Consider the following 109,846-nt stretch of genomic DNA (forward strand, 5'->3'; position numbering starts at 1 on the left):
TTGAGCCATGTGGGATTTCTAAGATTTGTCATTGTTCTCTTCAATACATTTTCTTTTTCTGACCTTGTCAGACGAGTGGCCATGCATGTTACTTGTACCCAACAAAGACTTTTAGGCTTAGCCAAAGCTTGCGTTGCCGCCCACGGGTCATTAGGCGAATTTAGAATTTAGAATTTTAAAATTTAAGAATTTTTATAATATATGATAATAATTAAGTTTATAATTAAATAATTACAGATATTTCTAGTAATTGCTCAAACTATGTATAAACTACTGGTCTTAAGAATGAAACATAACAAAAAACAAATTATGCAGATAAGTAAACACATATTAATTAATTAGTTAATATTACGGCGATTTTATTAAATTATCATTTGCTACTAACTCACACGTCTAGAATTTATATATTTCGGCTCCCGATAGTATAAATTTAAAATTTGTATAATTCATTTCTTAATTAATTGTGTAAATCTAGAACTTGTATATATTTACCTTAGCTTGTATATAATTATTATGCTGATACATTTGATTTGTATAAGTTCTGAAAAATTCTAAATGTATAAATACAGAATTTGTATATATACTTACTCTGTTTGTATATTGACAACGAATTATACAAACAAAAATACCCATAACAAATGAAACTATATATAATTATAGAGCGTGATTAAATAAATTATAATTTTCGAACATAATTAAAATATTTATAATAGCTATTTGTGAATTTTTCTTTTAAAAAAATAGTATAAAACTAGTATAATGAACGAATAAATTTAATGAAGGGAAAAAGTATTATTACTCAGAGTGACTAGTGAGACCAAAAAAAAAACTAATCTAATCGAGGTCTACATTATCCTACCGACAAAGATAAATCCTCCTTTCTTAATTCTTAAAAATAAAATAAAATAAAATAGTACTGTAGTTTTTGTTTCATTCCCCCATTTTTCTCATCGTTACAAGCAAAAGCAAAATAAGACGTGGAGTACTTATCATGCCCCAATCTTTTAAGTTTTCTTTCGATATTCAATATTAGCTTTGAAGTTTAATGATTCAAATTCTAAGGACAGGTTTAATGGGTAAGAGCTTGTAGATATATCAAAAAATTTACTGAATCGATACGAATATGTATTTAATAAACTTTGATAGAATTCTAAACTCAAACTTATAAAATTCAAATTCAGAATTTTTTTTCATCAAACTCGCACCACATAACAAACATTAAAAGGGGAAACTCTCTCTATCAAAATTTATTTTATTATCAGACCTTGAACCTGAAATCTTTGTGATGGCCCAATATGTTTTGCTTCAAACGTGATAATGCTGATATATAAAAAAGATGAAGTACCTTGTATTTGTCTCAAATTACCACAAGACATGCAGTAATTTGAGGGTCCTAGGATTTGGATGAATATTAGTACTAAATATTTGTCTCCATCATCAAGGATTTGATTAGAACTTGGAAAGCGACGATTAAGTTAAGAAAAACTAAATTCATGTAGGCAACATTTTACATTCTGTAACTTTATTTAAGTGGACATGCACCTGAGATCGAGAACGAAATTTACCCGCTTATGTGGCAATTTAAAATGATTATTTATTTGTATGAATGGCTGAGTTGATTGAGCAGATAATCTCCAATTGAGAATTACTAATTCAAAACCGGACGCATAATTTTCGGTCGAGCACATCGCACAAGACTTGTTTAATGCGATTTACCTTTTTATTGTGATGCGAGTTATTACACAAAAGTGGAATAAACTGTGTGCACCTAAAAAAAATAGCGATTGTGAGTTACCTTATCAACGGCAACAATAAAAAATAAAATTTATTTTAAGTCCAAAGTTTTAATTAAAATTTTACAAACATATGGAAAATACAAAAATACCAAAAAGTCCCACTATCATGATCAAAAAGTGAATCGCTTTTGAGACAATCTTTGTCGTTTTTTCCAACTTTAATCTAATTATGCATTTCCATGCATGCCCAATAAATTGTGTTTAGTGAAGGTGATTTTCTTGAGGATGAAGCTTAATTAATGAAAGACTTTAATTTATAGGTTAATACAAATATATGGCTGCTGATTATATATAATAGAAATAATTCTAGTACTAGGAAAATGATGCTAAAGAGTAAAGACAATGAAACTTCACTGTGAACCCATTAGCAAAAAATTACATTTAAGTGTCTGCCGAAAGAATGAAATAATTACACTAATAAATTAGCAGCCTATATATGACACATTGAGTTTGCTTATAGAGGTTTCCAAAATCTCAAATCAACTGATGATTCAACTGTTGTCATACCAAAATCTTTTTTTCTTTTTTACTATTATGTGGTAGGACAATCTTACATTAAAGTAACAACTTTTGATTCTTTATTCATTAAAGCAATTAGCAAAAGTTAAGATTTTACTCATGTGCTGATGACAGTACTCTCTTGTTATAGAAGCAAAGCACATCAATCAATTTATAATATCAGGAATCTGCTGAATAAAGAAGGGGCATAATGCCTTGTGTTAAGTGCATATATATTAGCTAGCTATGTTCTTGTGAAAGATAAATAAGAGTCAAGATAGACAACTATAAGGAATTTTCTTTTCACATTAAAACAAAAAATATAAATAAAAGGGAATTGTAAAAAATACTCTTAATTATAATTTCTATGGTAAAATATACTAAGAAATAAAAAATTTAAGGGGGAAAGTTATAAATTTACCTCAGAACTTTGCGAAATGGTCTAAATTTGCCCATGTTAATAGTTGGGGTCAAATTTTCCCTTGCCGCTACTAAATCAATGAGCTAGCTGTGCCCTTATTAGCCAACGGCAAAGGCTTTTTTCCAACATGTGGACCTTTATAACAAGAGAAAGGGTTCAATTTGCTCTTGAACTATACGAAATTGCCTAGATTTGCCTCAAAACAACCACGACTAGAATGTGTTTTTTGGTGAAACAGAACTGTGTTTAGTTCTTGATAGAACTGAAGATGTTCTATTTCTACCAGAAAAAAACTTTCAGGTAGAGACAACAATAAATTTATGAAGCTGACATAATTTATAAAATACTAGCTCCCTTTATATGTGTATATGTGGATTCTTCATGATACAATGATCGTCAAAAGAAAAGAATTGAAACTAGAATGACAAAAACTTGATTACAAGTTTGGTCCTTTTCGCGATATCCTGAGCTTTTGTCCCTTCTTGTAAGCCAAAGACAAAGGGAACAAGAAGAACAGAAACAAAAATGACTTGCAAGCTAAAGAATTACAATGTCACACAACTAAAGAGCTTCAACAGAAGAAAAATACAATCTATCTATTCGCTAATTCATCTGTTTTATCTGCTGCTTCTGTGTTCTGAGCTAACACAGACATCTCTTTGCTTTTCATCAGCATTGTGTCTCTAAGAAAATACTCTGCAGTTCTGAGTTTGGCATCCTCCGCAAATGGTTGCACAAAAGCACTCAAAGCATATATTTTTCTGTATACGAGTCAATGCCAGACGTTTTTTTGTTTTTTTTTGAAGTTTCTGCTATTACGAGGGGACTATGGTGCCAATGTAGCCAAATCCAGCAATTGTAAAAGTAATGACTTGGAGGAAGATATAAAGGAAGTACTGTCTTTTCCCATATAGGACATCATAGCATCCACAAAAGAAAAGGAAAATTGCAAATCCCAATTCTTGTGGAAGAATCCTGTACAATTAGACCAACCGATAATGTATGGTTAACAAACTGATCCAATATTCTAATGGTTCAATGATATCAAGAACATGATAATAAAGCTTCATTCAAGAGAGTTTTCTCACCTGTCTCCAAATAGAGATCCCCGGGGTTTCTTGGTTTGTTTTGTTTTTTCTTTGTTCTTGAGAACATCACCTAATTTCTCCGTGACAACCCATTCGTTAGCTCTTTTTGCTTCTAGCAAGCCAATAAATGTAGCCTTGGTTCGTTGGAAAGCCATCACATTCTCAAAGAGAATCCAGTAGAAGAGTAGATGAATTGACCTGTCAAATTCCATAATCAAATTAGAAAACCTAGGAAGAAAAAATCTCTGCTGAGAAGTAAAAAAGAGAATTTGTTAGGCATATTATATAGACCTTGGAGTTCCAACAGAATTCAAAATGGTGATAATGCAGGGGATGTAGATGGCACCCCATGTAGGGATTTCAACTTCAGGAACTAAAAGGCTCAATGGAAGAACAACGCAGAAGAAGAAAAATGTGACCATGTGAGCTATGATCTTTCGGACGAAGAAGAAGCTGTAGATCACGTAAAACTTCTTCCAAATATTCACTCTCTGCAAACACGAAACAAAACAATTCAGAATCTTTATTCAAACAACTTCATTGATTTTCTGGACATCTAGAGTGTGGACAATTGAATATGGAGGCCAACATAAGTAAATCTTAAAGGAAAGATTGCCCAAATTCATATAACGAGACTAATTAACCTCATCCCACCTGATGTGGGACTCAACAACATTTCTACACTGCATACCTTGTTCCTAACAATCTCCATCACCATTTTCCTGAACAAATTGGCGGGGCCACACGACCATCGATGCTGCTGAAAACGAAAGGCTTTGAATGTACTGGGAAGTTCACTTTTCACCTAGAGTTACAAAATTCAGTTTAGTAACTAGATAAATCATCAAGTAAAATAAGGCCAAAAAAAAAGCAGAGTGGTTCTATGAGGAATTTTATCAAACACCTGGAGATCACCAAGATAAAGAAACTTCCAGCCTTTAAGACTAGCTCTAACTGCAAGGTCCATATCCTCTACAGTTGTTCTGTCTTTCCATCCACCAGCTTCATTAATTGCTGCTATTCTCCATACCCCTCCAGTTCCTTTAAAATTAAGATTTCTTGTTAGGACGTTAGGAGTACATTTTTAATCCATAAGCAAATGCAGGACAAATTCATCAAATTGAACGAGCTTCACAATAACACTTCTCCATAACAATAATATTTTATACCTACATTTTACAATAGTATCCAAAAAAAAAAAAATCGAAACCAATTTTAATGCTATACTGTATTATATGTTTTTTTATTAATAATATTTTGACAAATCGTGACAGGCAATAGTGCTAATTTTTCACTTACCATTGAACCCAAAGAATGCATGAGTAGATGAACCCACTTCTTGCTCCACCGTGAAATGGTAATCTAATGACATCTCTTGCATTCTCGTTAATAAGCACTCATTTGCATTCACTGTAATAAATAAACAAAGGATTAGCTCAGTTAATTAGCATAATTTCTTTTTGATCACCTGTAAAATATTGTAGTCACTTAGATGAAATGAAAGTTTATATTCCACGTCATCAGACAGCCTGGAAATATCATTCTCAGTTTCGATTTTAATTTATGCTGTCTCATTAAATTTTACATGTACACATCACACAACTATCGGCGAGAAAAGCAGCACATGAATGCACTCTTAGTTTAAAATGACAAACCTACCCCGGGATATATAGCAGTTCCTCGCCGGTATCTGCGGGGTCTATGACTCGGTCTCCTCAACAAAGGGACAGGATAATAACGTCATTAGCAAATATTGCTGACGCTACTGATATTTTTATTTCCAAATAAACAAACCTCTGACAAAGTCTTCAGAAAATCTTTTTTAATGCCCAATATTTATTGTGTTTAGGAAATCTCAATTCGGATTAATCATTAAAGAATGAAACTAATCATATTGAATAAATAAACAAATCATTCCACTTCGGTTAAACTATAGATTCTTTGTTGCATGCTATCGTAGAATATTAACTCCGCCTGCTAAAATAACATTATAACACCAATTACACGATACACAAAATCAATACTAATCATACTGTTGCACTTATTAATTAGTCATTCAGAGTTGAGCTTTAACCAAATTAATTAGAGTTGAATCGAAAAAAAAAAAATTAATCAATGTTTGATTATTGGTCCCACCACCCATGACTGATAGATTCTTCGTGGACCGACACAAAAATAATTAACCAATCTTTAAATAATCCTAATGTTCACTTCAAAAAACAAATTTAAGATAAAAAAATCACACTATTGGACACGAATATGCATAGGCATAAACGTGCAGTAAAAGTAATTAGTAACATCAACAGTGTGGTGTAAAGAGCACCGACACTTTGGTTTAGAAACATAATGTAATTAATTAATGCAGCTAATTGAGTAAATGATTAGCTTAATCATAGTTACAATTTGAGCTTACCAAAACGCCAACGACCTTGAACGAGTGCAATTTCCGAGTTATGTATAAGAAAAGGGATAGCTCGTCGGAGAAAATCCGGTTCAGGCCGGAAATCAGCGTCGAAAATGACGACATATTCGCAATCTTTTACATAATCACGTTTTAATCCTTCTTTAAGAGCTCCAGCTTTGTAGCCTCCTCTGTTCTCTCTGATTTGGTACCTAATGTTAATCCCTTTGCTTGCCCACCTTAAGCATTCTTTCTCTACCAAATCCTTCAAAATTAATAAATGCATTCATTAATTATTTATTCATAAATAACACAGGGAAGGGAGCCCATGCTCATTTATTGAGTGTATATCTACTAATCGATAGATACCTTAATGAGAGGATCAGTAGAATCATCAAGAACTTGAATCACAAGTCTATCAGATGGCCATGAAAGGTTACATGCAGCTCCAATGGAGATTTTGTAAACCTGTCTCAAAACACCATAACTCAAATTTTAAAACGCTCTGTTTCTACAAACTCAAAAACATAAAAGAGAACAAGAGAAATTTTAGACCTCTTTTTCATTGAACATGGGGATTTGAACAAGAACCATAGGAAAACCCTCATTCCCGATCTCCAAATCATCTCGCATTGGTTCCCAATTATATCTTTTATCTGGTTTTTTCATGAAGAGTTTAACAAGAACAATGACTATACCCATATAAAGCCTTTCAATGAAAAGCATAAGTTCCATAGCTAAACAAATGTACATAGCAGCTCTCAATAATGGAACAATTAATGGAGCTTTAATTAATTCCCACATTAACCCAATTTGCCCTGCTATATCTGCTGCTGTCCCCTGAAATTTCTCTGGAAACAGAGCATTTGTAGAAACCTCTGCCATTTTATCTTTCTTTAGCTGAAAACAGAACAAAATAGATCTCTGTTTCAGCCAAAAAGCAATACTCCTCTTTATATTTTTTTTCTATGTTAAGAGAGAAAAGGATTGCGGCATTGTGCAGAATAGAGAGAGAATATGTATGTGTAATGTGTTGAGTGAGTAACTGAGAGTAGGAGAAGGGGCAATTTTTATAGTCAATTTTCAGCTTATTTTAGACTCTTCTACAGTACACTTACTTTTTTCCAGTTTTTACCCTCTCCCCCTTCTTTCTCTTTTTTTAACAATTGGATTGTGATCTTGTGTGTTACAATTATTTTCTCTTATCAATTTATGTGACATTTTTTTATCAGACACGAAACTTAAAAGATAAGACAATACTTTGTCATGTTTATTAAATTTTCCTTATTAAAGTTATTTTAGTTTTTACTTTTAATTGATTTTTCTTCACCATAAAATATTAAGTATGATCCAATAAAGATGAAACGTGGATGGTGTCATTAAATATTTATCAAATAAAATAAGATAATTATTTTAAGGACGAATTGAAAAGAAAAAGAATCTCATATAAATTGAAACAGAAAGAGTATAATTTTAAAGTGTTACGTAAAACTATTGATGAGAATGATCTGGACCAGGATGAGAATCTTGGCCTCCGTATTCTAGACTTGAACAATCCTCTTTCCTTTAACAAAAACTCATTTGTTCATCTTTTTTTCTCATCCGATGTGCTTTGAGCTCCCTATTAATTCAAATTTGCATTCATTAAAAGGGGAAAACGCTTCCTAACCAAAAAAAAGACATATTTATTTTCAATGATCAAACTCAAAACTTTAATTAAAGAAAATTTTATCCAACCTACCAATTTTATTGGTAATTACTGTTCATGATCCAAATGGAATGGAAAAAAAAAATGAGACAGGAACTCTGTCAACCATTCCAACTTCTGGTGCTAACCTACCTTTCCACCAAAACAAACTGTACCAATAACGAATAGGTCACCTTTTTGCTTTTGGCCATCTGAAACACTTTATGGGGTGAAATTGAATATTATGAGTAGTACTTAATCAATTAATGATTTTTTACACTATTGTCATACTTTAACCATATTAATTATATCAATGTACTTGCTAGGATATCAAGGTAATATGACATCCTTACCTTTTTCTTGAACTTAAAATTAATTAAAGTGCATATCTTTAAGTCTCTGACACCTCGCCCCAATGACAATCTTAATATTTCTTGATGAATTTTGAAATGAAATAATATTCTCTTTCTGGTATTATAACTAATCCAGTCACCAATTAGCAAATGTACTAATTAAGTCTATATAATATACTAACATGTTGCTTGCTATTTATTCTAAGTTACTAATTGATGAAATCATAGAATTATCTTCAATTAAAATAAGTTAAAGAAGTTAAATTCATGTGAAGAGTAGTTTGATTGGATCAAGATTCATGTGAAAAACAGCTTAGCAAAAACAGATAGACAGAGAGGGTTCTCAAATTGACACGAAGACAAGTGCATATGAAGTTTTCCCCACACAACGCCTACTGTGTTGTCTCACCTTGTTTTTAATGTTAAGCCGCCAAATTTTCCTTTATGTGAACTACCTGCGTATTTATTAATTTCCCTTTTCCTTGGGTTCTCCTTTTTAATCGCTTGAGGGTAATGTGATTAGATATATTTTATTATTTTATGGAATTTCTTTTTTAAAAAATTAAAAAATTGGAATTTGTAAGTCTGACGCTCCTAAAGGTTTTTGGAAAATTAGGTCCTTATTTTTTCAAAAAAATAATAATAATATGGTTTGGAGAATTCTTAGCTAAGCTTTTAATAAAAGATAAGCAATTCTAAACATAGTAGCATAGTCATCCAAATATAATAAATCTTAAAATCATCAATCATAAATAATAATATGGTTTGGAGAATTCTTAGCTAAGCTTTTAATAAAAGATAAGCAATTCTAAACATAGTAGCGAAGTCCTCCAAATATAATAAATCTTAAAATCATTAATCATATGAATGAATGTGTTTGTAATAAATTTTAATGTGATAGAAAATAAATTACAATAAAAAATAAAATATAAGGAAAATAATTTAATTGATAAAATATATGAATACAAATCTGTTTGATTCTTTAATTTTTCTCTCTGCGTATTTCTCAAGCTCAGATGATTTGGATTTGATCTTCATCTTGATTCGAGGGCCGTTAATGGCGTATTTCTCGAACTAGCTAGGATGATTTGAACTTGATATCCATGAAAAGATTTGTGGATCTTCTTAAAGTATTTGATTATCAAGAAGAGTTTTGACATATTTTGATCAAGAAGAGTTTGACATATCCCATAAAATTGTGTAATTTTCGAGATACTTTTTCAAGAAAATATAATACCCTTTATATAGACATAAATTAGAGTTTAGGGTAGAGTAGCTTCTAAGACACCCCAAACTGAAATATGACTCGTCTTGTAGAGTTCTACGAATTTTTAATGTCTACAAACAACAAAAGTAACAATCATCAGAAGTGAATCTTGAATCGTCAAGATTATCTCTCAATAGCATTATTGAACAGCTGAAGATTGATTGAAAAGGTAGGCCTATTGACCCTCATAAGCGCCAAATATTGGTACCAATATATATGGTTATGATAAGTGTGAGAAATCAATATTCTCAAATAATTGATAGTATTTTTTTTTTGTTTTATTGAATCATGTAACTGAGTAATGCTTCTCCAACAAAGTAAAAGGACGATGCTAGGTAAAATGATTAAGAAAAAGTAAAAAGGGAAGAAAGACAATAATACTTTTTCCTTGGATTAAAATTCTGTCTCACATACTACTCGAATGGGTTATTGTTCTCATTAAAAAAGTGAAGAGAGTAATACTATCCACTTATTCAAAACTAATGGGTAAGCTTAAATTTACCCAAAATAGCCTCTCCTAAACAATAGAAGCAGAATTAATAATAGTGTTGCCTTTTTTTATATTTTGTAATAATAATAAAGAACTTGAATAATAACAGTAGCAATAGTGTTGCCTTTTTTTATATTTTATAATTAGTATATAAATATTGCTTTTTATCTTTGGCAAGAAATCATCACAAGGGAGGCCGCACTAGTTTGTGCGTAATTTAAGCATGGAGCTTTGTGTATGTGTCTCCCTCATGCATGCGCCTTATAAACTTGAAACTTATCCCATTAAATCCTGGACAAATCATTGAATCTTAGACATACACAAAAAAGGAATGAAAGAGAAAGGAGAAAATAAGAAAGAGGATTGACCAATGCTTTTGGCCTAACTCAAAATATAAGTCAAGAGAAATTTTCCATTTGAGCTTTTGAGAAAAAAAATGATAAAGATTAATTTTCGTTTATAATATCTTACACGATACAAGTGTGAATTATTCAGATAACAAATATAATTAAACACGAATAAGGAAAAACAAATAAATTTGACCGGTTGTCAAAGTGGTAGACCAACAACCATAAAACCGTCCACTAAATTCCAATCAAGTTTATTCATTCCCACGTAGTTATAATAACTAATTCCAACGGCGGCACAGAAAAGCAAGACCTTAGGAACTGAAATTATGCAACAATTGATGTGTAGAATAACTTTAAAGTCTTCTATATATAGAAAGATACGCATGTTTTTCTTTTGGCTGACTCAAAAGAAGTAAATGACACAAATGTGTATGAGTAACCGCAGAAATTGGCGCGATTTGCTCAACGATTTTGGATACAATTTACTGTGCCAAAAATAAATAAATTAAGTTGACCTATAACAGTTGAAAATACTTTATAAAGTGAACATGATATAATAGCTTTTTTTAAAAAGACTAAGACATACCTCTTTTTTTTCTTTTATCTATTACGTACGATTGAATTACACGCATAAAAATAATTATAATATCAGTATATATAATTTTAAATTATTGAAAACACTATATGCTAGTAGTACTTATTTTGTTTTTATTACCTTGATTGTTGCTGTAATATGCGCCCTCTTCTAGTATTTTAGAAGAGGGGTTGAAATATTCTACTTTTGACTTGGCGCTTTGAGAAGATATGGCATGTCTCTTATGCCTATCACAAAAATGGGGGGCTGCAGTATCTTTGAAAAATTGGTAAATAGGATAGGGGTAGCAAAATTTAACAAGATTTTTCTTTAATTTTGGTTTATCATTGCCTTGAAATTCGATTAATTTTAATTAGCATGAGAAAACCTAGTTTAGGAGGTAAATTTGATAGTATGTGTTCAAGTGCATCGATTATAAAATTGTCTAGCTAGCTTGATTATTCACGATAATTTATTGCTTGTCACTGATTTTTCAAAGAAGAGTGTTGTGTAATCGAAATATTATGGGTCATTAGATTGTAATGGAAAAGAAAGAGAGGATCATAATATTTACCTAAGCTAAGATAATTAGGAAACCAAGAAATGCTGACAAAGGAAAACCAATATCTAAGAAAGATTTGATAATATTTTGGATTGATATTAACAATAGACTGTTAGTCTTGTATCAAAATTAGCAAATCAGAAACAATAAAGATGAAAATAAAAAATAGTATCCGAGTTCATAGAATTCATTGTGTGTCCTTAAGGAATTTAATCCTCTCACCTTCATTGTATCCGATGTTATGGATTATTTCCTCCCAAGATAAAACAGATAAACTATTAAAGAAGTAGCGGTACTTCAAATTTCAATAATTTCAGCGAACTCAAAAGTCAGCAACAAAATCACACAAAGACTCAACTTTATTTTTAATAAAATATATGCAGAAAAGGGAGAAATTCGATGTTAAAAAATGAGAGAAAAAAATCCTTTATTTATAGACAACAAAAGGTAGTATGAACAAGTTCTTATTGTGGCTTATCAAAAAAGTCAACCCTTTGGAAAAGTCACAAACCTTTCGAAACGGTCAAAACCTTTTAGAAAAGGAATAACCTTTTGTAAATGTCACAATCTTTTATTTCCATTCACACCTTTAAAATCCAACATAGACAAGCTAGTGATGTATTAATTAAGCAATAATCACATATCAATTATTGTTACTTGTTATTATAGTACTATATGCTTGTATAATTGACTCAAGTGTCTATAATTGCCAGCATATTAATTAGTGTAATGCTTATTAAGAGAGAAACAAATGTTAATAGTCTCAAATATACTACTACCAGATACTACTACTATATGCATTCACAAGACACCTAGCTCATATATATTATTGCCAACAACTTTTGTTAACAAACAGATTGAGCAAACTACATATGTACGTAATCTTATTTCACTCCACGTCCAAAGAAATAAAATATATGTTTCAATTTTGATAAAGCAATTCGAGAGTACACTCTCATGAGGTCGTTTTTTTTAAAAAGAAAAAAGAAAGAAAAAAAATGCCCTGCTGATGTTGCTTTTTTTTTTTTAGACATATTTTGAGATCACTTTTTTTAGGTCGATTTTGACTCTATTTTCAGTACTTAATTCTGTTGGACAATATTTTTTTGCTTACTGACTAAACATCTATAAATAAATGTGAAAATCATTTTTTAAAAAAAAATATTTCAAACACCAAACTTACATTTCTATTCATTATTTTGTTAAAAAGAAATTCTTAATTTAATAAGGTTACTAAGTCAAATTAATTCTCCTTTCTTACAAGAAAATCAAATCTGAAACAAGTTACCAGCCTTCACCAGTCACCATCTAATAATACTAAATAAACCCATAAGCTATTTTATGATTTCCATCATTACTTGCTGAATTTTCAATGACATCAAAGGCTGTTTTATTGATCTTAAGTTTCTCATGAAGCTTTTCTTCTTTATGTCAATAATTCAATTATTAGTATTTACTAGTTGAGTTTAAGTTTTGTATAAACTTCCTAAACTAATCCAGACAAAATAACCTAACACATTTTTTGGTTGGGTCAAATTCATTTCCTCTCCTTTTCACTTATGGGTCCAAATGTCTAATCAAGTGAAGAACAAATGCTGTTCTGGTGACATTTGAAAATTAGAAGTCAGAGGAAATGTGAACATTTATAGATTGGAACATAAAAATAGAATTACAATTAAAGCTACGATTAATTATTTTATTTTTTTTGAAATTCTACATAGATTTGATGATAATGTCACTATTTTTTATTTTTTTTTGCAAAAAAGGCACTAATTTGCTATTTATAAAAAAAGTCCCTATTTATATTGGTTTGGTGTGCTTAGTCACTGAGCATGTGGCCCAAAAGAAAAAGCAAAAAAAAGAAAAAAGAGAAGGTTCAATTTTTCAGAGGCAATTTGCACAAAATTAGTGGAGTCAGAATTCAAAAGGTTGGCAAAAGAGGCCATTAGATGCAAATGACCAACTTTTCTCTTTAGCCCAATTGCTGGGGTTGGCTTACTTCTTTCATAGGCCCAATGGATATGAACTCTTGGGTTTAGACATGGGGCATGCTTTTGCTAATCTTTTTGATCTAGGTGTCCATAAATGTTTTTACACTACACAAAATGTCATATATTGGGATTCTTACACTGTATTAAGGGGTCGTTGGTAGAATGCATCTGGAAAAAACAATGCATATACAGTACTAAATTAATACTCAATAAATTAATAATATTTTTAAAATAATATTTTTTTCTGGTTCCAATTTGGACTAATAGAAAAAATCACTCATTAATATTATAAATTAATAATTCTTTAAAAGTATAAATATATTTAAGACAATTCAGTGAAGCATGATTCTATTGTCGTTTCTCATTGTATCCAAATGTTTTAGAATTGCCATGACTGTAAATCTTTTTGAATGCAGTGGAATGATTTTGTTTGTACTCACATAATGCTTTATGTATTTGATATGTCATTGTTGATTTTGCGACACTTTTTAAATGAGAAGCCATTTTGGATATGGTTTCAAAAAAATCTTATGTAATTTATATAGTTTATTCTCTCACCATCGTGCATTGAATGTTTTTAGTAAAGATACAATGAATAATATTTGATTATTAAAAAACAATGAACATTATGTATAATGAATTTATTTTTACAATGAAATTGAATTCTTGAATTTATTTTACAATAAATCATTTAACAAAAAATATATATTATAATAAATTTATATTTTATATGAATTTAATAAAAATAATACATAATTTAGTAGGATACAGTGATTTTGATGTATTCATTGTACTTTATATATGATAATTTTTTATGTGAATTCAATAAATATGATACATAAATTAGTAAGATATAATGATTTTGATGTAATCAAAACTAACCTTCGTTGAATTTCAAAACACTCTTTAAATTAATAGATATTAATTTATCGATTAAATAACATCTCTATAAAATAATAATATTTTATGATCCACATATATTAATCTAGTGAGGTTTTACTGTATTAGTTTTGTGTATTACTAATACATTATTTGGTACAATTTTTAACTTCTGTATAACTAAGGTATGTATAGATTATAACCATTAACCAATGCATGAAAATCCATGATATTAGTAATGCAAAGGGCTTTAATGCATGTATTTACATGATTTAAGACACAACTATCACTCAAAATCTTTTCCACAACAATTTCATTGTATTTGTGAAGGGTAATTTAGTAAATACTTTTTTAAAAAAAAAAAATATGTAATACATGTTATTTTAATACATCAAATCGAACATATAAAATAATCTCAATATAATTAATGTAAACATGGCTAGTACAAACATTACTAATACACTATATTCAATACTTTTTTGTTACATCCTATCAAATGACCCTTAAATATTTACGTCAAATCATATTAATTTATTATACTTAAGTGATTTTAAAAAGGTGAACATACAATTTAACTAACAATGGTTCAAGTATTAAGAGATTATATACAAATACATATCATATATTTGTTGATTTTGTATAAATAACGGATGTGGATAATTGTTTATGTTTTTTTTTTTCTTCTCTTCCTCTTGAACCCTAATGCACAAGCACTACAGGATCTTTCCCGTCAATATACACTTTTCTTTTTCTTTTGTGGACCCACCAATTCTACTTCATATTCCGTTATTTGTTCCCGCCAATATTTTTTCTTTAGATATATTTTGGGGTATTTCTATTTTTTTTAGTTTTTTATATGGATACTTTCTTTTAGTATCATCCATAAGATATAAAATAAAATAATTTTATATGAGATTACAAAATCTCCTCTTTCGTGATTTTCATAGTACTATAGTACTTTTATGATTGCGTATTTTATTTAATTAAAAAGGTTGAGGAATTGATGTTCAAATTTATACAAGAAAAATATTAATAATTTGAACTCCGTCACTTTAATTAGGACAAAAAGATCTAGTATAATTTTCAAGAGTTAAAAGAAATATTACTTTCGTAACATCAAATATAGTTGCATGTCAATGTTAACATTATTTGGTAACAACATATATTTCAAATGATAAATTTTCTTATTAACAATAAATAAAGATGAAGCACTCATTTATGATACTGTAGGGTCATATATTCATCTCATATATAACCATGCTTAAAGTTTTAGATTACTTATTGTTAATTCTACACTATAAATTCGTTTAAATATAATTAACATAAATAAAAATAATAGTGATTTATATTAGTACTTTAGTTGTAGGAGTTGATTTTACACTTTTCATATATAGTCACTCTAATTTTCCATCGAAAACAGTCTCTCTACTTCTGAGATATAAGATCTACATATACTCTATTCTCTCTAGATCCCATTTTGTGAAATTATACTAAGTATGTTGTTGTTGTATGATCACTCAACTAATAGGAGTAGTTATTATATCAGAAGTCGCTTTTTTTATTAGGGAAAATTAGAATCAAGAAGAAAAATATTTTTTGAAGATAATGACTATTACTAGTTGAGTAATCATCTAAAATCAACTTTTAATTGTATTCTACACTATAAACAACTTTTTTTGGTCAAATTGGTAACTTTTTCATTCGACCAAAATTTCCATACAAGACCAAGTAGTTCGTTGGACTTAGAACTAGTTCTCAAACTCTACTTGCTGTACATTTTGCTAATTCAAAGAAGTGAACTATCATCTATATAAAGAAATTACAATTTAACCAGGATAGCCTATGATCTGCTCCAGGTAAGGCCTCCAGTTTTGGTGTCTTTGTCCCTCAATATGCATCTGTATGGCAATTTCCTTCAGTCTCTGTGCAATGCTGATTTTTGTAGTGTTAAATCTCCTGTTATTTTGTTGATTCCATATGTTATAGATTGTTGCTGCGAAACAGAATCCTATTATGCCTGCTCTTGGTCTGCTATTTTTGATCCTGTTTATCATTCATTGAACTTGAATATCCCAGCTGCCTATTTGTTTGTGATAGCCTAACCATCTTGGTATTGCTGTCCACATTTGTGAGGAGTAAGAACATGTATAAAACAAGTGATCAAATGTCTCCACTTGATTAGTACTGCATAGGACACAATCTGTTTCTACAACTACACCCCATTTCAGAACTTTGTCTACAGTTGAGAGCTTTCTCTATAAAGCCAACCACAATATTAACTGATGTGTTGATCGTACACCTTTCACCTGAGCTAAGTTCTTCCACTCAAACCTGAGGGTACTGAGGTCTGAGCATCACATAGTTATTTCTGATATCATTCTCGACGAATGTAAGCCTAAGAAATTTATTTTTTGTTTTACTATATGCATGTGAGACCAAATAAATAACGATATCATTGGAATTATTTAGTTAATTATTATTGTTTGCTATATCTCTTCACTAAATTGCTTTCTAAATTATTGAATTTAAAATGAATATAGGTGTGTTTATATATATAGCGGCGAAGCCATCTTGTCTGAGAGGTGTTAATTGACATCCCTCTTTAGGAAATTATACTATGTAAATAAGTATATATTCTTGAACCTCTGGTCGTTAATTTCTAAATAAAATTTGCTTCAGTGAATACCCGTAAATCACATAAAAAAAATATCAATCGTACTAGATAAGCTTTGATCGACGAGTTCGATCGCGAACTTTTTGCCTATTTATATTGATATATAGCGAAGGTACAATTTTGTTCCCTTCTTCTCACAAGGTGAAATAGGGTCGTGTATTGGTTGGTTCGGTTCAATTTTGAAGTTTATCAATTAATTTGATTTATTAATTATCAATTTATAGATGTGTTAAACCGTTATAAAACTATCAATATTGATTTATCGTTATCAGTCTATTAGTTATTGATCGTTATTCGTTCGATTATCTATTTAACCATTAGGATTTAACAAAACTATATTGAAAATCACTTGGAAATAAGAGTTCAAACCATATGAACCATGCACATGCGTTAACATATTGCGTCTTGTTCAAAAGCAAATAAATACATCATGTAGAATAGCCGAGAGTTTGAGAAAATCATAAATGAAATTATGAAACTAAAACACTAACTTTATATCCCAAATGATATAAATATAATTTATTACACGTTAAATAAAACCCTCAGAAGGGGAGCCTTGGAGTAACTGGTAAAGTTGTTGTCATGTGACCAGGAGGTCACGGGTTCAAGCCTGGAAACAGCCTCTGACAGAAATGCAAGGTAAGGCTGCGTACAATAGACCCTTGTGGTCGGGCCCTTCCCCGGACCCTGCGCATAGCGGGAGCTTTAGTGCACTGGGCTGCCCTTTTTTTAAAAAAAATAAAACCCTCAAGCCGTTAAGATCGATAATCCGATATAATTTTTTTTTAGGTAAATTACAGAAATTCCATTAGTTTAGGAGCTAATTACTTACACACTAGTTTGCAATATTATGAATCTTACCAGATTTTGGACTTAAAATACTTATATCTGGCGCATCTAGATATATGTATCTTGGATACATGAGATCAAAATTATGTGTAATTTGTTTTATATACACTGTATCCAAGTGGATTCACATGTATCAAACTCTCTCAGTTGCCTCTCTTGTATCTCGTTAGCCTCTCTTCTTGTATCTGGTATCTCAGGTACATGTATATGGTGTGATTTGTATGTATATAGGGATATCGCTCGCCTCTGTTACATCGTTCACCTCTGTTCTATCTCGCTCGCTTTCCTCCCTATTTTAGTGTATCTGACAACAAAAATAAATGTATTTAGGTGTATCTGACTTGAAACCTGATATGAAATTATCAATTAGTATGACAATATGTAATTATTTCAAACTATAAGGAGAATTAGTAAATATGGTAGGAATGCTTGTTTAATTAGATAGTTTTTTTCCAAAAAATTAAAGTCATTATCAAAATCACTAAATCAATAATTTTTTCGATTCAAATTATTGATTTTGATTCAATTGTGAAGGGCCTAAGATGGAAGACAAAAGAATCATTTTAAACTGTTGGGGGGAGGAAGCACCACAACTAAAGTTTGATATGATGAAAATAATGAAAATAGATTGGACATGAGAATTTTATGTGGAAACCCCTCTAAATGATAGAAGGGAAAAACCACGGGGTAGAAGGATCTCACTAATTAATATGGAGTACACAGCTCTCAAATACAAGGAGAAAACAACAATTAATACTTTTCTCTTGTAAAAGGAACAACTACTAAAGAGGACACTCAAGACTAAAATATTTATCTTGGTGTATAACTCTCTTTGTATTCTTACTCTCTCTTTCTGGGATGGGATAAATGAGGGCAAGAGGTCTTCTATTTATAGGAAACTAGAAACGCGTAAAATCCGCGTATTGAACCTCTCTTTTTGACTACGCGTTCAAAACGCGTTTTGTTCTTTTTTGACTACGCGTTCAAAACGCGTTTTGTTCCTTTTTGACTACGCGTACAAAACGTGTTTTGTTGACTACGCGTTCAAAACGCGTTTTGACTATCTTGCATTCTCCCACTTGAAGATTTAATTGAGCACACCATCCTTTCTACCCAATTACTGCAATGTTACGTTTCTGCTAGGCCAATAGAAGATCGACACCATATGAACTTGTTACTGTTGATCGGCTTCGTAAACATATCTGTCAGGTTGTCATTAGTGTGAATTTTCTGAATATCCACACTGCCTTCTTCCACCTTCTCACGAACAAAGTGATACTGAACTCGTATGTGCTTTGTCCTTGAATGAAATGCTGGATTCTTTGCAAGATGCAAAGCGCTCTGACTGTCACAAAACAAAGCAATCTTCTTTTGTTTGTGCCCGAGCTCCTCCAATAACATCTGCATCCATATTGCCTCTTTGCTAGCTTGTGTAGCTGCTACATATTCTGCTTCCGTCGTAGATGTAGCCACGATAGACTGCAGTTTTGAAACCCAGCTTACAGCTCTTCCAGCAAGAGTAAACACATAACCTGTGGTGGACTTGCTTTTATCAAGATCACCTGCATAATCTGAATCAACATAACCTTTAACAGTAAAGTCTGATCCTCCATAACACATTGTAACATCTGAGGTACCCTTGATGTATCTCAGGATCCTCTTAACAATATTCCAATGCTCTCTACCAAGATTAGCCATGTATCGACTAACCACTCCCACTGCTTGTGCAATGTCAGATCTTGTACATACCATAGCGAACATTAAACTTCCCACTGCTGATGTATACGGTACTCGAGACATCTCCATCCTTTCTGCTTCATTGCTAGGACACATACTTGAGGATAACTTGAAATTAATAGGAAGTGGGGTAGAAATTGACTTACAGTCTTGCATCTTGAAGCGTCTCAAGATTTTCTTTAAGTAGTTCTTTTGAGAAAGCCAAATCTTCCTATTATTTTTGTCTCGGTGAATTTGCATCCCTAGAATCTTGTTTGCTGGTCCCAAGTCCTTCATTTCAAACTCCCTAGCCAACTGTGCCTTTAAATTTGTGAGACGATCTTTGTTGGGGCCTGCTACCAACATGTCGTCAACATACAACAGCAAAATAACAAAATCTTCATCACCAAATCTCTTGTAATAAACACAAGGATCTGAACTATGTCTGTTGTATCCAAGGCTTATAATGAAGGAATCAAATCTCTTATACCAACATCTCGGCGCCTGTTTGAGACCGTATAGAGATTTGTTCAACCTGCAAACCAAGTTCTCTTTTCCATGTTCTTCAAAACCTTCTGGTTGGAGCATATAAATTTCTTCTTCAAGTTCTCCATGAAGAAATGCAGTTTTGACATCTAACTGCTCCAAGTACAAGTCAAATGTAGCACACATCGCCAGGACCACTCGAATTGTTGTGAGTCAAACCACTGGAGAAAATATCTCATTGAAGTCTATACCTTCTTTCTGAGCGAATCCTTTCACCACCAATCTTGCACGATACTTCTCCACTTGATCATTACCATTGCGTTTGATTTTGTAGACCCATTTGTTTCCAATGGCCTTCCTTCCTTGTGGTAATTGAACAAGATCCCATGTTTTATTTTTATGAAGAGCTTCAATTTCTTCTTGCATTGCTGCCATCCACAAAGATGATTCTTGGCCTTTCAAAGCTTCTTGAAAGGTTGAAGGCTCTCCATCTTTTGTTAATAGACAGTATGCAATATTACTCTCCATAGAATAATCTGAGTGCCAAGCTGGTTCTCTTCTCTCCCTAGTTGACCGTCGAACTTCTGGAGTTTCGATCTCAGCTTGCTCTTGTTCTTCGTGCTTTGGTGCTGCTTCAGAAGAAACTGAAACTTCTTCTATTTCTTTAACTTCAATTGTAGTAGTCTCTGATTTTTCTTTTGAAGTGCTACCTTCTTTTGCTTGTATCATGTTTTCAACAAATACAACATACCTGCTGATTACCACCTTGCGGGCTGTGGGATCCCACAAGCGATACCCCTTGACTCCATCAGCATACCCTAAGAAAATGCATTCCCTGGATTTTGGATCCAACTTCGATTTTTCTTGGGTGTTGTACATAACATAAGCAGGACTTCCGAATATATGTAAGCGAGAATAATCAGCTGGTTTTCCTGTCCACATCTCCATTGGCGTTTTCAGATCAATTGCGGTTGATGGTGACCGATTGATCACATAACAAGCGGTTTTGACTGCTTCTGCCCAGAATGGTTTTTCCAACCTTGCAGTTGCCAACATAGCTCTTGTCCGTTCCAACAAGGTTCTGTTCATCCGCTCTGCTACTCCATTTTGGTGTGGAGTATATGCCACCGTGAACTGCCGTTTAATACCTTCTTGTTTACAGAAGTTATTAAATTCATCACCAGTGTATTCTCTTTCATTATCTGTCCTCAAACACTTGATCTTTTTCTCAGATTCAAGTTCCACTCGCGCTTTGAATTCTTTGAAAACTGAAAAAACATCTGCCTTCCTCTTGATTGGATACACCCAACTTCTCCTGGAGTAATTGTCGATAAATGACACGAAATATTTCGCTCCTCCTAGAGACTCCACCGGTGCTTGCCAGACATCAGAGTGAACCAGATCTAGTATTTCCTTGTTTTTAGCAGAGGAACTGCTAAACTTCAGTCTATTTTGCTTACTGGTAACACAATGCTCACAAATGGGTAGTGAAACCTTTTTGAGCTCTGGAAGAAGTTTTTGCTCAGCAAGAATCTTCAAACTTTGTTCCGACATATGGCCAAGTTTACGATGCCACATCATCGTTGATTCTTCGAATGAACTTGCTGACGCGGTTGATGCTTCTCCTTCTTGGTGTGTTTCACTTTTAAGCACATATAGGTTTGCCGCAAGTTTTTCCGCTTTCATCACTACAAGCGCTCCTTTGGATATTCTCATGACCCCACCATGAGTCTTATATGAACATCCATTATCATCTAGTTGTCCTAAAGACAAGAGATTCTTCTTCAAGTCTTTTACATGTCGTACCTCCTGAATGGTGCGAACCGTGCCATCATACATCTTTATTTTGATGGACCCAATACCAATAACATCTAAAGCATGATCGTTTCCCATGAACACAGACCCTCCTGAGATAGGATTATATTGATGGAACCATTCTCTCCTGGAAGTCATGTGCCATGTTGCTCCTGTGTCCATGATCCAGACATCAGCGAAATGTTTTCTGCCTTCATTATTTGATATTGCCTCACTACATAAAATAACGCCATCATCCGAGGTACATGCAACATTCCCTTGAGCATTTGATGGCTCAGGGTTTTCACTCTTCTTCTTGAACCGATAATCCTTTTTGAAGTGCCCTTTCTTGCCACAGTTGTAGCACTTGATATTCTTCTTACTTCTTGATTGAGATCTGCCATGGTTGTGACTCCCACTGGGGCCACGTTCCGTTGGTCTTCCTCTCACCATCATCAAAGCTTCAGCTTGCTGCGAACTTGCTTGTCTGTCTTCCTTATTTTTGTGCCTATTTTCTTCTTCCAAGACAGCGGCTGCAATTTCATCGAAAACTAGACTGTCTGTATTGTTCGTCAGGTTGATGATGAGTTGATCATACGAGTCAGGCAGACTTTGAAGTAGAAGCTCCACACGTTCAGTCCCCTCTATTTTGCAACCCATTGTTGTAAGTTGCGAAAATAGAGTATTCAAAGTATTGATGTGTTCAGTAACTGACATGGACTCTGTCATTCGAAGAGTATACAATCTTCTTTTTAAGAAGATTTTATTATGTAAAGACTTGGCCTCATACAACCCCGTAAGAGTATCCCATATTTCCTTCGCCGTCCGCTTTTCCGTCACACTAGACAACACTTGATCAGCTAGTGCCAAGTGTAGATCAGCAACTGCGTTGCTGTCTATGTCATTCCACTTGCTGTCATCAACAAAGTCTGTTGGCCTGCCTTCAATTACAGCTAAGCAATTGTCTTTTCTCAGTATTGCTTTTATTTTCATTTTCCACAATGAGAAATTAGTCCCATTGAATTTTTCAACGTCAAACTTTGTTGTACTCGACATTATTATTTGCTTCACACCCTTCTAGATCGTTTCTGAATATTTTTGCGAACAATCGTGACAAACTGTACCGTCACCGAAATTTACTATTCACGTAAATAGTACTATTCATCAAATTTACTATTCACAAATAGTATCTTCGCATAAAACAGACAGAATAACCGAGGGCTCTGATACCACCGTTTGGGGGAGGAAGCACCACAACTAAAGTTTGATATGATGAAAATAATGAAAATAAATTGGACACGAGAATTTTACGTGGAAACCCCTCTAAATGATAGAAAGGAAAAACCACGGGGTAGAAGGATCTCACTAATTAATATGGAGTACACAGCTCTCAAATACAAGGAGAAAACAACAATTAATACTTCTCTCTTGTAAAAGGAACAACTACTAAAGAGGACACTCAAGACTAAAATATTTATCTTGGTGTATAACTCTCTTTGTATTCTTACTCTCTCTTTCTGGGATGGGATAAATGAGGGCAATAGGTCTTCTATTTATAGGAAACTAGAAACGCGTAAAATCCGCGTATTGAACCTCTCTTTTTGACTACGCGTTCAAAACGCGTTTTGTTCTTTTTTGACTACGCGTTCAAAACGCGTTTTGTTCCTTTTTGACTACGCGTACAAAACGCGTTTTGTTGACTACGCGTTCAAAACGCGTTTTGACTATCTTGCATAAACTAGTCCGGACCAGTTTTAAAGATTTGTCGATAAATAAAGAAGAAGGAAGAGGAGTTAAAAGAACTGAGGAATTTCAAATTAAATTTCTTTTATTTCTCAGAATTCAAATAGTCTCACACACCGCCAAAATCGCTCTAGTCACGAGTTTGAAACTCGGAAAAACTGACTTGCCATATATTTCTTAGCCCACTAAACATATAAATGGAGAACCCTATTCACTATAAACTCCTTGTAGCAGAGTGTGGTTTTTCCGTTTAGGGCAGAAGCATCTTTACCGCTCACACCACAACTCCTCTCATCGCCAGAACCGTTTCAATTCTTCGTCACTCCTTCAATGGCGCTGCATCTTCTCTAACAAGGTAAACATTCAAATTCACTCTTATCACACACGCTGGATACCAATTCTATATATGTGTATGTGAATGTTCAATTTATATATCAGTGTAGTGCATACTCGTGTATGAACACATTACTTATTCCTCCCTGTATAATGGTAGACGGAGACTTGTATGTTTTAGTTGAGTTCAAACCTTAATATCGACTAAAATTTACAGATTGAATGCTTCATAATCTGCTGTTTTTTTTTCCTGAGTAATTGCGATCTATGAATAAAGCCCTAACATATTCGTTGTATATGTGAGATAAGTGCAATCCGAACCAATAAACGTATCAAGGTGGTCATTACTGTGGTGAATAACTGTTTTTTGCTGTGTTTTTATATCAAAATAAATTGTTCTATGGTGTGATTTGGATAGGATTCTGAATTTGATTGGTGGAATGGGGACTGCCGTGGACAAATCAGAGAGGCGAGGCAGAAAAAGGCGTAGAAACTATGTTCAGAATGATCAGATGGATCCGAATGGGAAGAAACGGGCTATAGCGTTGAGGCCTACGGCATTTTTGGGAAGATATGTTAGGAAGGAGTTTAAGGGCAGTGGGATATACATAGGGAAGATCATATCTTATGATACTGGTTTGTATAAGATTATTTATGAGGATGGAGATTTTGAAGATATGGATAGCAATGAAGTGAGGGCGGTTGTCTTTGAAGATGATGAGTTGAAAGGTCAATGGTTGAAAAGAAAGAAGAAGCTAGACAAATTAGTAGCCAGTATGGAGGCAACGAGTATTAAGTCTCATGTTAAGTATCCAGCTGAGGCAGTTAACGGCCTAATTGATAGGTCTGAAGCGTCAGTTTCAAAAGATCTGGACATAGGTTGTTCAGATAAACTTGAGGTCAACCAACTGGGACATGATTCTGATTTGGTGAGTGATTTGTCTGAAGGTTATATGGAGCAGTATTTGAGTTCAGAGGTAGAAGTGCCTCTATTTCCTGCACCTCAGTTGCCTCCTTCATCCGACAGTATTGGTATTCCGGAGGAGTACATATCATACCTCTTGTCTGTCTATACATTTTTACGGTCGTTTAGTATCAGATTGTTTTTATGTCCGTTTGGACTTGAGGATTTTGTTGGAGCACTCAACTGCTCTGCTCCAAACACATTGTTCGACTCTGTTCATGTTACCCTTATGTGTGCTTTGAGGCGCCACCTCAACAAGCTGTCATCTGATGATTCTGTGCTTGCATCAAAGTGCCTAAGGTAATCATATCTAATTATTTCATGAAGGAATTTTTCATCATGTGGTCATCAAAAAAAAAATCATCATGTGGTTGATTGTTTTAATGAATTTTTTGATTTTTGATTGTTGATAGTTCTAATGAAATTCTGTTATACTTATTTCCTTGAGAGGTAAGTGCTGCTCCCAGTCTTTCACAAAAATATATGAAACCAGAAGAATGTCAAGTGATCTGTTTGCAGAAAAAAACTAAAAGCTAGATAGACAGAATTATCAAATTGATAAGCCCAACTTACCTATTGCATTTATGACACAATACAGTTTCATTACTACTTATTGTGCTTGCACTTGCACTGGGTTGACCCGATTCTGCTGCTGATACCTACCTAAAGACATTGGAATGCCATGATTTTCTGATAGTCCTTTGGCTAAAAGACAAGCTACTTTAGAATGTGAATGAATAATTTCCACAATTCCACCATAATCATGCAACTTTATTAGCAGAAGCCAATATTACCTTTTGGTAATGACATGATATTTCAACTGTCCTATGTTATCCTTATTGAATTACATTGCCGATATATCTTTCTGTGGATGAGCAATAGTCGGGGAACTTCCCTTTTCATTGCATATTTATGCTTATAATTCTTGCATCATTTCATATTAGGTGCATTATTGAACACTGACTGATAAAAAGTCTGGATTAACTTATGCTGCTTGTGGTTAGGGGCATTGATTGGGACTTGCTTGATACAATGACTTGGCCAGTGTATCTAGTTCATTATTTAACAGTAATGGGATACACAGCAGAGCCTGGTTGGAAAGGTTTTTATCCCCATACTTTGCAGAGGGAATATTATTTGTTATCTGCTGGCAGGAAAATCATGGTTTTGCAGATTTTGTGTGATGATGTTCTAGATTCTGAAGAACTAAGAGCAGAAATTGACATGCGTGAAAAATCAAAGGTAGGTATTGAGTCAGATATAAATACAGGTGTTGCTTCTGTCAGTGCACCAAGAATAGTTCATCCCAGATATGCTAAAACTTCTGCCTGTAAGGAACAAGAAGCAATCGATCTCTATAAAGAAAATCATGAAAGAAAGCAGTGTTGTAATACTGATAGTTTAGGACCCAAGGTTAGTAGCCAAGATTATCTCTCTGGTGTAGATCAAAACAGTAACAGTGATGAATGCTGTCTCTGCGGCATGGAAGGAACTTTGCTTTGCTGTGATGGGTGTCCATCGTCTTACCATGCAAGGTGCATTGGAGTTAGCAAGATGCATATACCAGAAGGAGCATGGTATTGTCCTGAGTGTAGAATCAACGAAATTGAACCAAAAATTATGAGGGGAACAACTCTGAAAGGAGCAGAGCTTTTTGGTGTTGATTCCTATGGACAAATCTTCATGGGTACTTGCAGTCATTTGCTTGTGTATGTCTCTGTAACTTCTTTTTTTGGATCTACTCTGTTCAGTTGCCTTATTTGGCTGTAGGCTGATCTTCTATTGGAGATATAGAATACACTTAATCCTTTGTAGTTTAGGCTGCAATCAGTTTTAGTCCTGTCTCTGTCTGAAACACACTCTGATCTTTGGTTGTAGGTTGAAGGCCTTGGCTGGCGCAGACTCTATTTCCAGATACTACAACGAGAATGACATTCCCAGAGTCCTGCAAGCACTTAATGCAAAAGTGCAGCACAGTATGTTATATCTGGAAATATGCAAAGGAATAATGCAATACTGGAAAATTCCTGGCACTGTCTCTTTCCCTGATGGTGAACTGTGTGAAATTGGTTCCGACAGACCAAATGCAACAAAATGTACTAGTTTCTCTACATTGTCACCTACTTCATTGGTCAAGGGAAGTCCTGAGAGAGAGATTACTGGAACTTGTGTTACTGAATTCGGTTCGGAAGATGCTTCTATAATTGATTTATCAAAGGAACCTATGCTCAATGCGACTTTGGGTGCAGTTATCCAACCTGATGGTATTTGTTACCAAGTGAATAGTGATTCTATGGCAAGACAGAGTAAAGCACCTATAGACTTGCTACCATCTGAACAAGTTGGAGTGAAATATATTGTACCTGCTGGTCCAATTGGTCAGCAGGTCATTCCATCTGAGACTCAACAAGACGACACAAAGTTGGTAGAAATTGCTACTTGTTCCTCAAGAAGCAGTAGCAACTATGTGGAACAAGTTAATAGTAACTTTTCTGGAATTGCAGTGTCTCTTGAATGTGAAAGGGATTGTGGCAGATCCAGCAGAATAGGTTACAGAGAACCCACTGGTGGCTGTTTGTACATGGGATCATCCTTTAGACCTCAACGATACATAAATAGTTATCTGCATGGAGATTTTGCTGCATCTGCTGCTGCAAATCTAGCTGAACTTTCTCTAGGAGAAAACCAAGGTACTGAGAGTCATGCTTCAGACAATAGGCAGAAATTTTCTGCTAATGTTTTACTTCAAGCAAAAGCTTTCTCATCAGCAGCGACACGCTTTTTCTGGCCGAATACTGAAAAGAAGGTTGTGGAAGTACCAAGGGAAAGATGTAGTTGGTGTCTTAATTGTAAGGCTGCTGTGACTAGTAAGAAAGGATGCTTGTTAAATGCTGCAGCATCAAATGCCACTAAGGGGGTAGTGAAGATACTTCCTGGTCTTGGTTCTGCAAGTGTTGGGGAGGGAAATCTACGTGGTATTGCCTCATATATTATATTGATGGAGGAGAGCTTATGTGGTCTGACAATTGGTCCTTTTCTAAGTATAGCTTTTAGAAAACAATGGCGTAAACAGGCAGAAGAAGCTACTAGTTACACTGTGATAAAGTCTCTTCTGCTTAAAGTAAGTTATTGAGGAAGTTTTATTTTTATTGATTTTTTTAGAACCTTGTGAAAGTGTCTGTCACAGCATGCTTTCTTCATCAATTTCTGTTTCTTGTTTGACTAGATTTGTGGTGACAGTTGTTTTTGCTTATTACATTTAAGCATTAAAGTTTGAACTAGTAGTATTTTGTGAATATAGTCCCGGATGGATGTGAACACAAAGAATGATAAGTTGGTAAGTTCTCTTAGGGGTCTGAAGTTATATTTCACTTATTTTTGTTATAAATGGGAGAGCTGTATACCTGTCTACTTCTACTTCTTCTACTTCCAAACAACAAGGGGAATATCAGTTATCCCCTCTTCTCTTACCTCCTCTCATCTTGCCTCCCTTTTTTCACCTCATCCAAACATTATTCCTCTACTGGACTATAAACTAACCAGTATTAGACATTGTAGTGGTTTTTAAGATAATACAACATTAGCATACATAATAAACAATTTCCATTTAGTAATACAAGAGAATCTAGTAAATTAATGTTATTGCTCAAGGAAGCGACTTGTTTAGTCTATATTTTATTTTATTAAGACAAATGTAATTGCTACTAAATAATGAGAGAATCACATGGAAATAAATAGAGGAAAAGTTACCATCAGCCAACAGCACTGAACAACTTCAAAAAAATTCTGTGGCTGGACGAAATTCAGAGGTGCATCCACACTATTTCCACATGAAGCTTTTGCCCTCAACTTTACGCTTGTTTATTGAGGAATATTTTTTCTGCCGCAAGTGCAGTAATGACATGAGCGTTGTGCATTGATTGCACTAGCGGCTCATCAAACTGAATTTCAATAATGAATCTGGCATAATACTACACTGTAAAATCCAAATTTTCTTAAGTTGCAATCTTGATTTGATATTTTTGAATTTATGTGATAAGAACTGAATACTTGTTATTTATAAACTGGTAGCTTTGCATTTTAATAAGAAGCCTTATCACACTTTTGAACTTTTTCTATGAGTCCTCCAACTGTTGATTTTCCGAAGTGCTATTGGATCCAATTGTAGATTATAGCTATTATTTACATATGACGTTACCTATACATAGTATGTTCTTTGCTCATGAACATAGTGTATGCACTGCAGTTTGAGGAGAATATCCGCTTTGTTGCTCTTTCTGAGGACTGGTTTAAGCTTGTTGATGGTGGGGCATCTGAATCTCCCATCACTCATTTAACTGCTGGTGTTGTGGAATCATCTCATAAGCATAAGTTAGGAAGGCGGGGTAGGAAACCATCGTCAATGGTTAAAATAACTGCTGATGATGATTGCAAAAATAAACTGAAGGACTTCACTTGGTGGAGAGGAGGCATACTCTCCAAGCTTCTCTTCCAGAAAGCGACTCTACCCCGATCAATGTTGAAGAAAGCAGCGCGTCATGGTACCTTGTGTACCCAATGAACTTATTTTTGTCCTTCATAGAAGATTTAATATTTTTTGTTTTCATAAATTCAGTGGAATACAAATTTTGGAGTGGGGGAGAATCCACTAACAACTTTTACTCTAGCAGGTGGTCTGAGAAACATACCTGCTATTTATTATGCTGAAGGGTCCAAGACTGCCAAAATAAGCAGGCAGCTTGCTTGGCGAGCTGCAGTTGATGTGTGTAAAACAATATCACAACTTGCACTTCAGGTGATTTATGACATTGCAATAGATTATTTAATTCCTTTCTTTCTGCAGAAAAGTCTGAGTCAGGCGAAGTATTCTTATAACGTTTGGTCATGTAACAGATCAGGTACCTAGATATGCATGTGAGATGGAGTGATCTTGTTAGTCCTGAACAGAGCCTCCTGGATGGAAAAGGTCCCGAGTCAGAAGCATCTTCCTTTAGAAATGCTTCCATATGCCATAAAAGAATTGTTGGAAATGAGGTTAGATATAGTGTTGCTTTTGGATATCAGAAGCATCTCCCAGCTCGTGTCAAGAAGAGTATAATAGAAGTAGAGCAAAGTCAGGAGGAGGGAAAGGAAAAGTATTGGTTTTCTGAGTCACGGATTCCTTTGTATTTAATAAGAAATTATGAAGAAAATTTGGAAAAAGATCTCCCCTCAGCCAACAAGTTCGCTAATGCACTTCCAAAGTTGCATAAAAGGTGCTTGGTGGCTTCTTGTAAAGATATATTCTCTTATCTTGCACAGAAGAGAGATGGCAATGCTAAACATTGTTGTGCTTCATGTGAAGAGGATGTGTTACTTAGGTACCCATTTAATGTATATTTCAAAATTCCTTTTCAGCTCTTTTACACAATCCTTTATTGATGTGATCCCTCTTCTCCAGGAATGCAGTCAAGTGCAATACATGCCAAGGTACCAATTGATCAGCTACTTAAGATATTGTTATTTGGCTCGCACGTCAGTCTGTGCATCAGCAATTGATCTATTTAATTTCTGAGAATTTTTCTTGTAGGTCTATGTCACAAGCAATGTACAATTAGTTCAACAGTTATTGCTAATGAGGAGACTGAGTTTATGACCTCCTGCAAACAGTGTTACCAAAATAGGTCTTTAACACAAGCTGAAAGAAGTCATGAATCTCCAACTAGTCCTTTGCTCATGCAAGGAAAAGACATTCCAATTCCCATGTCAGCCAGAAAAGGAGGAAAAGTTGGTAATTCTAGTAAACCATCTGCATCCACTGCGACTCTAAAGCATTCTTCTAAGGTGAAGCATGCTGGTTCAAATTTGGTGCGATGGAAGCACCACTGGGGTGTTATTTGGAGAAAGAATAACGAGGATACTGGTGATTTTAGATTTAAACACATTCTTCTGAGGGGAAATCCAGATTGTGATTCGGTAAGACCTAGTTGCCGCCTTTGCTGTAAGCCATATGATCCTTATCTAATGTACATCCGTTGTGAAACATGCACATGTAAGTTTTGTTTCTATGCAGGAATCTTGTATTTTTGTCTTGAGTTTGTTGGTTACCTTTCATGGGATGACAATTAATCTTTTGAGTCACAGATTGGTACCACGCTGAAGCTGTTGAACTTGAGGAGTCAAAGATTTCTGAAGTGATGGGATTCAAATGTTGCAAGTGTCGTAGGATTAGAATGCCCATCTGCCCTTACTTAGATCCAAAAAGTAAAAGACAATTAGAGGAAAAGAGGATGAGCGCAAGGGCTTCAAAGATGGATAGACGGGGAATTGAGCCTGATTCTGGGTTCATTTCGGAGCTACAGAAAGATGAGGATCCGGCCACTCCAGCTTTAGAGGATAATAAGCCTCTTGTTTCTTCTTTTGAAGAATTCACTGAGCACTTCCCAGTGGGTGATTGTGAACGGAATGTGGAAACTATGTCTCTGCCAGGTCAAAGAGAACAGTCAGTCAGAACTCATATAGAGAATGAGACTGATTTGAAATCTTCTTCTAAGTTATCCATTCCTCTTGGAGGAAACACAGTGTTTCCAAAAGAAGAAATGCCAACTCATGTTGAACCGGGTGCTAAACAGCCAGTAAGAAGACATGTAAGACTTGAGAAGGATTCAGATACCCCTTTTGCAAACAATCCCTTGAATGTTGATTTATCCACCCCTTCTATAGCTGAAGTGGATACTTCAAGGGAAAGTTCCGATGAATATGGTCATGGATGCAAGCATATGGAGTTTGAGCCTCAGACCTGTTTCTCTTTTAATGAATTACTTACATCTGATGATCTTGGCCCATTGGATGGAGTTGACTCGTCTGCCACTTTAAACAAGGATGTTGAAACATCATCAAGGTTTCTACCTGATAAGAATGCTGATACGTCTTATGTCAAGGACGAGCCTGCAATTAGCACAATATCTACTGCTGCTTTTGCAGTTCCATGTAAGATGTGTTCACGTAAAGAACCATGCCCTGATCTTTGTTGTGAAACATGTGAAATATGGATCCACCGTCATTGTTCACCTTGGAATGACGAGGAGTCTGGAGAAGATGATTGGAAATGCGGCAACTGTAGGGAATGGAGATAATTGATGCTTAAGCACTATTTAGGGTGGTGCATCTTGGGCATACATAATGGCTGATTGAAGGGGCTCATCAATGCTCTACTTTTCATCATAATAGGAGAATGAATCAAAATGAGCAAGCCACTCGTGATGTCTGCCAAGTAAATTAGTCACCTACAAATTGATTGGTTTTGCATTGTGGTTGGTATCACTAAGGTTTAATTTCCCCATGACACAGGAGTAATTGAGTTGATTCAGAAAAACTTATCATGCACAGGTTCTTATAGAAAGGATTATTAGGAGGTTGTGCTACTTTGCTCCAGCCTCGACGGATGAGCAACCTTTCTCATTGGTGCTTATCTGATATTTTTAACTGTAAACAGAGGGGCTTCAGTTACCAATTCTTTTCTTTATTTTTTAGACATCACCGAAAGAACTAATGGTTTAAATAGAAAGAAGAAGCTTATGATGGATAGGATTTATGTTCTTGATTGCATATGATTTACCAGTCGAGTGATCTCATCTTCCATCTATCACAAGCCTTCCTTGCAATTATATACCAACTTTGCTAGAACTGAAAATACAAATCTTGAACCTGCTTCTGGATTTAACGAGAAAACCAGATGGTAATGTGATCAATTACATCGTTCTGTATACATGTTTCTAGTTTTGTAAAGACACAAGTTCGAGCAAAATTCAGGTATCACTTTCATATAATGGGTTATTTTGTCCTGCATTTTCATCATTAGCCTTAATAGCTTTCACAGCTCAAGACAAGCAATAACGAAATGCAAAATAATCCTATGCTGCGGAATTAACAGTGTTTCAGGATAAGCTTCATTTAGATTATTGAGTGTTAATGTAAAACACCTTCAACACATCTTCAAGACAACAACGGGCAAGAAATTCAATCAACGCTCTATTTCTTTTTCCTAATTATAATCGTACGAAACTAAAAAACATAGAGACAAACCAATGTGGAACTTATAAACACCGAGTGAATCGATTGTGTAAAACCTGACTAAAGGCAAATATAAAATTTAAAGGAGAAGAAAAGAATTAATAGACCCTCACATCTAAAGACTACAGACCTCACAAAAGCACAAGATATATGTGCAAAAGAATCTCAAAACTCCGACTTAACGTCCCAGAAATCCAATGATATGCTATGCCGATCAGAAGTCTCACCCTCTCTTCCGCCAGCCCTGGCATCCCGTTTCTCAGTGTCGTTCTAGCCTTTGGGACGTGTGGGTGTGCAATATAAACAAATTTTACAGCCGTCGTTTGTGGACAAAGCCCACCACAAATTGAAAACCACTTAAAGCAAACCAGCAAGCAGTGCCCCGGGGTCTGATACTGGCGGAGGCGGAGAGGTTGGCTGAGGTTGGGGAGGAACTGGTGGTGCAGCAGCCGTGGGAGCTGTAGGGATAATAATCAATTGTTCCTTGATGAACTCCTTCAACCTACATAGTGAGAAGAAAGTTTGAAAGTTAATAATAAGAAGTTGGTAATGAACACCAAAAAGTCACATTACAAATGCAAATTTTGGTCTTACTCCAATGTCAGAGTAGGATCTCCAGAAGCAACCGTCATACGCAGTTGAGTTCTATCAGCTGGATCAGTTTCTATTCTTACCTGTATACAACCATAGAAGTTAGATAATAGTTGCACAGTTTTGTAGTTTCAGCCATATGAGATACATTATACCGCCGACATCCTATGAAGGTACAATGATTGCCATCTCCATCAGAAGGAAATGACAACTCCTTTTTTGAGGAGGAAATGATAACTTTTGACTACAGGCTAATGTAAAAGTTTGTGAACAGCTCTAATCAGTCACAGTTACAATATCCTACAAATAAAATTCCTACAATATCTAACTGAATCACGTTTACATTAAGGACATTTTACAGAATCATTAAGACACAGAAACCACAAGACCCTAAGCTTACCAAACACAACATGGCTCGTGTACTGTCAGAGTAGAAAGTTGTGCTAGCAACCAAATTATTTGCATTTGGATCCTGAATAAGAAATTAGAAGGTGCAATTTAACAAATAAATTCACATGGACAGAGACAAACTAGAAGAAAGAGAAAAGATCAAAAAACTTACAAGCCCTGGACAAACCATCAAGCGCAAACTGTTGAACAAGTCTGTCATTTCCGGAAGCGACATTGGTCTTACACCCCTAACCTGGTCATATTAGCCAAATAAGTTAGGGATGGTAATTGGGATTACAATGTAAACTGCATATACAAGAACTAAAAGAAGACGTACCACTTCTTGGAGCTTCAGTGGTGGACCAGATAGTGATCTCCACTGTGGGAAAAACTCTTCGGCAGATACTGTTATAGGCTGAAGAAACTTATTCAAGATGGCAGGAAGTCGAAGTTTAACATTGACCTGTAAATGCACAACAACGTCAATACACATATAACTATAAGAACTGTGGATTGATGATCAGAAAATAAATGTCTCATACCAACTGCGCCCCAAAATTATATGAGAAGTCAAGAACCGCCACATCCCTACTTGGACGGAGGTTGACTACTTCAAGAGGACATTGAACCTGCAGGAGTTCATTTCACTAGGTAATCAAAAGGTGAAAAAAGACTTACAAGAACAAAGAGCAGGAAGTCCACTCCTAAAAGAAGCACAATAATAACCTAACCTGTGCACGAGGAGGAATTGTCTCAGGTACTAATGACAGTTCTATTCTCAGATGAGATGGGGGCAATATCAGAGCCTGAACCGAAACAAGTGGAGCCGTATTCTTATTTCCCAAGAAGAGGACAAGTCGTCCATGATGTGCTCGCCACTCTGCTTTTGTGCCAATCTGGAATTGCATAAACAAACTAAACTAAGTGCTGAAAAGGCCATCAGTTACAGTACCAAAACAATAGACAGAGTACGTACCTGAATATAAGGATCCTCATACAGTATACCACTGTCTTTGAGGACCAAGGCATGAAACCTTTCTGCAATATTTCCAATTGGCTACAACCATGAATCATAAAACAAGATGGTCAGAAGCATGAACTTAGAGGTGACGAGGAAAACTAAGTAAAATTATAAATGTGGCAAACAAGCTCTCTGAATTTGAAATGTTGATCATATCAGACTTAAGCTGAACTCGGTTAAAAGAACTTACACTGGCCAGAGACATATATTTACAGTCATGGCAGGAATGCCCCTACTACTTGCCAGACACTATTTGGAGCTTATTTTGAATTTAATTAAATAGCCATGTGAACTACAGACAGAAGGAGAGGGCAGCATCTTTCTTTCACAAAATTAGAAGTCATCACACGAAAGCCAGAAGGTAAAAGCAAAATAACCCAAGTTGGACGGAAGCAATACCTGAACAGTTGCAGTCTGTTCTTCAACAGGTGCAAGTGCTAGCGCATCCTCTGCATATGGAGCAATGCCGACACCGGAACCCAAATTATGGGCAGTTTGGGTGGCAGCAGGTTGAGGGCCTTCAATAGCCAATGGACCTAAAAGATCTCCCAGGACATCAGGTGAAGGTGCTGAAGGAGGTTGAGGATCCACAACAGTCAAAGTTCCATTTGGCTCAGTCTCCCCTTGATCTGCTAAGTTACGATCCTGACCATGTAGTAAATGTTAATTACGGTCTTATACTCACTGTTAAACAATTAAATCCTCAATTCAGTATGATGGCACGAGAAACATCTTACCACGTTGGTCATGCTTGGAACCTTCACTAAACCAAGGTGACTGACTGGTGGAGTACCATTAGCAGAGGGTTGATCTGTTACTGCTAGAGCACTAGAGGTCTGCTGTTGTGTACGCAACTTGATTGCGCTTTGCTCAGCAGTATCGGCCTCGGTATCTTCAGCTTTTTTAATTAATGAGGACTACATCCAAAGAGAATTTATGGCTAAAATCAATGATAATTAAAAAAAAGGAAAAGAATAAAACGATATATTGTACTCTTGTGAGGAAATAATGTAGCTGAAGGCCATCCCTCAAACCAAAAGGTCAGTTAAGCAAACAGAGTGTAGATAATAATTAATCAAAAGTAAAGTTGTTTTCATACCTGTCGCTCAGGGAACTTAGGCATTTCAGCTAAGACATCCATTAAAGCTGCACCTTTCTTACTCAACTCTAAATATTCCACAGCTCGTTGCTGTATTTCAGCATCGATGCAACTCTCATATCTAGGATATTTGTGCAGTTCTATCCATTAGCTGAATACATTTGGATATATTGGCACAATGAATAACATACAGGATGCATAAATTACATCACTCTAAAAACTTACTTGCTGAATATTGCCAATATCTGATTCTGCAGCTCCGGATCTGGTGGTTGTGTGTGCATCAAAATTTTTGCATATGTCGAAAGAAGAATAGGAATTGTTGAAGTCCTGAACAATATAACTGGTGTAAGATAACAGAAAAAATCAGAAATGATGGCAAACTGAGATCAAATGTTAAAATGCCCTTACGAAACAGTGGGAAGCTTCTCATGAATGAGACTGAAGATTTCCTTCGGACTACATCCTGGCCTTCTGGCAAGAAGATGGCTGTATTCTCCAAGGATATATGCACTTACCTGTTCCATCATACAACACCCAAATTAAATATTCCATTAGCTTCGAAATAATGTTTTGTTTCCATCATTGACATGAGGTAGGACCCGCACACATCAAGATTAAGAGCAGGAACTTGTGGAAAAGAAATTTTGCTCTTTGGGAGCTTATGTTTGCACTATTGCAATTAGTCTGTAAAATTAATTGGATTAATACCAGCATTATTGTACATTGAATATAAATTAATTATTTTAATTGCAACTTGATAATTATAGCAGTCATCAAAAGCAACTGCGCAAATAAAGTGCAAGTTTCAATGAAAAAGGTCCAGATGGAGAAAAAATTATAAATATATACGTTTAGTCCAAGACTACAAATTATAAGTATGAATGACAAATAAATTGCAAAAAATCTACGACAAAGTGAAATATCAATTGTTTAATATCGCCTCTTCAAAAGAGACTCATTGGCAAGGAAAAGTATGCCTTAGAACCTTGATGACGACACTGAAGCACACATTAAGCAAGACGAAGTGCTCAACGTTTTGAACCTCGCTTCAGAACTTAACCTCTCTTTAAGCATGTCTTTTGATAACATTGATTTATAGTACTAAATTTATATATGTTTGGTTCTTTTAGATGTTGTAACAAAAAAGAAATGTGTTTCACATATTGCTTTTCACTTCAAGCCCCTTGACCTGGTCACTTTTTTGCACTTTTCACTTTTAAAAGCATTGGGCCCATGTAATACAGAGGCATGCAAAACCGTACCTAAAATTGATAAGGACATACATGGCTTAACTTTTGAATCTTCAAGAGAAGTCTATTCCTGGTATGGGGCATGCACTAAAACAAGGTGCAACAGGTCTCTCTTGAAGGTTTAGGAGATGGTGAAGATCATAGAGAATAAAGTTGTTTCCAGTGGTTTATTGACATCTCAAGCCAACTCTCTCTAAATTTTGTGGGAAGGGACACGTTCACCCACTCTTCAACCTGGGAATCAAATATCCAAGACTTGGTTTTCACTTTTCACTACTCATTTCGTGTGCCTTCAGGTGATCGGAGCAACCTCTAATCACAATGTCTTAACAGTATTTTATATGCCAATTGCCAATGTTAAATAAAATAAGATGCTGAGATGTTCTGAGCCACTCATGAAGTCCAATAGGTAAATAAAATACAATCAAGCATATGCAAACACAAACCCAAAAATTAGATTAACCCCTTCAAACAGTTTAACCCAGTAGTTAGATTTCCACAATTTGCATTCCTGTCATAGTTGACGCTGCACTACAGTATTAGTATCCTGTGCTCTTACAGCTCATGCAGGTGTTCAGTGTATCAAATTACTGGGTTAGCCATTCCTATTTCCAGCTAGCAATGTATTGCATGAAAATTATGCAACCAAAACATCACAATCATGCAACAACAAGATCCACAGGGTTTATAATTTATCATTTTGAGAAAGTAACATTTGTTGTATAATATAACTGCAGCATATAATGTTTAGCTGTCCATAATTACAAAAGAAGAATATAAGAAAATGTTCTAATCTGTTAACAACTTTACAGAGATCCTACAACATCAACAAAAGATTCTGTCTTCCATACATTCATGTTTACAATAGAAATAGTAAAGGACTAGGCAATATCTTCAGCGTCTGGATGGTTTATAATTTTTCATTAACAAGCAGGGTAAAGTGTTATAGCAAAAGAACGCACCTTGACCATTGTTTCATGAATGGCAGGCTTATCAAGATATTCTCTGGCTTTCAAAGCTGCATAAGGCTGAGGAAACAACAACAACAACCCAGTGAAATCCCACAACGTGGGGTCTGGGGAGGGTAAAGTGTACGCAAAAGAAGTTTGAAAATAAGACAGAGAGCAGACTGAACTCCACCTATAAAGAAGCTGAGACCACACTGCACCAATGGAAGGACAACTATAATTACCTGAAGATCTTCATTGTTTGTAACAAACTGCACAACACGGAACCAAATGTCATCACTGACAAAATCGCCGGCCTTGTCAATCAATTGAAGGATGACATCGACATACCTACATGTGAAACAGGAATACACTCTTAGATGTCATCACACAGTATACCAACAAGGAAACAGTTCGCAGAAACATCTACATCTGAGCACTCAAAAAAAAGAAAAAGTTAAGGCTAGAGCTAAATATGCACAGATAAAAACACGAGATCTCTGTATGAAACAATCTCTCAAGCGTGACTTCACATAGTACATGACAACAACGTGCATTTTCTGTTCCATATCAATTTCATACCATGACAGATCAGGAGCAAACTTCTCTGCAAGAATTGCTATTTTAAGTGACAGTTCTTCACGCATCACGAACTCTGCTGTACTGAGATACTGAAAACACATAAAGTTAGTTGCATATTTTCTCTATAACTTCTTCAACATTTTCATTCCATAGAGGAGATATCTAAATACATTGAAAAGAAAAATTGAATATAACTCACAGTCAGGTGGTTAAATACCTGTAATAATTCTTCTACTATGTCCTTTGCATTCGAAACATCACACATGCCATAAAGTAAATCAAGGGCACGTCTCCTAATGCTGTATATAGTAGTTAACATCAGTAAAGGAAGTAATTTAAAACTCTGAGTTGGAGAACATGTGCTAAACTGAGTCTTAAGCTACAGGGGGCAGGCTTTACAAGGAATCTCTTTCCTGTGCTAAACTGAGTCTTAAGTTACAGGGGGCAGGCTTTACAAGGAATCTCTTTCCCTGATTTTATCAAAAAAGGGAAAAGCAATTTGAACAAAGAGCACTGCAGATAATCAAATAAGACTCCAGATGTATTATCAGACAATTGATAAGCAGCGATAGCCAACCTGATTTCTCTAAGAAGTTATCAATTTCCAAAAGAGTTTTAAGTTATCAATTTCCAAAAGAGTTTTACTTCGCTTACACGCAGATGTCATAATACGGAAATCTTAAAAATAGAATACTTCCAACTTAATACTCATACTCCACCTGATATCAGGGTCTTTCAGTGAGGTAATAATTTGAGCTTGATGTCGTTTTATAATGTCCTGTACATCTGTAACCATCAACATCCGAGTCATATTCTCCTGCATTTTGGCAATAATAACATAGGGGAATCAGATAGTCGTCTAGGCTGGCATGCTGTTAACTGGATTTATTGCAAGCTAGTTTGTGAGAAATTTGGCATATATCGGACCAACATGTTACATAGTGCCACTAATGAACTATAAAACCTCTGACATAGGCAAATAAAAATGATAGAAGAAATCAACATGAATTTACATGCTGCTACCACTTACCAAGCCAAGATAACGAATATTTGGCTCGCGGACAGCAATGAATTTCCCAAGCAAAGCAACACACTGAGACATCATTTCCTTTTCGGCATCAAGATGCATGACCTGCAGTAAAGCACTTAGAATTCAACCCTCAAGTCCTCCAAGAAAGCAGGGGAAACAAAATAATTTAACCAGCACTCAAGTTTTGAAAATCTGAATAGTGCCAAATAGCATGTCTTAGCATGTAATGTGCGCAAAGGGTTAAGAGTGCAAATTTTTCTTGATGAACAAGCAGCAATTTGATAAAAGGAGCAGCTCTCAGAATGGCAAGAAGAGAAGCACACGATCAGTTTTGACTTACAGATAACCATGCCTTATATATGAAGAGAACTGTTCTACGCAAAGAACGAATTTACTAAAATGTCATATGCCATAGCCATTAGCACTGAAATTCACATAAAGCATGGAACTGTACCTCAAGAGTGTGCAAGGATAAGGACTTGATAATTAGAAACTTACAAGAGCAAGGGCTTCAAATAGGACTGCATGTGACGCATTATTTTTGTTCACATTTTTCACCACATCAGTTCCCATCAATATCCGTTGTAAAACCTAGTTGATCAAAATGAAAATGAAATGACTTCTAAGAAATCACTCCAGATTATTTTTTCCTGGCACGGACAAAAATATGATATCTTGCAGTAAAAGAACTTCTTTTAGAGATGACATACCTCAAACAATGATCTTCTAGTGCTTGGATCTTCAATAATCGGGAAATATTGAAGAGCCCTCATAGTCTTCACCTGAGATCAAAATTTAGATGATATGTGAGCAGATATCATGATCCCATTCTTAAATTACTGGCATTGGTGCATCAAATTTGTGATTTACAGGATCAGCCCATCCACTTGCCCAATTTTCCAATTTAACTATCATCCAATTGGAAAGCGTAAGTGAATTTCAAGGTTCAGGGGCTCAATATGCAGTTTTATTCATAGCAAATACTGGCTTCGGTATATTCAACAGTAACGAGTAAACAAACCTGAAGCCAGGGAGACGGTATCCCATAGTAAGTGTATTCTTGTGGAATATCTTGGTTTCTGGCAAGCCTTTCCAACACTTTAACACATTTTGGAAGACAACTCCAATATGCTTCATGGTTACTAGCCACTAATGCAACTAGAAGGCTCATGGAAGATGTCAAGACACCAAAATCCCGTTCATCTAGTAGCTGTGCCATCCTATCTGACCTGTTATATGACGAAAACGCCAACTGTTGAAAGACAAGTTAAGTCATCCCATAAACCATTCAAATACAAAATTATACATACCAGCCATCAACATTCACAACATCAGGATTTTTCCTAAAGAGACGCAGGAGACATAGGGCAGCCTTCTTCCTCACAAGTGGCCTACAACTACTTGATATCTTGCAGCACAAAAGGAAGGAAAAAGAAGATAGTCAACATCACTTTCAAACTCTGAAGTACCAGCTCAATGCTGCAAGTATCACTTACGAGTAACTTCTGAACATCAGGTGCCAGAGATTCAGCAAATTCCCTTCCCCCAATATTTCCAACCTGCACATAAGCATGATAATTTATAATTTGTAATATATGAAAAAAGAACCCCAAAGCTTCTAAAGAACCACAAAATATTTGCAACTCGTACCAAAGTCAATGCAAGACACTGGAAAGTTTCGTTGCGACCTATTATGTCATTGCGTACTGTATTAATTGCTAATCTCAAAAAATCGTGGTTCTCATTGAGCAAACATGATGTCACTATGTACCCAACCTGCAAACCACAAAAAAAAAAAATCAGTCGAACCTTTAGATCCTTGCTTCAAATATTTACACAAAACACAAGCTGCAGCATAGGGAAGACTAGAACATGCACCTCCTCAGTCTTACACTAGTTGTATATAGGGGGTGCAAAAAGACTATATCATAATAGCATTCTCCAACTGTTTCAATCAAACATTTTTTTTTTGATAATTAACTTCAATCAAAACAAAACCATGGTTTCAATAGTTTTAGGAGAAAGTACAGCTGAAAAACATACCTCAACTTGTACAAAGAAATAGGATTACCTCATATTACCATAATAGTTATCCATGTGATTGAATGAAAGAAGAATGAGGAGATACCTGCTTCTCGGGATATTTTGGAGCGGATATCAGAGATACAGCTTCCATGTGACCAAAATCCACATCATAACCAAGCATATAAATGTAAAGCATTTTCCAGACATATTTCTTCTTCTCATAAGGTGTCAACCCCTGTTGGAAAAAAAAGTACAGAACTCCATCAATAGGATTGAAGCCAATTAAATTTTGCAGACAAAACAGCTCTGACCACACTAAATAACAAATTAAGGAACACAGAAATTAAATGAGAAAACAGAGTAAAAAATAACTACAATGGAACAGACAAACAGCTATAATCACATTAACTAAACAAATTAAGAAACACAGAAATTAAATAAGCAAACAGAGCAAAGAATAACGGATGGAACATCTGCCTCCAGGTATTTAAGTAAGAAAGAAAGAAAGAAACTACATAGAATACATCATGATCTGTTGTCTGAATATTCTGAAAGAAAAGATGCTAGTTTTAAGGTCTGAACATGATTTGTTTTGGTAATTCATGGAAAACAGTTCAAGTTATAATACATGATTATGCTTTTATACATCTCGATATCCTTAGCAACAACAACATTCTCAGTGTGGTCCCACAAAGAGAGGTCTAGGGAGGATAGAGTGTACGAAGACCTTACCCCTACCTCAGAGGTAGAGAGGTTGTTTCCGATAGACCCTCGTCTCTAATGTAACCAAATAAAGTTGTCGTTTAAATCCATATATTTGTGTTGGTACTATACTTTAGGTTGTTTCCCATCTTAAAAGAGCGTTGTGGTCTACAATGGTTATGAATGATGTACAATAGTACTAGTGTTGGTGGAAGGTGGGAGGTATCCTGTGGAATTAGTCAAGGTGCATGCAAGTTGGCCCGGACACCACGATTATAAAAAAAATGGTTGTGAATGATCTACTGCACTAATTTCAGGGACAATGGAGAAAATGGAAGTATAACTGCCTTTTCCATTTTCATGTAATTCAGATACAAAATAATGCCAAAATATGAAGATCACTACCTGCACACCAACCGTGTGTAGGATCATATTGTTTCCTTTGTCTCCAGTCTATTAGAAACAATATCACCATTTTTGTTCTAGCGCAAAGCCGTTTTCTATCTCTTTTTTTTTTAATGAATACATCTCGCCATATTCATCATATATATATATATATATATATAAGTCGGACTATTTGTTGTCAGGACAACACATCCCAAATAGCGTGCATTTTCTTAGATTTTGTCAGTATGGAGTTGTTTTTGGACATTATTAGTTCCCTATAGTGGTAGAATAACGTGATTATCATTGTAAAACGGATGTTGTTTTTGCTGTACCAACTGAATAAAAGTGTCTCACCTTATCAAGAGAAAAAAATGGCAGACACTTTCATCCTATCGGAATTCTTTTGGACTGATTGAAAGGATATACAAGAATTTTTCAATAAGGATATACTACCGTTCTTATTCAATACTTAACCTCTTAGCATCCTACAAGATTGGAAAGGGGTTCTTTTCTTTTGGTTTTTGCTGACTATAACTTTTTTTAGAACCAAGAAATTCCCAAGGACAAGTGCGTAAGGTTCAAAACTCGGTTAACATGGGCCCACCTTCTCTACTCTTTCCACTTAAAATACAGGCTTTTTTTCTTTGGCAGAATTTAAACCGCGCTCTTACCAGTAGACACAATCCCTAGGGTTAAAGGATATGTCGGCATTCTTATTCAATGCTTAGCCTCTTAGAATCCCTATAAGATTAGAAATGCGTTCTTCTTTTAGTTTTTGCTCACTGTAATATTCAGCACCACCGTAGTACTGCTTTTATAATACAATTACCTTTCGCTCTCTTAAAAAAAAAAAGATATACCAGCATCCTTATTTTTTTAAAAGTAAAGTTTGTAAAGGGTTGTAATACTTGTCTTATTTTCATGTCGAGGACAAAAAATTCCACAAGTACTGATTATAATATCCGATGACGTACAAACTTCCGGCATTAATATGACAAGCATAATGAATTTTAAGTGGTCAAGAAGAGCAAACTCCCGATGTCTTGTCCTAAAATCTGTTTTCTTTTTCAGAATAGTGGCATAAATAGCAGGCATTTCTAGAATTTTAAGTGGTCAATATAAGGATATATTAAATAAACCATTCTAAGCATTTCTAGAATGTTGAACCCCTGTGGGCATGAATTATGACACTAAGCACCCGTTATGACACTGACCAACTCAGGGAAATGAAACCCATAAATTATTACACTACAAGGATCCAAAAAGTGTGGCCTAGTGATTAATGAAGTGGGAGGAGAACTATGAGGTTTCAGCTTAAATCCAATTTCTTACCATCTGCCCAAGCCTTAGTAGGCAAAATTACTTGGTACATGCGCTGGTGGAGGCAGTAGGAACCAGGAAACCCGGATACTACCGTCATAAAGATAATTAATTAATTTAACAAAATACTACACTACAAAAAATTTGATTAAGTTGATAAATTCAATCATTATAATTTCACTAATGCATTTGCCTTGTTTATAGTTGACTATGTCTCCACGTTGTGGAATTTCACTGGGTTGTTGTTGTTGTATAGCTGACTATGTCCTCAGGGGGCAGTCCGGTGCACTAAGGCTCCCGCTATGCGCAGGGTCCGGAGAAGGGCCCGACCACAAGGGACTATTGTACGCAGCCTTGCATTGCATTTCTACCAGAGGCTGTTTCCAAGGCTTGAACCCGTGACCTCCTGGTCACATGGCAGCAACTTTATCAGTTACTCCAAGGCTCCCCTTCTGACTATGTCCTCTAATTCAAATATTTAAATAGGAGTATCAAACAACTATGAGCAAATCAGGCATCTAAACTCCTTCCGCTCAAATTTTTGCCCCATCTGCCCAATCCTTGGTGGGCAGAGTTACCTAGTATTTATGTTGAGAAAGAGGTAGCAAGTACACGATAGAAAAATTGAGATGCACGTAAGTGAACACAGATATCACCGTTATAAAAAGAAATACTACTGTACAAAAAATTGACTAAGTTGATAATTCAATCATTATAGTTTCACTAATGCACTTGCATTGTTTTCACGTGATTGTGTCCTCTAATTCCACTATTTATTTAGAAGAGTATCAAACAACTATGAACAAATTAGGCATCTAAACTACTTCCAATCTTAGTTTTACCCCATTCCGTTTGTAATAAATAGCCATATGTAGTGTCACTAACATTAGCTCAAAAAGAGTTTCGTAACTCTTCTTTTCTCCTCCCTTCGTCCTCTAATATCCTCTTTGATTGAATAAGAAAAGGAGGCTTCAAAGATGTTTTATCGTCTAGAGAAAATGCCTTTGAATATAATCAATGCTTACGAAATTGCTATCTGGTTAACTCCTTCCCCTCCTTTGAATAGCACCTCAATGAAAAAAGGCTTTGAGAAATCTTCATTAAAGTCTTATTCTACATTGACCTTTTTCCATCGCATAAATTAGGACAGAGGATGTAACTATTTTAGATCTACTTCAAAGTCTTTAACTACTCCCTCCATTCACTTTTACTCGTCCACTATGCCAAAAATAGATTTTCACTTCTGTCTTTTTTGACAAATGTTGGCGAGATTTTAATTTTACTTGTCACTTTTAACCTATCAAAAAAAGACAACTGTTTTTTTTTCATGTTTTACCCTTAACATTAATTACGTATTACCCAAATCATTTTTCAAAACCTAATACTAAACATCAATTAATATGGGTATTCTAGTAAAATACTCATATTAATTATTGTTTCTTATAGGGGTGCAAAGTCCAAAATGGACAAGTAAAAGTGAATGGAGGGAGTATGTCGCATCTTAATAGAACACCATCTACCAGCTCGTACCTAAATAGCTCATTTTTTTCCTTTCATATAATAAAGAGCTCATTTTTTTCCTTTTGTCGCCTTACTCCATCTAATATTGCGAGGGGGACACTTTTTAAGAGGTTGAACAGGTATATCTACGAGAACCATTTCAAAAGTTAAAACGAGTTGCATGGATATATGGATCCACATTTAGATAGGACCAGTCAGCTTTTGCATAGACCAAAGAATTGTTCCATTCGCACAGTCACCAAAAGGTGATTCCTCGCAACTCTAATTGCTATTCAGGCTAATGAAATCATCACAATTCACTATTATCCATTAGAAAATCTAAATATATTCTTCTGACAAGGGCCGTTACGATAGTGAATAAAGCTGGACAAGAAGGCTCACCTTCACATTGCTATCTTATCTAGCCTATATCGGGGCATTCTTTACATAACAAGCAAATAATTAAGCATCTCGAAGGTTCAAAACCGGATCAGTATAAATAGTTCCACGAGGAATTCAAAATCTTCCACAGAACACTTATACTGTAAAAGACAAGCATGAATTCAATAACTACATGCTTCTCTCTAGTTAACTACCAGATAAACCCATTCACTAGTGGACATTCAATTTAACCCTACAATACCCCGTTCCTAAGTAGTTTAAACCTAAACCCGGAATCAAACAACACCATGTACCACTTACAACAAATACACAGCACAGCTCATAGTTGCAAAAACCCAATAACCCTTCAACTGAAGCTAAAATCAAAGGAAAAACAATTATTGCAATAAATGGAAAGGCAAACCCATCACATACATCTATCTCTAATATATCAAACAAATCCGACCTAAACAAGTTTAGGATATATTAGCTAAAGGGTAAAGTTGTTACCTTTTCGTTTTTGAAGCGAGTACGAACATTGCCAAGCTCTTTATCTACACGAAGACGTTCCTGTTCTTTGTTCTGGCAATTACGAATGTCGCTGATGAAAACTGACAAACCTCTCATGCCGGATAACGCCATTTCCGTTCAGATCCAACCCGAGAGGCTTTTTGTAGATCCTTCAGATATTAGCACCGAGATCTTCTCCTATAAGATCGACCCTCACAATTCACCTAAATTCAAGTACAGAAAATTCCTGTTTCGCCTATACATACATAGATATTGTATCTATGTATGTATATGTTGTACAGAAGGGGGTGGGGGTGGGGGTGGGGGTGGGTTGAGGGCAGGAGGTGGACTGAGAAATTTAGAAAAGCCGTCAGGGCAGTGGAGGAAGACGACTTTTAGTTTAGTTTAATTTGACGAAACAGAAAGGCATAATTTTCATTTTCATTTCTGGCAATTTGAATTTCTAATTTTTAATTTTCCTTTTTTTGCATTGATTTTTCTTTCTTATTTTCTGTTTATTATTTATTAGAATTAATTGTTCACTGTTCGTCATGTCAATGTAACGGTTGGGGCCCAGCTTTTTGAATTTTGCATGGAAATCTTCGGTTCCTTTCTTGACCCGAAAACAAAATGTGGATCCATAGATAATGATTTATTTTCATAATTTGCTTTGTAGAGATGGTAGATAAACTATTAGATGATGAGAGTGATAAAATTATCGAATACGAATATGAATTTATAAAAGATGGTCCCTGTCAATTGCTTATTTTTACCTCTTAGATTTCATTAAAAAAATATTTATGTTATTTTCTCGATTTGATAGTTACTTTAGGATTATCTTTTCTGAGTACGATAAAACTTTCTCAAAAAGTAAGGAGAGCTTAATTTGCTTATCTAGTTATTCGGGAATTATTACTAACTTTGAAAGAGCATTTTTATCGTTAAGTAGTTATTCACTATCATTAAAACTTGTTAAAGGTATCACAACGGGAGAAAATATTGACAGTTAAATGATATATTAGTTATGCGACGACTATTTTATTTTTATGCATTCAACTGAATATTATATTATTTTATGATTAATTTTACGTTGAACTTAATTACTCCATTACCGTGTTCAAACGTCTCTTTGGAACTAATCTATGCATAGCGAGAAATTAGTGACTTCTTTCATGTCATTCATTAAAACTTACTAGAGGTATCAATTCTAGAAAATGATTGAAGTTTTTTTTGAAATTACATTCCTACATCACGTCAATAATATAATATTATTTACAGGTATAATTTTTTTATGATAATAATTAATTAGAATATAGTATTTTATTAAAATCTTTTAATTGAAGTTTGAGAATAACAAATTCACCAATTCTCTCAACATATATGAGACATTGCAAAGAACCTTCAAATGATTTAGATGGGCATGTGGTAGTTGGATCTCATAACACAATGTTTCTGGTGAAAGGTGCCAAATTAAATTTAAAAAGAAAAGGTAATTTAGAAAGGATGTGTGTCATGATTATTCTATTCTCAATTCTTTATTAGCTGGCTTGCTCAAGGATAAAGGACATCTAGCTAGCATTATTATTTTTGCCAGTTCTTCCCTCTTTTGGACATTTCATTTGGTTGTCATCCACATTTTTTTTCCTTGAATTTAAGTGTAAATAAATTTTATATGATTTAGTTGTAAATATTTTTTCCATGAATTTAACATATCAAAATTAAAAACACACCCGGTGGGACTCGAACCCACAATCGCCTGATTAGAAGTCAGACGCCTTATCCATTAGGCCACGGGTGCTTTTTTGGTCTAACCAATAGTTGTTTTTATTAATATACAAAAATCAAGCAAGCAACTAATAAAAGTTGCAAGTCTTTTTGATCCAGACAGTTTTTAAGAAAAATCCTTCTTAAGATACTCCGGTAACCAATTTAAATATAGTCACGTCCAAAAAAAACTTTGAGGATTAATCCAAAATAATCTTAAGCATCATAACATGAGATCAACAATCTAAGGAATAACAAAAAGCATTTGAAGACTCACACCTAAACATTCTAAAAAGTCACATCTTTAATACTCCACCTAATGCATAATACAAAAGCGAAAAAGAATGCAACATTTCCCCATTTTCAGCTCCTAAGGACTAAGACCATCAGTCATATTTTGGGCCAATTATCTCACAATGCCATTTCAGATAGTCATTATAAATCATTCTCTTATATCTCTGACTCTAACCTACCAATTTTGAAGATTCAGAAATGGCTCGAAGTTGCTTATTCTCCGTTCATTCTCACTAGTCTTTCCTTCCACCCAACACCTCCATTAAGACACCAGAGGCCAGTTTTCTCCTAAAGAATCAATAGAGGACATCCACCCTAGGGCCCGCCAGATCCAGGGAAATTTATTGGACCAAGATTGACGACTAATCCACTTAACGTACAAGGAACATAGTAAATGTGAGTATCCAAGGGTATAAGATCTTTCCGTCTTCGACCAGAGTGACACTTCAGCCGCTGTACCACAGGTTTACAGAATCATGAATCTACCCATAAGTAGAACCTTTTGCTACAAACAAATACTACAATAGAATAGCAAAAGGCAGATAAATCACAGTGCAACGTATCAGAAGGAAAGCCCAGTAGCCCATACACCGATAAACACTTTAAACCAACAAAATGACACCCCCCCGGGGAACTACAAGATCAGTCAATGTTCCAGGTACAACCTAAACTTTCCTATCTGTCTTATTTCCAGACAAACTACTAGTAATATTCCACACAAATCATTTGAAAAGGACAATCTGATATAGATGAACAAATGACTACTGGAGACAGCAGGTCTAAAAAATTATACAAGATGCTTTCTCATACAGAAGAATGAAAAGAATGAACAACAAAATATTAAGAGGACATTACAGGCTTTCCTTCATTTTAGTGCCTGCTAACTGTTGTTGATAAGTCTCTCTAGTAACATTACATCAACCTATGACACAATTCCCTAATGACTGCTGTCACGACTTACAACATACGATACATGATGCTTCTAACCATCAGCTATTATAGATTTTCAAAATGTGAGTGGCAAAAAAAAGTTAGCGTATATGAGAAACTGCTCCATCTTCCCTCAATTTGCAGTTGTCTTTGACATGGCCTGCTTGATAGCCTCAGCATATGTCCTGTGTTGGTAGGTGAGTGTTGATTCAAGCAAGTCCCACAGAGATGTCTTCGGGTTCCAATCTGGTCAAACAACAATCCAAATGTCAGATTATTCTTAAAACCTGTAGAATGTATGAATTATTCAATAGATGAGAAAATACATGCATACCAAGCTGTTTGTTGATTATAGTCATATCCGGAATTCTCTTGTCACTGTCATCATACCCCTCTCCATAAAATTCTTTGGAACTTACATCAATGGTGGGCGTTTCAATAGAAGATTCTCCACTAACCTTTGAATAGACCTGTTATGCAAGAAAAAGAACTGAGGAAATGGATGGATAGATGCCACACTGAAATGCAGAACTAAAACAAGCCACTACACCAAGAAGAATTAAGGGGAAACACAAAGGTAATCAGGTAATCACTCTATTAACCTGAGTCATCATTTCAGCTAGCTGTCGCACAGTAACTTCATTGTTAGGATTGCCCACATTAAAAATATGACCGTTGGCCCTCGCAGGATTTTCCTGATGGAAAGTAATTGAATCAGCATATAGTTTTATGCATCCAAAAAATTCACATGAAAGAAGATGGAGGTCAAACTCACAATCATCAAGAGAACAGCTTCAATAGCATCCTTGATATATATAAAAGTTCTCTGTGATTCCCCACCATCCACTAATTTCAGTGGTTCACGTCTTAGGAGGTTCTGAAAAGAGAGAAAATGAAATAATAGAAAGTGAGATACAAGTGAACATATGTAAGTTTCAATCAAATAAATCAGAAAACAAATCATTCATACATTACTAAAGCAAGCTAACACTCGTGGAACACCTTCACTAGGACCATCAATGCCCGGTATGAAATCCATCCTGGGACCAATCCAATTGAAGGGCCTTACAATTGTGAATTCTAAGCCATTCTCAGCACCCTCAGCTGCAAAATAGTATGCATAAGAATTATAGGAGAGAGAATATTCAACTTTAAAAACAGACAATCCGGTAAAACTCCACATACCATATATCAACCTCTCAATCAATTGCTTTGCACAGGCATATGACCACCTCTGCTTCTCAATAGGTCCAAAAATGCAAGGGGAGGCGTCTTCCTTAAGCACATAGTATGAAGGATCCTAAGAGATAATTCGGAGAAAGAGTTAAAACATCTCCATTAAAACTCAATCTACAACAAAAGTAACCATATAGTGAAAAATGCACCAGACTGAATGATTCTCATCCATTAAAGCAACTTAAACATTGTCAGGGGCCAGTAAAGTTGTAGTGGTAGAAACGAAGCCCAAATTAACCTAAGAGAGCTCTAGGCAGGACCTATCAAGATCACCCCACACGTAAACACAACTTCCTCAAGTCAGTAACTGTCAAACCGATGTTTATAACCAGAACTCTATGACAACACAACTAGAACACCTTGAGGCTTTTCTCTAAATACTACAATATTTTTGTCCACAAAATTTTCCAGAAACTGAATCAATCATCAAGCTTCACACGAGCTGTCATCGAGACAAAGATAATTAGCTTCACAATCTTTACCGATAATTGAACATTTTCAAGGTAATTCCCTAGTTTCTCCTCAAACTTTACTCATTTAACAAATTCATGCAGTCTAAAATATATCTTAAAATTCACACAAATATCAATGTATTCTGAACATCTTGCAAACATGGCTTAGAGACTATTTGGATGGGCTTATTGCTTTTGACTTAATAAGTCAAAAGCCATAAGTTCGGATTTCTAACTTATGGCTTTTGTACGGCTTAAAGACAAGTGTTTATAAGGACTTTTTTAATTTACCCAAACACTCCAAAAGTGCTTAAAATTCATTTTGACTTAAAACACTTAAAATAAGTCAATCCAAACAGGCTCTTAATCATTGAGGGGGGGGGGGGGACCAAAAATAAAACAAGAACCAGAGGCAGACAAAGTTTTTTATCCAATAAGTAAGATTTCATTAGCAATTCCATCCAGGAGATGCTAAAATTACAAGTTGTAGCAAAAATTTAGCTACTGAAAACAAAAGTTCTATTTGCCCTTTAACATTGAATAGGACTAAAAAGAAAAGAATAAGATAAGGAACTTCATTCCAAGTCATAACTAAATGCAACAAACTTCCAAAACAACTTTATTTAATTAACATCACTAATACATCCCGATTTGTTATTTCTTTTTTAAGAGTTCAAAACAAAAATACATCACGATTTGTTATACCTACCGAATTCAGAACATCCAAGTATGCTACACAAATATCAAACAACCTAGTGAACATCAATTAACATTTATAAGAATAGGACACGAACTCCCTGAATGACATGATACATGAAGTAAACAACAAAGCAAGATTCACCTTAAGTTCATAAAATATGGCAAAAATAAGATGTAGTGAAGTCTCACCTGCCGCAATGGGCTGTCTTTGGGTAAAAAGGCTCCTATTGTTTTCCCATAAATTTCACAGGTGGAAAAGTGAATAAGACGCTTTCCATTTTCTGAGCAGTACTTCACCTGTATTAATCAATTCACATAAATTTCACACAGTAAATTAAAGAGAAAAGTAATATTCATCCGTCAAAGTATTAACTACCAGAATCAAAATGATCTATCTCAACTGTATTCATTTCTAGTAACAACCACCTGTTTAGCAAAATATGAGCAACGAAAGGCTACATGAAGTTAAAGGTGAGAGATGCATACCACTGGAAGAGCATCAATGAAGTTGCTGTAAATAGTGTCAAGTGGACGAGTGTTGTAATCCGCTGGAGTACAGATCGCAGCCAGATTGATGGTCTACATCACAAGAAAAGACAGAAGTCAGCAACAGTCAACGATTTGACCGGATCAGCATTTAAAAATTCAAGGAAAATGAGTCTAAAGATGTGTCGGTGCATAAAGTAGTCCATGATTACAGCAAGATCACATAAAATGATAAAATAATCCAAAGATATAACAATAAACAATACATTCAAGGACACAAAAGCTTTAGAGGCCAAAAACAGCCAAATGAAAAAACCTCTGGAAATTCTCTTTGATTTTGAGAAATCTGTGATAAATGTCTTGAGCAACACGACAATGATGAAACTCAGATCCAATAAGATCTCAAGTTCACAACATGGATATCCAATACTTATTTCAGAATGTTATGCATTAAGCTTGCTATGAACGTTACAAAACAAAACTATGAACATAATTTCGAAATAACACGATTCCCTATTCACAACGCACAGATCCATTTTTCATACAATGAGAAGCAAACAAAATGCAGAAAACAAGAAGAGAATAAAAATGCGCGGGGAAAAGAGAACAATAAGAAGGAGCGAAATGAAATTACCAGATCTGCCATCTTGATAAGGCCTTCAAGACGAGAATCGTTCTTGATGTTGATACGGTGAAACTCAATGCGATCAGCCCAGGCGGGAGTAGCTGGTTCGAGGAGATGCTTAATCTTGTCATTGCTAACGTCGACGGCGAGCACCTTGTGCGGCGTCTCCGACATCAATTTCTCGCATAGATGCGAGCCAATAAAACCCCCGGCACCAATCATACATATTGTAATCGGCTTAATCGGATTTCCGTCCAGATCTACCCTTCCTGCCATTTCCAAAATTCTCTTGAACTGCTACTTCTTCGTCGTCGTCGTTAGCTTTCACTAAAGGGAAAAAAATCGTTGCTTCTCTGAAGGGAAAAAAGTGGGTATATGGGAAAAATGAAGGGGAAGAAAGGGAAATGAATTTGAGGGGATGTATTTAAAGGAATGTAAAAGGAGGGAGTGTGTGGCTGCATTCACTGCTTGCCTATGTACGCGTTTTTAATAAAATACTGCACACGGAAAATATTGCTGGCCACTGGATTGTCTCTGCTTTTCTTCATCTCTCACCAATTGGTTATAACTTTGCTAGTAAGATTTTTTTCCTCTTCAACTTCCAATTATGTATATACCCTTATAAAAGTAAAATATTTTCTCTAAGCAACTATTTTTACAATAACAATAACATATTGAAGGAAATTTCATAAATAAGGCATATTGATTAGAAGAGGATGAGATATATGTAAATTTTATCACTAATTATACTTCCTTCATTCCTAAATAATTGAATTGTTAGAATATGCATATATCTTAAGAAAAAAATCAAAGACATAAATTAGTCATGTTTTTTCATTTTTGCCCTTTTCAAACTTCATGCTAACTCTCGATATTCATTTAATTCATTCTTGAAACTCAAACTTAAAAATTTAATTAGTGAAGGGTAAAATTGGAAAAAAAATCCAACATCTATATTGAATAGTGAACAATTCAATTATTTTGAAATGAAGAAAGTATAAAGTAGAGATATTGTTTTCGATAAACTCTCGATTAACAAAAATATTTTTAAAATAGGTTTGAAAAAATATAAAATATGACAAAAATTTTAAAGAAAAAAAATGTAACAAATAGAATAGTAAAGATAACTAAATTAAAATTAAAAAAAAAAAGATGATAATGAATTAACAATAATGATATTGATAAAGTTTTCTCATGGACTACAACACAACAACATGTATTTCTGTAAGTGAAATTTGAAAAGATAAAGCTTAAGCAAATTTTACCGCTCGTCATATAAAATCACATGATGTAAATCAAGTAGATACTCTTGGCATAAAAAATCTTTAAATTTAATGGTAAAAGAGATCCAGACAAAATTAAGAAATGATGGGAAAGGTCTGACCACAAGGGTCTATCGTACGCAGCCTTGCCTTGCATTTCTGCCAGAGGCTGTTTCCAAGGCTTGAACCCGTGACCTCCTGGTCACATGACAGCAACTTTACCAGTTACTCCAAGGCTCCCCTTCAGAATAAAATATATCATATTTATGATAAATTCAAATGATATTTGAAGTATGTTATATATATTTTTAATTTAAACACTATAAGGTATAAAATATTAATACTATTTAATTTTACTAGCTAGATCAGAATGAAAAGGTAGATTAAGGGGCTGTTCGGCTATGTAATATGATATGTGTGTTTGCACATTTGAATAAAATTTCCGTTTTAGGTTAAAATTTTGATTTCAAATTCTTATTGAAAAATATTAAGTTTGTGATTCAATTTTTAAAAGCTTGATCCATAAATTTATAGCCTATAAGAAATACTCATAATTTTATTTTTTTATGAAAAAATAATAAAAATGCATCGACATGAAGAAATTATTTGTATATATAAGAGAGTTATATTAAAGATTAGCCAGTCACTAATGTTGTTGAATATTAGATAGGTGGATCTTTATAAGATTATGTATAGTTAAAAATTATAATATAAGTGTAAATATTTATTTATAAAAGGCATACACATAGTTGTGGTTCATTAATGTGATGGCTTTAAAATATTTATTTACTCCCTATGACTTACTCGTCTGATAAATGGCATAAGAATTTTTTTTTATTTTTTTATTTTATTTTTTGGGGGGTGGGGGGGGGGAATTTTAATAAATTGTGAGATTCTTATAAAAAAAATAACATTTGTAATTTATATGTTTAAATAAAATTTTAAATACCAAAAAGGGTTACAACTATTTTTAAACTATTCGAAATAGCTCACTATTATCTTTCATTTATTTTTTGGATTAAAACTACTCTTGTCGTCTGTGATTTGGACCACAAATGTTTTTTCACTATAAGAAAGTATAGAATTTGCAACAAATCTTTAGCAACAACAAAGATATTGTTGCTAAATATCAATAAATAGCAATAACTTTATTTAGCTGTTGGTATAGAGTAAATTTTTAGCCATGACTTTTTTTTTTGTTGGAAAATATTTTAATGTTGTTGTCATTTTTTCTGGGTATTACAATAAATTTAAAATATTAAAGAAATTTGCAATAACATATTTTCATTATTGCTAAAAATAATTCTATTGTAACCGCGGCAGTCAAATTTTCCGCTATACTTTTTGGCCCCAAAGCTTTCCCTCTATTGTTCCAACTCCTAAACCGTTTCCAAATTCATCGAACACTTCGGAACTTATTAAGTTTAAAATGGAACGTTTTTGTGGCTTTTCTCAAGCAGAAGTTAGGGCTTGAATTTGCTACAATTTGGATACAAAAATATGCAAATCTTCATTGATGAGAATTCTTTTTCATGACTATTACCTAAAATAAATCAAATTCAAAATCAAAATCCCTATAATTCGTTTATCAATATTAAAAGGTTTAATTTTTTCAAAAGATAATTGTAGGTTGTTGTTCCGCTGCCGCTGCTCGGAATTGATGTATTTTCATGTCCTTTCGACTTCTCTTCCTTCACATGAGTTTTCAGAAATACATTGTTCCTTTCTTCTCTCATCAATACTCTTAGTATATTATTTCCACGAATAGTTATCTTATTCAAATCAATTCTTGTATTATTATAACTAGAGTGTTATAATTGGCTCAAAATAGTAATTAGGGCTTGAAATTCTATGCTAGTTTAGTTTAGTTTCTGTTCTTCATAAATGGGGCTTTGACTACAATAAAAATATAGGCATTGTATTTTCACAAGTGAGGTTTAGAGAGGTTAGCATTTACACAATCTTACCCCTACCTTGTAAAAGTAGAGATATTTTTTTTGAAAATTTCGAACAGTGACAGCAAAAGACAATTTTTTGAATAACATAAAACTATTCAAGAGACTATTTTTGCATTGCATTATTGTTCTTGATGTGCATATTATTTTTTTTAAAAAAAAAAGAAGGGTGAAAGTAGTGGTCATTGTTTACTAATCTAGATTTTCAATTTTGGTACTTGGTTTAGAACAAAAAAGTAATATTTCAATTATAAACTATTCAATGTTGTAAAATGAGACTAAATTAACAATTTAATAATGAAAGAGAGAGTAAATAGGAGAACAGAAGAAGAAGCAAAGCAGAGTATCTATATTTTTGTTCTTCACGATCATCTATTGCCAATTCATGGCAATGTATATATAGAAGATTAGTGTTAGTAAATGATTAGTGGGCTGCCCACTTTTAGTGGGCCCCACTTTAATATAATATGTGGTGGACATTCCACTTATATGTGGACACTCCACTTAACACTCCCCCTTGGATGTCCACGTGTAATGTGTTTACATAAAAACACTTTACAAGAAATAATATACTAAGTTATTCTGATGTTGTGTCTACATATCTGATAATACGTCTTGATTGCTGCCTCATTAAAACCTTACCAGGAAAACCCAATGGGACAAAATCTTGGTGAAGGAAAAAAGAGTGCAGCGCGTATTTACTCCCCCTGATGAAAGCTTCATTTGATATTTTGGAGACGGCGCATTCCAACCTTATGCCTTAGCTTCTCAAAAGTTGATGTTGGTAATGCCTTTGTGAATAAATCTGCAAGATTATCACTTGAACGAACTTGTTGTACATCAATTTCACCATTCTTCTGAAGACCATGTGTGAAGAATAATTTTGGTGAAATGTGTTTCGTTCTGTCTCCTTTTATGAAGCCACCTTTCAATTGAGCTATACACGCGACATTGTCTTCGAATATAATTGTGGGTATTTTAACATTATTTTCTAGAGCACATCTTTCTTTGATAAACTGTATCATCGATCTCAACCACACACATTCTCTACTTGCTTCATGAATTGTTATTATTTCAGCATGATTTGAAGAAGTAGCAACAATGGACTGTTTTGTAGATCGCCATGATATAGCAGTCCCTCCGTGTGTAAACAGATAACCTGTCTGAGATCGAGCTTTATGTGGGTCTGATAAATAACCTGCATCTGCATAACCAATAAGGTCTGCGCAACCTTTGTTAGTATAAAACAAACCCATATCAATAGTACTCTTCAGGTATCGCAAAATATGTTTGATACCGTTCCAATGCCTTCGCGTTGGGGATGAACTATACCTTGCTAGCAAATTGACAGAAAATGTTATATCAGGCCTAGTTGCGTTAGCAAGGTACATAAGTGCGCCAATAGCACTAAGATATGGTACTTCAGGACCAAGAATTTCTTCATCCTCTTCTGGAGGTCGAAACTGATCTTTTTTCACTTTAAGTGATCGAACAACCATTGGAGTACTTAATGGATGTGCTTTGTCCATGTAAAATCTTTTTAAGATTTTCTCAGTGTAGGCAGATTGATGGATAAAAACTCCGTCTGCTACATGTTCAATTTGCAGACCTGGACAAAGTTTTGTCTTTCCAAGGTCTTTCATTTCAAATTCTTTCTTTAGATATTCAATTGCCTTTTGGACCTCTTCAGGGGTTCCAATGAGATTTATGTCATCAACATAAACAGCGAGTATAACAAACTCTGATTCCGTTTTCTTAATAAAAACACATGGACAAATAACATCATTAATATAACCTTCATTTATTAAGTACTCACTTAGGCGATTATACCACATGCGCCCTGATTGTTTCAGACCATATAATGATCTTTGGAGTTTTATTGAGTATACTTCCCGAGACTTTTTACATACTTCAGGCAATTTTAATCCTTCTGGGATTTTCATGTAAATTTCATTATCAAGTGAACCATAAAGGTAAGCTGTAACCACATCCATTAGGTATATTTCAAGATTTTTATGTACAGCTAAACTGATGAGATATCGAAATGTTATTCCATCCATAACCGGTGAATATGTTTCTTCATAGTTGACTCCGGGTCTTTGAGAGAATCCTTGTGCAACGAGGCGTGCCTTATATCTTACAATTTCATTTCTCTCATTTCGTTTTCTAACAAAAACCCATTTATAACCAACTGGTTTTACACCTTCAGGGATTTGGACTACAGGTCCAAAAACCTCACGTTTAGCAAGTGAGTCTAATTCTGATTGAATTGCCTTTTGCCATTCTGGCCAATCACATCTACGTCGACAATCTTCGATGGATTTAGGTTCAAGACTTTCACTATCTTGCATGAGGTTAATTGCAACATTATATGCAAAAATATTATCCACCGTAATTTTTGATCGATCTAAATTTATCTCATCACCGGTAGAACTTATTGAAAGTTCTTCATTCACTCGAGTCTCGGGTTCACTGATTTCTTCAGGAATATCAGGATTACTCAAACCTTGACCTTCTTCAGGAAGTTCGTGTGTAGTATCATCTTTATTATTTCTTACGCTTCTTTTTCTAGGATTTTTATCCTTTGAACCCAACGGTCTACCACGCTTCTGGCGTGTTTGGGATTCAGAAGCTATGATACTTGTAGATGGTCCTTTTGGGACATCAATTCGGATAGGTACATTCACTGCAGGGATATGTGACTTAGTTATCCGTTTCAAATCAGTAAATGCATCTGGCATTTGATTTGCTATTTTTTGTAAGTGGATGATCTTCTGGACCTCCTGCTCACATGTGCGGGTGCGTGGATCAAAATGTGATAGTGATGAAACTTTCCATGCAATTTCTTTTTCTTTTTCTTTTTCAGGTTCTTTTTTCTCTCCCTCTAATGGCGGGAAAATTGTTTCATCAAATCGACAATCTGCAAATCGCGCAGTGAATAAATCTCCAGTCAACGGTTCAAGGTATCGAATTATGGAGGGTGAGTCAAACCCAACATATATGCCCAACCTTCGTTGAGGGCCCATTTTTGTATGTTGTGGTGGTGCTACAGGCACGTATACCGCACAACCAAAAATTCTTAAATGGGCTATATTTGGTTCATGACCAAATACTAATTGTGACGGAGAGTATTTATTATAATGTGTCGGTCTGAGACGTACAAGTGCTGCTGTATGTAAGATAGCATGACCCCAAACAGTAATAGGCAATTTTGTTTTCATTAGTAGAGGTCTTGCTATTAATTGTAGGCGCTTTATAAATGACTCTGCAAGGCCATTTTGAGTATGAACATGAGCAACAGGATGCTCAATTTTTATCCCAATTGATAAGCAATAATCATTAAATGCTTGGGATGTAAATTCTCCAGCATTATCAAGGCGAATGGCCTTAATTGGATAATCTGAGAATTGCGCCCTTAATCTTATTATTTGTGCTAACAACTTTGCAAACGCTAGGTTGCGAGATGATAATAAGCACACATGAGACCATCTAGATGATGCATCTATTAGGACCATAAAATATCTAAACAATCCACTAGGTGGATGAATAGGTCCACATATATCTCCATGTATACGCTCTAAAAAGGCAGGAGATTCGATGCCAACCTTCAGGGTCGATGGTCTGGCAATTAATTTGCCTTGATAACAAGCAGCACATGAAAATTCATCATTTGTAAGAATCTTCTGGTTCTTTAACGGATGTCCAGTTGAATTTTCAAGAATTCATCTCATCATTATTGATCCAGGATGACCTATTCGATCATGCCATAGTACAAATATATTTGGATCAGTAAACTTCTGGTTTACGATCATATTTGCTTTAATTGCACTAATTTTTGCATAATATAGGCCAGATGACAGAGTTGATAATTTTTCCAAAATATATTTCTGTCCTGAGACACTCTTGGTTATACCAAGATATTCAATATTCATTTCATTTAATGTCTCAACATGATATCCATTTCTGCGGATATCTTTAAAATTTAATAAGTTTCTTGGAGATTTAGAAGAAAATAATGCATCTTCTATAACAATTTTTATCCCTTTAGGCAGAATTATAGTAGCTCTTCCGGAGCCTTCAATCATTTTGGAATTGCCAGATATCGTAGTAACATTAGCTTTTCTTCTAAGCAAGTTGGAAAAATATTTCTCGTCTTTAAAAATAGCATGAGTTGTTCCACTATCAATTACACAAATATCTTCTTGATTGATCATTGATCCAAACAAGATTTGAGGCATTTCCATATTTTCTTCACAAAGAAAGAAAGTAAATATTATAATTAATACATAATTTATTATACAAAATTTTATTTTATTACATGGATCTAGAAAAATACAAACATAATATTTAATACATACAACAACAAAGAGAATTGTTTAAATATTATCGGGCTTATCAACATTCATATTTACTTCTGGAAAATTAAAGAAATCAGCTACATCCAGATGCATGGCTCAATATTGTCCTCATAGATAAAATTTGTCTCTGGATTATTTTCCGCCCTCTTTAACGATGCCTGATATAGCTGAACCAAGCGTTTTGATGACCGGCAAATCCGCGACCAGTGCCCCACACCTCCACATCTATGACATATTGTTTCTGAATTATTCTTCGGTAAAGCTTCTGGCTTTTTACCATGCCTTTTATATTGCTGGTTATTTCTCGGTGCCAGTCGAGCATCATGATTCAAATTTCTTCTTTGACTACGACCACGACCACGACCACGACTGGGGCCATGGCCTCTTTCTCGTTGGTTAGAATTTGCCTGATTCACTTTAGGGAGTGGCAAAGAACCAACTGGCCGACTATCATGATTTTTCATTAATAGTTCATTATGTCTTTCAGCAATAAGAAGGTGAGAAAGTAATTCAGAATATTTTTTAAAGCCTTTTTCGCGATATTGCTGTTGCAGGAGCATATTCGCGGGTGGAAATGTGGAGTATGTTTTTTCAAGTTTATCTTGTTCCGTGATTTCATCTCCGCATAAAGTTAACTGAGCTATAATTCTAAATAAAGCAGAATTATATTCAGTTCTATTTTTAAAGTCCATCAGTCTCAAATTTAACCAGTCATAACGTGCTTGTGGAAACATGACCAACTTCAGGTGGTCATACCTTTCTTTTAAATTTTTCCACAATTTCAAGGGATCTTTTAATGTAAGATATTGTAATTTAAGACCCTCGTCAAGATGGTGGCGGAGGAAAATCATAGCTTTTGCACGGTCTTGACTAGATGCCGTGTTATCATCTTTGATGGTGTCTGCCAGACCCATCGATTCAAGATGAATTTCGGCATCTAGTGCCCATGAGGAGTAATATTTTCCAGAGATATCCAAAGCAACAAATTCAATTTTTGAAATATTTGTCATTATATGAAAAGAAAATTAAATAAAATTCTTACCACTTTTTGTTATCTTCAAAAACAAATAGCCGGAGCCTCGTGCTGATAACGTGTTGTAAAATGAGATTAAATTAACAATTTAATAATGAAAGAGAGAGTAAATAGGAGAACAGAAGAAGAAGCAAAGCAGAGTATCTATATTTTTGTTCTTCACGATCATCTATTGCCAATTCATGGCAATGTATATATAGAAGATTAGTGTTAGTAAATGATTAGTGGGCTGCCCACTTTTAGTGGGCCCCACTTTAATATAATATGTGGTGGACATTCCACTTATATGTGGACACTCCACTTAACATTCAAGAGGTTTTTATATAGTAGGTGAAATTCTTTCCTGTTGAATTTTAGTATTAGTTATTTCTTAAGAATTGGGTTCTATTTGGACTTGTAGAGTCATAACTAGCTTATCACTTACAAACAAAGTGATAACACCAACTTGCTTGTCACTAACTCTTCTATATGTCATGACAAATATGGGGTCTTCCCTATTGTCCAGTGCCCACAGAACTCTAATGAACTCATGGAGTATGCCATAAGAAAGAGAAGAAGCATAATGATTTTTTAAAATTTTGTGTATTTGTGGGGTTCATATTTACATGTCATATAAAATATTTTGCCATATTAATTTGTTTTATTCATGTAGTTGAGTGATTTTTCAAGATAAAAGCCTTAAGACGGCTGATTTTATTGAACAAAGTTTTATAATTTTACTAGAAAAATTCTCATTTTAAAATGACCTTTTAAGATATTAACTCTCCCAGAGAAATAAAGAGAGAAAACTGTAGCTATAACAAATGTTCAACTTCTTAACCTCTTTTTCCACTCTGAATTCAAATGAGTAGGAGGTGGGTGGGAAATTGGAACAGATAGATTTTATAAGTTCTAACAAAAGTTGCTTTCAATTACCATTTTTCACTTTATAATCAGGTTGTGATTTGTGTAACTTTATTCCAAACAGAACACTTACAACTCTTTATATATTTCACTCCCTCCGTAGTAATGTCATATACATTTCTGCGTATGTGGTGTGCAATCTTGAATATGGGCCAGAGTGCTTCACACTTTCTTTTACAATTATTAGTGTCATCACCAGCTTCTCTCATTTTGGCAAAGGAGCTTTACTATTTTTTTCCACTTTTCTCGTTGCTTCATGTATTCATAATTATATGACTAATGTTATTTTTGAGTTGGGGAATACTTTTCATGTAGCTATTAAGTCTGGAAGTTTTTCAACGTTAAATTAGTAAATATTCTAATTGAGTTTTGCCTAAAAGAATGTGTTCGACGAGCTAATTTACCATTGTTGCGTTATTAATCCTGTTAATTTTAAGTATTAATAGTGCCTAATGTAGACATGTGAATGTAGATGATCTGTTGCACAATTTGATATATAGTTGATTCAAGCATGTATCATGTTGACTTACTTTTTGTAAAATTTAAGGTCTTGTTCTTGATTAATTTGAATAAATCTAAGCCAACAGAAGTTTAAATGTTTTGTCTTTTGCTTTGATCAATACATCAATTATCCATTGCTTTAAACTATTTACTGCTTCACTTAAATAAATTCAAGCTAAAATTGGTAATATTGGTATTAATTAACACCCCCTGTTTTATATCACTTGACTCCTATACTAAAAATAGATGTTCAAATTTACTTGTCCAATATAAATAATACACTTTATATTATTTAGGTATTTTCTTTTCTATTATTGTTGAACTGCTCTACTTTTGGCTGGTGAAAGATAGAAGGCAGAAAGTAACCTTTCTTCCCTTTGCTTTGTTGTTATTGAAGGAAAAAGGTAGTAAATAATTTCTTTTTTCTCACTGTTTTGTTACTGTTGACAAATCTTTCTTCACCTTAGTTTTCTCTTGTTTGGTTTGATTTTGATTACCCGTCATTTTTAACCTCGGTAATACCTTCCATTTGGTGGTATTAGTAATACCTAGGATTTAATACCAAGGGATTAAATATGTTTACACAAAAATATCTCTCGAATTCTTTTAATTATTTTTTTATTTTCTTGATTTTATGTATTATATTTGTAGTTTTGTACTAACAAATTTAATTAAATAAATTATTTTACAAATTTTATTTATTTGTGGGTTCATATTACATAATATATAAAAAAGAAAATTTTACCATGTCAATTTTTTAAAATTTTATTTATTTGTGGGTTCATATTTACATAATATTTTTTTAAAAATATTTTGTCATGTCAATTTTTTTTTTATAATTTATTTTGAGTGATTTTATTGATACAAAGGCCTAATTGAGTGATTCTATTGATACAAAATTAAGTTCAATAACTTTACCAGATAAATTTTCAAAGTTGAGTGACCTTTTAAGATATTAACTCCATATTAAAACTTCAACTTGCAATATAGTTTTTTAGATAAATGTAGATTGTTTATTCGATTTTACTAACGTTTTTATTTTAAAAATAGATAATCTATCTTTATTAAATTAAAAATTAATGTTAATCAATTTATCAAGATAATAATGATTTACCCTCAAATGAATCTAACAGTCAATAATAATCCTTCTCCTTACTTCTTCATTTTTGGGCCATAGGCTCTTGGGGATGTTGAATCAAAACTTAGAATTAGGCAGAGTCTGATCAAAAGCAGAACTATTTATTATTCAAATAATTAAAATAGGTTATTGATAGCAATTTAAGATAAAATGAGATAGATAGATAGATAGATACAGAGCAAGGAGCCATTTTGGCCAAATTTAATTGCAGAATGGCCAATAGCCAAAAAGTAGCCATATTAAAAAAAAAGAGAAGCTATTTAATGAAGTGGGCCGATCTACTGAGCCCAGCTGCTCGTCCGAAGCCTAGTCTGCTTCCTCTTCTACATGGGCCTTTCCGATTTGGGTCCTTACCAAACGGGCAAACGGATCAGATCGGTGCCCGCTTGACTCGACCCAATAGACAGGTTTACCTACCTCTGCATTACAATCTTCATCTTGTAATTTCTGTGTAAACCAAACGACCCCTAATGGTATAAAGGGAAATTAGCTATTCTAGCATGTTTTACCTCTATTTCTTGTTTTTTTTTTTCCACGAGACTATTTTAGGTATCTGTGTTTTCTTGTAACGTGTGCTATTTTCCGATAATTCGGGGTTATACTCTTGGATTTATCTTGAATATAGGCAAGTGTTGACGATTGAGATTTAAGAGATGTCATCTTTTGCATGCAAAACAGGTGTCTTGTTAGAGAACCCTCGATCATCACACAAGAAAACGTTAAAACTTACTAAAAGACAAAACTCCATTCTCAGACTTCGTTTTTAATTAAAGAAACTTTGGTTTGGGTTTGTTAGTGCCCTTTAGTAGTAGTACTAGTTGTATTTTATTGTGTTTTTTTTTATCATCACATTATTTTGTTAGTGCTACTATCTATTTCTTTCTACTGCTTCTATTATTAGCGATTTTGTTTTCTTCAATATTTCTTGTCCTTTTACTTGCACTTAGGTTGAGATATTTTAAAAATAGTGCCCTTTAGTAGTAGTACTAGTTGTATTTTGTTGTGTTTTTTTTATCATCACATTATTTTGTTAGTGCTACTATCTCTTTCTTTCTAGTGCTTCTATTATTAGCGATTTTGTTTTCTTCAATATTTCTTGTCCTTTTACTTGCACTTAGGTTGAGATATTTTAAAAATATTTCTCTATTCTCATAAGAAAAAGCTGAAAGAATTCTTCGGCGACTAGCTATTCACCTCTGACTCCCTCTATCGCCACGTGTAGTTAGTGCTCACTACTACTACTAACTCATCACCATGATCACTTCTCTTGATCCTTCTATCCCCCTTAAGGGGTCTCACTATTTTCCAATTTTTTTCTTGTTACTCTGCTCCTCTCAATTCTGCATTCTGAATTGATGGGGTTTTTCCATTTCTTGAAAACACAGCTTCCTACAGTTTTGCAGGTCAATTTGAGTGCAATTTCCAACTATATAGATTGTAAAGTTAGAATCTTTAGTTCAATTCTTCAATTTTGGAAGCTCTGTTTTCTTGAATCTTCAGTGGGCACTCATGAATCATTTGAAAAGAAACAAGAAAATGCTGTTTCTGTTCATGAAAAGCTAAAACACAAGAAAACCAAAAGGAAGCCTAAGGAATGGAGGTGTATAGATAATTGCTTTTGGATAATTGGATACTTGTGCATAACTTGGTGGCTACTTTTATTTCTATGCAATTTTTTGCCTGTTATTTTGCCAGGTCTTAAAGTCCCTGAATCACCTGGGACTAGGCTAAAAAATGAAGGGTTAAATGCTCATCACTCTGTTGTTTTGGTGCCTGGGATTGTAACTGGTGGTCTTGAACTTTGGGAAGGCAAGCCTTGTTCTCAAGGCTTATTTCGTAAGAGACTTTGGGGTGGTAGCTTTGCTGAAATATTCAAGAGGTTTGTGTTTGTAGACCCACGTTGATTTTACGTACATCACTGAACTTTAATCGTAAAATTATACTCCGTGGAGTCCCAATTTAGGTGACACTTTTCATTTTTTATACTTAAATTATATAAAGTTTGATTGGCAATTTATGTTAGTACTTTTCGTATAATTTTGAATATATTAATTCTAGTTTTAAACTACTAAGTTGAATTTAGCTTAAAAAATTAATCAATTTGAATCTCGAGAAGCAAAACCTCCCATATAATTGAGAGGATGGATGGAGTAACAATACTGGTCTCATTGAGTCTGGTAATTGGAATGCCTACAATATAAACCCGAGGATTCATTGGAGGCCAGGCCACTATAATTCCAGCTTCCACAGCATTACATTTAAGTTGTTTCCATTAAAAAACTCGTAGTTGGACTTTAGAATGACTTGACTTGTATCTATAATAACAGTAAAGTTACAAAGTTATGTTTTGTTAAGTTAAGTAGCTGTGTTTTACCAGCTGTAACGGTAAAGTTCAGTGACAATTTGTGAAATTAATCCTTGCAGCACTAAAATTACCTTTGGTTCAATCAGAAAGTTTAGATTTTGTTGAGAGATAAATCTGAGTTGGAAATATTTTCTGAAATTGAATTAGGCCATTATGTTGGTTGGAGCACCTATCTTTGGATAATGAAACAGGGCTTGATCCACCGGGAATTCGAGTACGTGCAGTTACAGGATTAGTAGCAGCTGATTATTTTGCTCCTGGTTATTTTGTTTGGGCTAATCTTATTGAAAATTTGGCAAAGATTGGCTATGAACAGAAGAATATGTACATGGCTTCTTATGACTGGAGACTGTCCTTCCAAAATACAGAGGTATTAAATTATTTTCTTCATTTCTACGATTTTACTATTACTTGCTGTTTTCGTTACTTTTTCTAATCCTGTAACTGCATGTAAGTTGGGGTCGGCAGTATGAATCCTCACTGTCTAGGTCACTCCATTTACAGTAGTCGTTGCAAATATTTTTAAAACACTTATCGATGTTGAATGAAAGAAAAAATAGTTTCTTAGTTCAATTAGTTGAAAAGGTCTGAGGAAATCCGAGGATTTGAGGTTTTTTGAGGACAGTGTAGAGGCAATTCTGATAAAAAAATTCAATTTGGAAATAAGCAGATCAGAGACCAATCTCTGAGTAGGCTAAAGAGAAAAATTGAGCTTTTGTATGTAACAAATGGTTACAAGAAAGTGGTGGTAGTGCCTCACTCGATGGGCGTCAACTATTTTCTCCACTTCCTTAAATGGGTTGAAGCACCTCCCCCTGTTGGAGGGGCTGGTGGCTCAGGTTGGTGTGCCAAGTACATCAAAGCTATAATGAATATCAGTCCAGCATTTCTTGGAGTACCAAAGGCTGTTGCTAATATATTGTCTGCCGAGGGGAAAGATGTCGCGTTTATCAGGTTCGTAATTAATTCATCCAGCATTATCCTCTCTTATGTTTTAATTTAATTCTCAGCGGTAGCATCTACCTAGAGAAGTTCCATTTTCTAGTGAAGACGTTTAAGTCTGCTGCGAAGTGTCATTTGCATGGTCTATTTTTGTGTCAATAATCACATAAATGAAAATTTGAGAAAGACAAATTCCTTTGCTCTTTGTTTTCTCCGTGTATAGGTTGGTCTATTACTGGTAAGTTTTGATTTTGAGACAGCAATTGTCATCTATAGATCTCAGAGAAGTAATTCTGCGTGTAGCACCTCCAGTTTTTTCATTTGAAGGAAATTTAATACTATACATTTTACCCAACTGTTTGAGAGACGTACGTTCTTCAGTACTTCAAATGTCGCTACATTTCTTTGGGTATATAATTGAAGACACTGATGAAGCTGAAATTTGATTCCTTTCTACTACCAAATGAGGTACTCATCACGTTAACTTTTGCAGAGCGATGGCTCCTGGTCTGTTCGATTTGGAGACCTTTGGTTTTCAAACCTTTCAACATGTTATGAGGGTATTTCGAACATGGGACTCAGTCATTTCATTGCTACCAAAAGGAGGAGAGACAGTCTGGGGTGATCTGAATAGGTCCCCAGAAGAAGAAAATGTATGTCATTCAGCAAAGACACAATACCTGCATTCATCTTCAAAGGAGAACAACAGAAATGATACCGACCCTCGGAGGAGTATCCAGGTAAAAGAACTGGCAAAATACGGAAGATTAGTATCATTTGGGAAAGTAGCATCTGAGATACCTTCGTCACAACTCTCTTTAATAGATCCAAAGGTAAAAGCTATGAGTTCCACCTTTTTATCTTATATTTACATTTGGACAGAACACTCTTTGATCATACATACCTCTTATTCCCGTTAAATGTGATTAACAATGGAATGAGTGGTTTTATAACAGGAAATCTTGTATGAAAGCACGCCCATTTCCAGCACATCATGTGAAGAGTTGTTGACAGAATATGATGGGATGAGTCGGGAGAGCATCAAGAGAGTGACTGAAAATAAAGCCTACACGGCAAGAACTCTAATCGATCTTCTCAGGTTTGTAGCACCAAAGACGATGCAGCGCGCTGAGGCACACTTTTCCCATGGATTAGCAGATAACTTAGAAGATCCAAAGTATAGTCATTATAAGTACTGGTCAAATCCACTTGAAACCATGTAAGTGCGGACAAGTAGTGAATCTACTATCCCCACTATCTATTTTTCCGTCAAATGTGCCTCCGTGATTTTACTTAATCCTAGTACAATAAGTCAATCATGTGCTAATGAGGAAGCGTACTTCATTTAGGTCCCTTGTGTTTCTTAGTATGTTAATAGTCAGCTTCCTTTTTCAGCTTGCCAGATGCTCCGGATATGGAAATTTTCTGTTCGTATGGAGTGGGAATTCCCACTGAAAGATCATATATCTACAAGATATCACCTTCTGACAGATGCAAGAGCATTCCTCTTCAAATTGATATCTCTGCAGATGGAAGCGATAATGGTTGCTTGAGTGGTGGAGTATACTTTGTCGATGGCGATGAGAGCATACCAGTCTTGAGCGCTGGCTTCATGTGCGCAAAAGGATGGCGAGGCAAGACACGTTTCAACCCCTCAGGCACTGCTACTTACATAAGAGAATACCAGCACAAACCACCAGCTAGTCTGTTAGAAGGGAGAGGCACAGAGAGTGGTGCCCATGTTGACATTCTGGGAAACTTCGCCTTGATAGAAGATGTTCTACGAGTTGCTGCTGGTGCCTCAGGTACAGAGTTAGGTGGTGATAGAGCTTATTCGGGTATCATGGAAATGTCGGAACAGATAAATATTCGGCTATGACATCAATGATGTTTTGATTCATGGATGAAGAACAAAGTAGGGTCAGAGGTAAGAGTTCAAAAGATGTCGGGAGTAAAGATGAGTACACTAGTGTTGTTATTTGCACTGCGGAACACGAGTCAGGAGACAGACTCGAAAGATTTTTTATGACAAATAACTTGAGACGCAGCCCCAAGAAAGAATCAGCGCAAATCAAGTTGGTAACTGGGGCACCGTTGGCATTGATTGTAAGTTTCTAACTCAAAGAGTAGCATTTCTGACCTATGTAATCTAATTCTCAATTTCTCTTAGCCAAGTTGAGTAAAACTCGTGGTCAGGCATTTGAAATCAACAGCGATGTCTTGGCATGTATTGAAAAAAGAGAGGCAGACTTTCGTGGTCGTCTTAAATTGTTTAGGTCAGAGGTGTTGATCAGTGTCACAACTTTGGCAAATTTCTCTTTTGGAATTCATTGGCCTTAACTTGGTAACATTTGCTGGGGCGTCACTTGTGAAAAGTTAAAATTCTGGTTTGCTAATCAACTACAAAAGCAGAGTAAAAATTAGATGTTTAAATATTACTTTTAACGTAAACTACTGAAGACATACTTATATTATTGATGCGAAGTCTTGTTTTTATTTATTTATTGTACTAATCAAGTTCCATTTTAAGGGAAAAATTACTTGAGTACCATCTCAGATTCGAAATTCCAAAATGAGTGTGCGACGTCTCTCTTTTTACAGATGGCTAGATGCAACTGTTGTGTTTTATGAGAAAAAAACAGCTTAGAATCCCTACTACCAACAATAAAATCACCTCCTCGTGCATCATAACCTTATTGAAGTCTTGGGGTCAAAATCACGTCATTGGCAAGCAATAAATAAAATCTGAAAGTTTATTTCACAGAACAAAGTTCGCTCTTTCCATCGATGACCGAGTCCAAAATTCTATCAAGTTATAAACAAACAAGCCTGAAATCACTTCCTTATCTTAGAAGAATAGAAAAACAAGTTTAAGTTTGTCCACGATAAATCAACTTAAGTGGATGTACAGACAACAGAGGAAGAGAACTGAACGCAAACTCCTTGTTTTTCTTTCCACCAAAGAGCAACCGAAACGACAAAATTGGATTCTGAGTCCTGCCCAGATTCATCATAGATCCAACCGTGTCATCACCACTGATGCTCTGGAACTATTCTACAAGTAAACAGGGAATTAGGCAAACTGCACACTGATGCTCTGGAACTATTCTACAAGTAAACAGGGAATTAGGCAAACTGCACAACGCTCTGGAACTATTCTTCTATTCTAAACGAATTGTTGGATGGAATCGCGATAACCTCCACATGGGACAGTTTTTCCAGCTACTTAAGTTTCCTGTAGTTAATCAGTGATGACTATCAAGCAGCTAGAGGCCAGATACCTAAAAACCAAGCCGGAAGGCTCACCCAATCAATAAGCACCATGTATTACGAGTGAAGAGCTTCTCGAGAAGACTAAACCAAGTCAACACTTGTATATTGTGCCACTTCTATAACATCAGCCAAATCACATTCTCCGCGGATCCTTTCAGAGAGATATCCTGAAGTGAGGTAATTCCCCTTTTGCTGTATTAGCTTTAGATTGCCTAGATAAATGATAGATGAGCATGCATCTCACTTCATCGTGTTAAGATTTGTCAATAGTTGGATCGTTCACGAGTTCTCCTTCTGCAGTATACCTTTGTCATTTACTTTGAAATGAAGATTGTATTAGCAGCTTAGCAAACATTTTTCTCTTTTCATATACAGTAGTAACCTAACAACCATGAAAAACAAGATATAGGGCAAAGATAATTCTGAATTCATTTATGAAACAGTAAGTGGAACAGTAGATGGAGCTGAAACCAAATGTAGTCAAATAGCCAAACAGAAATAAAAATTCTTAAGCACGTCTGAATTCCATATAGGATGGTAACCGGAGAAAAAATAGAAAAAAAACTTACTTGGTGTATTTGCAACAGTAGTGCAACATTTTATCAACATCTCTTTCATTCACATAGCATCCCTCCATAGAAAGAGTTTCCTTCTTGTGGTCCTCGAGGGTTCTCCATTGACTTAAAATTTCAACAATTCTGTTTAGCTATTCAACAATGAAAGAAAACAGAGAATTCGGAAGATAACACATAAATCAATCAATCAATTATGTCCCAATCCCAAACTAGTTGGTGTCCGCTATGGGAATCCTCCATATCCGTTGTGCTCTACTTAGGCACATTCCATTCCAATACTACCAGAAGGTAATATCAGTCTAGAAAAAGAAATGTGGACACTAGTGAGGAAATTTTTTTTATCTCCAAAAAAAGAAGATACTTAATAATATTTATATGAAGAAGGATACAGCAAATGTTCTTGCTGTTAATTTGGTTGGACTTCTAAGGTCTTCGCTGGAATCATCAACATTGTAGTTAAGAAGTTCATCCTCAACCACCTCTGACTTGCTTGTGAGAACTGAGACAAGCTGATGCAGATTTGACGGATCAGTTTTTTCAATTCGCATCAGTAACCTTGCAAGAATGCTCCAAATTGCACTCCGTGCTTCGATATCATCAGAGGCAAAAGGAAACACATCAAGTAGACCCTGTAAGAAAAGCATGTCTGAAATGGTCCAAGTGTCATTACTGATTCGATAAATTGACATAAACTAAGGCCAACGAAATCAGACTAGCATACGTTGGTGTAATTATGAACTCTCACCCTGTGATATCTCTAAAGCCAGATCAGTTGCATCAGTCAGAATATTTGCTGTCAAAATTGAAGCAGTAACGCAAGAGTTGGCAAACTGCAGGCAATGCATATATTAGAAAATAGCATCTGCTTAAGAACTCAAATATTGCAGTAATATTTCTGCACTACCTATTCTTCTTGTTTTTGATAAAGTTCTAAGCCGCCTATTTATTGTTTATTTCCATATTTTATTCTCTCAAGTTGTTTGATAGATACATAAAAAGGGAAAGTATGCTTTCGCTGATCTTTAGCACAATTTGAGATACATAAGCATATAAATGAGAAGGTTTTGCAAGCTGTTAACAGCATACCTCAGCTTTATCTGGATGCTTGATCAATCGAACAAGTAGTTTGAAGAGTTCCTTGTTTGAGCAGATTTCTTGTGAATAATCATCAATGACAGAAAGCGCTTCAACAGTCCGAAGAATCAAATCTAGAATGGAATACCTGATGTAGCACATAACCACTGTATCAGTTGATCAGCGAACCGCAACCACAGAGGTTCACCATAATGATAATTGAAAGGAAAGCCTCATGCATGGGCATTAGAGCATGAGGGGGGAAGGAGGATGACTGCAAAAATGATGAACTGCAATCTGTTTCTATGTTATATATTTCCCAATTCTTGCACAGAGAAAACCTTGTAATGTGAACTCCAAAAAGTAGAAAATCTATTCACTGCACACGATAGAATAATGATTACATGGAAAAATATTAAACTGAAGTATAACATGCCAAGGAATAAAGTCCTGAAGAAATGTGCGCAATAATCAGCATTCATATTAGCAGTGAATGGAGAATAAATTAAACAGCTCATCCTTGAAAAGGCCAGCCCAAGATAAGAAAGGACCAGACCTTTCAGGTGATCTTTCTTCAGTTAACTTGCTTATCTCGACAGATAGGAGATCAACCAGAATCTGAGGGAGACCTAATTTTATCAGTGGTGGTAGCAGTATCGCAGTCACATCCTGCTTACTTTCTGCTATTGCTAAGAGAAGATTAATGCTCTGTAGACAAAAAAAATTACATCAAATGCAAATGCTGAGCAATAACAGAATAGAAAGCAGAACAAAGACCATCAAAAAGAATAATAGAAGAACATTTCAGAAGGACAAAAGATGGTATTCGATCTCTTTCAATAAAACTAACAGATTAGGAACTTAATGACTTTATCCATCAGAGAGATACTCTTTCCAGATACCATCCTCGAATAAGACAGTTGCTATGCTATTACAAAAAGAATTTCAACCCTTTCGCAACTCCTAGAGAAGTTATTGGTAGAAGTATTTGGAAGTGTGTCGGTAGAAAAAATGTTGATGGTGACCACAATAACAGTAAGCATGCTCCTTTAGCATCTACCACTCATAAGTTTGTCTTTGGAAGGAGACATTTATTTGATATAGGGTGAAAGTCAGAGATAAATACAAACAAACACCATATATAGTCATCCAATAAGGAACATATATACCACTTTTTAAATTGCAACACCCAGATTCAAGAAAGTCAGAAGCAAGCTAGAGAGAGAATATTGAAAAATGAAAAGCTACATGGAAAATTGAAGCCAGTCATTGCTACCTTCTCAAGAAGCTGGATGTTCAAAGTGTTCTCTACAATCCATAAAATACGACATAAAATATGTTCAGGTTGCAGTGCTTCCGCCAAAATATCACTTTCGTCGCTTGGAAGAAATAAGGTTATCAGCCTGCAGGCAATGCCAACTATAAGAAAATTTGATCGACATAAAGCTAAAGCTACAGGAAACTACGATGGATCTTATCACATGTTCTCAGAAAAGAAAACTAACTCCCCTACATTACTCCACCGAACTGGGATCATCAAGATAACGGTAGAGGACTTTAACAGGGACATACTGTGGGTTGCAATTAAAAGAAAAATATTCCATACTTTACAGTAACAAACATAACGATGATTCCAGATCAATGGTAACAAACATAACATTGATTCCAGATTAACAGTAACAAGCATAAGAATGCTATTCTCCATGATAGCACTATCCCCCAAAAGAAGGTTTGAAAGAAAAAATGATGTGGGCTAAGTTAGACCCCCTCAATAAAGTTGCTGATGTTAGCAACAAGATGAAAAATATCAGGACAGAATCAGTTACTAAATTCTGTCATAAAATAATATTGTACCGGCATGCTTCACAGAGACATGCTGTGTCATCTAGAAACAATTGTTGCAATACTGCTCCAATCAGACCATTCATAGAAGTGATTTTTTTCCGTGAGACATCATGGCAAGCTAGGTTCCCAATAATACCAAGGTTAATTTCCTGTTAACACGTAATGACTTCATCAAACCATCTCTCGAGTTGAGCTCTATGTTGTCATCAGAATACTTGAATATAATGAAGTAAACCTCCAAAAAGAAGGATCCAACAGAAGAATAAAGGAAGACTTACAGTAATCCGTGCAGACTTAGAGACCAGCAGAGTCGCCAAAAGCACTTCAAGAGCGAAGTTTTCAACCTGCACATAGAACTTAATCATCCCTCTAAAGACTTGAGTAGTGAACATGTGCATATGGAAGGCTATCCTCCCAGTAAGCAAATTCAACCCCCCCGACCTCTGATCCTTTTTTCTTTGGATTAGTTTATAGGGCTTTGATCTTCCAAATGGGAAGTTTCTTTCCTAAGCTGTTGGAAACTCTTTCCTAATTTATATATACAGCCGGGTACACCAACCACCAATCATCTGAAAAGCAAAATGGATGCCAATATCTTCACAAGAAACCTCCTCTTCTTTCTTGAAAATATTCTCAATGACATAAAAATTCCAGTGTCTACGCCTAGGCCTAAGTCTCTTCAGAATAAATGCTTCTTAAACAGAGCTTCAACTAAGAAATAGAAAGGCCTCTTTTGCAAAGCCTTCAAAATGCCCCTGATTGTATAAAAAATTCTAATCATAACTATAAACAATGAACAGAAAACTTCTGCTTTAATTCTAGCTAAACATCAAAAACAGAAAAGAATGGGTGAAACGACCCACTCTTCCTCCAGCCAACCGAAGAAGATCAAGATGCTAGACAAGCCGAAGTTCTAAATACCATGAATTCAGCGTGAGTTTTACTGGCTGCTAGATCCCACAAAATGCAGCCAAACTCTTCCCAAGCCTCTTCTCCAACTACCACATCCTCATGCACATTTTGACAATAGAACTTGTCATCTACAGATTGTTTGACAGAAGTTTCAACATTCTTCATATTTTCAGACTCATCAATAGACCAGCTCTGGCCTCCTTCATTCTCAGGTGGAGAAGATGTGTTTATCTTGCATATCTCTCCATGATTCACATTTTCTGGTAGGAGTTTCCGGATCAAAGATATTATATAACTAGGATCAACTGTGGTTGTTATATCAAATAGCTGCAGAATAAAACATAATGCCTTGAGAGAAGAAGCCAAACAAATTGAAACAAAAAAATCCAAAAATAAATGCAGGCTATCTATCAAAAGATTTTGAGCAAGAAGTAACAAGTTTCTGACATAAAATATAAAGAAAAAATAAGAAAATGCAGACAATAATTAGCAATCTTCTATTTATGTGATGAACAAGCCTTGCTAGATCAGCAGTCAGAAAGACTCAACATGAAATTCTGATCAACCCTCAACTTATCAATGTTAAACATGAGTAAAAGAAGTTTCAAATGGATTACAGTTAGTGCCTCTGTCTTGGGAGCTTCTTACAACCTACCAGATATTCCTGGATTTCAATAATGTATAGAAAAAGCCAATTTTGTATAAATAGTCGTCAAACTTTTAGCTGATTCTACCAACCACAAAATTTTCCACTTAACCACATAGTTCTTTTTTGTTGCCCTAGTAGTGCAAGTAACAAAGATGAAACATTCTCTTTGTGCAGTTTTCCTTTCTCACTACACCAATGCAAAGATTCTTGTCAGTCTAGAAGTATCTATCTTTGAAAAGTTTATTAGCATTAGGGGTCAAAAGTCTAAGAAAGGTCATCATCAAGATAATACAACAACATACCCATGTGAAATCCCACAAAGTGGAATCTGGGAAGGGTAGTGTACGCATACCTTACCTCTACCTCCATGAGGTAGAGAGACGTTATCATCAAGATAATATGAGTCAAAATTAGTAAAACATAGACTAACATTGACGAATTAATCCTTCATTTCAATGACATACTCCCTCTATCCCCATTATATATGACAGCCTTTCCATTTCGGAACGTCTCAAAATATTCGTCACAATTCCATATCAATGCAACTTTCACATTAAAAAAGTCCACCTTATGAAACTTGGATCTATTGAAATAAATTTTCAACGACTACTTTAATACTCTTGTTTCACTATAACTAATATAACATATAGATCAAATCAAAATTTTGAACTGTGTAGATCATATAAAATGGGATGGGATGAATGAATTACTCCCTCCGTTTCATTCTACTTGGCCCCTATACTAAAATTGAATGTTTCATTTTACTTGTCCATTTTATCAAATCAAAGAGAGTTTTAAAAAAAAAGGGCAGCCCGGTTGCGCGGGGTCCGGGGAAGGACCTGACCACAAGGGTCTATTGTACGCAGCCTTGCCTTGCATTTCTGCCAGAGGCTGTTTCCAAGGCTTGAACCCGTGACCTCCTGGTCACATGGCAGCAACTTTAACAGTTACTCCAATGCTCCCCTTCAAAATCAAAGAGAGTTTAATTACTTATTTTCTCATACTACCCTTAGTATTAAATAACTAAAAAAAGTAGTAAGTAGTCAAATTTAGAATTTCAAAGCATCTTTCTCAAGGGTGCGCCAGTTCAATATGGCCAAGTAATATGAAATGAAGTATTAAATTGTAGAAGAAGATAACAAGTCCTTTGTCAATCCAGTAAAAGTGGAATCATTTTTCCTCACAATCTAGATATGGAGTTAGCAGGAATGTAGATCGAGGATGACATCATCTCAACCAGAATTCCTTAAATGGAGCATTAGCTCTTGCATGGCCCAATAAATTAAATAATTTGCAACAAACGTAAGTCTCCCACTGAATAATGACCAAATAAAACCCTAATTAATTCACAGCTCAGGCCATTCAAAGATACAGAATCAACAGAAATTGGTATATTTCTGGGTGATGAATCTTGGATTACCTCATCTGAAGGAGCAGGAGGGTGATGAGTACTGCTCCGAAATTGTTCTTCCGGTGCTTCTTCGTTATGTTCAGAGGGAGATTCCGGTTGAATTGACATACCGGAGCTAGAGACTGTAAGCTAGGGTTTTCGCGCTCTTTTATCCTTCTTTTTCCCTTTTAAATGGTGGAATCGAGGAAAGACATCTTATATATATACCTGATGAGTTAATGCATTTTTACATTTACAGTGTAGTTAATTATTACTAGTAACTAGTTATAGTACTAAGTTTTTTGGATCAAGAAATAGAGCAGTTAATTATTTATCATATCTTTTCGAATTTTATAATTATGACGTTGAAATCAGTTTGCATGCACATATAAAAAGAAATCAATTAGTATTTTATCTGTACTGAAAATTGAACATAAGATTTTTTGATGTCCAATCCACTTTATTAATCACTAGGTCAATGTCAATTTCATATATAATTGGTTATTCGGAATGTTTTAGATTTTACTAGATTTCAATATAAAGCAATTAGCATGTTTAGAAACAAGTTTTATGACATTTTTATCTTGCCTTTGAGAATTGCGTTGAAAATGATTATATACTCTAGCGTAGCACTTTTAATGCGTAATTTGCTTTTACATTTCCGTCACTACAAGGACCGGTAATGGCTCGGTGATTCACCATTCAAAAGACCAACTTTATTCATATATGGACTGACAATAATCCAATAATTCACCATTTGAAAGGCAACATGATTCATTTAACTTGACTATTTTAGGATCGAGGTTCAATTGATAACAAAGTTGTTTGACCTACAACCCCGTACATTTTTACATTGATAGAATTTTATTTTTGGTGTTGTTTACGGCTTTCTATCGAATGTACTCCTATAATATAAGAACCAAGGAAAATACCGTAACCAATTGACAATTCCCAGTTAAGCCTCTTGAGATTTAGCTTTCCATTTGGCTTTGATGTAGATGGCTCTGCAGCATAATTTATAACTAGCGTCATGATGTGTTTTGTGGGACTTGGCATATACTCTTGAAATTTGGTGCAACAACATGAATTAGGTATTCATTTCATCCATAAGCAAGATCCTATGATTTGCTAGGATCAAAAGAAAAGACAGTTGCTGTAGAAACCACATGGGTAGTAAGTTGATACCGCAGATGACAACAATACGTTTGCAATTAATAGCGGAACTGTCGAAGCATAAGACACTTTCTTGTTATGTAAAATATCATCCAACCATAGGTCACTAAGTTTTGACATCAAAAGATTTTAATGTTCTTTCACTGAAGAGTGTGCGTACATCATCAAAGGAAAAGCCAAACAATTAGAATCCAATCGAAAGGTGGCTCATAAATTGTCCACCAAAAGTTCTACAACCAAAAGAATATGTTTCACTCACCAAATCAGCACCAACGTGCTGCTTCAGTACCTGTTTAAACTTGCCTGCTCCCCTAAAGTTAGAGAAAGATATTCTTATCAGTCGGGACCCAGCCTATCGAACCAAATGGATAGTTATTATTTGCTTAATTCAACTCACAGTTCATGTAGGGATGTACAATTCTACCCACAGTGAAGCAAAGGAGCCATTCCTTCAATTTCCGAATGCTCACAGCACTGCATTCACCTGAAACAAAGCCGTAAATTGCAGGCGTACATTGTCAGCTGTGTTTTTTCTTTTTCCCTGTTTGATAAATTAGAACTGCGGTAGCACTAACCAACATCACATGTACGTAGGATCGGGAAAAGCACAAACAGAAATGTAACATCACATGGATGGTAGGACAACTAAAATACAAATATTTAAGACTAAGTTCCCAAAGAAACCAAAAGTGAGGACATGATGTTCAACTTAAAAGTGTACAATTTCCAGAGAACAAAGAGAGCAAACGAGCTGCAGTTTGTCAAGATACTCTGATACACTGTAGTCAAATGCTTCAACCAATAACACAATGCCGCTGAAGATTATCACCTTAAGAGAATGAGTGGCAAATAAAATTGGCATAAAAGAAATAAAACTAAGCATGGTCCATTTGCAAACTTTGATAGGGGACCAAACTAGTTAAATGAAGATGTTAAGTAGTGCAACCTGGATCAGTTAACTATGTCTTCTTAGCAAGATTTGAAGATTGAGAAGCTTTGACTGGGCCTGGAGCCCCATCAATTGCAATATTACCCACTCTAACTTCCATTGCCTCCCTTTCATCCTTCTCTCGGTTGTTCTTCGAACCATGATTTTCAGTTGCTTCAGATAGAGAATTAGTCGAAGGAGGAGCAAGATGTCGAGGGCCTCCAGTAATCCATGGATGACTAAGACATTGTGCCGCTGTCGGTCTTTTCTCAGGCACAAAGTCAAGGATAGGTATAAGGAAGTCTGCCATCTCATTCGCATCTTGTTCGCATAAATCATACTTTTCCATAAGCACTTTTCCGAGAGTCCAGAACCGCAAGCGCCTGATGTGCCTCAGATCTCCATATCGGTTAAAAAATTCTCGTGAATGGCGTCCACCTAAGGCAATCTGCAGGAATATTGAAAATTAGATATATTGCAGGGTTATTTTAATCAAAATCAGCTTTTAATTGCTTCATGACAGACATATAAACACACCTTGCGTGGCATTGTCCCGAGAAGCTCCATCATGAGGGCCAAGTGATCCTGTCAAGACCATTTAAGTGAATAATTAAGTAGGTGTTCGGACATTAAAAATGTGATATTTGAGGGGGGGGGGGAAGTTGGAAATTAAAGTTGTGTTTAGACATGCGTTTAACATGACGAAAAGTAAAAGTTCTGTGAGTAGAAAAAATTTCACTTAAAAAAATGGTCAAAACCACTTTTTCAAACTTGAAACTCATTTCCAATTTTTTTTAAAAAAATCAGTCCAATGTATAATCAAACACCTATTTGATTTTTTTTAAAAAGGAAAAAAATGAATGTCCAAACGAGCCCTTAAAAGAAAGCATTAAACTAAAGAATTATTTTAAAAGTTTCTCAATGAAATCGGACAGAAGCTAATCCACCAATAAAGATAACACAAAGTCAGGCATCAGAATATTGAATAGAGGCAAGCAATCTACTACAGAATAGGGTCACACGGAAAGAAAAAATGTTTATCAGAAAGACTTGGCAATCTAGGGCCACTGGAAAGAATTCTTGCTTTCAACATGAAGTGTTTGGATTGGATTTTTTGAAGTAGCTTATAAGTTAAAAGTCATAAGTTGGAATAACTCAACTTTTGGCTTTTAGCTTATTTTTGTACTTTTCCCCCTAAAAGAAAGTGTTTAAGAGCACTTTTTGCCTTCCCAAACACCTCCAAAAATAAAATAAAAAAGAGCTTACAAGCCAAAAGCTACTATATAGAAGACTCTACAAGCACACGTCTTGGTCAACATGTATGTCGGTAGGAATTCAAATAGAATTGAAGGGCTTTTGTTATTTCAGGTGAAACATTGCACTTTTCAAACCCTACACTACGTATCACAACCTAGAGGCTTAACTAGCCATCGCAACACTGCAAGTATGCACCATATCCTCCATTCCTTAGAAATATAGAATATAGTGCTAGGTTTTAAAAATGGTGAATGGAAAATGAAAAGTTTTGACTTACAAAGAGTTGTGGCTTTTCTAAATAGTTGTGACTTTTTTGAAGAGAAGCAACTTTTCTGAAAGGTTGTGACTTTTGCGAAGGATTGCGACTTTTCTAAAGGGTTGTGACCTTTCCGATAAGGCACAATTAGCAACTGTTCACACTATCTTTTGTTGTCTATAAATAGATGATTTTTCTTTCATTTTTCGCTAATGAATTTTCTTAATTTCTTTTAATTTTGCACAAACAAATTCTAGCGTACTTTACTTATGTTGAGTGATTCGCTAACACCGGGGTTTTAGGTACCGATACATGAGTAAGTAAGCTCATTCTATCCTGGGAGGATATATTTCATTAACCTCGGATACTTGAGGGGAATAATTTTCTTAAGGACACACTGTGCACTTAGTGGGCTCAATTTTCAATATTGTTTATATTTTTCTTCCAAATTCTATTTTCATTACTAGTTTTAATTTCTGGTTTTGGAAACTTACTAGAAATTTTGTTGTTTATTAATTTTGCAAAAGCTCTTTTTTCTACAAAATTTTTTGTAATACAAAAGTTTTTTTTTCTAATTGGTTTTCTAATACATATTGGACAACATATAGAATATAGAAAAGCTTCATTTCTAATAAATATAATATACAATTTTTTTGTGTTTATCTAATTTTAACTTGACACAGATTTAAAAAGTAAACTAAGTATATCTAAATAACGTGACTAATTATATATCACGATAGACAACTCTAAAAGCAGACATCTCTTCGTCGACGTGTCTATTGCTAGCCGAGGATATTTATGTAATTTCTATACTTTCTCCGTTTTAATTTATTTATCTTATTTTCTTTAGTTTTTTGTATAATTGAAAATCACGTAAAAAATACTACAAATCACGATAATTAACAACTTAAAATATTAAAAAGATATTAAAAATTCGATTGACTCTCAAAATTATATCGGTGCCACATAAATTGAAAAATAAAAAGTAACATATATTATTTGAAAATAACATAAAAAGCATTATAAATCTCAATAATTAACAACTTAAAATGGAGAAAGTACAAAAATTACATAAATACCCTCGACTAGAAAAAGGCACGTCAATGAAGAGATGTATGCTTCTAGAATCTTCTATATCATGATTTATAATTATAATTAGTCATGTTATCTAGTTATACTGATTTTACTTTTTAAACTCTGTGTCAAGTTAAAATCAAATAGACACAAAAAAAAATTGTATATTTTATTTATTAGAAATGAATCTTTTCTATATTCTATACTTATTAAAAATGAAGGATATTGTGCATGAGTTGCAATGTTGCGGGGACTAGTTAAGCCTCTAGGTTGTGACACGTAATGTAGGATTTGAGTGCAATGTTTCACCTGCAATGACAAAAATGCCCTTCAATTCAATTTTAATTCCTCCAAGCACACATGTTGACCAAAAAATGTGTGCTTGTAGATTCTACTATATAGTAGTAAAAATTTAGTTGACTCTTGAATTTTTATCTGTGCCACATAAATTGGGACACAAGGAATAATATATATTATTTGAAAACTATGTAAAATACTATAAATCACATAAAAAAACTGGATGACTCTCCAAATTCCACTTGTGTCACATAAATTGAAATAGAAAAAGTAACATGTATTGGGCCCGTGCTGGCAGGGTTTCCTACGTCTAGTATCAAAAGAAAACTATTGTCTTTCACCAACATAGTGACCGAGTGATCAGATTTTTCTAAGCAAGCTAAAATGACAAACAATAAATTTAAGCAAACCCACTAAAGAGTAAGAATAAATAATAGCCCCAAGTGACGAACAATTTGAGCATCCAATGCAAAAACTTAAGGCAATGGATGTAAGATGGAGTGACCGAAGAAATTATAAACTCGATTAAACCTTTAACGATGAGGATAGGTGTATGCTCTAACATCCTCCCCGCACATGTAACATGATTCTAGAGTTTATCTAATGATCTTTGAAGACTTTCATCTTTTTTTGGCTTCCCAGGTAATTTTGTTTGCTAGGTTAAGTCAATATCTAAGAGATGTCACTGGAAGTGTACAAAGACCTAAACTAGTTAATGGGACCCAAAAATCTAGCTGTTTGAATGATCTTCATTCTTTCTTCCTATACGACGGACAGCAAAAACAAAATTAGCTATCAATGCAAGAAGTACAGAACCTCATCTTTTAGTTTCAAAAGAAACATATGTCAAAAGGTGGGGGATGTGGACTCAGCCTATATGAACGTTTTTTAATCATAACAAGAATTCCTGCATGCTACTGAAACAAAGTGGGTGTGTAACATTCCTTAAATGAAGCAACATGCTTTTAGTTCCAAGATTCATCATTTTCTCACTTTGAATCTTGTAAGTAAACTTAAGGAATTGCTTAGAGTGTGCTTGCTTCTTTACCTCACCAACACCACAACACTGCTGACATAAGTTTCAAGAACCACCAAGCAAAAATAAAGCCCTTTTGATATACCAATAGGCTTCCAAGAAATTAGAGTCCATCAAACAGGCACATCATGCTCATAAGATACACATGACAATTAGCTTAAGCCACAAATAGATTTAAACACTAGCCGAAATCCTACCAAAGAAAATTGTTTGTGCATGTCAGAATGGAAAAGGTAAAATGATCAAAAGTATAGTTGTTGTACCTCATCTCTATCATAATTGTCACCACTGTGAGGATCAAAAAGAACATCACCTGTGGTGAGCTCAAAGCAAATGCAAGCAAGGGACCAAAGATCTGCTGAAGTAGAATATTTAGCTCCCAGAATAACCTCCGGACATCTATACTGTCTTGTCTGGATATCACTTGTAAATTGTTTATACGTCCAACATGCATTACCAAAGTCAACTAATTTGCACTTGAGGTCAACATCAGCCAATAGCTTCTGCCTATCGGACCGGCTGCCTCGTTTATGTCTCTGAATTCTTAGGCGCCCTTCCTTTGTTGAGACATCTTCACTGGCTTTAACACTAGTTTGTTCCTCAACTGCGTTCGCTTCAGGCTTGTCATCACGGGTAGAGTCTTCAGGACCAGTAGTTTTATTATCTGGTTCAGTCTCCTCAGAAGCTTCCTTGTCGGCACACTTTTGAGCAACCCGCTTAGCCTTTTTTCGAATTTTCTTTTTCTGGTTCTTGGTCAGGTCACCGTTTAAACTCTTCACATCTTTAGAAGCCCCAGATTCAGAGAGAAACTTACTTTTATTGGAAGGAATAATTACAGGAGTCCCCGAATTTGTAGGATCTTTAGCTGGATCAATCATTGATAGAAGCAACACATTTTCTGGCTTTAAGTCTGTGTGTATGATGGAAAGCCTGCGATGTAAATAATCCAAACCCACTAAAATATGAAAGCATATTTCTTTAACTTTGTGAATAGGGAGCCCTCGGTAGTCTGAATATTTGATAAGTGTCAAAAGATTATCTCCCAAGTATTCAAATACCATACAAACATGCTGCCCATTAGGACCAGAATGCTTAAAGTGATCCAATAGCTTCACAACACACTTCTTATCATCTGGATCTCCCTCAGCAATCTGCTTTAATATTGCAATCTCATCCATTGCCGCTTCGGTATAATGCTGAGCACTCTTTTGGACTTTCAGAGCTATATATGTCTATTTCCGCACAAAAACATAAGCAGCAATTAGCTGAACAATCCGTAAGCCTGACAAGTTAACAAAACTTAAGCATCTTTTCTCACGACCACACTCTAAAACTCACTATATACCACTAGTTCACAGATGAAGAGTATGGAGAATGAAGTTGCATACTTTGAAAATTATATGAGAGGCTTCTTGTTTGCGCATGAATGTCCTCAAGATCCCCTTTTTCAAGTGAAGAGTAACACAACATAACAACTACAACAATTTAGTTGGGATTAGCTATATGAATCCTCTAGATCCATTCCGCTCTATTTGGACCTATTTCATTCCGTACTCAGCATTTTTATCTTTTAAAACAAAATTAGTAGCTCTTCAGAACTGGAGATTTCTCTGGTGACACACTTGTCAGTTGTCATTACACTAACATATACATCTCTAAGTAAGCTTAAAAATAAAGACTTTCGGCAACACTAACTGTATAAAGTCCAAAAAAAATATACACAAACTCACAAGAATACGTCCAAACGAGAAACGAGTAAAGTTAGAGTAACCAGAAACAACTGAACAGGATAAATTTACAGACAAATTATGAATAATTGACAGAATAGAGAATAAAACTAACAGATTTTTGGATGTCCCAAGCGAGCCAAACAGTTGAGAAATGGCCCCAACCAAGCTTGTTCTGCACAACGTATCGTCCGTGTTTGAATGTATCTCCGATTTGTACTGCGTGATATCCTCCGCGCTTGTAATCCTCCGTCCCTTCGTCCTCCGATGTATAGTCACTCGTCTCACTTCCATCGCCGCCGTTCCTCTCCTCTTCTTCTGCCATCGACCGATCCAATATCACAGAGATTGAAAACACAAATACCGGAGTGGATGTCAATTAAAAGGGGAAAAAAAAACTACTGTGAGAGAAGAAAAGGAGAAGGTTCTGGAAGAAAGACAAGGAGAGAGGAGGGAAGATTTTATTTTGTCAAAGGAAGAAGAAAGTAGGGTTTCTAATTTCTTGCTAATTTGAGTGGAGAGGGAAAATGATTCAACTGAGTTTTTGTTTTTATTATACTCCCCAGTTCATTACTTCATTATTTAAAAATTTATTATAAATAGAATTTTTTATAAAAAATGTTATCTTTAAGACTTTAACATTAAGAACTTATTTTTCAAGTTGATTAACACTATACATTGATTAATATAAATATTATGATAAAATATATCTTTCATTTCTTATTTTTTTAGCAAAGAAGTGATGACTCGAAGGAATACAGAAAAAAAGATTTGAAATATTTCTTAATCAAGATAGGATTACCTAAAAAAAATGGTGCAAAATTCATTATAGATAAGTAAAAGTATAAAAGAGGGAGTATTAATAACAGTGTTTTTCATAAATCTTGATTTCTTGGGAGGACTGTGAGGCGTAGGATTTTGTGTTGTGACTTTCCACTCGTGACGATTGGACGTATATTGAAAATGTGCGTCATCCGCGATTTAACTATAAAAAAAAAATAGAGTAATTATATCAATTTGTTAAATTTATAAAAGGCGGAATTTATTAGTGGCCTCCTAAAGTTGGCACCAACTTTTACTTAAATACCTCAACTAGGCTTTGTTTATTTTAGACACCTCAATTAAGGCCCTGATATGTCATTTTGACACTTTGTGCTAACCTGGCACATTGCGTATGTTGTACCCATTTTGAGCGCGTGAAGAGCTTTTTTAAAAAAAAAATATTTTCTTCTTATTTTTTTTCTTGTTCTTCTTCTTCTCCATTTTCTAGCTACCATTTTTCATCCATGGTAAAATAGATTTAAGTCAAATATAAAGTGAATTCGAATGCCACAAGATTTCCTCAAGCTTAACCACCTTTTTTGTTTTGTTACCTTCTTTGACCACAAACTAACACCATCACCTCCCGACCAAAGACCTCTTCGTTGTTTTTTTCCCACTATTTCTCACCACCAGATCTCCACTGCTTCTCCCAGAACCACCGCGCCTTGCCACCTTCGTCTCGTCTTTCCCTTTCCCTGCCTCCAACCAAATCTCACCTCTCGTCGTTCCTCAACAGCACCAACGAGCCACTAAACCAAACGACCAGGAGCAACCCGACACCATCGAAATCTGGCAAAACAAACAACCAGACCACCCGTTTTCTCCAATCAGACCACCAGACCAACATCCTTTCTTCTCTAGCAAGCAAAGCTCGCACTCCGGCAGCAACATCAACAACAACAACGGTGACATCAACATCAACAACAACAACGGTGACAGCAACATCAACAACAAAGAGCACCGATGCTCCACCGAACTCTGGTGGAGAAGACGACGGGAGGGGTGGGTGGTGCTGGAGAGACCACTGGGAGGGTGTGGAGTTAATAGAAGCTGATTTTTCTTTTTCTAAAAAATTATTATTTAGATTAAAAAATGTCACATGTCATTAAATTATTGACCATTCTTTTCTACTCAAAAGTCATTATTTAAGAATTATTTTTGATATATATATATGACACGTGTCTTCGTTTAATTCGCCACTTTTGACACGTCATCGACGAGTGCATTACACACACTTTATATATTTGGGTGATTGTCAAAAAAGTATCAAAATGACACATTTGGCCTTACTTGAGGTGTCTAAAATGAACAAATCTTAGTTAAGGTGTCTAAGTAAAAGTTGGTGCCAACTTTAGGTGGTCACCAATGAGTTCCGCCTTTGTAAAATAAACCAAATCAACAAAAGGTCTATCTATTTTGTCGGTTTAGATAGGTTTTCTTTCAGTTTATTTGGGAGTTTTTGATTATTATTTTTTCAATCCTTTGAATATTAGGTGAAGTGTTACTATAAGTTGCTTTTAATAGGGAATTTCACATGTACATAATAGGACTTTTTGCCCAAGTTATTTTATGCTCTGTATCTTTCCTCTCCTAGTTGTGCACTATATCCTTAGTATTCTTTGTCATAGTTTCATCTCTAACCATTTTGATAGTTGGTTGTTGCAGTGAATAGTATCAATCTGATCTAACTTCTCAAAATTCAAAATCAAAAAATCTATTATTTCTGTTGAGATCACTTTGTGCATTATTGTTTGAGGCATATACTTTTTTGAAGCACATTTTTCTGTTATGCATCATTATAAAAGTTAAAAAGATGTCAAATCTAATAATTTCTTCTGTTACACATCCAGTTCTCTTTAATACGTCTAGGGCAATTTTCCATCTTGCATAAGATGGGTCGGGGGTATACACAAGATTTTATGTAAGCAATGTCGATCCTTTGTCACAATTTATTTTGTAATTAAGCCATCTAAGTTATGTTTAATTTGTTTGCTCATCACAAAAAATCAACTCTACAATAGATGATGATATAAACTATTATTCTGGCAAGTATTATTATGTATCATATATAGAGGATCGTTGCAAAGGAAATATTATTGAAGTTTAGCGCGCATTTAAGATATTGGTGAAATGCTTATTAATTTGAAGTATTTTAAGTGAAATAATAGAAAACATGACACATATATTCCTCCGTTATCATTATTATTGATAATAGATTTTCACATGATATACACTATTGATCATACGAGAGGGAACCAAAGGAATGGTTAATTATTAATCAAAAATTATAATGCGTTGCAAAATAAATGATTCATGCATGTGGTGTGCTCCGTGGAGATCTGTGTAACAAACAAACTTCAATATAATCAAGATGTTTATTTTCTAGATGAATGTTTCTTTTCTACCAAACAAATACAGTTCATTTGGGGTTTCATATATATATATATATATATACTACTAACTATTTTTTTTTCGAATTTAGCCTAGAAGTGCACAAATACCAGGGACGTGGAAATATGGGATCACATTCTTGATTAATGATTAGTCAACCTCCAATCTTGTTATGATATCACAAACGAGGGCGGACCAATGAGTTCGGGTTAAAGATAGGGGCTAACGGGTTCTTAAGATGGCAAGATTTTGAAGAAATGAAAGCATATCACATCTTAGATGAATTACAAATCAAAATAAAAGGAAAAAAAAGTGACAAACTCATTGTGTAGTTGCAATAGTAAATGGAGTTCCATCCTACATAGGTGGCTTCAGCCTTCAAGCCACTATTTTGGCCTTATAAGGCCTAACACATTGGATTTAATAACGGGACAATTTCAAATATATACAATAAATTAATTAATTTACAACAGATATAATCATATTTTATTTACATAAAAAATAGTCAAAATCATAGGAAATATACAGTGACTATACAATATATATCTTGTTAAAAGTCATAAAAAGTATACATTGACTATACAATATATATTACTTATATATAAGCTATACACTGAATATACATTATGATACACTCAAAAACTGAATATAGCTTGACTATACATGAAATATACACTGACTATACATGTTTATACAACGAATGGTCTTTTTTTGTAATTGCTTTTTCCGAATGGCATGTCTTGTAATTGTCCCTTTAATATATAGCAAAATAGATAAAATTTTCATTAGGTTATATTTCTTATACAAAAAATAACTCACTTATAAAAACAAGTCATTTATTACCATGAGAAACTTACAGAATTTCACTAGTTTAGAAGCTAATTACTTAGATACACTCTAGTTTACATATTACGAATCTTATCAGATTTTGATGAGGTACTCCAGATACATCCAAATACATGTATCTCGGGATACATGGGGTCAAAATTAGATGTAATTTGTTCTAAATATTTATCAAAGTAGATTCGCATGTATTCGAAATACATAGACAAATCTCCCTCTCATCTCGCTCATCACTCTCCTTCACACGAGATACATACAAATATCTAATGTGTATCTTGTGTGATTCACATGTATCTGTGATACATGACTATCTTACTTATCTTTTTCTCCATCTCGCTCGCCTCTCTCCCTAAATGTACCTAGGTGTATCTTCCTCAATATATTGTAGAAAACTCTTAATTAGCGGTAAGATATATAATTATTTGAAAGTATAGGTACAATTAGTATATATTGTATGAATGTATGTCTAATAAAGTAGTTTATCCTTTTATATTGACAGTGTATAGCTCATGCATAGCTACACTATATTGTATAGTCGGTATATATTTTTTATGACTTTTGGCAAATTATAATGTATAGTCAATTTATATTTTTTTATGACTTTTGACTATTTTTTGAATAAATAAAACATAACTATATTTATTGTAAATTATATATTTGAGACTAGCCCATCCTCTAATATCAACATTAATGTGCAAGATGAGCTAAATATTTCCTATCAAACGACATATTTTGCCAAATTATAGGGATAGGTATAACTATATGCATGCTTGAAAAGAAAACAAACAATAATAACATGCTTATTGAAACCTCAAAAGTGGAATATGACGAAGGTAGATTGTACATAGATTTACTTTTATTTGTAAAGATAGAAATATTATTTCGATGGACCATCAACTTAAATAAAACATCATATCAAAGCAGCTTAAAAAAATAATATCTAAATGAAAGCAATAACAAAACAATGAAATAAAGCGAAATGAAGAGCAGTGCACAACATACAAACGATAGAACAATTATGACAACCAAATAATACAAGACCTGAAGTACAAAAAATACAAGTGTTAACCAAAATCAAAAAACAAGAAACTATGAAAATAGTACTAATATTACTAGTAAAAAGGTAGGTACATGCTAAGTACGACCACCAAGTCTATATATCCCACATGAAAGTGAGCGATAATGCTCAACTACCGACTAATTTTTTATCCTAATCTATGACCTCCAAACCCTTTTATCTATTGTCATATTACTGATAAGCTCAAGATGCACCATGTCATATCTAATTACTCCCTCCGATGCTTTTGGGAGAATTGGCCCTTTTAAAATAAAAGCTCAATTTTATTTTATTTTAGAATTTGTTCGTTTAATAAGTTGAATTATGTTCTATTTTATGATATATTTTTCGTCTCCACTAGAATTATGAACAAAGGTTAAACAGAATGATGTATGAGATGAGGTGTTTACTCATATTTCCTAGCTTATCCATTAATAAAATTTGCCTAAATTTCAGGACCGATATATATAATTAGAGATCTTGAAATTTAAACTAACATACATGTGATTATCCAACTAAATTCCAACAAATCCTATTATTTCCAAAGCCAAATCTCAGTATTAATTCAAACAAGATAAGGCAAGTACAATAAAATATAGCAGTACGTAAATACATTATTGAAGAGCATCTTGAAGTAGTTAGAACCGTACCATCTGTAGTTTGAATTAATTAATATCTTTATTAGCATAGTTGACTACGCATGTTCCACAGTTAAATCACAATTAAACAATAACTAGATTAAAACAATCGTAGACCACAACACGCGTGTACATGTGTTGAGACATAAGAAGACAGTTAAAGAAGTTAGAATAATTAGTTAGAAGCAGGGTAGTTTAGTCATTTTCAGTCTTTTAGTTAGAACTAACTAACTAACAATTAGTTAGATAGTTAAACTACTAATCCAGCTATATATATAGCTACAATTGTACAATGTACTGACTTAGGGCATTTCAGCCCAATGTTGAAAGTAACGCAGCTCTCTCTTTCTTCTGCATCTTCATCTTCTTCTTCTTTGTTGTTTGCTTCCTTTCTGTGAAAGGGCTGATCCTCAAACAAGTTCATGATATCAGAGCCACCATCATCAGTGATTACTGTGAAAATTTCTCGTATTTGAGTCAAAGACTCGAGATCAGAGTCAAAGATTCATCCAATTTCCTAGCTTGTTCTGCAGATCTAAGCTCCATAGAAGCTAAAACTGCAATCAACAGTGACTTCCGCAATAAAATTTCAAAAAGGTTGAAGAAATGGCAGGTAAAGCCACAGATCTAGTTCAGAATCTCAATCAGACTCACTTCAATGTTCAACGAGTTGGTATACCTGTTTCTGCAAGTTCTGAGAGTAGCAATGGGCAAGATATTGACTATAATCATCCTCTATTTCTTAGCCCTACAGATGTGAGTGGAATTAGCATTATTTCATTTCAACTACAAGGTGTTGAAAACTATACCTTATGAAATCGATCAATAAAACTAGCTCTGTTAGTAGGAAACAAGTTAGGGCTAGTGGATGGAACATGCAGGAAGAAAATGTATAGTGAAGAACTATGGAGCCAATGGGAAAAGGTAAATGCGATTGTGCTATCATGACTAATGAACTTAGTTTCGAAGAGCTTGATTAGTGGAATTGCATTTGCTTCAAGTGCATCGAGTGTGTGGACTGACCTGCAAGAAAGGTTTGATAGAGTTGATGGATCAAGAACTTACAGTTTACACAAAGAAATAGCCATTTTACAACAAGGAACAACTTCTATATCATTATATTATACGAAGCTGAAAGCCTTGTGGGATGAGTTTGAAGTGTTAGTGCCCTTACCCTGCTGCAACTGTGAAAAATCTAGAGGATTTGTAGCTCACATGAATAGACAAAAGTTGTATCAATTTCTAATGGGATTGAATGACTCATACCATCAAGCTAGGAGTCAAATTCTCATGATAAATCCTCTACCAACCATCAATCAAGCATATGCTATGATAGTAGGAGATGAGAATCAAAAGGCTATTGTTACAAGTATCACAATTTAGGACTACATTCATCCATCCTAGATTCAGTTGCTATGTACTTTAGAGTTGGAAGTAGTTCAGGTGTCAGTAATAGATCCAACAAGAATACACTTTTAATTTGTGACTTCTGTAAGTGTAGAGGTCATACCAAAGAGTCTTGCTACGAGGTTGTTGGGTATCCACCAAATTTCAAGTCCAAAAGAAAGGTACAAAGTGCAAACACTGCCTATGCTGATACTACTGGCTTTACTAGTCAACCTCAGCAATCAGTTCAGACTAATTTCTCTTATGGTTTGAACACAAATGTGACTGATGAATCAGTGTGGGGCAGAAATATCACATCACAACACACTATAGACAAAATATCAGCCGAAGCTTCTACTTCCAACAAGACTGTAAGTCAAGCTGAGAAATATGTCAAGCAATTACTTCAGGGTTATATATTCACAAAAGATCAATATGAACAAATTCTCAAGATGATGAGTCAACAGTCAGGCTCAAGAGCTACTACACCTGATTGCAATAAGGCAAACACTGCAGGTAAATCCTTATTTGTAACTGAAAATAGTGATATGTGGATTGTAGATACAGGTGCAACAAACCATATGATTTCTAAGTTGGAGATGCTACTAAAGGACTCTGTGCTAAAGCTTGACGCTCCTAAGGATGTATGTCTACCAAATTGTCGTACCACACAAGTAACTCATATTGGTTCTTGTAGTTTATCATCTAGAAGTGTGATAACTAAGGTGTTTCATATACCAGAGTTCAAGTATAACTTAATATCTGTCAGGAAAATAACCAAGGAATTAGGTTGCTCAGTCTTCTTTTTTCTAATTTCTGTGTTTTCCAGGAGCTTTACACTAGAGAGGTGAAGGAAGTTGGTAGAGAAGAGGAAGGCATATATCTGTTGTGGAGACAATTAACTCAATGCAATACAAGTAATACTAAGGATTCTATTCATACTGTTGATACTGCTCACTTAATAGGCAAGGATTCAGACGTGGAGCTATGGCATCAAAGACTTGGACATGTATCTTCAGATGTACTTACTAAGATGTTTACTATGAATAAAGTCAGTATGTGTAAGGTGTCTAAGTGTTTAGTATGTCCATTTGCAAAGCAAATCATACCTATTTTTCCTTTTAGCATCATCAAAAGCAGTAGCTATTTTGATTTGATACATGTTGACCTTTGGGGACCCAATAATACAACTACCTTTGATGGCAATAAGTACTTTCTCACAATAGTTGATGATTTTTCAAGAATGACCTGGTTATTTTTACTTAAACAAAAATCAGATGTGTGTGTGTCTCTTAAATTATTCCTGTAGTATGCTAAGAATCAGTTTGGCAAAGTGGTCAAGGTCCTAAGATCTGATAATAGTACTGAGTTTTTTTAACTCAGTATATGATAGTATGTTCAAAGCATTGGGTATTATACATCAAATATCTTGTCCTTACACTCCTCAACAAAATGGTGTGGCTGAGAGAAAACATAGACATCTGCCAGAAGTAACAAGAGCCTTAAGATTTCAAGCTAAAATACCTATCAGGTTTTGGGGTCACTGTGTACTAGCTGCTGCTTATCTCATTAACAGACTCCCTAGTAGTGTGCTTGAGTTTCAAACTCCTTATGAAAGACTTTATGATAGAAAACCAGTGTTATCTCATTTGAAAACAATTGACTGTCTAGCCCTTGCAAAGAATCTCATTGAACATGATAAACTCATGCCCAGATCAAAGTCAACTTTCACATGGGATACTCTAAAGTGCATAAAGGGTGTATTTTGTTTGATTTGCACAACAGCTCCTTCTTTGCCAGCAGAGATGTTAGCTTTAGAGAAGACATATTTGCTTTTGCCAAGGATAACAGTTCTGCTCAACAGCAGCTATTTGTAGACAACCTGGAAGGGTTAGATGAGACAGATCAAGAGCTTCATCAACTAGCTCCATTAATAGTCCCAAGTAATGTTCCATCAGTGATGTCAGAGGGGGTAGATACATGTGTGGATCTAGGTGGTGGTGAGCAAGTATGTGTGCAACAACCTGAGATACATATATAACTATATATTGATGCAAGTGGCTCTGAGGTATCCCATACAGAAGGTCTTACTGTTATTAGAAGATCTACAAAATCTAAACAGCCTCCTATATGGCTGAAGGATTTTGTTTCCCTGAATGTTAAGCAGGATGTCCAGTATCCCTTGACCAACTATGTGAGTTATTCTCATCTCTCACCCACTTATCAGTGTTTTATTGCTGCTACCTTAACTGTGATAGAACCTACAAGCTATGCAGAAGCAATCAAGGATCCAAGATGGGTTGAAGCTATGCAGGCAGAGATCTAGGCCTTAGAAAGAAATCATACCTGGGAGATCATATCCTTACCTGCTGGGAAGAAGCTTATTGGTTGCAGATGGATTTATAAAGTCAAATACAAATCCACAAGAGAAATAGAGATGTTTAAAGCTATATTAGTTGCAAAGGTATATAGTCAACAACAAGGAATTGACTACAAAGAAATCTTCTGTCCAGTTGTGAAGATGGTTACAGTAAGATCTGTTCTCTCTATTGCAGCTTCAAAGAAATGGCACATTCATCAAATGGATGTCTACAATGCCTTTCTACATGGAGACCTGGAGGATGAGATATATATGCAACTTTTTCAAGGGTTTGTCAGTCAAGGAGAGAAGGTGTGTAGACTGACAAAGTCTCTCTATGGACTTAAGTATGCTCCAAGGCAATGGAATCACAAACTTACAGAGGCTATCATTTCTCTCAAGTTTAAACAAAGTCAATATGATTACTCCTTATTCATCAATAAATCAGCAGAAGATATTGTAATTGTACTTGTATATGTAGATGATATGTTAATAACTAGCATCAACCTGAAGTTGATAGAAGAAACAAAGAAAGCTTTACAAAGAGCATTCAAGATGAAAGACTTAGGGGAGCCCAAATATTTCTTGGGGATTGAATTTACAAGATCTACAGAAGGGATACTTATGCATCAGAGGAAGTATACTCTTGAACTTATAGCAGAGGTAGGGATGACTGCAGCCAAGCCAGCAGGAACACCTATAGATGCCAACATCAAGCTCATATCAAGGTAGTATGATGATCATGTGAACAAGAAGCAAAAAGAGTTAGAAGATCCTCTGATAGATCAAGCTGCATATCAGAAGCTCATAGGTAAGCTACTGTATCTCAATATGACAAGACCAGATATCTCCTTCAGTACTCAGACATTGAGTCAGTTTCTAAACTAGCCAAAAAAGTCTCACATGAAGGCCGTACTAAGAGTAGTCAAGTACTTAAAGAGGCAACCTGGACAAGGTATATTACTGTCCAGCCACTCAGACAGGCAGGTCGGTGCATTTTGTGATGCAGATTAGGCTGCTTGCCCACTCACCAGAAAGTCAGTCACTGGCTACATGATCAAGATGGGAAAGTCCTTGATATCATGGAAGGCCAAGAAACAGACCATAGTATCAAGGAGTTCAGATTGCAGCAAATCCAGTATATCACGAAAGAACAAACCATATAGAAATAGATTGTCACTTCATTAGAGAAAAGTTGCAACAAGGCTTGATCAAAGTAAACTACCTACCAACTCAAGAACAACCTGCAGATATATTAACCAAAGGGCTGTCTAGAGTTCAACATGAGCATCTTCTATCCAAGCTACGAGTTTTGAACATTTTTGCACCTCCTAGCTTGAAGGGGAGTGTTGAGACATAAGAAGATAGTTAAAGAAGTTAGAATAATTAGTTAGAAGCAGGGGTAGTTTAGTCATTTTCAGTCTTTTAGTTAGAACTAACTAACTAACAATTCGTTAGATAGTTAAGATACTAATCAAGCTATATATATAGCTACAACTGTACAATGTACTGACTTAGGACATTTCATCCCAATGTTGAAAGTAATGCAGCTCTCTCTTTCTTCTGCATCTTCATCTTCATCTTCTTCTTCTTCTTCTTTGTTGTTTGCTTCCTTTCTGTGAAAGGGCTGATCCTCAAACAAATTCAACATGTAATTAAAAAAATCGAATGGACCGACAACAATGATTTTAAAAATGTATGTATTAATTATATTAATTTTGCTAGAGCTAGCAGAAATTATTCGCTAGAAAATATATAATATATATCTTAATTTCCTCAGTTTAGGAAGCAGATTAAATGAGGTAGTACAAAACATGTTAGATTATTAAGGGTGTGTTCGGTATGCAGGAAGAAAATATAAAATATTTTCTAATTTTTTCAGTTTTGATTCATTAAAAAAATTGAAAAATATCTTTTTTGCAAAGGATAATAAATTCCCTCATATTAATGATTTGATCAGAAAATGTCTCTATCATCAATAGTTGATTCAAAAACATCGGCTATTTCTACTAGTTTGATTAAAAATGGTTTTTTTATTAATGGGTCAAAATTGTTTTTTCATAATACACGTATTAGGATTTTTTTTCTTTTTAAACATATTCTATTCTAATAAAAGTATTAATCTAAAAGAACTTTATTCTTGTTTCTTTTCTTTTAAAATCAATTCAACTAATAAAATAGTAGAAAACAATCTTTTTTTCTTTTTAATCTCATTTTAACAATTAAAATAAAATGTATCCATGCACCTTTTCAACAAATAATATAGGTTACATATATAAGATTATAGTAATCCCATCTTTAATTTTTTATTTAGATAATGCTAAAAAAATTTAATAAAATAGAAAAAAAATTTATTTGGTATTTTTTTCTAAATTAAAGTAGGATAAATATTTTTTAATTAAACAAATCATCATTCGGGGATAAAAGGAATATATTTAGTTGAAAAAAAGATATTTTGACCCATTAAGTAATAATAAAGTCATTTTTTTTATCAAACTATTAAGTGCTGACATTTTTAATCCTTTTCAATATTTTTTTAGTAAAACAAGTTTCTGAAAAAATCACAAAATATTTTTTTTTAGGGAAAATAAGTTCTAACATCCACATTGATTGTTTAGATTATATACAAATATATTAAAAATAATATCTTTTATATATTTTCGTATGCAAAACAATTTCTTTCATAATCCACACCCTTATATTGGATAAGCATAAATGATTAATTAAATAAATACTCTAATCTAAATATAAAGTCTAAATAAAAGTTATTGAATTCAGTCTAATAGTAACTAATATTATAGCTCCTTCATCAATTTACAAACTTCCAGAGTTCAACCATCCGCTAATTTAGGTTGAAAACAATATTCATAACATGGCCAATACAATATATAAATTTATTATGCATTGCAGTCTATCTTGCTCTGGCTTGCCCAATTGAACAACGTGTGATTCCTCATTTGGTTCCTAAAACATGAGATGAGCTGCTGATTTTACTTTTTGAGTGACTCAATATAACGCTTCCAAAATTTGGAATCGGAAATAAGATAAAAGAAAAAAAAAACATAGTAAATCTATGATTAACCCGGGATGATCGTATCGAAGAACTTGATTCATGCAAGGACTTATTAAAGGCATATCTGGGGAAGAGAAAACCATTCCATTCTTAACATCTTTCGCAACTTTTCTTTCACAGGTGGCAGAATTCTAGACCATATAACCTTCTGCAGATACGTGACAAGCTTCAGCTTTACCAAATCATAAATTTATCAATTATCTCCTTAATTTAAATAATATAAAAAGACAGAGAAGTGGTTGGGGGCAGAAAAAAGAAAAAACAGAGATGCAGAAAAATAAAAACAGAGATGCTCGATACAAAAATGAACTACTACTTGTCTTTTTAAAACTTATTTATTTCATGAAAAATTAAGTTCCTCTTTTGAGCGAAGAGTATAGAAAACACTCCTACCCTTCAAACAGTGGCGGAGACACATACATACATGAGGAGTGTCGCTTCATCGAAAAATTACTAGATAAATTATTTTTTTATATATATATTATGACACTTCTTGACTTCTTAGTGATTTGAAGTTCTAGATATTTTGACAGATCTTAGTCAAAATTTTGGCTTCGCCACTACCTTCAAATATAGGAATAATTTTTCTCCATAAACCTCACTTACACTGAATATACATAAAAATTAAATTCTTCGAAAGAACGAAAGCTAGAGAGAAAATTAACTCTTCAACAATATATCCAACAACATATATATTAATATGTTTCCCACCCTCCCTTGCGCTTAGCAATAAGGAGGAAATAAAAGATTGAAATTTAAAAAACATATATTAAAATGGAATAAAAATAAAAGGAGAAGGCTACAAATAATTTTTCATATTATTGAGTAATTAATTCTCAAGCAAGTCCAAAGAATAGCAAATTTTCTTGAAGGTTGACAAGTAGTCTTGAAACAAAGGAATGAAAACATCAATGCTTCCATCTCCAATGAAGGATGGTAGAAGAAACATCATGCCTTCTGTTGGGAAATATGAAGGCATGAACATGTACGGACACCCGGTTCCAAAATCTAAGTCGTAGAATGGAAACCTTAACCAACTATCAACTTCGAGATCAGGACATAATATGTGCTTGTTCATGTCTGCTGTCGGGATGAGATCATCTTCTTCTTTTTTGTGATTAGCAAAGTCGATGAACGATCTGAAATAGTTGTTGTTTACTTTTATAACCGCTTCATGAATGAGTTTTGTTGCATAAGGAAGAGGCTCTCTTAGAAGATCCTTCACTTTTGATGTTGGGAATGCCCAAAGTACTAAGTTTCCAAAGTACTCATTAGGTACTTTAGGGTTCAACCTTGTTCTACCATTGACTGAGATTCTTATATGAGTGGTCTCGAAACCATTTAGGCCCCGAGCTTTAGTGATGACCCTCCATAAATGTGCAACGAGGCTCTCAAATGTGCTATAAGATTTATTATTGTTATTGTTATTCATCAAAGACGCTTTTGCCTTGAGTTTCGCTAGAAACTCCACGGTGAAATGGACTTTGTGCACTACTATATCTTCCGTTTCATGATTAGTACTTTCATTGAGTGAATTTTCCTTTTTGACTAATTTTGACATAAACTCCGCCCCTTTATGCTCATACTCGATGAGAGGAGGATTTCGAGGGTTGAAAATTGTACGATCATGTAAAGGAAGTGGATTAATGTCAAGTCCTCGACAGGCTTGACCCCATGCAACTAAAAAGTTGCTAGTGGAATGGCCATCCGCCACAGTATGGTGCGCGGTAAAACCAACCACCAAGGAGCCACAAGTAAATCTTGTGACTTGAACTTGCACCAATTCGACCACATTATTCAAGCTAGGATGTAGGTTAAGCAAAGAAGCCGAAGGCTTAAAGGGCATTACTTTATCAAGAGTGCTATCGGCTGATGCCTCAACGAATCGAACACCCTCATCATTGAGTAAAATTACTGGATTTTCATGTTGGTCTTTACCTAATCGCCCTGCCCACTCCCTGTAAATCGCTAGCGCCTTTTGTAGCCCCAATTGAATCGCAACGTTTGGTGGAGTGGGAGGGCGATAGGCATAGATGACAGCAATTTGGGCCTCATAAGTAACTTTATCAAAGACACTAAGGGGAATATAGTTTTTAGTAGGAGGGATAATGTTGTCTTCATAGAAAGGCTTAATGATTTTTGAACTTTCTATTTTGACCTTCATGGTTCTCTAATTCTTTGATTTTGGCTAAGTAGATAGAAAGAAGAGAAGAGAAGAGAAGAGAAGAATGGCTAATTAAGCTCGAGTTATGGTAAAGGCATGAGTTGGGTTTTTATAAGTATATAATCATGCAAGAACAGTCCTACAACTGGCTAGTTAGACGTGTTCTATGTTATAGAGAGGAAAAAAAGAGACAAAAGGAGGAAATTAAATAAAATAGTGGGCCTATATTATATCATTCAATTAGTGTGGAAGTGATTAAATGTTAATTAGTTGTCTTAGTTAGCATGTTAATTAGTAGCTCTTGAAGATGCTTCACGGACCACTTCCATATTATTATTTTTTAATTTGTGAATTAGGGCTGACTTTCTTTAATGTGGTATTAATTTTTAATTGAATTACAATTACCTCTTGCCAACCTTGTGACTGTATACAGTACTGATAGTCATGTGATATCAAGTTACCAACAACCTTAATTGTACAATTCATTGACAACTTCACAAATTTTAAATGACTGTGAATTAATTTTTTCGTACTTTGATCCATCCTTACCTGTTTTTTCTTCTAGAAAAATCAGCTCTTCATTATTCTGTTTTTTTTAAACAAAAAAAAATATGCTTGGGATAAAGATTTTCAACCTTTGTGAATCCTCAATATCTTAAACAAGTTTTGATTCATAATGCATTAATTGGACAAAATATTCATCTTTAAAAATGTCAGGTAATGAGGTATCCTAAAGTAAAAGTTATTTTAGATTATTATTTCTTTTGTTTTAATTTATATGATATTATTTGATTTGACATAAAATTTAATTAGGCGTTATCAAGTTCAATTCTCACATTTAGATAAGTTCTTATCAAGGATATAATGGTACAGAACAAGTCATATTCAAGTAGAGTTACTATTATGTCGGTAAACGAGTATTGAATATTTGATGGGAAAGAAAATATTATCGTGTTATGATGGACATCTAAATGTGTGTGATAGGCACATAGTCGACATTTAATGTACAGTAATTAACTTTAAGTCGAGACTTTCTAGCCACAATTAACAACTCTTTTTAGTTTTTTCGGTTTTTTAATGGCGGCTAATATGGTAATGAAAGGATTGAAAGCAGAGTCGACGGATGCCCATATCCTAAACTAACTAATTAAAGCTATAATATTTAATAAAGAAAAAATGAGATTTTTATTTTCACTCTTGGATCACTTTAATAAAGAATTTTCAATATATCATTTTGCACCTTTCACGGGTTAAAATGATGACAATTTTTTTTTATCTTTCCTTTACAAAATCTTTGAAAATGACAGAGATCTTAGATGAACTATCTTGACAATCTTGACATGTTAACACTCTTAGAAATATAGTTTAATCTATATCATGTAGGTTTTGTCAAATTATTTTCTCGTGGCTAATTTAATTGTATAATTTAATACGTATCCATCAAGTGTACTACGTAATTTTATAAGTGAAATTTGAAAAAAGTGAAATATACGTGATTTTTATTTCTATTTTCTGAAAATAAAAAAATTATTTTTGAAAAACCTCCAATAAGCTTAAGAAACACATTCAATAATGAATATGTCATGCATATTAGCGTAAAAAAAAACTCACAAAAACATATTCTTTATTATTATTTCTGAAAACTGATCTTTTCGCGACACTCTCTCTTCTAAAGTTTTGACAGTGTAAACATTACTAGTTTGAAAATCTGGTAAAATAATAAATTAACCTGTTATAATTGGACACACAGGTCGGTTAAGATTTTCGATTCAAAATATAAAGAAATAAATACTTAAATAAATAAAAAGCATCATATATAGTATAATAACTTAAATTTTAATTTTTTATATATAATATAATTTATTATCAAAGATGATTTGAATGAACTTCTGGCTCTCACTTAGCTTCGCCTCTAATATCAAGACATTAATATATTGTCTAACTTAAGTTGTTTTCTAATATTTCTTCTCCCCGTGATTTCTTTCTCTCAATCTTCTTCCTTTCTAATTCCATTTAGTCCACATGTATTTTGAATTCTGGACTGATTTCTGAGAATCGAAATCGCTTCGTGTCAACATTACTAATCACAAAAACAGCTGAATTAGGTGAAGACAATAAACACCAAGTAGAAAAACGACCACATTTGGCCCCCCAATAAATAAATGTCACCTAAATTGGATTAAACACCAAGAAGAAAAAACACCACATTTGGCCCCCCAATAAATAAATGTCACCTAAATTGGATTGGACCTTTAGACTTGTGGTAGATATGGGAAGAGACGTGTACAGCTTGGAATTAAATTGGAATATTCGTACTTCCCAGATAAAGACATGATAAAATTAAAAATGTTCACGTCTTCGATTTACAATCCATGTATTGCGACTAAAAAAAAGTTTTAAAATCACACATAAAACAATAGAAGTGGCAAGAATAAGATTCCAGTAAATTCGAGATTAAATTGTTTGTAATTCATATAAGGAGGATTTGAAGTAGCGCTAAAGTTCTACTACAAAAAAGTAGAAATATATACTTTATTCTATTTTAAAGTATTTTTTCCCCTTGAATCCTCTATATTAGGAAAATAACTTTTGCAGATGAATTTTATTTACAAGATAATCTCTTACTAGTCTACCGACTTTCGTGCCTATAGGATTTGCTTTTATAATTTCTATCTTCTAGTGTAGTACTTTGTTTTAGCACCCTAATATTTACATTATAGATTTATAGTTTGGGTATATATCATTGACCAATTTGGTGGAACTAAAGATCTTGGATTTGAATTTAAAAATTTTGATTTTTTTAATTAATAATGGATCTTACCGCATGATTTTAATTAATCGGAGTCTCAAGATGATTACGAAAGAAAAAGAAAGTGAGTATGAGATAAACAATATATTAAAGAGCCGTTTGGATTAACTTAAAAAAAATTAACTTTTAAACAAAAAATATGACTTTAAAGTCCCAGAGAAAGTAAGGGGGAGAATTTTTTAACTTTTAACTTCTTTTTATATATTTTAAATACTTTTTTATTTGTCAAACATTTTCAAAAATTAAAAAATAATTTAAAAATTGATTTAACCAATTTTTGAGTCAATCCAAATTCGCTTATACATTCTTATTAACTTGTCATTTTTATTTAGGAGAGTATAAAATTGAATCGAAAATCAAATTAAACCGCAAATTGAAAAAGAAAACTAACTAAGGGTTTGATTTGATTTGCTATTTCGAAAAAAATCCGGCTATACTTGAGTTGGTTTGATTTGATTTTAATTAAAAAAAATTAATCCGAAACTAAAGCAACCCGACATTATATATATAACTTTTAAAAATTATTTTATACATGAACGTATTTATTTTGATATAATTTATAAATATTTTTATATTTTTTCATAATTTTTATCTTTCTTTCTCCTTTTATGTTGGCATCTTTTTTTTAGTCCATTCTAAAAAAAATATTATCTTAAAAAAAATATTATCTTACTATAATTAGAAATAATTTAACTTTAAAATTCTCCTCTTACTTTTAGTGAAAGATTTACAACAAATATCTAAGGATTATTTTTATTTTAAAAAAATATTTTTTATTTAAACACCTCGTCAGGTGAGTCACATATTGCGCATTTACCGCTTTCGAATTTTGAAAATTGGATTTCTTTATCTGGAAGATGATAAAAAAAAGGAACTAAAAAGAAACAGACGGGTATAAAAGCAATAATTGTAAACCACGATCGGGGCAAATAAAGAAATATGCTATCAGTATGACAAAAAAAAGAGAAAATGGAAAGGAAAAAAAGCTCTTGTATTTGACTATTAGGAATTCAATTGAGAATAGACTTTGAATAGATAGTAACAAGAAGGCATTTTTACTCTATTCACTTTGGGCTCGGAAGGAAGCAGCCGCCTTGGGTCAAAATAGCACTTGGTTCAGTTATTTTACTTAAAATTAAAATATTTTTTTTGTCATTTTCCAAATTGGAACTTAATTAAACTAAAGAGTCACGTTCTTTAAACGTCCGGAATGCTTGGTACCCTTTTTCTTGCTACTGGTTTATTTCTGTCCCACTTCTGCTTTCCTCACTCCCCGACTTGTTTGCTAATTTTTTTATAATTGAACAAAAGCGAGTCTGAATGAATATACTTAGTCGTAGAGCATTCCGAGTTTGATTGATGATCGGAGATTACAAAAGTATATCAACCGTCTATGATAATCAAATGATTTCACGTAAAATAAAATAAAAGAAGCATTTGTTACTATAAAAAATGAGACGGTCCACAAACACTCCTAACTCCTAAGTATGAGGTATATCACATGAATTTTTCTTTCCCCTTATTTTTACTGAAAGGCAGTGAAAGGACAAAGACGTGGGAAGCGGCGATTGGGGCGGAACCATCGGGGTCATTCGAATTTTTTTATGAAAAATTATACTAAAGTTATATTATTTTTATATAATAATTTTTTTTATGTATAAATAATAAATGTCAAACCCCAATAAATTCATGTATCTACTTCTTTAAATTTTAAACTCTTAAATTAAAATTCTGATTTCGATACTGACGGGCGACGGCGATACAGACCATACAATTCTCTAGTAGTACTTAAATTGTTGTTTGTTTTTTTTGCTAACGAATTTGATAAAAGTCACAGAACTTCAGGCTTTTTATTTATTTATTCGTCGGTCTCCTACTTCCAACGCCATACGCACGTCCCTTTTATTTATTCCGATGTGGGATCTTTGGTGTAGTGTGATTGTTTTTCATATATAGATTACTCCTTTCGTTTCGTAATTTGTTATATTTTATTTTAAAAATCAAATTAATTAATATTTATTTAATATATTAATATAAAAAATTATAATTTATAATATTTTTAATATTTAAAATTTAATTTTAAGATTTGAGATTACATTAATTTTTAAAAAGCGAAACATAATAATTAATATGTGAGGAAGGGTGTAGTGCACTAGCAAATGTAATTATGATAAAGTTTACGGATAAATTATAATTTTCAATTGCTTCACTTTATTAGGTTATCCGTTAACTGGGAAGAATAATTCAGCAGTAGGTTTATCTCTGTATTGACTTTGATGTCTACTTGTTTCTTTTTTAATTTTTTATAAGGAATTGTAATTATAATATTATGGTCAGTTTTTTTTAGGAGCTAACACTGTTCATTTATATACTTCAAAAAAAAAAAAAACTTGGCAATTTGAAATTTTTCTATACTTCAAATTGCCATGTGAAGGTTTGACAATTGACATTATCAAATTTTGTCTTAATTTATAATGGAATTGTGACCACTTGCTTTTAAATCTTTTGAGAATGTAAGTGTATTTATATACATAGTTGGACCAAGTTCATTATATATCTATACACATAGTTGGACCAGATTCATTATATATCCATAGACATAGTTGGACCAGGTTCATTACGTCCACTAGTTAGTTATGCCTAGTTTATTAGAGTTAGTTACAACTTTGTTATAGTTAGCTACAGCTCAAAGTTAGAGCAATGCTATAAATGCACGTGTGTAGATACAATTTCATTTTGAGAAGTATAATTCAACAAGAATAAGTTTGCTTTCCTTTCTCTTTTATGGGACTTCTCCCTTTCTGTGATTTCCACCATTGATGGTTATCAATGGCTACATTTGATAAAATCGTTTTTCCACATATATTTTCTGTTCTTGAATAATTTTTGACTGTCTACTAGAGTTAATTAGCAAGTGATCACCTAATTTCAGATAAGACGTCGCATAATTAGAAAGATATCTTCGATTTAAAATTCAAGCATTGCAATATTTATTTTTATTTATTAAAAAAGTATTAAATCCCAAATAAATATATATATCTCCAAAAGAGGCACTATCTAAAAAGATAAGAATGAGATTTTAATATTATGTTTATGCTTTGTATTTAATTATATGTATGAAAATAGTATCAGCATATTTTATGGAATAATATTTTTATACATAATTATACCTTTCTTTTTTTGTAAAATTTTAAAGTATTTTCTCTTTAGAGTAGTTGGTGTTAGACTGTTAGTAATGTAGATTGAGAGGCAAAACTTCATATCAAAAATGAAGTGTTCTCCACCAAATGTGTTGACGGTGTGTGGACAAATATATATAATATTGTTTGCTATTTTTATATAGGAGGGTTTAATTTTCAAAGCAAATACCCCGAACTATTTATTTTTTGTTTCGAAAAAATTAGTGTGGGCAGTTATCAACAGTGATATATTATTTATTTGTTTAAGTTGCACAATGACATACAGTGTAAGCCACTGGTTGTTTTTTAATGATAAACAAAAGCTGTTGTTGCTATTCTTCAGATGTGCACGGAATAAATTCTACTTTAGTATAGATGGGCAGTTCGGTGCACTAAAACTCCCGCTATGTACAGAGTCCGGAAAAAGGTCCGCTATGTGCACGAAATAAATTCTACTTCAGTATATTAGACTATAAATCATATCGGATAAATAAAACATATAAGACAAACCTAATGTAAAGAGCTTAATCAAGAAATTAAAACATACAAGAGATTTTTAAACTTGAGACCCCTCATTTTAAGATCACAAGCTCAATCATCCTTGTACATACTATTATGTAACATATATATATATATATATATATATATGAAAAAATTCCACGTAAATATGAATAGTTATCATAGATATTTATAGTCGTAATCGTGTGGTCTGTATAAGTCAATAGAAGCACAAAAGTTTGAGAGGCGGAATAAATTCAGATCATAAGTTCGTAACACAACAAACACAAATTCCATTTTTTTAAATCTCAAAAAATTGAAATTGCTATTTTTTACGTGTGCACTGAATAAATTATTTTTTATGCAATGATTCGTAAATTACAAAGAATATATAAATAACTAGACAAGCTTAAAATGATGAATTTGACTGAGAAGATATTGACAGAGGAATAAATTTCATTTTTTTGTACTATAAAAATTATTCATTGGATATGTAAGTAGTTTTATAGTGTTTGGTTAAAATAAAAAAACGTCTATATAGACTTGTCCAAACAAGCTCTAAATAGCAGAATGAATAGGAGTTTTGTACCTTTAATTAGAGATTTCGATTTGAAAATCTGAAAATAAAAAATTTCTTAGCAAGAATTACATAATGTCTCCTTCTTTAGCGTGCTCTATGTTGAACGATTCTATTAGTTGGTTCGATAAATTTCTTTTTTTTTTTGGTAACAAAAGATTTTTATTCATTGATCAAACTAAAGAGTCATTACATAAGGAGACTAGCATAGGCAACGTAGTGCCTATTCCGTCTCTTTCAAAAACAAAAATTCCAAAAGAGGGGGTATTGGGGTACAATCCAAAAGTATCAAGCTCATCCTTTTTTTTGCTAACTGGTCCACTACTCTATTAGTTTCTCCATACATATGCTTGATTGGTGCTTCTCTTGCTTCATGCAATAGGTATCTGCAGACTGCAAACGTCAATTAAATTTTGATTAGAACACTCTTTGTTAAATGACATGCCGGTGATTTCATAGCAATCAGTTTCGATTACTAATTAAGGGAGTTAAGTTATTTTGTATAGTAAGCTTGAAACCATAAAGCAAAGTCAGTGGTTCCATGTAAATATTAGTGGTATAGTGTATTCTCATGTTGAACCCCAAGACCCATTTCTTATTATGGTCTCTAAAAACCCCTCTAATTCCTCCCTTGTCCGGATTGAATTTGCAAACTCCGTCTATAATGAGTTTGAAGATGTTCTTATCTGGAGGTTTTCATTTAGTGTAAATAGTACGTTTTATTCTATTTAAGGCATTTTTATTAATCATAAACTTCTATTTCATTGCTTTATTATAAACTTGGCTAATCATGGTAGGTTTACTTAGCTAATCAGGGGAGGTTCGAAAAATAAATATACTTAAAAAAACCTTTCCGTTCTTGGTGGTGTCACACTTTATATTTTATTTGTTTTAATAAGTTTGATGTAAATAGTTCAGGTTGATAATTAGGAGCAGAAATACAGTGCATTCCTATTTCCTTGGAGTGCAATTTGTAATTAAAGTAACTTCCTGAAAAAGAAATGCTGGATTTTTTATTTTATTTCCGTGACAACTATAAATATATAGTGCAATACTTGAAAAGGATAGTGATTGTGCCTCCTAACTTTCCAATATTTTCCATTTCTCCTTTAATATGCATTTGAGAAATACTCGTGGATCATTATTTCACATTATTTTTCGTATTTGGAGAAAAGATATTCACATTAGAAATATCTCTGTACTAACTTTAATGTGTACTGTTTTTCTATTAAGAACTTATGGTTGATAAGATATTTTTTTTAGCACTTTAACATTAAGATTTATGGCCAGAAATATTACTTAAACATTATTTAGATTTGCTCATTCTTATTCTGGAAATGCAGAGAAAATTAAAGCTATGGCGAAATGTAAAATTCATTCATAACAACAACCAAAAAGAAAGAGATAATTTGTGCTCCGTTGACATTATATCATAGTTCATGCTGAGTTGGTAGCAGGGTGATAAAATTAGCTCATCAAAACTATAATTTGTTCAAGTTTGAGTTAATCATTCATTCAATTATTTATTAGATCAATCTGTTTTAGTCCACAAAAAATGGGTTGATATGCAATGCAAACATATTGATACGTGAGAAATTTTATAAAAACATTTTGGAAAATATATTTTTAGGGTATTGACATGTACATAAAATCTTTAAATAAAATTGATATATATTTTAGCCAAATATTTTATTTAACAAATTAAGCCTGAATGAAATTGGATAGTCGTCTCTTTAAATTTCTCTAATTTTCCTCTTTCATTTTATTTGTCTCAGTTCTCCGTTTTTCTCTCACTTTCATCCCAGATTCATAAATCTTTCCTCCATTTTTTTCTTTCATTCAATCTTCTTAAAATCTATCTAAAGCTGATGTTCTATCGAACTATATCTCAACTGAACATGATAATGGTCTAATGGATACCAATTTCAACTTAAAATATTATCATACACATATAATGATATACATTATATATATACTAACATAATGTTTCTCAAATAAAAGGGTGTTATACATATTGGAATATATTAATATGTATACGTATTATTACGGCTATATGGTAGACCAGTATGCATACTAATAATACGTATATATATATATTATTCTAGCTATACATACTAATAATCTATACCAGGTTGTTTTAAAACTTTGTATACTAAAGTACAAAAAAAAATATGGGGTATATTTTGCTAGAATATCGGATTTGATTAATCGGTAGGCTTTTACTTTTTATATTCAAATGTTGTAATTTTTTTTATCAAAGCTCTTTTCTTTAAAGTGTAACAGTACGATGAAGAAATATGACTTAGGAACGAATATATTCAAGATAGAATAGGAATGACCTTCGTGGTGAAAAGGATGAGAGAGGGTGAAACTGAAATTATTCGGACACGTGAAAATGATATATATAAATGGCCAACGAGGAGGTGTGAGAAATTGGTTGCGATGGTATAATAGAGGTAGAGGTTGCTAGGAAAGTATTAGAGATAAACAACTAGACTGAATATGGAACATCTATAGCAACCGAGCACATGATCTTAAATAATAAAAAATATGAATGTCGATGATTAAAGTATAAGATTAGTAGATAGTCGACCGTTGTCTAATGTCCTCATCAATATTGTTATTTCTTCTCTCATGTCATCTTATCTCTCTATTTTAATATTACATGTTGTTTCATTTGTTTTAATTTTCTTATTTGTTAATGTTATTATGCCTTTCTTCATTGCTTTCAACTTGACTCTTTCACTACTGTATTTGTATTACATATTTAATTTTTGATCATTTTTTTGTAGGTGTAAGACTGTATACACAACATTCTTTTCAGACCAATTTATAAAATAAATTAAATATGTTATTATAATATTAACTGGTAATTGCTATATTAAGTAAAATTGGGTCTAAATAGTTAGGTTAAATTTTATTGCGTTTTCCATAA

At 34.1% G+C, this 109,846-nt stretch overlaps 8 protein-coding genes and 1 non-coding gene across 17 annotated transcripts; 2 read left to right on the plus strand and 7 right to left on the minus strand.

Annotated features, from left to right (window-relative positions):
* Positions 1 to 3,032: 3,032 nt before the first annotated feature.
* Positions 3,033 to 7,338, minus strand: LOC129900465 (glucomannan 4-beta-mannosyltransferase 2-like). The gene is made up of 9 exons (XM_055975447.1): positions 6,760 to 7,338; positions 6,574 to 6,672; positions 6,217 to 6,469; positions 5,103 to 5,213; positions 4,708 to 4,844; positions 4,495 to 4,608; positions 4,095 to 4,294; positions 3,804 to 4,001; positions 3,033 to 3,690 (listed from the first exon to the last, which is right to left on the minus strand). Exons 1-9 carry the CDS (start codon positions 7,087 to 7,089, stop codon positions 3,531 to 3,533), a joined length of 1,602 nt encoding a protein of 533 aa, XP_055831422.1. The 5' UTR covers positions 7,090 to 7,338; the 3' UTR covers positions 3,033 to 3,530.
* A 16,354-nt stretch (positions 7,339 to 23,692) lies between these two features.
* Positions 23,693 to 32,698, plus strand: LOC129900960 (DDT domain-containing protein PTM-like). Of its 2 annotated transcripts, none has more exons than XM_055976055.1 (10): positions 23,693 to 23,974; positions 24,371 to 25,216; positions 25,921 to 26,625; positions 26,795 to 28,037; positions 29,163 to 29,457; positions 29,584 to 29,711; positions 29,810 to 30,276; positions 30,357 to 30,385; positions 30,486 to 30,947; positions 31,040 to 32,698. In XM_055976055.1, the coding sequence occupies exons 2-10, from the start codon at positions 24,393 to 24,395 to the stop codon at positions 32,029 to 32,031; spliced, it is 5,145 nt and encodes a 1,714-aa protein (XP_055832030.1). In that variant the 5' UTR covers positions 23,693 to 23,974; positions 24,371 to 24,392; the 3' UTR covers positions 32,032 to 32,698. The 2 variants fall into 2 exon arrangements, with proteins under 2 accessions (XP_055832030.1, XP_055832031.1); XM_055976056.1 differs by having other exon boundaries at positions 29,587 to 29,711.
* Positions 32,699 to 32,830: 132 nt separating this feature from the next.
* LOC129898962 (AP-2 complex subunit alpha-1-like) lies at positions 32,831 to 47,161 on the minus strand. Its single transcript, XM_055973689.1, has 27 exons — positions 46,707 to 47,161; positions 42,010 to 42,141; positions 41,532 to 41,657; positions 41,378 to 41,440; positions 41,192 to 41,289; positions 40,903 to 41,110; positions 40,592 to 40,663; positions 40,380 to 40,472; positions 39,882 to 39,983; positions 39,571 to 39,668; positions 39,069 to 39,150; positions 38,852 to 38,940; positions 38,515 to 38,620; positions 38,285 to 38,350; positions 36,481 to 36,587; positions 36,295 to 36,399; positions 36,070 to 36,190; positions 35,708 to 35,887; positions 35,370 to 35,615; positions 34,926 to 35,006; positions 34,681 to 34,845; positions 34,492 to 34,578; positions 34,287 to 34,412; positions 34,122 to 34,202; positions 33,960 to 34,031; positions 33,563 to 33,642; positions 32,831 to 33,470 (listed from the first exon to the last, which is right to left on the minus strand). The coding sequence occupies exons 1-27, from the start codon at positions 46,836 to 46,838 to the stop codon at positions 33,326 to 33,328; spliced, it is 3,063 nt and encodes a 1,020-aa protein (XP_055829664.1). The 5' UTR covers positions 46,839 to 47,161; the 3' UTR covers positions 32,831 to 33,325.
* A 1,270-nt stretch (positions 47,162 to 48,431) lies between these two features.
* On the minus strand, positions 48,432 to 48,504 carry TRNAR-UCU (transfer RNA arginine (anticodon UCU)). The gene has a single exon. It is a non-coding gene; the product is annotated as a tRNA-Arg (tRNA).
* Positions 48,505 to 49,508: 1,004 nt separating this feature from the next.
* Positions 49,509 to 53,718, minus strand: LOC129899854 (UDP-D-apiose/UDP-D-xylose synthase 2-like). Its single transcript, XM_055974861.1, has 9 exons — positions 53,202 to 53,718; positions 52,568 to 52,660; positions 52,271 to 52,378; positions 50,880 to 50,994; positions 50,665 to 50,798; positions 50,470 to 50,571; positions 50,297 to 50,389; positions 50,029 to 50,164; positions 49,509 to 49,940 (listed from the first exon to the last, which is right to left on the minus strand). Exons 1-9 carry the CDS (start codon positions 53,466 to 53,468, stop codon positions 49,828 to 49,830), a joined length of 1,161 nt encoding a protein of 386 aa, XP_055830836.1. The 5' UTR covers positions 53,469 to 53,718; the 3' UTR covers positions 49,509 to 49,827.
* Positions 53,719 to 65,353: 11,635 nt separating this feature from the next.
* Positions 65,354 to 69,999, plus strand: LOC129900758 (putative phospholipid:diacylglycerol acyltransferase 2). Of its 3 annotated transcripts, none has more exons than XR_008769682.1 (7): positions 65,354 to 66,221; positions 66,855 to 67,077; positions 67,378 to 67,661; positions 68,143 to 68,482; positions 68,606 to 68,868; positions 69,045 to 69,755; positions 69,926 to 69,999. XR_008769682.1 is itself a non-coding variant. In XM_055975785.1 (7 exons), exons 1-7 carry the CDS (start codon positions 65,698 to 65,700, stop codon positions 69,526 to 69,528), a joined length of 2,031 nt encoding a protein of 676 aa, XP_055831760.1. In that variant the 5' UTR covers positions 65,354 to 65,697; the 3' UTR covers positions 69,529 to 69,999. The 3 variants fall into 3 exon arrangements, 2 of the variants coding, with proteins under 2 accessions (XP_055831760.1, XP_055831759.1); XM_055975785.1 differs by having other exon boundaries at positions 66,855 to 66,921; positions 67,009 to 67,077; positions 69,045 to 69,999; XM_055975784.1 differs by having other exon boundaries at positions 69,045 to 69,999.
* Positions 70,000 to 70,305: 306 nt separating this feature from the next.
* LOC129900240 (uncharacterized) lies at positions 70,306 to 77,580 on the minus strand. 4 transcript variants are annotated; one of them, XM_055975164.1, is made up of 11 exons: positions 77,398 to 77,580; positions 75,338 to 75,655; positions 74,695 to 74,760; positions 74,426 to 74,565; positions 73,848 to 73,974; positions 73,128 to 73,279; positions 72,584 to 72,719; positions 72,243 to 72,327; positions 71,887 to 72,143; positions 71,492 to 71,628; positions 70,306 to 70,699 (listed from the first exon to the last, which is right to left on the minus strand). In XM_055975164.1, exons 1-11 carry the CDS (start codon positions 77,494 to 77,496, stop codon positions 70,660 to 70,662), a joined length of 1,557 nt encoding a protein of 518 aa, XP_055831139.1. In that variant the 5' UTR covers positions 77,497 to 77,580; the 3' UTR covers positions 70,306 to 70,659. The 4 variants fall into 4 exon arrangements, with proteins under 4 accessions (XP_055831139.1, XP_055831140.1, XP_055831141.1 ...); XM_055975165.1 differs by having other exon boundaries at positions 70,306 to 71,216; XM_055975166.1 differs by having other exon boundaries at positions 70,306 to 71,239.
* A 1,016-nt stretch (positions 77,581 to 78,596) lies between these two features.
* On the minus strand, positions 78,597 to 85,641 carry LOC129900238 (uncharacterized). 3 transcript variants are annotated; one of them, XR_008769587.1, is made up of 6 exons: positions 85,231 to 85,641; positions 83,652 to 84,620; positions 80,006 to 80,053; positions 79,487 to 79,916; positions 78,938 to 79,024; positions 78,597 to 78,851 (listed from the first exon to the last, which is right to left on the minus strand). XR_008769587.1 is itself a non-coding variant. In XM_055975162.1 (4 exons), the coding sequence occupies exons 1-4, from the start codon at positions 85,438 to 85,440 to the stop codon at positions 79,500 to 79,502; spliced, it is 1,644 nt and encodes a 547-aa protein (XP_055831137.1). In that variant the 5' UTR covers positions 85,441 to 85,641; the 3' UTR covers positions 79,178 to 79,499. The 3 variants fall into 3 exon arrangements, 1 of the variants encoding a protein (XP_055831137.1); XR_008769588.1 differs by having other exon boundaries at positions 83,652 to 84,670; positions 85,231 to 85,366; XM_055975162.1 differs by lacking the exons at positions 78,597 to 78,851; positions 78,938 to 79,024 and having other exon boundaries at positions 79,178 to 79,916.
* A 12,692-nt stretch (positions 85,642 to 98,333) lies between these two features.
* Positions 98,334 to 99,975, minus strand: LOC129900973 (agmatine hydroxycinnamoyltransferase 1-like). The gene has a single exon (XM_055976078.1). It carries the CDS (start codon positions 99,846 to 99,848, stop codon positions 98,514 to 98,516), a length of 1,335 nt encoding a protein of 444 aa, XP_055832053.1. The 5' UTR covers positions 99,849 to 99,975; the 3' UTR covers positions 98,334 to 98,513.
* Positions 99,976 to 109,846: the final 9,871 nt, after the last annotated feature.

The sequence above is a fragment of the Solanum dulcamara genome, chromosome 8 (genome assembly GCF_947179165.1).
Source record: "Solanum dulcamara chromosome 8, daSolDulc1.2, whole genome shotgun sequence".
Taxonomy (NCBI): Eukaryota; Viridiplantae; Streptophyta; class Magnoliopsida; order Solanales; family Solanaceae; genus Solanum; species Solanum dulcamara.

What these genes read in the sequence shown, in the direction of transcription:
- LOC129900960 (XM_055976055.1), top strand. Translation starts at nt 24,393, where the DNA reads ATGGGGACTGCCGTGGACAAATCAGAGAGGCGAGGCAGAAAAAGGCGT. An exon ending in GAAGAGGATGTGTTACTTAG is followed by an intron (nt 30,277 to 30,356) that starts GTACCCATTTAA and finishes CCTCTTCTCCAG; the next exon opens with GAATGCAGTCAAGTGCAATA. An exon ending in CAAGTGCAATACATGCCAAG is followed by an intron (nt 30,386 to 30,485) that starts GTACCAATTGAT and finishes TTTTTCTTGTAG; the next exon opens with GTCTATGTCACAAGCAATGT.
- LOC129900240 (XM_055975163.1), bottom strand. Translation starts at nt 77,496, where the DNA reads ATGTCAATTCAACCGGAATCTCCCTCTGAACATAACGAAGAAGCACCG. An exon ending in TGTCTCTGTGAAGCATGCCG is followed by an intron (nt 73,975 to 74,425) that starts GTACAATATTAT and finishes CATTGCCTGCAG; the next exon opens with GCTGATAACCTTATTTCTTC. An exon ending in ACATCCAGCTTCTTGAGAAG is followed by an intron (nt 73,280 to 73,847) that starts GTAGCAATGACT and finishes TTTTGTCTACAG; the next exon opens with AGCATTAATCTTCTCTTAGC.
- LOC129898962 (XM_055973689.1), bottom strand. Translation starts at nt 46,838, where the DNA reads ATGGCGTTATCCGGCATGAGAGGTTTGTCAGTTTTCATCAGCGACATT. An exon ending in CTGATGTTCAGAAGTTACTC is followed by an intron (nt 41,290 to 41,377) that starts GTAAGTGATACT and finishes TTGTGCTGCAAG; the next exon opens with ATATCAAGTAGTTGTAGGCC. An exon ending in ATATTGGCAATATTCAGCAA is followed by an intron (nt 36,191 to 36,294) that starts GTAAGTTTTTAG and finishes CAAATATCCTAG; the next exon opens with ATATGAGAGTTGCATCGATG.
- LOC129900238 (XM_055975162.1), bottom strand. Translation starts at nt 85,440, where the DNA reads ATGGCAGAAGAAGAGGAGAGGAACGGCGGCGATGGAAGTGAGACGAGT. An exon ending in CTTGGGACATCCAAAAATCT is followed by an intron (nt 84,621 to 85,230) that starts GTTAGTTTTATT and finishes GTGCGGAAATAG; the next exon opens with ACATATATAGCTCTGAAAGT. An exon ending in TCGGGACAATGCCACGCAAG is followed by an intron (nt 79,917 to 80,005) that starts GTGTGTTTATAT and finishes ATATTCCTGCAG; the next exon opens with ATTGCCTTAGGTGGACGCCA.
- LOC129900465 (XM_055975447.1), bottom strand. Translation starts at nt 7,089, where the DNA reads ATGGCAGAGGTTTCTACAAATGCTCTGTTTCCAGAGAAATTTCAGGGG. An exon ending in CTACTGATCCTCTCATTAAG is followed by an intron (nt 6,470 to 6,573) that starts GTATCTATCGAT and finishes TTAATTTTGAAG; the next exon opens with GATTTGGTAGAGAAAGAATG. An exon ending in TGCATTCTTTGGGTTCAATG is followed by an intron (nt 4,845 to 5,102) that starts GTAAGTGAAAAA and finishes TTAATTTTAAAG; the next exon opens with GAACTGGAGGGGTATGGAGA.
- LOC129900973 (XM_055976078.1), bottom strand. Translation starts at nt 99,848, where the DNA reads ATGAAGGTCAAAATAGAAAGTTCAAAAATCATTAAGCCTTTCTATGAA.
- LOC129900758 (XM_055975784.1), top strand. Translation starts at nt 65,698, where the DNA reads ATGGGGTTTTTCCATTTCTTGAAAACACAGCTTCCTACAGTTTTGCAG. An exon ending in TTTGCTGAAATATTCAAGAG is followed by an intron (nt 66,222 to 66,854) that starts GTTTGTGTTTGT and finishes AAATTGAATTAG; the next exon opens with GCCATTATGTTGGTTGGAGC. An exon ending in AAAGATGTCGCGTTTATCAG is followed by an intron (nt 67,662 to 68,142) that starts GTTCGTAATTAA and finishes TAACTTTTGCAG; the next exon opens with AGCGATGGCTCCTGGTCTGT.
- LOC129899854 (XM_055974861.1), bottom strand. Translation starts at nt 53,468, where the DNA reads ATGGCAGGAAGGGTAGATCTGGACGGAAATCCGATTAAGCCGATTACA. An exon ending in GATTGAGAGGTTGATATATG is followed by an intron (nt 50,799 to 50,879) that starts GTATGTGGAGTT and finishes ACTATTTTGCAG; the next exon opens with CTGAGGGTGCTGAGAATGGC. An exon ending in AAGCTGTTCTCTTGATGATT is followed by an intron (nt 50,390 to 50,469) that starts GTGAGTTTGACC and finishes ACTTTCCATCAG; the next exon opens with GAAAATCCTGCGAGGGCCAA.